Source organism: Medicago sativa, chromosome 6 (genome assembly GCF_051527215.1).
Source record: "Medicago sativa cultivar Bolivia chromosome 6, Bolivia_mono, whole genome shotgun sequence".
Lineage (NCBI taxonomy): Eukaryota > Viridiplantae > Streptophyta > Magnoliopsida > Fabales > Fabaceae > Medicago > Medicago sativa.
Window position 1 is genome coordinate 85,883,574 of NC_140754.1, and position 144,179 is coordinate 86,027,752.

The window sequence follows — 144,179 nt, forward strand, 5'->3', positions numbered from 1 at the left end:
GTTATGCAAGTTATCTACGGAAAAGCAACCAATTGTTGTAATTATACCATTTATGCTTTATATGCCTAATTCTACCCAATTTATGCAGGAAATGACAAGCAAGGACCAAAACTCAAGTTGTGTGAACCAAGCAAATCTCGCTTACGCGAGGTCATCTCGCTTAAGCGAGATTCCTCCAGGGAGAAGCTCAACCTTCGCTTGCATCTCGCTTCCAGGGTCGCTTGTGGTTTTTGGCATCTCGCTTACGCGAGATCATCTCGCTTACGCGAGATTTCTCCAGGGATCTGATGAGCATCTCGCTTTCCATCTCGCTTCCATGTCGCTCAAGCAGGATTCTAAGGCGGTTTATGTTTGAAGCAACTTCGCTTGCGCGAGGTATAACTCGCTTACGCGAGATACAACTTCATCAAGGAGCAGGGCTACGTGGCAAGACTTCATTGGTTATTGTTAGATATTTAGGCATCTCGCTTGCGCGAGATGCAGCTCGCTTAAGCGAGATTGCACGTTTTCAGCCCATTTAAATACAAGTTTTCCCTCTCTCTAGGACTAATTCACTATTCCATTGAAAACATTTTACACATTTTTAGAGAGAGGTTAGAGCTATTTCATAGAGAGAAACACAAAGCAAGTGATTAAGGAGTAGATTCAACCCTAGATTCATTGAGACATCAAGGATCTTGGCATGGAATCTTCATCTTTCCTTCATTCCTTGCATTAGTTTACATGTCTATATGTAACTAACCTTCTTTGTAGTATTGAGGTAACAATCAAGCTATTATGTAATCTTTTGATCTTTTAATATATATGGTTCTAGCTATATGATTCAATATTGTTGTTATTCTTGCTTTTAATGCTTTCAAAGAGATTCAAGATGATTTGGACACAAACTCTTGAATCTAGAACTAGAATAACAATCTATCTTATGTTATATCACTCTTGACAAGTTTGTAAACCTTTGATAATTACTTTTAATCAAGATTTTAATGCTTTCGGATGCTTAACCAGGCTGGACACGGTCGATTAAGTTATCCGATCGACTTTGTTATCGTTTAAGGAATTTGGACACGAATGTTTAAACGATAACCTAGAAATAACGATGTCGCTTTGGACACGAAGGATATTGTAGAAATGATTGTAATAATATTGGTTATAAAGCTAGAGTCTGTTAATCGATCGAGAGATTGCTGCTGTTATGCTTGCTCGTTATCTTATACCGCAAGCGAAATAGTTCGATCCCCTCTCGTTTTTACTTTAGTGTAATTTATGGATATAGTGTTACAAACAAACTTGAATATATCCAAACCCTTAATATGAACGATTGTGTAAATGCTTATGATTAACGTAACTCCCTGTGGAAACGATCCTATATATACTCACGTGTACATAGTTATATGACGTGTAGGAAAAATCTTACATCAGTTTCCAATTTCCACGAGTTGAAAAAATATTATAACCAAGTCCTAGTAAGAAATTTTGTTCCGCATTAAAAAGGGAAATCAAGATAATATAACCCTATGTAATGTAAAAATAGTACTACTTTATAAAATAGACAAATTCTAATATGTGAAACTAAAAGCTTGTACGTAAAAATCTCTCCAATAATAGAAGAAAAACTTAAAGCATGAATAGAGATCGAATTAGTGTTACTAAAAAGTGTACTACATATAATGATGGACAGAGGAACTTTTCACACTTGGCTGTGTGTATGGTGTTCTAATCTTTGTTTACACAACATTACCAATAATCATGTGCAACACAGAAATGTTAACATTCATCACCCTTCACTCATCTTCTTTAGTCACATTGCTGAGATGTTTTGATCAACCTGATTCCAAATCCAACGCATTCTTAACATTACAACTGTTACAAAATTTATAAACTATAAGAATAAGAACTTCATAAAGAAAATTAATAAATAACTACTTCGAAGTAAATGACAGAGGATTTTGACTCAGAACAACACTAACTAATGTCATCAAAAGTTCATCTATTCTATCAAACTGCTATGTTCTGCTATTCCATTATAACATGCTTACATCTACCTACCATATGGAATCCCAAATCACAGAATAGAATACTATGCAGAAAATGAAAATCTAAAAAATGACAGTATTATATTGATTGCATTGGACCTTGTCAGATGTATAACTCAGACACAGCCAATGAACATCTAAAATAACAATCCAAATCAAACCTAAAGACCGGATAAGTCCCGTATACCACTGTTTAGATAGCTAATTGCTCAGTCAAATACAGATAATACAATTAACAAGAGCAACGCCCTTAAATAAAAAAAAATATGTTACCTTTTCAAATAGCTAGGTGTCTTCAAATCCAATTTCAGATAATGGTGTACATTCATTCTGCCATGTGCTTTCACATTCTTTGTTATCCAGCCAGTCAGATTCATGGGATGACATAGAGTTTTCAGATGATGAAAAGCTCTGAACTAGCTCAGTCTCGTTAGCAACATTCTTCTGAGAAAAGTGTCTTTTAAAAGATGGACTCAGATGTAAGTTGTTCAGTGACAGTTCAATTTCATTGGAAGTTGATGAAAGTTCTGTTGAAAAATTTACAGTTCCATCTTTGAAAATCAAGTTATAAGGTCTTTGGCTAAAGGGAGTGTGGCCTCTGGAATATCAGTCCCCTGATATCCAAAACAAAAAGCAAAAACAAAAAATTAAAATTAAAATCAAAATTAAAGTGATGTGATAAATTCTTTTATCTCATAAATCATAATCATCAACAACATTTTCAATTCAACTAAATCTCATATAATAATTTTTTATTATCATCAATACATTTTCAACCAAGTAAAACATGCTTACATAATCATCAATGATCCAATATATTTTCAACAAAATATCATACAACACCTTATTATTATGATTAATACATATTCAACTAGTTATAACATGCTTCCATCTACCTACCATATGGAATCAAAAATCACAGCACAGAGTACTATGCAGAGAATTAAAACCTAAATGCCACAACAGTAGTACAGAGTAACACTGTTAAGATGGTGTAAATTGCTCCTTCAAATACAGAAAACACAATCAATAAGAGTAACACCTCTAAATCAAAAAATGTTACCTCAAGAAATTAATCAGCCTGGAATTAAAATATCTTATAAGATCCAAATCAGCAGACTGTTCAGAGTGATCTTCTGCAATGTCAAATACCAAGGTGATCTTCAAATCCGGCTTCATACACAAGCTTTTCTTATCAACAACCACCACCTTTTCAATTTCTAAACCATTGGGAAGTATATACTTCATCTGTGCTAGATGTGCATAAGAGAAGTTTCTGAAAACAAAACACACTACAGTCACTTCCTTAATCCATCAACCAAAGGAAACGGATCCTCTACAATTAACACTTTGCCGCGTATGGTGAACTATAGTGAAGTCAATCACAGATCTCAGAAAATAGCAGCTTGTTCAAATTTTGCTACACTACAGTGCCATAGCAATAGCCTCTATTTGACAACACTTTGAACTAAATCACATATCACGGAACAATATCAGTTTGTTAAAATTCTACTTCGGTATAGTGCTGCTATATGCACTACTTGAAACCACCGACACATTTACACACAAACTCATACACACATACACCTTTGTAGCACCAATAATTTTGATCAAAGGTGTGTCTAGTTTCCAACACTACACATTTGATTACATTCAACCATGTCACTTTTTCATATAATTACTAGTGTCCACATGTGAGTGTACGTATAACAGTACTTCATAGAATGGAAAATACACACACATAAAGATTATTTTAACGAGAGGGAAAATATCAACATACAACCTTAAAATGGTTAGTATCCATAAATGAATAAATTAAATTTGAGGGAATTTGAAAACAAAACAATCACCTCTTCGCAAGAACTTCAACCTTGTTGCAAATATTTTTGAAAAGTTGGAGACTTCTTACGCAGATGCAACAATCTAAGTGCACAACTCATATCACTTCACAAATCAGCAAAGGTCATGTACCTGTATCAAAATAAATACAAAACATTCAAAAAAAAACTTCAAATTCGATTGTTTTTCTATAAACATTGAAAAAATGTTAATTTAATTTAGGGTTCATACTTTTTTGGAAGCTGGGTGAGTGGATTCTTGAAATTGATGGGTAATAATGGTTCAGTCTTCTTCTTTGGAGTTAGACATACAATTGATTTATCAACTATGTGGAGAATCTTCTCACAGTTGAAATCTGAAGTTTCTTTCACTGATTAATCCAAAAATTCAATATTTGTTGAGTTAGACATACAAAAATTAAATATTTCTGCCAAAACTTGTAACAAATTAACATCCTACAACACTAGAGAGAAAATTTTATGACTATCTAGGTAAAATGAATGATATACTTACTTTAACATCCCAAGTGTAACACAATGTTAGCATCATTCTTTGGGTTGGTGAATCGAATATCCTCCATGCTATTTTTCTCTTTCAATACATGGATTCCACTATACATGAATGCAGAGATACCAAAATAAATCTCTGCATGGTTCCACTTATTTTCTAAAAGTGCTTTCCCCATGTTATCATTGAAGTTCTCCGTTTGCATATGAAAAAGATGCAAATGATACATATCCGGCCGTTGTCTACAACGTATCTCTGAATTAGATTTATAGATAAAACTATTGCCGTTGATGCTCACTCTACGTATCTCTGAATTAGATTTATAGATAAAACTATTGCCGTTGATGCTCACTCTTATACAATAATATCCAAACCAAAATGTCAATGGAGAAACAAAACAAAGAGCTATGGCAGGAAATTTGTTACGAAACCAGAAAGAAATTGACAATCCTGCCTCGCATTTGTGGTCGAACCACTCTGGAATCTTTGGAACCCGTGGCAAAAGAAAGCAAGTGTTTCTAGCCTCATGTAATTCCTGTTAATAAAAAAATAATTAATGTAAGTTTAACTATATCAAAAAAAATATAAAATACATTACAAACAAAAACAAAATGAATCATAACCTGATTTAGTAATTTTCTTTTGCACGACGAAGTCAACGATATGCAGTGTAGTGCAGATAACACTCGTAAGCGTGGAGGAATCCCTTTAATTTCATGAAGTTCCTTACAATCATCCAAGACAAGTTTCCATAAAAAATGACACTTTTCTATAGATTTAGGAATAATTGTGAGTTGATTGTTTATTAGGTGTAATTCTTTCACATTGGCAAACAACATAAGAGTTTTTGACAATAATTCATCTGAAAGTTTTGCATTCCTAAAACAAATATACTTTACATTTGAAGATTGCATTGCATTCACTTTTTCTTCATTCATGATGGTAAGTTTAGGATCATTTCCATCTAATTGGTTATCATACTGACCGTCACAAGGGTGAAATGTTGGAGGCTGAGTAAGATTGTGAAATGGAAACGGTGATTCTTTACTGGGAGTGTCATCCAAGAGGAGTCCTGGTATATTTCTCATCTCTCCCAATATTTCTGGAAAACTTTCAAGACTATAACAACATGAAAGATTGAAATATTTCAAAGAAGTTAACCTGAGTTGTGGGATACTCCTAAGCATGATGCAAAATTCAATATTCACGAATTTAAGTTTATCCAACAACTCATCCCGCACAGTTGAAAAACTCTCGAGCATAAAACAATTTGAAAGGTCAAGTTCTTGTAGCAAATCCAACTTAAGAGGTGGAATACTTCTGAGATTGTGACAATTTTTAACAAGCATGGTTTTAAGTTTTCCAAGAAACCCGTCAACCACAAGTGGAAAATTCTCAAGACTATAACAACATGAAAGATCAAGTGTTTCTAGTGAATCCAACTTGAGAGGTGGAATACTCCTGAGACTGAAACAGTTTGTAACAAGCATGGTTTTAAGTTTTCCAAGATACTCATCCACCACAAGTGGAAAACTCTCAAGACTATGACAATCTGAAAGTTCTAGTGTTTCTAGTGAATCCAACTTCAGACGTGGAATACTCCTGAGGCTGAGACAGCTTGTAACAATCATGGTTTTAAGTTTTCCAAGATACTCGTCCACCACAAGTGGAAAACTCTCAAGACTATGACAATTCGAAAATTCTAGTGTTTCTAGTGAATCCAACTTGAGAGGTGGTATAATTCTGAGATTGCAACAACTTTTAACTTTCAAGGTTTTAAGTTTTGCAAGAAATGTGTCCACCACAAGTGGAAAACTCTCAAGACTATCACAACATGAAAGTTCTAGTGTTTCTAGTGAATCCAACTTGAGAGGTGGAAAACTCCTGAGATTGCGACAGCTTGTAACAATCATGGTTTTAAGTTTTCGAATATACTCTTCCACCACAAGTGGAAAACTCTCAAGACTATGACAACCCGAAAGTTCTAGTGTTTCTAGTGAATCCAACTTGAGAGGTGGAATAATTCTGAGATTGCGACAACTTTTAACATTCAGGATTTTAAGTTTTGCAAGAAACCTGTCCACCACAAGTGGAAAACTCTCAAGAGTATCACAACATGAAAGTTCTAGTGTTTCTAGTGAATCCAACTTGAGAGGTGTAATACTCATGAGACTGCGACAGTTTGTAACAAGCATCGTTTTAAGTTTTCCAAGATACTCGTCCACCACAAGTGGAAAACTTTCAAGACTATGACAATCTGAAAGTTCTAGTGTTTCCAGTGAATCCAACTTAAGAGGTGGAATACTTCTGAGACTGCAACAACATTTAACATTCAGGGTTTTAAGTTTTGCATGAAACGTATTCACCGCAAGTGGAAAACTCTCAAGAGTATAACAACCTGAAAGTTCTAGTGTTTCTAGTGAATCCAACTTGAGAGGTGGAATATTCTTGAGACTGAGACAGTTTGTAACAAGCATGGTTTTAAGTTTTCCAAGAAACCCGTCAACCACAAGTGGAAAATTCTCAAGACAATAACAACATGAAAGATCAAGTGTTTCTAGTGAATCCAACTTGAGAGGTGGAATACTCCTGAGACTGAAACAGTTTGTAACAAGCATGGTTTTAAGTTTTCCAAGATACTCGTCCACCACAAGTGGAAAACTCTCAAGACTATGACAATCAGAAAGTTCTAGTGTTTCTAGTGAATCCAACTTGAGAGGCGGAATACTCCTTAGCTTGATGCAATGTCTAACACTCATCATTTTAAGCTTATCACCAAACTCATCTATCACAGGTGAAAAATTCTCAAGATTACTACACTCTGAAAGATAGAGTTCTTCTAGAGAAGGTAACATGAGAGGTGGAATAATTCTGATTTCGGTGCATTTTACAATTCTCAAGATTTTAAGGTTACCTAGAAAACCTATCGATTTGTCAATTGCAATTAGTGTCGCACAATCTTGAATTGAAAATCCTTCTAAATTTGGGAGACCAGATATATCAGGTATTTGTGCTAAAGCTTTACTGCTATTGAGATTTAAAACTTTCATATTCTGGAACTTCTGCAAAAAAAAAAAAAAAAACGGAAATAGAAAAACATGCAAATAAATAATTAATATTAAACCGTATTTATTAATTTAAGATAAGAGATATAAATATGTTACACTTGCCTTTTTGAGAAAGAACTTCCACTCCAATGGATTGACATTGCTACATTCCAGCACTCTTAGACGTTTTGGAAGATGTTTGGGCTTTTGAGAAAAATCAGCATGCCTAATTATTAGTGTTTTGAGATTTTTCATCCTCTTGAAAGCTTCTCCATCCCATTTTACTCTATTCCAACAGTTGAAATGTATGATTTCAATTTTATCTGTCCCCTATAAACAAAAAAAGGACAAATCAAACAATATATGTTTGTAAAAAAATACACGAATATATGTTAGAACTTTACACTACGTTTTTTTTTTTTTTGTTGAGATGTTTTAATCATGAATTTGAGATGTTACACCACGTATTTAAAGATCTTGAAATATTATTAAGTGTTCAACTTTACCCTTATATAAATTGTATGTTAAAAAGTTACTATATACATACATTTAATCATGTGTTGTCACGTCAATTAATATATGATAAATCATATGTTTTTAATTCATTAAATGTTATGACAACACATTATTGAAGGTATGAGTAAAAAAAAAAAAATACACTTATCTACATATAAATTAAACTCATAAAGGTAAAAAAAATTTGTGATATTGTGACAATTAATAACATTAATGATATAGAAAGCTTTTTTTTGACAGGATATAGAAAGCTTTTTTTTTTTTTGACAGAAATGAAATAGAAAGCTAAAAAGGTAAGTTAAGCATTAGCTATAGCTAGTAATAAGTTAAAGTTCAAGATGAAAAGCCAAACCATCCATATCATTATTACTCAATGTATTTTCTTCTAAAACTTGAATTATATTTTTAGAGGACCATAACCTACTAAGTTTTCTAGGATCTTTATGTGATTCTTGTCTAACAATTTCATTCCCCATATCCTCTACTAAATCATGTAATGTCACATTACTGATCTCACTTATTTTTATGATATTTTTCCACTAACACATTCATGTGATCTTTCATGATATCAACATGATGAGCATGAACATTTGTTCGACCCTTATCAATTGATATCCTTTGAAGCAACATGCAATGTCAAGAAAAACAACCTTCTCTTCTGCCTGTAAGGCATCATAGCTCATTTGTAGTGTCATTTGGATATTTTTATGAGGAACTTTTTCATAACGATCTAGTGCATCGTTAAATTGTTCTATTGTCTTATTAGAAAAGTGGGAACCCATGATTTCCAAAGCGAGTGGATGACCATAAGCATATGCAGGGGCGGATCTAGGATTGAATTATTAGTGGCGCTAATTTTTATTTTTTTGAAGGATGTAAGATCTAAAATTTTGGTGAAATAAATAACACAAATAATAACATATGTATTAATCGTAAAAAATCGTCAATCACTTTATTTCTTGTATAGCGACATTGTTGATATTTAAGTGAAATTTAAATTATAAATTATAATTTAAATAACAACATAAAAATGATAAAATAATTTAAATGAATGTTAAATTGAGAGTAAAAAATCTACGCAAGTTGCAAAGTCTTAATATATATTTGTATATCTTAGCATATTAAATAATATATATATATATATATATATATATATATATATATTAATGTTGCAACATATATAACATATAGCAAGTAACATATTAGCATATTCAATTGATTTTACCTCACAAGTTCAATTCCACGGTATTGGTATTTGTTTTTACAAATTATGTTATATAATACATTGAACCAGGGCCATCAAGGTTAAAACAAAGAAGCCTCACCACTAGACCAAACCATTATATTTGTTTTATTTTGAATTAGAACATACATATCATATAATATATGCTTTTTATAAATAAAAAAAATATGGTTGGGCTGATGTGGCATTAACCACACCTAGCCTCACAAATTCGCCCCTGAGCATATGCAACGACACGTTCTAAAACATGCATTTGTTCTAACGAAACACTATTATTATAGCTCAGACTAAATCCATCTTTAAAAGCTTTCCGTCTAACCAAACTCAAGAGCATCTTTTTCATTCAACCCCTTCACCTCATATGTAAGTTCAACCCGATGACATGTTAGCAAGCTTTTGTCCCGAGTTTTGACGATGATTCGACTTAAGGAACTAAACCATTTGTGTTTTCCAACTAGAGCTTCTAATTGCTCTAGCTTGTTAACATCGTCTAGAATCAAAAGCAACTTCTTTGGCTGGACCCTTTGCTCCAATATAAAATTTCCTTGTACAACACCTGTTAACTCCTTATTCTCCCCCAACTACTTTAAGGATGATCTTTTAGGAGATACAACAAACCATGTCTTTCAGAATTTTCTCTACCATGTAGGCAATCAATATATAGACAGATTAAGCAAGAGTTGTTTTCCCTATTCCACCAATCCATTGGATCCCTGCCATGTGGTATCATCAGACCCAAGATTCAAAAGGGGAGTCACATGTTGTTTTTGCTGCTCCAGTCCAACTAGGTAAGGCAATGGGTTTTATATTTCCTATGACATGTTCAACAATCGCCCCAATAAATTTATGCTCAGACATATCCCTATTCCAATAAGAGAAAAGATGTCATTCAAGTGCTTATATTAGGCTTAATTGTGTTTTTCACCCTCCATATATCGCGATTGTGTGGCTTTAGTCCCCATTTTTTGAAGGAATTTTGCCCCTTATGTTTTCAACATGATTTGGTAGTCTCCTTCCCAAAACCTACCTTGATATCAGATTATTTATTGATGTAATAGTCAACTCTTATAAACATGTGATTTTTCTTTATGTTTAAAAAAATACCAAAAATCAGCTTGTAGACTTGAGAGCAAATGGAACTTGTAATAAGGGTGTCAGACATTTTGTCATTTTCTAGAGTTTTACTTTTTTATTTTAAAGAAAAGTAATTAGTTGAGTGTCATGTTAATACATGATGTCACCACAACTTAATTTTGGAGGAAACTTGGGAAGGAGACTACCAAATCACAATGGAGGAAAAAATCAAAAAATCTTCAAATTACACTTCCTATTTTCTTATCATTCTTTTTCCTATTTTTCACACTTCTTCCGTTCTAACATACATGCCGCAGTTTTACAATGTGCACTATTTATTTAACTTATTTTGACCATATTAGTATGTAAGATGTTGTACGATTTGTTTCAATGAATATTTTTTAATTTCAAATTCTTATTGAGAATTTTATTGATAATTTTTATAATGGTCAAAATCATGTATTGACATGTGTTAAGTGGTTAATTGTGACATACATTTAGAAACAAAATGAGTATTAATTAAGCTTCTATAGAAAAATAAGTAAGAAAAATACTAATGACAAAAGAATATATAATAAGAAAATAAAAATATTGGCTTCAAATGCACTTTTGATCTCCCAATTTAAAAAAAGCTTAATTACACTTTTGGCCCCCTAAGTATCCAAAAGTTGTGATTTTGGTCCCCTAAAAAAAAAACACTTTTCTGGTCCCTTAAGTTTACTTTCTGTTGCAATTTTGGCCCCCACGCCAATTTTGACCCAGTCAACAGACACGTGGGCGCCACGTGTGTAATTTTCTTTATTTTATTTTATTTTTATTTTTTTAATTTATAAAAAATAAAAAAATAATTATGTAATTAAAAAAATGTTTTTTATTACAAAAATAAAAATAAAAATGTTTTTTTAATTACAAAAAAAATTGAAAAAAAATTCTGAAAATATTATAAAATTCTGGAAAATAGAAAAATTAATAAAATAATTGAAAAAAATATAAAAAAAATTCTTGAAAATTGAAAAATTAATAAAAAATGATTAAAAAAATAAAATAATCTAAACAATTCTGAAAAAATAAAATTTTGAAATTTTCTGAAAAAAATTAAAATTCTGGAAAAATGAAATTTTCAAAATTTTAATTAAAATTTTCGAAAAAATTCTAATTAAAATTTTATTGAACAATAAAAATTCTGAAAAAATTCTGGAAAATATTTAAAAAAAATTTGAAATTTTCGGAAAAATTAAAAAGATTAATATTTTTTAAAAAAATGAAATTTTTGAAATTTTCATTAGTATTTCTCGAAATTTTCATTAGTATATATGTCGAGCTTAGGTTTTTTCAGTGTGTTTTTCGAAATTTTGAAATTTTCATTAGTATTTTTTCCGGGAAAATTTTCATTAGTATTTTTTCCGGGAAATTTTCATTATGTGTATTCCGGTTTACAAAAAATTATGTGAATTATGGTTTGTAAATACACAAAAAATTATGTGTATTCCGGTTTATAAATACACAAAAATTCCCAGAAAAAATACTAATGAAAATTTCGAAATTTTTTAAATATTTTCCGTATTTTCCAGAATTTTCAATTTTTCAATTTTTTCAATTTTCCAGAATTCCGTTTTCAAATTTTCCAGATATTTTCGAAATTTTTTCAATTTTTATATTTTTTTAGTACTAATGAATTTTCAATTTTTTAATCATTTTTTATTTTTATTAATTTTTCCCGATTTTTTAAATTTTTTCCGTATTTTTTCAATTATTTTTCAATTTTCCAGAATTTTTTAATTTTTTTATTAATTTTTCATTTTTCCAGAATTTTTATTTATTTTTTAATTACAAAATAAAAAAAATATTAAAAAATACAAAAATGCGTCCACGTCAGCGTTGACTGGGTCAAAATTGGGCTAGGGGGCCAAAATTGCAACAGATAGTAAACTTAAGGGACCAGAAAAGTGTTTTTTTTTTAGGGGACCAAAATCACAACTTTTGGATACTTAGGGGACCAAAAGTGTAATTAAGCCTTAAAAAAAAACACTTTTAATAGTGTTTTACCCCTGTAATATATGTCATTTCTGGTTTTTTCTCCGTAAAAAAAAAGTTTGGATTCCATCCGTGTAATGTGAAGATTCTTTGGTTTTAGACCCACAAGACAATTGACTGTACATTTATGCTTATGTGGTACGCTGAGTCGGCATTTTTTGATTGTGTGGTATGTTGATTGTGTAATTATTAATATGTTTACATTTATTTTAATTCCAATTGATTTTTCATTATTAAATGAATTAAAAAAATTATTTTCCAAATATGACTCAGTGCATTATTAAATGAATTAGAAAAAAATTCTAAATCTGCGACTTTTTTTTAATTCTGAAAATTAATTTCCAGATTTTTTATATTTTTACAACGAAAAAAATTTCAATTTCAAAAGGAAAACTTGAAGATCAATTTTTTATTGTCGAAAAGTATTATCGAATTTTTTGTTTTTTTTTTAATCACAAAAAATATTTTCCAGAATTATTATTTTTTGTAGAAAAATAAAAATAAAACTTTTTAATCTGAACTTTTTTAATTTAGAATTTGTTTAACTAATTTTTGTTTTGTTGTTATTTTGAAAATTAAGTTCCAGAATTTTATTTTTTTTAGAAAAAAATCTGAATTTTTTTCAAATTTATTCAATTTTTTTAAATTTTCGTAATTAATTTTCTGATTTTTTAAATTGTTTTTTATTTTTAAGTTAATATAAATGAAAAACCAATTAGGATTTAAATAAATCTGAAAAAATTTATAATTACACGATCAACATGCCACATAATTAAAAAATGCTAATTCAGTGCACCACATAAGCATAAATATACAGTTAGCTGTCTTAAGTGTCTAAAGCTAAAGAATCTTCTTATTACAGATATGGAATTTAAACTTTTTTTATAGGGTAAAACAAAAAATGATCTATATAAAACACTGTTAACCTTTAATTCAAAACCAGATTCAATTGCAAATCACTTTATGATAAGAAACCATATTTTTAATCAATTCATATACAGATACGGAATTTAAACTTTTTATAGGGCAAAACAAAAAATGATCTATATAAAACACCGTTAACCTTTAATTCAAAACCAGATTCAATTGCAAATCACTTTCTGATAAGAAACCATATTTTTAATCAATTCATATTCTGTTACGGTTTGTTTAAAATTCCAAATCACTTCGTTTTCTTAATCGATTCGAATTCTTCTATTCTTCTTTTTAATCAATTATGTTGGTTCTTTTTAATCAATTATGTTGGTTCTTTTGTCCCTTTGCTTTAGTGGTAGTGTAGTGTATCAGTTTTGGAGGTTAGTACTTCGTAGAAGGAATTTTTGTTATTGGCTTTGTTCTTCTATTTTGGTCCTATAGTTAATTTTTTTTTTTTAATCATGGTCCTATAGTTAAATAAAAAGACATTTCTTACGTAATTAGAAAGTGTGCACCAAAACATTATAAGATATAATACTGTTATCATTTTTTTTTTATCAGATGCGCACCAAACATATGATAGGATAAGTATATATTATATCATTATCATATCATATCATTATCCAACTTATCATATCATTTCTTTATCATATTATACACATCAAACAGGTACTAAGAGTTTAAGTTATATACATCTTAATCATCAGTGTTAGAAAGTTTTACACATACATCTAATGATATGTTTTCACATCAATTAATGAGACATGATAAATCATGTGTTTTTAATCCATTAAATGAAATGATGTAGAAACATATTATTTGAATGTATGTATAAAAAACAATTACACTAACGCTGCATATAAATTAAACTCGTATAAAGGAAAAAAATTGTGACAATTAACAACATTATTAATGCATAAAGCAAAAAAGGTAACTTAGCGTTAGGATTAACAATAGTAACTCACCTTATTTTCTTCTAAAACTTTTTGTATATCTTTAGGGTCCCATAACCTACTGCGTTCTCCCGGATTATTTGGTGACTCTTGTCTAACAATTTCTTTCCCCATATCTTCTATCAAATCATGTAATGCTACATAACCAAACTCATTTATTTTTATGAGAGATTTTTCCACTAACACATTAATGTGATCTTTCATGTTATCACCATGATGAACATGAAGTATTTCTTCGACCCTTGTTAATTTCCATCCTTTGAAGCAACAAGCAATGTCAAGAAAAACAAACTTCTCTTCGTCCTCCAAAGCATCAAAGCTCACTTGTAGTGTCATTTGGATCTTTTTATGAGGAATTTTTTCGTAACGATCTAGTGCATCTTTACATTGTTCTATTGTCTTATTAGAAAAGTGAGAACCCATGACTTCCAAAGCGAGTGGATGACCAGAGGCATATGTTACCACACGTTCTAAAACATGCATTTTTTTTGTTGAAACATTGTTGTAGCTTGGACTAAATTCATCTTTAAAAGCTTTCCTTCTAACCAACTCAGCAGCATCTATGTCATTCAACCCCTTCACCTCATATGTACATTCAACCCCATGACATCTTAGCAACCTTTTGTCCCTAGTTGTGATGATGATTCGACTTGAGCTATTAAACCATTCATGTTTTCCAGCCAAAGCTTCTAATTGCTCTAACTCACTAACATCGTCAAGAATCAAAAGTATCTTCTTTTGCTTGAGCATCTGCTCCAATTTTGAAATCCCATTTCGAACACTTGTTAACTCCTTTTTCTCCCCAACTAATTTAGAAAGAATGATCTTTTGGAGATATGGTAACCCATGTTTGTCATGACTTTCTCTAACATTTTCAACAAAACATGAAACCTCAAATTCGTTGGCAATCAAATTATAAACAGAAATAGCAAGAGTTGTTTTCCCTATTCCACCAATCCCGTGGATCCCTACCATACGGGCTGTATCATCCGACCCAACATTCAAAAGGGAAATCACATGTTGCTTTTGGTGCTTCAGTCCAACTTTGTAATCACCAACATGTAAGGCAACAGGTTCTATATTTTCTAAAACTTTTTCAACAATCTCCCCAATAAACTTATGCTCATGCATATCCCTGCCCAATATGAGAAAAGAGGTTATTCAAGTGCATATATTAGGATTAACCGTGTTTTCCATCCTCTATCTACCGCGATTGTACAATTGCAGTCCCCTTTTTTTTGGAGTTTACATTTTGACATTTTTTTGAGTTTTATTTTTAAATTTTAAAGGAAAGTCATTAATTGAGTGTTAGGTTAATAATTGATGTCACAATAATATATATTTGGATGAAACTGAGGAAGGAGACTACCAAATTACAAAGGAGGAAAACGGGGCAAATCGCTCAAATTGTGCTATGCTTTGTTTGTCGTTTGAGATTTTGAAAAATGAATTAAGAAATATAATTACCGTAGATGTTTTAATAAAAAGAACTTTGTTTAGTTTCTTATCATTCTCTTTACAGCTATTAGCGTTTAGACGGCACGAGTGCCGTCTTTTTTTTGTTGCGCTAATGCGATAAATTATGACCAATATTTCTTATGAAATGTTGATTAAAATTATAGGTATATATAATACGTATTTTGCACTTTCATATTGCAACAAACTATATTTATTTTTTTCAATGTTATCAACAATATAAAAAATCTTCCAGAGACAAAAAAACAATATAACAAATAAGGTTAAATATATTTTTTGTCCTATAATATACAAACTTTTCGTTTTAGTCCATCTAAAATTTTTAGAATTTTGCTCTACACCCAGCATTTTTCGCTCGCGCCCTGCAACCATTCCGAAAATACCCCTGCGCTAGTTAACTAGCACAAGTGTAAAAAAGTGTAAAAAAGCGGGATTTAAATTTTACACTTGCGTGACTTAAGTCACGCTGCGTGAGTTAACTCACGCAGAAATAATACTTACGTGAGTTAACTCACGTTGGTATTGTTTTTCATAGTAACCATCATCTTCTTCATTTTGTTTTATTTGTTTTTCTTCATCTGCAAAGTTGGTGTGCCATCAATATGCAAGCAACCACACCATACTACTACAAATTTCACATGCAGCATAATTTTTTGTGGTCTTCATCTCCTCTATCCCACCCAAACCACCAACCAGAAACAAACAGTAAATAAAAAACTCATACAGTTTTCATCTCCCAAGTACACTCCAAGGAAAAGGCCTTTCAAGTTGAGTAACGAAACAGTTAACAGAAAACAAAGGAAAATTGCTCTGCTATCACTATCGATTTTTAGTTTTAGCAGTGTAATTTGATGATAATTTTATTTTACCTGTCATAATTTTTTATCATTGTCAAGCAAAAAGGCAATGAAATTATTAAAGTAGGATAAGGATGTGTTAACAAAAGATCAAATGTAACACTAGATAAATGGTGCAGATTTTGGGATTCCAGAGCAAAAGAAGAGGTTATAAGATTTTTTTTTTTTTAAAGAAATGCTAGTTTTAAGTTGAGGAAAATTGTAGACAAAGCAGAAAAAGTATATAACTTTTGAATAGAAATAACAAGCACAGATAAAGACCTGCGTGAGTTAACTCACGTAAGTATTAATTTCTGCGTGAGTTAACTCACATAAGTGTTAATTTCTGCGTGAGTTAACTCATGCAAGTGTAAAATTTAAGTCCCACTTTTTTACATTTTTTTACACTTGCGGTAGTTAACTAGCGCAGGAGTATTTTCGGAATGGTTGCAGGGCGCGAGAGAAAAGTGCTGGGTGTAGAGCAAAATTCAAATTTTTATTCAACTTGTAGTCCCCAAATCCATCTTCACTTTTGGCTCATCCTTTTAAATAAACTCATATGTAGAATTTATATTTTTGATTAAAATGTTACAGAATAGTTTATAATATAATCTCTCAAAAAAATTAGAATTTTTTAACTGAACATGAATTAAATATGAGTTTTTCTATTTTTTACAGTTAAAAATTAATATTTTGTTAAAAAAAATTAATTTTTTTTGAAGATTTTGACAATATTATATACATTTCTTCACATTTCATTAAAAAATACAAAGTTTACAGGAGTTGAGTTAAAACTAGGAACCAGAAGTAGTTATTGAAATTTGTATAGAACCTAAAAGTCGAAGAAATTTTTTAGAGGGACTAAAACGAAAAGTAGATATATTTATAGGGACCAATATTTAACCTTAACAAATATAATATAAATTCTTATCTTTTTTAATGAAATCAACAAAATAACTATTTTTCTTTTAAAAAAAACTATTTTATAGTCAAATTTGTTTAAGGTATAAAATCACAACCAAACGAACCAATATATTTTTTCCTAGAGGAATGCTAATGACACTTTCATAGCATTCGGTCTTTTATGGGATAAAATCAATGTATGACCCATCAGTTCAAATCGAATCCGTATCTAAAATATAAGATTACTTCGATTTACTAATCTTACTCTATTTTTCTATGGTAGTTGGTGTAAGTGGTAAAAGATTAACTCACATGATCTGGATTTAAATTTTTTGTCGATGAGAAGACAATGTTGGTAAATAATTTTTAAAGGGTTTGTCTGACATGTGTAAATAATTTATTAGAGAGTTTATTGTTTTAAATTCAAGTAGTGACTATTTCCATGGACAAATTAAATAAAAAACAAAAGATAGGAATATACCCTTTCTTCTTGTAGTGAAATCCAGACAAATCAGCTACTTGGTGAAGACACACCTTCCATTTATCAAGATTTGAGTTGGCCTTATGTTTATCCATTGCTTCACCATATTTTCTTTTCAACTTCCGTACATCAGAAGGATCCACCTTATAAAATACCGGCAACACGGAACGACGCTTATCTTTCATCGTATCAAGGATATGAGAAAGTTCTTGTAAGCAAAAGGAGGAAGAAGCATAATTCTTAGAGAGGACAACAATGGCCATCATGGACTCTTCGATAGCTTTGAGAAGTGTTGGTGTGATTTCTTTGCCTTTTTGAAGATCCTCGTCATCGATGAAAGTTCGGACTCCTTTGTCATCAAGAGCTTTATTGAGATAGCTGGTGAAACCATGGCGAGTATCCTCACCACTAAAGCTGAGGAAAACATCGTACTTGAATCGATCTGTGACTTTGTGGGAAGCCATGATGAATGAATGAGTGTGGTTGGTGAATATTAGTATTTAGATTCAAAGGAAAGAACAACTGTTTGTAGAAAATTGAGCTAGGATGAATGTGAATTATGCAGAGTGTGTGTACTGAACTCAAAGGACTTTGGAGTACTAAAGTCATGAAAGTGGGACTACGTTGTCAATAGAGGCAATTTCCGGGCAATTTCCCCATATTGATTGATTAAGCAAAATAATTTCAAGGATAGTCCCTATGTTAAAGTAGGGGAGGAAAAAAATATTCTCGTAATAATAAGCAATAGACTTTTTTTTAATTACAATAAACAATGAGTGAATAGACACAAATCCTCTTGAAATTGTAACTTTTGTTAAAAATTACAAAGACTTTTAAGAAACTACAAAAACCCATTTAAAATTATCAATTTGTCCTTTCTATCAATTTCATCTGTTAGTCAACATGATGTATCATGCCACGTCACATGGGGTAAAAAAATTCAATTTTATTTTTTAAAAAAATCTTGATTGTTTTACGTTTGTTCAAAAAAATTGTATAACTTTTGCTTGACAAAAAAAAAGTTGTATAACTTTTGTGATAATTCTCTTTTTCTTTCATACTTTTATTATATTCCTATTTTCTCTTTTCATATTTTCTCTCTTTATTATTTTTATCCAATAAAAAGAGAGTCAGAAGAACAAAGGTGTCCTAAAAATTGTCATCAAACATCATTACTCTTTGAGGATACCTATTTTTTCATACATTGTGATATTGTAAACTTAATCAATCATTTTACTCCATGATTACAAGACTTTTAAGAAACTACAAAAACCCCTTTAAAATTATCAATTTGTCCTTTCCATCAATTTTAATTTTATTTTTTAAAAAAATCTTGATTGTTTTACAGTTGATAATAATCAAGCAAATTGATCTCTATGACAAAAAATATTCTTACATGCATCAACAGTGAATCCTTATTTGTTGGCTCCTGCACAATATCTAGTGATTTTTGTGGTAAACATAGTTTAGTTCTACATTAAACCAACAGTTCCAGCAACATAGCTAGTAGCAATAGAGATATAGTTCATCAAAGCTTTTGTATCTTGACTTCTTAAGATCCATTCTCATTCCTTCTATCATATCTTTAAATGGCTGCATCAACAGAAACAAAAGATTCAAATAAGTCTTCTAACACTGAAGGTGAACATATTTATCTGTCTGTCTATCTATTCAAAGAAAAGTCCTTTTCTAATGGGCATGTGTTGGAATTTCAACGTTTTTAACCAAACTTGCAAGCTTATTTATAAGTAACAAAACATATTTGCATGTTCTACAAAACCATGATATATGGGGACAAAAAGAACCTGGGCTGGAAATTCAGAAAATGTTTCACCAAATTTTCCATCACTTACTGCCTTTCAAATTACACATAATCCAAAACTAAACTTCTAGACCTCAAAGGATTAATGTTACATTCTTTATATTTACCACACAAATCATAAGATATTGAGCAAGGGCCAACAAATAAGGATTCGCTATTGTTGCATGTCATAGAGAGAAAAAGAATATTTTTTTTGTCATAGGGACTAATTTACTTAATTATTATCAATTTCATGGGGTACTTGTTCATAACTGTTATAAAAATCCGGTTTATTTTTTTAAAAAAAAAAATTGGAAAAAATTTACCCTTGTGATGTGGCATGACACGTCGGACATGTGGCAGTGCCAAATAGACAGTCAAACGTCGTATCATGTTAACTAACGGTTGAAATTGACGGAGGGGAAAATTAACCAACGTTTGACAATTTCAGGAGGATTTTTTAAGTTTCTTAAAAGACATGGGATTTTTGACGAAAGTTACAATTTCGGGAGGTTTTTGCCTATTCACTCAATAAGCAATAGACTTTGACAGTCACAAATTTATTTTAAGTTGTTTTGTTTTGTGGCAAGTTGTAAATAAATTTACAAGTCTGAATATTTTAGAAGGTTGTCCATTTTTTTGCTAAAGGATGTGATAGGTGGCTATCTTTCATTAGAACACCGCCCACTTACATATTGGATACGTCTCCTTCCACCATGAATTATATGGGGAAATTAAGGAGTCGTAGCACTGTGGTCTTAATAATTTAGAAGGCTATCTATTTGATTGATACACATGATGGCAACATGAAAAAACAAAAATATTTCAAAATAAAAATAAAATGGAAGGCAAAAAAAAGGATTGGATAAATAAGAAAGAAAATAAAAAGGGAAGAAATTCAACAAATGCTAAGTTTTAATGACAATTTTTTGAAAATACGGGTAGTCTTTAAAGATCTTGTAACTTGCATACTTATTTCATCTATATTTAGAATAAATTGTATAACTTTTGCTTGACAAAAAAAATTGTATAACTTTTGTGATAATTCTCTTTTTCTTTTATACTTTTATTATATTCCTATTTTCTCTTTTCATATTTACTCTCTTTATAATTTTTATCCAATAAAAAGAGAGATAGAAGAATAAAGGTGTCCTAAAAATTGTCATCAAACATCATTACTCTTTGAGGATACCTATTTTTTCATACATTGTGATATTGTAAACTTAATCAATCATTTTACTCCACTAAATAATCACAGATGTCATGTAGATGCATACGGTGGATCGTTACGTTTTTCCGGTTTTTTATAAAACATTGTTTGAAGAATCAGAAAAACGTAACAACCCACCTTATCTTTCAAACATTGTTTAAAGAGTAAAAAAAAATAACTTTTGCCTATATATTTATGACTATGATAAATGTTTGATTTGTATTTTCATGAGACAATTTTATTTGTAAATTCCTTAAACAATGTTCTGTTGTCGATGCGGAAATGAGGCGCGACGCTGTCAACCCAAAAATTGGCACGGTGCGGGAACGGGACGCGTAGCGGGCGCTATTTTGGTGGTGCAACCACTAATACATTTAATACTAAATGTCATACTATTAAAAAAAATATACTAAAATACCTTGTACATTACTACAAATTTCATGAAGTATTCATAATATAAAATGAAAGGGATAGTAAAATCGAAAATCGCAAATACCAATTATATACAACTAGTATATATTATTGTTTTAATATTGATAGGTCTACTTTTACCCCTTTCCACTTTTGACATGCGCCGACGCAGGCTGGTGAGTTCAACTTTTTAAAATTTAAAAAATTATTTCCAAGACAAGGCTACTATTTTTTGTTTCTTTAACAAGTGTCTTTATTGTTAGGTATAGATCCTCTCCATTTATAAAAATAAATGGAAGATGCAATTTAAAAAGACCCTTGAAAAATATATAGTTATAGGTAACTTGTGCATTATTTTGCACACTCAGGTAAGGAATTTTTTTTTTTTTTTTTTGTTTACACACTCAGGTAAGGAATTCAAGATAATTCTACTCATATCTTTCATTTTATATCTATAGTAGTGTACACCAATACTTAATAACTTTAACTTAATTTGTAAGAAAAATATTACGTTAATTTAATAAAATTACTATTACCTTTTTTATCAAAAAATAAAATAAAATTACTATTCCCTTTTTCCATTTATATCATTCATTAATATGTGTGAAATAAGTGTTCCACTAACCGAGAGAATGTAACCAAAAAAGAAACTGTGAGACAGAGACTACAATATGTGGAACTAAAAAGCTTAAGAACAATTTATAAAATTTATAAAACCAGTTCTTACAATCCCTTATGTGCCCAGCCAATATATTCACTATAGCTGGTTGTTGTAACTAAAACAATAACTGCAAAAATCCAACCAACAATTACCATGCAATGCAGAGCATAACCAACAATCATTTGTATTACCAGAAAGGTTTAAATGTGTAATTGGTCCCTGCACTTTTAACAGATTTTGGCATTGGTCCCTGCACTTTTTTTTGTTTGGCATTGGTCCCTGCACTTTGTAAAAATATTGGCATTGGTCCCTGCACTTTGTAAAAATATTGGTATTGGTCCCTGCACTTTGAAAAAATATTGGTATTGGTGCCACGTGGCATGAAATGATTGGGACCAATACCAATATTTTTCCAAAGTGCAGGGACCAATACCAATATTTTTACAAAGTGCAGGGACCAATGGCAAACAAAAAAAAGTACAGGGACCAATGCCAATATTTTTACAAAGTGCAGGGACCAATGCCAAACAAAAAAAAGTGCAGGGACCAATGCCAAAATCTGTTGAAAGTGCAGGGACCAATTACACGTTTAAACCTACCAGAAATACACTCCCTATCATTCCACATAAGCCTTTCACACATCTCCTTTGTTCACATTGTTGTGAAGCTTCTATCGAACTAAGTCCAAATCTAAAGTATTCTTGACACTGCAAATATAACAGGTTTTATAAACTACAAGCATAAGAACACAGAGAATTAATAAATAACTAGTTTGAAGTCAATGGGCAGAGGATTTTGGCAAACAGCAACACTAACAAATATCATCAGAAGTTCTATTATTCCGTTATATCCATGATGATATATGTAATTGTGTTTTTTTATAGTCCAAAGAAGATTGAAATTTTCATGTTAAGCCAGACTCAAATTTTCACATCTCTAAAAGAAACCACCAGTACATAGTGTCTCCAGAAGAAACCACCTTCTTGCAAAGCCAGTTTGGCACAGTCTTTTCCAAAATCTCAATCTGTTCTTCAGCTTCTCCTATTGAGAGGACAAGATTAGTTAGCCAGAATGTTTATTACCAAGAAAACATGTACATTATAATAAATAGAATTAGAACATACTAATCTCAACAAAATCTAAACAGTTCATCATTATCTTTTGCAAGAGCTCCTCTTTTGTGATTGAAGTTCTTTTCACAGATTCAAATATAGAGTCAATCACGTTAACCAGTTCCACCAATGATGAAGGATTGTTATCCGATGCATCCACACAATGTTGATCTACATTGATTTTCTGAAAAGAATGACCAAGGTTCTCATCTACCTGCATCGAGAAACCAATTAACAAGAAATCCATTACTTTTGCGATAAAATTTGCTTTAACAATAAAGAAAATTAAGGAAAATGATGTTGATCAAATGCGAAGTGTGGAAGTAAGGGATATTAGATATCATGAATATGGGAGAATAGTATGACAATACTGTTGTTGATTTCCAAAATAATGGAATTACTTTGGAACCAAAAGTTGTAACTCTTCACCAAGAGTTGTAACTCTTCATGGGAATCATTCATATAAATTATTGATAGATAATGAACCATAACATTGATTCAAGTGTACATTGATTCAGTCTCGTTAGCAACATTCTTCTGAGAAAAGTGTCTTTTAAAAGATGGAGTCAGATGTAAGTTGTCAGGCGACAGTTCAATTTCATTGGAAGTTGATGAAAGTTCCGTTGACATTATATGAGAAGTTTCTGAAAATAAAACACACTACAATCATTTCCTTTTTTGAAGAAGACACTACAGTCACTTCCTTAATCAATGAATCAAAGGAAATGGGCGTTTGTTCAAATTTAGCTAAGCTACAGTTCCTTTAGCGTTAGCATCTATTTCACAATACTTTGCACTAAATCGTGGTTTGTTAAAATTCTATTACGGTATAGCGCGCGTGCACACACACAACTCTAGCACCAACACTTATGATAGAAGGATCCTTAAAAAAAAATACTTATGATAGAAGGTGTGTTCAATGTCTGACACACACCCCACTGTAGCACCAACACTTGTGATAGAATGTGTGCTCAATGTCCGACGCACGCACACATAGACACAACTCTAGCACCAACACTTATGATAGAAGATGTGTTCAATGTCTGACACTGTCATTTTTTTTCAAATAATTTCCGGTGTCGATATGTCACTTTTGTGTGTGTTAGTACTTCATAAAGATACAAAATTAAATATTATTTCAATCAGATAAAAAAAATTATCAAAATACAACCATAAAATGGTTAGTACCCATAAATAAATCAATTAAATTTGAGGGAATTTGAAAAAAAACAATTACCTCTTGTTGCAAATATTTTGAAAAGTTTGAGACTTTTTATGCAGATGCAACAATCTAAGTGCACAACTCATATCACTAAACAAATCAGCAATGGTCTTGAACCTGTATTAAAATAGGAAATTATATTTTTCTGGAAGGTGGGTTTGTGGATCCTTGAAAAATATATAAATAGGAGGATCAAAATCGTGATTGAGGCAAAATACATAAATCAACATTTAAACTTTTAAAAGAGACCTGCAGGATATAGTATATTTCCAGTAGAATCTAACCTTTTTCAGATTCTGTCTTGCACAAACTTCTTGGAAAACTCAACGTGTTTTCACCAGAGAGGTGACATCTAGAAAGGATTAGCTTATTAATAACAATCAACAGGAAAACACTTATGCTGTAATATTATCTTTTCAAAGAGCTACCTAGTAATGGGAGTGCTCTTGAGCTACATTAATATCTTCCATCAGTCAGATGTGGAAAACTCGAGACTCTTACATCCTGAATGATCGAACTCATCTAAGGATTCCTGAGCTGGAATTTTCCTTATCTACGTAAAATATTCCATCAAATCTCAATATTTTAAGTTTAGACATTGACCCCATGGTGATACTTGAAAAAATCTCAAGATTTTCACAATCTGAAAGATTGAGTTCTTCCAATGAAGGCAACTTGATAGGTGGAAAACTCCGCAGATCATTCCAACCTTTAATCTTCAAGAATATAAGTTTATCCAATGACCCATTCAACAAGGGAGAAAGACTCTTAATGCTATGTAATTTTGAAAGAGTGAGTTCTTCTAATGAAGCTAATTTGAGAGATGGAATAGTTTGGAGCTTTGCACAATCAACGACCTTCAAAATTTTAAGCTTATCGAATGACTCATCCAACGTGACAGAAATACTCTCAATACTAGATAAACCTTTAAGATTGAGTATCTCCAATGAAGCAAATTTGAGAGGTGGAATAGTTTCGATCTTTGGACAATTTTCGACACGCAAAAATTTAAGTTTATCCAATGCCTCATCCAACATAGGAGAAAGACTTTTAATGCTATTTAATTCAAAAAGATAGAAGTACTCCAATGAAGGTAATCTGAGAGATGGAATAGTTTGGAGCTTTGCACAACCTTCGACCTTTAAAATTTCAAGCTTATCCAATGACTCATCCAACATCGGAGAAAGACTCTCAATACTAGATAAATTTTAAAGAAAGAGTTTTTCCAATGAAGGTAATCTGAGAAGTGGAATATATACGAGATTAGAACACAGGCAAATCTCCAAGATTTTAAGTTTATCTAATGACTCATCCAACATGGGAGAAAGTCTCTTGATACTATGTAAATCTGAAAGATCGAGTTCTTCCAATGAAGGTAATTTGAGAAGTGGAATATATATGAGATCAGAACACCGGTTGACCTTCAAGATTTTAAGTTTATCTAATGACTCATCCAACATGGGAGAAAGACTCTCAATACGACATGTTATGCAAGTCGTCCCTGAACGTGCGGATTCCCTTGTTATGCAGGGCATTCCAAATATTTCCTGCAAAATCACGACATGTATCAGGGCCTCTAAAGCTGAGGAAAACATCGTATTCGTATCCATCATTTGTGATGGATGATGAGGATGGTGATGCAGCCATGAGAAGAGGGGAAAGGTGTTTTTGAACAAAAGAAGAGTGGAAAGGTTAATTTGTATTGAGTATGGAATATGGATGATGTGATGAAAGTGTTGGGTTGGTAACAGATATAAAGGACTCGAAATACCATACTTTACATCAAATGAATTAAGAAAATAATAAAACTAATTAAATATAGCCATGTGACCGAAGCAATGTGAAGTGTGAAATGAAGATTACAGGTTAGACTAATGAAATAAAAATATGCACAAAGTGTTGAATTAATGATAAAAATACCATCCTCTACGAAAATATGCATTAATTACGTGGGTTAACCACCAAATTTGTTTTTATCTATTATTATTTGTTTACCAAAACTGTTTAGCCAATGAAACTTTCCGGTCACAATAAGTGAGAACACGTTTTTGAAAACTTGAAATTTGAGCAATATATAAATAAATTTGGCAAAAAGATGAAGTTTCCTTTGCAGTCCATGAGCAAAAATACAAAATAGGAGAGAAATCATTGTTTCTTTTGTTTGACCAATTAAATAGGATAAGTTAAAAAAACATCCATTATAAAAAATGGGTTCCTAACACAAAATGAGTAGTACATAAAATGATGTAGCCCACATAAAGTTCAACTGCTTAGAGTTAAGAGAAAGAAGTTAGAAGTCTTAGGTTGAAACCCGGAAAAATAATAAATATTAATCTGAAAAGATAACTACTAATATTTGCCATTAAAAAAAAATGATTGCATGATTTGAACAAGAAAATTTTAAAAAAAATTAATTGGTTAACACAGTTCAAATACATGGTTAATTAATCACATTTAATGGATGATTAATTGATATACTAGATGTCGAAACTTATTAACCATCAACAAATTTTATTAACTATAAATTTAGGTGTGGTAAACAATAATTACATATGTCAAATCTATATGCAAGTGAACACCTGAAAGTGATATATTATAGGAAAATGTTTAATCTCGTGACATGCATTTTCCCAAAAAGTTCACGAATGGCAATAAAGAAGATTCTTTGGTATGCAGCGCTTTTTCTCCGTGCATCAACAAAGATAATAGGCACTTTAATAAAACTTACGATGGCTGTTAATAAATAAAAATTATATACTCCAAATCATGGAAGAGTTGTCTCTCTATAATTGAGCCACATGTATAAAAGTAAGGTGGATCGAAAAGGTGCAATGGTAATATATAGTTGAAGAAACATTTGAGTGTAAATGTGGCTATATATATATATATATATATATATATATATACGTGGTTGGTGGTGTAAAATCCAGACTTAAAATGCAAGCGGTGTGTGAGAAATCATGCAGTCATGATGTTGTCGGGAAATTATCTCTCGCGACATATAGCAATTCTCTATATTATATGTTGGAGACTAATGTTGGACTAACTCTAAGTTTTTCTTGGTTTCTTGAAAACTCAATGAAATGGGACATTGGAAGATTTTGCTCAAAGTGACAAACCAAGTATGAAATTAGTATCAATGGTTCAAAGGGCAATAGCCTGAGATAATTGAAAGAAAATGCTTATTCTCTGTTGCTTTGTTTCCCATGGAAGTCACTACTAAGTTTCCGAGAGTGATGAGTCCTTTCTCTGAAATTTCTATCACCAAGGACAATTCCAAGAGGATTTACTGCATTAGAAACCAATGCCCTGCATTCTCTAAACATTTCATATATAGGACTTGCATGTTGCAACACATTATTTTTGTTATCAAAATTTGAGCATGAGTTTATAATGTCTAAGAAATGAGATGTTTTTTGCCATTCAACCATATCGATTCTTAATTTTAATGAGACAATATGCCAAGTAACAAAACATATTATTAAGCAAATATTATGTGCTTGAGAAACATGTGTTGATAGTAGAGATCAAAGGTAAAGATGCAGAATGATAGAAAACACGAATAGAAAGAAGCATAGCATCAATGAGGAAGAGTGCATATTGTATAGTGAAATAAAAGGTGAATGTTATGCTGCCATTATCGGACCTGTCATTGAAACGAAAATGATCCTGCAAAAAAGATCATTGTTGGAAAAATCACACTCAGAGGGAGAAGGATAAAAGAATCATATGAAGATGGCCTACAATAAAAATGGATGAGCCTATAGATCCAATGGACGGGAAATATTGTGTGTACGGCACACAACCTAAAATGGATGAGCCTATAGATCCAATAATCATGATTTCTTACTACCAAGTGGTGTCCTAAGTAGTGGACAAATACCTCGGCTGTGACTGATTTGCAGCGGGAAAGATGTGTATGTTATTCATATTGTAGGTAAAAATGGAAGCATATTGCTTAACAGCAAATTGAATTACCAACTCATGTTGAACTTTATATTGGAGTTTTTTTTAAACGATTAATATTAGTATCGTTAATAATTGTTGGTATAATTCGTGGACCTAAATGCATACTAAAGGAATTATTGACAAAACAATAGTCTATATTGCATTGAATTTTAAAATCGACAAGCAAATAGATACAAATTTTTATTCCAAGAATGACAAGTAAAAATGAATAGTGGAATTACAAAATTACACTACATAGCATATATGTAGAACATGCACTTTTCACACTAGGCTGTATATGAATGCAAAGATCCAACAAAATAATTGTGATTCAATGCATAGCATTACCAGCAATCATTTGCAACACAACAATTAACATTGATTATCATTCTCCTTTGGTTACCCTTGACAGAACTGAGTCCAAATTTAATGCATTCTTGACACTGCAGATGGTACACGTTTTAATTAGAAACTCATAAAGAAAATAATAAATAACAAGCTACTTTACGAAGATTTTGGCTAACTCATGCCATCAAAAGTTTGATATTCTATCCATAAAAGAGAATCATACTTTGAAACCACAAAGGTCTAAACATAAATAGAAAAAGACCCACCAGTACATAGTGTCTCCAGAAGAAACCGCCTTCTCGCAAAGCCAGTCTGACACATATAGAGTCAATCACATTAACCAGTTCCACCAATGATGAAGGATTGTTATCCGATGCAACCAAACAATGTTGATCTACGTTGATTTTCTGAAAAGAATGACTAAGGTTCTCATCTACCTGCATCGAGAAACCAATTAACAAGAAATCGATTACTTTCACAAGAAAAAAATTACTTTAACAACAAAAAAAATTAAGGAAAATAATGTTGATCAGATGCGAAATGTAGAAGCAAGGGATATTAGATATCAAGAATATGCTTAAGTATGAACAATTATAAACACAAAGTACAGGCATACTTGTGAACAATGACTAAACAAGAGATTTGAGTAAAGACAAAATGAATGAAGTGCAGTTAGTATATCCCTTTGTTATCGTCAATCTAGAAAGGAAGGATTATTCTAAGGAATCGACTAAACTACGATATTATAAGTGTGTTATAAATAAAAACGTTACCGTTTTTGTATACCCATCCTCGATGTTTTACTCTAAATCTTCGACTTGTTTCTCACCCAATATGTTCATTATCTCTAAAGCTCCTCTCCAGAATTTAACATGAACTACTAAATGTCAGGAAAATAAATTGCTTTCTTTGCAAGCTCTCCGGCAAGGATAGATTGAAAGGTACAAAATAGAATAATAAGTGATTATCAAAGTATTAATTTAGGGATAAGTCGAAAATTAAAACCAAAACTAGATAGCATGCGCACACCTCCTAAGGTGGGGAAACAGAATCAAAAGATTTGAAGTCATGGGCTTTCAACGCAGAAAACAGATGGTTGAGGGGAGATCTTATGTACTGGTGTATTAATAACATTTGGTTGAATACACATGGACAGGGATTCCTTCTGCTTTCCTCTTCCTACATTATTATCACTCACACAATCAGACAATGGTGTACATTCTTTCTGCCATGTGCTTTTACTTTCTTGGTAATCCAGCCAGTCAGATTCGTGCGACGACAGAGAGTTTTCAGATGATGAAAAGCTCTGAACTTGATTAGTCTCGTTAGCAACATTCTTCTGAGAGTGTCTTTTAAAAGATGGACTCAGATGTAAGTTGTTCAGTGACAGTTCAATTTCACTGGAAGTTGATGAAAGTTCAGTTGACAAATTTATAGTTCCATCTTTGAAAATCAAGTTATAAGGTCTTTGCCTAAAGAGCTCTGATAGTGTGGCCTCTGGAATATCAGTCCCCTGATATCCACAACAAAAAGCAAAAACAAAAAATTAAAATTAATTCTTCTGCATACTTCTAAGAACAAAAATAAATATAGTCGATCTTTTAAAAGATGGAGACAAATGTAAGTTGTTCGGCGACAGTTCAATTTCATTGGAAGTTGATGAAAGTTCTGTCGACAAATTTACAGTTCCATCTTTGAAAATCAAGTCATAAGGTCTTTGCAAAAAGGGCTCTGTTAGTGTGGCCTCTGGAATATCAGTCCTCTTATATCCACAATAAAATGCAAAAGCAAAATTAAAGTGATGAAATCGATTCTTTTACATACTTCTAAGAACAAAAATAAATATAGCGGAACCAGACCCAAAGAAAAGCAGTTGTCAAAAGATAAGCATAACCAGTAGCAAAAAAATCTCATAAATCATAATCATCATTACATTTACAATGTAATCATCAATTATCCAATATCAACATACAACCTTAAAATGGTTAGTATCCATAAATGAATAAATTAAATTTGAGGGAATTTGAAAACAAAACAATCACCTCTTCGCCAGAACTTCAACCTGTTGCAAATATTTTTGAAATGTTGGAGACATTTTACGCAGATGCAACAATCTAAGTGCACAACTCATATCACTTCACAAATCAGCAAAGGTCATGTACCTGTATCAAAATAAATACAAAATATTGAAGAAAAAAAAAACTTCAAATTCGATTGTTTTTCTATAAACATTGAAAAAATGTTAATTTAATTTAGGGTTCATACTTTTTTGGAAGCTGGGTGAGTGGATTCTTGAAATTGATGGGTAATAATGGTTCAGTCTTCTTCTTTGGAGTTAGACATACAATTGATTTATCAACTATATGGAGAATCTTCTCACAGTTGAAATCTGAAGTTTCTTTCACTGATTATCCAAAAATTCAATATTTGGTGAGTTAGACATACAAAAATTAAATATTTCTGCCAAAACTTGAACAAATTAACATCCTACAACACTAAAGAGAAAATTTTATGACTATCTGGGTAAAATGAATGATATACTTACTTCAACATCCCGAGTGTAATACAATGTTAGCATCATTCGCTGGGTTGGTGAATCGAATATCCTCCATGCTATTTTTCTCTTTCAATACATGGACTCCACTATACATGAACGCAGAGACACCAAAATAAATCTCTGCATGGTTCCACTTATTTTCTAAAAGTGCTATGTCCATATTATCATTGAAGTTCTCCGTTTGCATATGAAAAAGATGCAAATGATACATATCCGGCCGTTGTCTCCAACGTATCTCTGAATTAGATTTATAGATAAAACTATTGCCGTTGATGCTCACTCTTATACCATGATATCCAAACCAAAATGTCAATGGAGAAACAACACAAAGAGCTATGGCAGGAAATTTGTTACGAAACCAGAAAGAAATTGACAATCCTGCCTCGCATTTGTGGTCGAACCACTCTGGAATCTTTGGAACCCGTGGCAAACGAAAGCAAGTGTTTCTAGCCTCATGTAATTCCTGTTATTAAAAAATAATTAATGTAAGTTTAACTATATCAAAAAGAATATAAAATACATTACAAACAAAAACAAAATGAATCATAACCTGATTTAGTAATTTGCTTTTGCACGACGAAGTCAACGATATGCAGTGTACTGCAGATAACACTCTTAAGCGTGGAGGAATCCCTTTAATTTCGTGAAGTTCCTTACAATCATCCAAGACAAGTTTCCATAAAAAATGACACTTTTCTATAGATTTAGGAATAATTGTGAGTTGATTGTTTGTTAGGTGTAATTCTTTCACATTGGCAAACAACATAAGAGTTTTTGACAATAATTCATCTGAAAGTTTAGCATTCCTGACACAAATATACTTTACATTTGAAGATTGCATTGCATTCACTTTTTCTTCATTCATGATGGTAAGTTTAGGATGATTTCCATCTGATCGGTTATCATACTGACAGTCACATGGGTGAAATGATGGAGGCTGAGTAAGATTGTGAAATGGAAACGGTGATTCTATACTGGGAGTGTCATCCAAGAGGAGTCCTAGTATATTTCTCATCTCTCCCAATATTTCTGGAAAACTCTCGAGACTATAACAACATGAAAGATTGATATTTTTCAATGAAGTCAAACTAAGCTGTGGCATACTCTTAAGCATGATGCAGAATTCAATATTCACGAATTTAAGTTTATCCAACAACTCATCCCGCACACTTGAAAAACTCTCGAGCATAAAACAATTTGAAAGGTCAAGTTCTTGTAGCAAATCCAACTTAAGAGGCGGAATACTTCTCAGATTGTGACAATTTTTAACAAGCATATGGTTTTAAGTTTTCCAAGAAACCCGTCAACCACAAGTGGAAAATTCTCAAGACTATAACAACATGAAAGATCAAGTGTTTCTAGTGAATCCAACTTGAGAGGTGGAATACTCCTGAGACTGAAACAGTTTGTAACAAGCATGGTTTTAAGTTTTCCAAGACACTCGTCCACCACAAGTGGAAAACTCTCAAGACTATGACAATCTGAAAGTTCTAGTGTTTCTAGTGAATCCAACTTGAGAGGTGGAATACTCTTGAGGCTGACACAGCTTGTAACAAGCATGGTTTTAAGTTTTCCAAGATACTCGTCCACCACAAGTGGAAAACTCTCAAGACTATGACAATCTGAAAGTTCCAGTGTTTCTAGTGAATCCAACTTGAGAGGTGGTATAATTCTGAGATTGCGACAACTTTTAACTTTCAGGGTTTTAAGTTTTGCAAGAAACGTGTCCACCACAAGTGGAAAACTATCAAGAGTATCACAACATGAAAGTTCTAGTGTTTCTAGTGAATCCAACTTGAGAGGTGGAATACTCCTGAGACTGCGACATTTTGTAACAACCAGGGTTTTAAGTTTTCCAAGATACACGTCCACCACAAGTGGAAAACTCTCAAGACTATGACAATCCGAAAGTTCTAGTGTTTCTAGTGAATCCAACTTAAGAGGTGGAATACTTTTGAGATTGCGACAATTTTTAACAAGCATGGTTTTAAGTTTTCCAAGAAACGTGTCGACCACAAGTGGAAAACTCTTAAGAGTATCACAACCTGAAAGTTTTAGTGTTTCTAGTGAATCCAACTTGAGAGGTGGAATACTCCTGAGACTGAGACAGTTTGTAACAAGCATGGTTTTAAGTTTTCCAAGATACTCATCCACCACACTGATAAGTGCTCAAAAGTAATATATTTCATGTGTTAAAAGAGGCATTTTTAGTGACTTGTTATGCAAGTTATCTACGGAAAAGCAACCAATTGTTGTAATTATACCATTTATGCTTTATATGCCTAATTCTACCCAATTTATGCAGGAAATGACAAGCAAGGACCAAAACTCAAGTTGTGTGAACCAAGCAAATCTCGCTTACGCGAGGTCATCTCGCTTAAGCGAGATTCCTCCAGGGAGAAGCTCAACCTTCGCTTGCATCTCGCTTCCAGGGTCGCTTGTGGTTTTTGGCATCTCGCTTACGCGAGATCATCTCGCTTACGCGAGATTTCTCCAGGGATCTGATGAGCATCTCGCTTTCCATCTCGCTTCCATGTCGCTCAAGCAGGATTCTAAGGCGGTTTATGTTTGAAGCAACTTCGCTTGCGCGAGGTATAACTCGCTTACGCGAGATACAACTTCATCAAGGAGCAGGGCTACGTGGCAAGACTTCATTGGTTATTGTTAGATATTTAGGCATCTCGCTTGCGCGAGATGCAGCTCGCTTAAGCGAGATTGCACGTTTTCAGCCCATTTAAATACAAGTTTTCCCTCTCTCTAGGACTAATTCACTATTCCATTGAAAACATTTTACACATTTCTAGAGAGAGGTTAGAGCTATTTCATAGAGAGAAACACAAAGCAAGTGATTAAGGAGTAGATTCAACCCTAGATTCATTGAGACATCAAGGATCTTGGCATGGAATCTTCATCTTTCCTTCATTCCTTGCATTAGTTTACATGTCTATATGTAACTAACCTTCTTTGTAGTATTGAGGTAACAATCAAGCTATTATGTAATCTTTTGATCTTTTAATATATATGGTTCTAGCTATATGATTCAATATTGTTGTTATTCTTGCTTTTAATGCTTTCAAAGAGATTCAAGATGATTTGGACACAAACTCTTGAATCTAGAACTAGAATAACAATCTATCTTATGTTATATCACTCTTGACAAGTTTGTAAACCTTTGATAATTACTTTTAATCAAGATTTTAATGCTTTCGGATGCTTAACCAGGCTGGACACGGTCGATTAAGTTATCCGATCGACTTTGTTATCGTTTAAGGAATTTGGACACGAATGTTTAAACGATAACCTAGAAATAACGATGTCGCTTTGGACACGAAGGATATTGTAGAAATGATTGTAATAATATTGGTTATAAAGCTAGAGTCTGTTAATCGATCGAGAGATTGCTGCTGTTATGCTTGCTCGTTATCTCATACCGCAAGCGAAATAGTTCGATCCCCTCTCGTTTTTACTTTAGTGTAATTTATGGATATAGTGTTACAAACAAACTTGAATATATCCAAACCCTTAATATGAACGATTGTGTAAATGCTTATGATTAACGTAACTCCCTGTGGAAACGATCCTATATATACTCACGTGTACATAGTTATATGACGTGTAGGAAAAATCTTACATCAAAATGGCGCCGTTGCCGGGGAGTTACCGAAATTTTTATCATAAGTATTGAAACAATTTTGTCATGTTAAGTCAATTTTGCACAAAATTCTTTCATGCATATACTTATACACTTATGTCATTCATTATTTTTTATGCTAACCACCTGGTATAGTCTTGGTGAACTTTGTTTATGCGAGGTACCGTTGATAAAGGAGACCTACAATTTGATCCAGAAATTGAGAAAACTGCTAGGTTACTTAGAAAGCAAGCAAAGGAAGCTAGGAGATTAGCCAGGCTGGCTCAGCCGGAATCTTTACTTTTTATTCCTTCTCCGTCAGGTTCGGTGCATACTATTTCACTTGGTGATTCTTCACATTCTTCACCATATTCATCTCCGAAGAGTGAAGAAGAAGTAGTCATGGCTCAGGAAAATGATAATGAGAATGCTCTACCTATGTGGATTAGTCCGAGGAGGCTAGCTAATCTTGGCAATCGTCATGCCAAGTCAATTGAGCTGAAGTCGGGGTTGATTAACTTGATTACTCATAACCAGTTTACCGGTATGGATCATGAGGATCCATATAAGCATTTAACCAACTTTTATGTTACCGCCGGTACACTTGGTATGAAAGAAGATGAGGAAGAAGGTGTGTTTGTGCAATTGTTCCCTCATTCTTTGATCGGGAAGGCTAAGGAGTGGTATCTTGATCAACCAACTTCTTTGATGGAAAATTGGGGTGAGCTAGAGAAAGCATTTCAAGAACGGTTCTTTCCGGAGGATAGGCATCTTGAGGCTAAAACTTCAATTACAACTTTTGCTCAAGGTCAAAGTGAGACTCTTTGTGAAGCTTGGGAGCGTTATAAATCATTGCTAAGGAATTGCCCAAAGCATGGATTTGATAGCCAAATGCAACTATATCTTTTTCGTCAAGGGCTTCAAGATATGTCCAAGACGATGCTAGATGCAAGTGCTGGAGGTTCTATTGCTATGAAAAACCCAGCTGATGCTGTCAAAATCATCAACCAAATGGCGCTCAACACAAGAAAATCTTCTCACAATCGGAATCCTAATCAAAGGAAAGCCGGTATTCTTGAACTTGAAGCCAATGATGCGGTCTTAGCTCAAAATAAGCTTCTCACTCAACAAGTAGAAGCTATGCAAAAGGAGATGAAAGCTTTGCCTAAACAAATTCTTGAATCTCTCAAGCAAGAAGGAGGAACCGCTCAAGTCTATACTTGTGGACTATGTACGGGGGATCATCCAACCGGCTATTGTCCCGAACCCGGTTCATTTGAAGAGGAAGAGGTCAACTATGTGGGAAACCAACAAAGGCCTAACCAACCACATCAAGCCGGAACCTCACAACAATCCCAAAATCCGGGTACTCCCAATTCTCAAGGAAGGTATCCGGCCAATCAAAACTACCAAAGACCTTGGAGAACACCGTACAACAATAACTATCAATATCCACCATCAAACTACTACCAACAACCTTACAACAATCAATACCAAAATCCACCACCAAATAACCCCCAACAACCGAATAATTCCCAAAGCACCGAGGAGGTCTTGAAACAATTCATGCAAGTGTCCATGGCTAACCAGAAAAACACCGACGCGTCCATCAAAGGCCTTGAAACGCAAGTTGGTCAGTTAGCTCAACAAATGGCTCAAGGTCCTCCGCAAGGTGGAGCTTTCACCGCTAACACTCAACCAAATCCTAAAGAGCACCACAAGGCATAGCAGTCAAAAGCTATAGCTACAAGGAGTGGGAGAGTAGTAGGTATAGGGGTAGGTGATGATATTGTTGTTGAAAATAAGGATGATGAAGTTGTCAATGAGGAGGACAAAGAGGAGTTCGAGGAGGATAGTGTAGAGATAGAGGAGGAAGTGTATATAAAGAATAAAGAAGCATTAGTTGAAAAAGAAAAAAATCAAAAAAGAGATCTAGAGTTACAAGAGGAGATGGAGAGGAAGAATAAAGATGTGGGGAGAGATAAAGGGAAGAAACAAGTAGTTGAGAAGCAAGTGGTGGCTCAACGCTTACCATACCCACATGCTCCATCGAAGAAAGACAAAGAGCGGCAATACGCAAGGTTTCTTGAACTCTTCAAGAAGTTACAAATTGATATACCATTCTCGGAAGCCTTGGAGCAAATGCCGGTCTATGCGAAGTTCATGAAAGATATCCTTTCCAAGAAAAGAAGAATCAACGATGAAGAGACGATCCAAATCGATGCCAATTGTAGTGCTATTATTCAAAGAACGTTGCCTAAGAAAGAGCAAGATCCGGGAAGAGTCACTCTACCGGTAGCTATTGGCACAACACGTGTAGGTAAAGCACTACTTGATCTTGGATCAAGCATCAATCTCATGCCCTTGTCCGTTGCCAAAAGAGTTGGTGACCTTTGTATAAAGCGGACTAGGATGATGTTGCAATTGGCCGACAAATCCTTTGCAAAACCACTAGGTATGGCCGAAGATGTTCTTGTAAAAGTGGACAAATTTATTTTTCCGGCTGATTTTGTGGTTATGGATGTCGAAGAAGATGAGGATGTGCCTATCTTAATGGGAAGGAATTTCATGCAAACGGCTCGGATGATGATTGATCTTGATGATAATATCATGAAGGTCAAGGTAAATGATGAAGAGGTTACCTTCAACATCCGAGAAGCTTTGAAGTACTCGAAAGACAAGGGTGCATGTTTCAAAATAGATGCAACCGAAGAAGTCATCTTGACTACTCGGAAGCAAGTGCACAATAGAACACCCCTTGAGAGTGCTTTGGTGGACGCACTCAATGCTATTGATGAAGACGAAGCAAATGCCATTGAAGAGTGTTTAAAGGAGCTAGATTCCTTGAAGGAGGTTCTTCCTAATCAAGCCATACTTGAAGATTTGAAAGAAGAATCCAAGGAAGAAGCCAAAGTTGATGACACCAAGGTAGAATTAAAAAATTTACCATCTAATTTGAAGTATGTTTTTCTTGAGAAAGATGGTACAAAACCGGTGATCATTAGTAGCTCCTTGTCCATCAATGATGAAACCAAGTTGGTAGAGGTTCTCAAGGCCAACAAGGAAGCGATAGGGTGGAAGTTATCCGACTTGAAAGGGATAAGTCCATCTTATTGTATGCACAAGATTATGATGGAAGAAAACTTTAAGCCGGTAGCACAACCGCAACGCCGCTTGAATCCAAACATGAAAGAGGTGGTGCGAAAGGAAGTAGTGAAGTTACTTGAAGCCGGCATGATCTATCCTATCTCGGATAGTGCTTGGGTAAGCCCGGTTCAAGTAGTTCCCAAGAAAGGAGGAATGACGGTGATCACTAATGACAAAAATGAGTTGATCCCAACTAGAACCGTCACCGGATGGAGGATGTGTATAGATTATAGAAGACTCAATCAAGCAACAAGGAAGGATCACTTCCCCTTGCCCTTCATGGATCAAATGCTTGAAAGACTCTCCGGTCAATCCTTTTATTGCTTCCTAGATGGTTACTCCGGTTACAATCAAATCGCCATGAATCCAGATGATCACGAGAAGACGGCTTTCACTTGCCCCTTTGGTATTTTTGCTTATCGAAGAATGCCATTTGGCTTGTGTAATGCACCCGCAACTTTTCAACGGTGTGTTCAAGCAATCTTCTCCAAACTTATTGGAAAATGCATGGAAGTGTTCATGGATGATTTCTCGGTTTTCGGTTCATCATTTGATACGTGTTTGAATAGCTTGGATACCGTGCTGAAGCGGTGTATCGAAACTAGCTTGGTGCTCAATTGGGAGAAATGTCACTTCATGGTTACCGAGGGTATTGTCCTTGGTCATAAGATTTCTGCTAAGGGTATTGAGGTAGACCAAGCAAAGGTCGATGTCATAGGAAAGCTTCCTCCACCGGTAAATGTCAAAGGTGTTCGGAGTTTTCTTGGTCATGCCGGGTTCTACCGGAGGTTCATCAAAGACTTCTCAAAGATCGCAAAGCCTATGAGCAACTTGCTCAATAAAGATAAGTCTTTTGTTTTTGATAATGAATGTCTTGATGCATTTGAATCTTTAAAAGAAAAGTTGACCACCGCACCAATAATCATTGCTCCTAATTGGGATTTAAATTTTGAATTAATGTGTGATGCAAGTGATTATGCTGTTGGTGCGGTCTTGGGTCAACGTAAGGACAAAATTTTTCATGCTATTCACTATGCAAGTAAGGTTCTAAATGAGGCACAAATCAATTATGCCACAACTGAAAAAGAGTTACTTGCAATAGTATATGCAATGGAGAAATTTCGTTCTTACTTTGTAGGTTCCAAAATTGTTGTTTATACTGACCATGCAGCTATCAAGTATCTCCTTACTAAGTCCGACTCAAAGCCTAGACTCATCCGGTGGATGTTGTTGCTTCAAGAGTTTGACTTAGAGATCAAGGATAAGAAAGGCACGGAGAATCTTGTAGCTGATCACCTTTCAAGGTTGACAAACAATGAGGTAACCAAGAATGAACCGAAGGTTCGTGAAGAATTTCCAGATGAACGGTTGCTAGCTATCAATGTGAGACCGTGGTTTGCCGACTTGGTGAACTACAAAGCAACCGGGTTCATTCCGGAAGATTTCGAATGGCAACAACGCAAGAAGTTCCTTCATGATGCTAACCACTATGTGTGGGATGAGCCTTACTTGTTCAAAATTGGAGCGGACAATCTCTTGCGTAGGTGTGTGGATGATGAAGAGGCAAAGAAGATCCTATGGCAATGTCATAATTCGCCCTATGGAGGTCACTTCAACGGGGAGAGAACAGCCGCAAAGGTACTTCAATCCGGGTTCTATTGGCCAACTTTATTCAAAGATGCCAATTTACATTGCAAGTATTGTGATGAATGCCAAAGAACCGGATCAATGTCAAAAAGAAATGAGATGCCTCTACAACTCATCCTCGAAGTGGAAGTGTTTGATTGTTGGGGTATAGATTTTGTTGGCCCTTTTCCTTCATCATATTCAAATGAGTACATCTTGGTAGCTGTTGATTATGTTTCAAAGTGGGTGGAAGCCGTAGCATCGCCTAAAGCCGATAGCAAGACGGTAGTGAAGTTCCTAAAAAAGAATATTTTCACCCGGTTTGGTACACCAAGAGTTCTCATTAGTGATGGAGGGTCACACTTTTGCAACACACAACTTGCCAAGGCCCTAGATCATTATGGAGTTAAGCACAAAGTAGCATCACCGTATCAGCCGCAAACGAATGGACAAGCCGAAGTTTCTAACCGGGAGGTCAAACGCATACTTGAGAAGACGGTCTCTACATCTCGGAAGGATTGGTCGGCTAAACTTGATGAAGCTTTGTGGGCATATAGGACTGCATACAAGTCTCCTATAGGCCTCACTCCTTTCCAAATGGTCTATGGCAAATCTTGTCACTTACCGGTCGAGCTCGAACATAAAGCATTTTGGGCATTGAAGTTCCTAAACTTTGATCAAGAGAAGGCCGGTGAAAGAAGAAAAGTTCAAATGCATGAGCTTGAAGAATTGCGAAATCAAGCTTATGAATCTTCAAAGCTCTACAAAGAAAGGACCAAGAAGTATCATGACAAGAAGATCATTCTGAGACAATTCATGCCGGGACAAATGGTATTACTTTTCAATTCAAGACTGAGGTTGTTTCCGGGCAAATTGAAGTCTAAGTGGTCCGGACCTTTCATGGTTAAAGAGGTCAAACCGTACGGAGCTGTTGAACTTGAGGACCCAGTCACCAAAGCCAACTGGACTGTTAATGGGCAAAGGCTTAAGCCCTACTTCGGTGGTGAAATTGATCGGTGTTTGACGACGATTTCACTAATCGAGCCATGATTTCTTCAAAATGCGTCAAGCTAAGGACGTAAAACAAGCTCTTGCTGGGAGTCACACCCAGTTTTGTAAGTATTTTCATGTTTTAATGCATTTAGGAATAGTTTCATGAGCAAAGCAAAGTAAGAAGCATATCTGGAGAAATCTCGCTCAAGCGAAGTTAATCTCGCTTAAGCGAGATTGTTGCATTTTCGAATTTTTGGTTCTGGAGAAATCTCGCTTAAGCGAGATGACCTCGCGCAAGCGAGATGAGTTTTGAATTTCAAAAAGTGTAACGGTTTCCAAGGGGATTAACTCCCCTTAACCACTCCCCCATCCACTCATTTTCCCCTTTTACGGTTTCCATATCTCTTCCCCTCAAATTTCTTTTTCTCTCTTCTCTCACACTCACAACCATCAAACACAAACCTCAATTCATTCTTAGTTTAAGCAAGTCAAGCATTTCATTGCATCCATTCCATTAATCTTGCTTTTGCATCATAACAGGTTTGTTTTCCTTTCCAATTTCTTGTTTTCATTTTGCAAATTCACTTTCTCAATTTGTGTAGAAATGGCTAGGTTAGGGAAAGATGTAGTTGTTTGTGACTAGAGACTGTTTCCATAGGATGTTAATGAACAAGAATCACAACTCAATACCATGAACACTCACTTTTGGAACATAGACCCATTTTTGAAATTTTTGATAAATTAGGGTTTTGAGTGGTTCTTGGAAAAATGTTGTGATTTTGGTTCCTTTTTGGACTTTGGTACGTTATAGAAACCTAGGGAGATGAATGTTGTGATTAGAAATGCTGATTGTGTTGAATATGCTGGAAAAGTTCTGAAATTTCGCAGGTACAGACAAATCTCGCGCAAGCGAGGTTCTTGAGCAGAAATCTCGCGCAAGCGAATCTTCAAAGAAAATTCTGGAAATATCTCGCTTGCAACTCGCTTAAGCGAGCCACAAGCGAGATTGTTCTGTACCTCTGTTTTTAAAGTCTATCTGCCTTAACCTTTTTGATTCCATACATGTGCTGATTATTGTTCTATACTGTATATGGTTTTCCTGGTTGTTTTGCAGATGGCCCCCAAAAATCAACCAAGCAAGAAACGTAAAACCACTGCTTCCTCATCCGGTGTTGTAAACCGTCCTGCACCCTTACCTAGAAACCCGGACCGTACCATTTACACATCCAACAAAACATATGCCAGGTTTCTCGAGCTGAAAAAAGAGAAAACCTGGCATGATAAAATTTTCCGGATTAACCCTGAGGGAGAGTATGCTGACATAGCAGCCGTTTTCACTGAGAGAAAATGGGAGAAACTCCTTAACCCATACCCCAAAATCAACCTGGACCTTCTGTGTGAGTTTTATGCAAATGCCTTACCAGATTGTGATGCTAAGGAAATGCAAGCTGCATTTTCCTATACCACCATGGTGAGAGGAAAAACCATCCGCTTCGATAGGGATGCTATTAATGATTACCTAGGCAAACCTTACACTTTACCCGAGTCCGATGACCCTGACACACCTGCCTTGTGTCCTTATGGGGAAAGAGAGGAGGCTGCTGATTGGAACCTTGGTAAGATAGAGAGGGAAATTTTGCTCCCAGGAAGGACTTACACTGAGTCCAAAGCGGGTAACCGAAACTTGGCAGCTTTCTCTGATATGAGGCCTAAAGCTGGTATTATTTTTAAGTTCTTGGTTCATAATGTCTGGCCAAAAAGCCATGTCACCACAACTCCAAAGAAAGTGATGCCTCCTCTGATTTGGCATATTTGCAAAGGAAGGGCAGTGGATGTGGCTGCAATTATTTCAAGAGAGCTGAAGCATGTAGCTCTCGGTGGTGTAGCAGGACCAGAGACCAGACTCGCTTTTCCGGGCTTTATTATGGGCTTACTTAGGCACCATCAGGTACCAGTCACCGAGCCTTTTTCAGAAGAGCTGGTATCTCCCATTGATGACAAGTACATTCGGGGTTATATTTCTAGAGCACTATCTAAGGGTGTTGCTTCTTCTTCTCAAGTACCCCAACCTGAGGATGTACCCCAACCTGAGGATGCACCCCAACCTGAGGACTTTCCAGAGCATGAAGATCCTCACCAGACTATGCCACCACCTCAGCAGTCAGCCACTTTTGATTTTTCATCTTTTCAGGCATATATGGCTCAGTATGAGCAGCGAGCAGTTGAGAGAGCTCAGGCACAGCAGCAGCAAGCCTTTCAGTTAGCTCAGGCACAGGAGCTGAGAGAGAATCACATAATGGATCAGCAGGCTGCTATCTTCCGCAGCAACCAGGGCATCTACTCGCATCTTTACGATGCTCACATGGATCCCCGGTGTTTTATGTTCACTCCTGCACAGTACTATGATTCCTGCATGTGGCCTGGGGACAGGCCAATCTACCCAGGAGGGGGCAGTGGTGCAGCATTTGGTGGAGCAGCTGATGACTTTACTAGGACAGCCAGTGTCCACATTGGTGGTGATGCGGTGAGGACAGCTAGTGTGCATGGGACAGCTAGTGTGCATGGTGTCGATGATGATCCAGAGAGGACAGCCAGTGTCCATTTATCTCAGCAGGATGATATGGATGATGATGCGGCACACTGACCGCATTCTTTTGATGCTTAGTTTACTTTGACTTCTGCTTTGACTTTTTTAGTTTATGTTTTTATTTTTATGCTGGAACAATTTTATCGCTTTTGAACTTATACTTTTTGAGCACGGTTTTGGGTGTTCAATACTTTGGTTTAATTTTAATTTCGTTTTGGGTTAAATAGCTTAGCTTGTTGTTTGGTTTTTAACTTATTGCTTTGGATGAAATTTTTGATTAATCTTGCTTGTGTTTAGTCAAAAGAAAAATAATGCTCATGAACATCAAAGTTTAAAGTGCTCTATGGAGCCAATTATTGAGCAAAAGCAGGTGAGTGATAATGATATGAATTGTGAGAAAGCGCATTGCCAAGGTATTGGTTTCCTGTTATTCTAGGTGTTGCTATGAATTTGAAATTTGTACTGTGCACAAAATATATATCATTTAATTCTTTTCATAGACATAAATATTTTTGAACCACTTAGTACTTAACATAAATGTGAGGTAGCTTCAATCTGTTGTATATATGCTGGAGACCAATAATCACCGTCTAACTTGTTTTAGTTATGTTAAATCTGATAATTATTTTGAATTGTTTGAAAGCATGGAAAGGATCAAGGCACTTTTTGAATTGAGAGTAACCTACTTGACCACATAAAGCCTACCTGTGAGAAGAGCGAGTATCTGATACCCCAATCTGAGCCAAATGAATCAAGTCCTCAAACATGAACTGTCAATATTCATAAGCACAATGCTTGTTGAATTTGCCTGAAATTTTTCAAAAATCCAGTTCATGGTTGAATCTTATAGGACTTTGATAATTTTACTTTGTTGAACCCTTAACCTTTTTGTACTTTGTCCCTTGCCTTAGGATAGGGGAACATTCAATTAGAGTTTTGTTGTATTCAAGTTGGGGAGAAAAAAAAGGAGGCATTATATGTTAAGTTATGGTGAAGTTGTAAAATAACCTGACAACATTGAATCAAAGAAAGAAAAAAAAATTGTACATTTGAAAAAGAAAAGAAAAGAAAAGAAAAAGAAAGAGAAAAATCAAAAATAGAATAAGTTGTCAAGGTTATAAGTTTGATTGTTAATCACCGAAGGTTTTAATTCTTGGTAGGGAAGTATTGGATTTCAATTTGTGATACAAAAAAAAAAAAAATGTTCCTCTTTGATAGGCTTTCTGATCAATTGCCCCACATATGACATTTCTTTTGTAGCCCGGCCAAGTTATAACCCTTGCAAGACCTTTTGATCCATGCTTTTATGCTTTTTGAGACGATATTTGGATGGACACCTAACTTAAATAGGATGTTAGCATGATTGTTGGATGTGTGTTCATTACCTCATTCATTGTTATCATTATATTGCATATACTTTCAAAGAAGTGTGTTAGGTGTGGTTCATAGATAGATATGTTTATACTTTGAAGTTTATGATGTGTATTTTGTGCTTAGGACTTGTTTCACATTTATAGCTGTGCTAGGAATAATGGAGAACTTCATGCTTGCCGGCACTTTCACATTTGAATCACCACTTGAAAATTTTTATTTGATTTGAATTGTTTGGTATTGTGCTAGAAAGCTTGTCCAAAGCCTTGTGAGTTTCCTTTTGATTCTTTTGTTTGAGGACAAACAAAAAGCTAAGTTGGGGAGAGTTTGATAAGTGCTCAAAAGTAATATATTTCATGTGTTAAAAGAGGCATTTTTAGTGACTTGTTATGCAAGTTATCTACGGAAAAGCAACCAATTGTTGTAATTATACCATTTATGCTTTATATGCCTAATTCTACCCAATTTATGCAGGAAATGACAAGCAAGGACCAAAACTCAAGTTGTGTGAACCAAGCAAATCTCGCTTACGCGAGGTCATCTCGCTTAAGCGAGATTCCTCCAGGGAGAAGCTCAACCTTCGCTTGCATCTCGCTTCCAGGGTCGCTTGTGGTTTTTGGCATCTCGCTTACGCGAGATCATCTCGCTTACGCGAGATTTCTCCAGGGATCTGATGAGCATCTCGCTTTCCATCTCGCTTCCATGTCGCTCAAGCAGGATTCTAAGGCGGTTTATGTTTGAAGCAACTTCGCTTGCGCGAGGTATAACTCGCTTACGCGAGATACAACTTCATCAAGGAGCAGGGCTACGTGGCAAGACTTCATTGGTTATTGTTAGATATTTAGGCATCTCGCTTGCGCGAGATGCAGCTCGCTTAAGCGAGATTGCACGTTTTCAGCCCATTTAAATACAAGTTTTCCCTCTCTCTAGGACTAATTCACTATTCCATTGAAAACATTTTACACATTTCTAGAGAGAGGTTAGAGCTATTTCATAGAGAGAAACACAAAGCAAGTGATTAAGGAGTAGATTCAACCCTAGATTCATTGAGACATCAAGGATCTTGGCATGGAATCTTCATCTTTCCTTCATTCCTTGCATTAGTTTACATGTCTATATGTAACTAACCTTCTTTGTAGTATTGAGGTAACAATCAAGCTATTATGTAATCTTTTGATCTTTTAATATATATGGTTCTAGCTATATGATTCAATATTGTTGTTATTCTTGCTTTTAATGCTTTCAAAGAGATTCAAGATGATTTGGACACAAACTCTTGAATCTAGAACTAGAATAACAATCTATCTTATGTTATATCACTCTTGACAAGTTTGTAAACCTTTGATAATTACTTTTAATCAAGATTTTAATGCTTTCGGATGCTTAACCAGGCTGGACACGGTCGATTAAGTTATCCGATCGACTTTGTTATCGTTTAAGGAATTTGGACACGAATGTTTAAACGATAACCTAGAAATAACGATGTCGCTTTGGACACGAAGGATATTGTAGAAATGATTGTAATAATATTGGTTATAAAGCTAGAGTCTGTTAATCGATCGAGAGATTGCTGCTGTTATGCTTGCTCGTTATCTCATACCGCAAGCGAAATAGTTCGATCCCCTCTCGTTTTTACTTTAGTGTAATTTATGGATATAGTGTTACAAACAAACTTGAATATATCCAAACCCTTAATATGAACGATTGTGTAAATGCTTATGATTAACGTAACTCCCTGTGGAAACGATCCTATATATACTCACGTGTACATAGTTATATGACGTGTAGGAAAAATCTTACATCACACACTTGGAAAACTCTCGAGCTTATAACAATCTGAAAGGTCAAGTGTTTCTAGTGAATCCAACTTGAGAGGTGGAATACTCATGAGATTGCGGCAACCTCTAACACTCATGGTTTTAAGCTTATCACCAAACCCATCTACCATATGTGAAAAACTGTCAAGACTAGTACAACCTGAAAGATCGAGTTCTTCTAGGGAAGGTAACACGAGAGATGGAATAAGTCTGATTTTACTGCAACATATAACCCTCAAGATTTTAAGTTCTCCAAGAAATCCACTCACCACGGGAAGAAAACTTTCTAGACTATAACAGTGTGAAAGATTGAGTTCTACCAGTGAAGCTGAATTGAGTGGTGGAACACTCTGGAGGTTATTGCAACCTATAAATCTCAAGATTTTAAGTTTACTCAAAAAGCCAACAGATTCATCAATTGTAATTAAACTAGGACAATCTCGAATTGAAAATTGTTCTAAATTTGGGAGATTAGATATCAGGCATTCTTGTTAATAGTGCATCGCAATCATAATTTAAAACTTTCATATTCTCAAACTTCCGCAAAAAAAAAATGAAAATAAATAAGAAATTAATGAATAATATTAAACCGGATTTATTAACAGGGTACATTATGTTTTTGGTCCTTATAAAATTGAGAGTTTATAAGTTTAGTCCTTACATAATTTTAATAGTTTTTTAGTCCTTACAAAAAAAATTACTTCTAATTATAGTCCCTACTACAACAAAGTTTGTGACAATTTGAAAGATGGAATACTCCTGAGATTGTGACAATTTTGAACAAACATGGTTTTAAGTTTTCCAAGAAACCCATCCACCACACTTGGAAAGCTCTCGAGCTTGTAACAATTTGAAAGGACAAGTTTTTCTAGTGAATCCAACTTGAGAGGTGATATACTCACGAGATTGGGACAATATGATAGGTAAAGTTTTTCAAGTGAATCCAACTTGAGAGGTGGAATACTCCTTAACTCGTAGCAACCTCTAAAACTCATTGTTTTAAGCTTATCACCAAACACCATATGTGAAAAATTGTCAAGACTAGTACAATCTAAAAGATCAAGTTCTTCTAGAGAAGGTAACACGAGAGATGGAATAAGTCTGATTTTGCTGCAACCTATAACCCTCAAGATTTTAAGTTCTCCAAGAAATCCACTCACCACGGGAGGAAAACTTTCTAGACTATGACAGTGTGAAAGATTGAGTTCTACCAGTGAAGCTGAATTGAGTGGTGGAACACTCTGGAGGTTATTGCAACCTATAAATCTCAAGATTTTAAGTTTACTCAAAAAGCCAACAGATTCATCAATTGTAATTAAACTACGACAATCTTGAATTGAAAATTGTTCTAAATTTGGGAGATTAGAGATATCAGGCATTCTTGTTAACAGTGCATCGCAATCATAATTTAAAACTTTCATATTCTCAAACTTCTGCGCAAAAAAAAATGAAAATAAATAAGAAATTAGGGCCTGTTTGTTACGGATTAAAATAAAAGTGAGTTTTACATAAAATAATTTAGAGATTATTTTTTAGAGATTTTGTGAAAAATCAGAATCTATTTTGCGTTTGTTTACCGTAATAAAAATCACTTTTTTTAAAAAAATAATTTTAGTTTGTTTGGATCCAGCTATATAAAAGCGATTTTTTTGTTACAAAATTAGTTCAATATTTAGATCCATATTTTCTCTCTCCTCTAAAAAACATCTATTTTTTGAGAAGCTGCTCTCAACAGCTTCTCATTTGAAGCTGTTTTTAGATTTTTTTTAGATTTTGATTTTTTTAATAATCTGTAACAAACATATGCAATATTCTTAAAAGTGATTATTTTCTTAAAAAAAGTGATTTTTTCCTAAAAAAAGCTATAACAAACGATAATATTAAACCGGATTTATTAATAGAGTTAAATATGTTTTTGGTCCCTATAAAATTAAGAGCTTATAAGTTTAGTCCTTCCATAATTTTAATAGGTTTTTTAGTCCCTACAAAAAAAATTACTTCTAATTTTAGTCCCTACTACAACAAAGTCTGTTTAATTATCCTTAAACTCTTAAATTTATGAACGATTTTTGTGAGACAAACTTAAAACATTATGAAAGGTTCATTTACTAAAATTTAGAATTTATTAACATGAAAAGAATTAAATATGAAATTTTCAAAACGACAAAAGTTAAAGATAAAAGTAACAAAATATGGACGTTGAAATCAAATTTTGCGAAATTTTTTTGCAGAGGAACTTTTTGTAACGTGCTTAACATGTCTACAAAAAATTGTTGAAAAACTCAAGAGTTTAAGCATAAATTAAATAAATTTGAATTGAGCAGAGACTAATACTGAGTGCAGAAAATTTTATTAGGGACTAAAAGAATTATTAAAATCAAGTAAGACTAAACTTAAAAGGTTCCAATTTTATAGAGACCAAAAACATATTATATAAGAAAATAGATATGAATAGGCTACACTTGCCTTTTTGAGAAAGCCGTCCCACTCAAATAGATTTGATACACGGCTATGGTAATAATTGCGATTGCGATTGGAATATTCCAGCACTCGTAAACTATTTGGAATATGTTCAGAAGTTTCAGAAAAACAAACAGGAGTACTAAAAATTAGTGTTCTGAGATTTTTCATCTTCTTGAAAGCTTTTCCATCCGAGGCATCCTTCTTTTTTTCAATCCAAGGGTCAAATTGGAAATGTATCATTTTAATGGTACTTGTTCCCTGTAAACAAAAAAGGACAAATCAACCGATATTTAAAGATCTCGCTGATTCAAAGTTTCACTGTGATTTTTATATGTGGACAAACTAGATTGTGTCCTTGAGACAAGAAACTAAATTTAAGCGTGTCTTTGGATTGAGGGTTTAGGAAGGGAATGGACGGGATAGTTTACTTTTAATTTTTAAATTACAAACAATGTAAAAAAACAAATTAAGTGTTTTCGAAGTATTACATAATCATTTATCATTTTGTTAATTTATTTTTCTAAGAATTATTTTAGTTAAATATTTTTTACTTTAGATAATTAAAGATATTAACGGTTAAAGTTGTGCATTGACATATGTGAAGTGATTGACTACGACATGTATTTTGAAACAGAGACTTATCTTTCTAGCTCTATTTTAAGCTCATTAACTTGTGCATTTATGGCACAAGTTAGCATGACCTTTTTAAATATTACTTACAAAAGTTTAATTTACATACACCATTAGTGTTAAAAAAATTACATATGCATTCCAGAATGTGTTGGCATATCAATTAAGGAGATATGACAAATTATTACAAATTACACATGCATTCATTAACTGATGTATATGTAATACATTGAGGGTATATATAAATTAAGAGTCATGCTAATAAGTGTTAATTGCACTCGTTAAGGATTCAAAAAAGTAAACAATTGTTAAATTTTATGTAGAAAAAAAAATGTTTTTTACTAATATTTTAATATGTTGAATACACAATTTTTAAGATAAAGTTTCTACTTTAAGTTTCTTAACGATCGTCATAAGTAGACTTGTTAGAATTTCCCATAGAGTATAAAAAGTTGTGATATAGTGACATTAAATAATGCATTAAGCCAAAAGGGTAACGTGAGCATTATTAGTAGAAAATTGTTGTTGACGCATATGATAGGGCTGAGAAACACATGTAAAAGACGAAAATGTCTCTGCGGCAATTAACTACCGAAGTAAGGAACCGGCTGCAGTTAACTACCGAAGTTCCTTCGGCAGTTAACTGCCGATGAAAAAAGGGAGGAAAAAAAAACCTCGGCACTTAAGGTCCGAAGATTTCATCAATTTTTTTTAAAACCAAACAGCAATATCAGATGTCAAAGACAAACTAAATTCTAGCACAAGAATAAGAGGACTATTATAATTATTAATACTAACTATAGTTAAAACTTAGTAAAATAACCCTTCCCAGTTTAAGTAATATCATACTATTACTTGTATATAAAGCCATACTCATGCATGAATATAAAGCAATGGAAACATGAAATATAAAGCAATGGAACGTGAGATTCATTTTATTAAAAAAAATTGATGAGTTCTTCGGCACTTAAGTGCTGAGATTTTTTTTCTTTTTTTTTTTTCTTTTTTCGTCGGCAGCTAACTGCCGAAGGAACTTCGGAAGTTAATTGCAGTTGATTCCTTACTTCGGGAGTTAACTGCCGCGGGGGCATTTTCGTCTTTTCATGTGTTTTTCAGCCCTATCATATATGTCAACAACAATTTTATTATTAGTAACATAAATCTACGTTAAAGATGAAAGTCAAACCATTCATATCATTATAACAACTCACCGTATTTTCTTTAAAAACTTTCTTTATATCTTCATAGGCCCATAACTTAGTGCATTTTCCAGGATCTTCAGGTGATTCTCGTCTAACAATTTCTTTCCCCATATCCTCTATCAAATCATGTAATGTTACATTACCGGAATCGCTTATTTTTATGAGAGATTTTTCCACTAACACATCAATGTGATCTTTCATGATATTACCATAATGAGCATGAAGTATTTCTTCGACTCTTGTCAAATTCCATCCTTTGAGGGAACAAGCAATGTCAAGAAAAACAAATTTGTCTTCATCCTCCAAAGCATCAAAGCTCACTTGTAGTGTTGTTTGGATCTTTTTATCAGGAACCCTTTCACAACGATCTAGTACATAATTACATTGTTCTATTGTCTTGTTAAAAAAGTGAGAACCTATGACTTCCAAAGCAAGTGGAAGGCCCGAAGCATATGCTACAACACGCTTTAAAACATTCACATAACTTGAAAAACGTACGTCGTTCTTCAAATATTTTAGTCTACACAATTCATTCGCATTTAATTCTCTTCCTTGCTTTTGTTCTAATAAAACATCTTTATAGCTTGGACTATAATCATTTTTTAAAGCTTTCCATCCCACCAAGTCAAAAGCATTTGCATCCTTCAATCCCTTCACCTCATATGTTCTTTCAATCCCATGATATGTTAGCAACCTTTTGTCCCGAGTCGTGATGATGACTCTACTTCCTAGACCAAACCAATCGGAACTTCCAGCAATAGCCTTTAATTGCTCATCCTTGTCAACATCATCCAGAAGTAAAAGAACCTTCTTTTGGTGAAGCTTTTGTTGTAATATTGAAACTCCCTGTCTAACACTTGTTATCTCCATGTTCGTCTCTCCAACAATTTGAGACAGAAGGATCTTTTGGAGATATATCAACCCACTTTCCTTAAAGTCTCTGACTTTTTCAAAAAAACAGGAACATTGAAATTGATGGACAATCGAATTATAAACTTCTAGAGCAAGAGTAGTTTTCCCTATTCCACCAATCTCATGGATCCCGACCATGTGGATTGTATCATTAGACCCAACATTCAAAAGAGAAGTCACATGTTGCTTTTGGTGCTCTAGTCCAACTAGGTAATCACCAACAGGGAAGACAATAGGTTTTATATTTCTTAAGACTTGTTCAACAATCTTCTCAATAAACTCATACTCATACTCATCCCTATCCAATAAGAGAAAAGTGGTCATTCAAGTGTATGTCTATGTTTTTAACATTAATTATAAATTAGGCTTGATTGTGTTTTTCTCCCCCCACTTATTGTCAACAACAATTTTATTATTAGTAACATAAATCTACGTTAAAGATGAAAGTCAAACCATTCATATCATTATAACAACTCACCGTATTTTCTTTAAAAACTTTCTTTATATCTTCATAGGCCCATAACTTAGTGCATTTTCCAGGATCTTCAGGTGATTCTGTCTAACAATTTCTTTCCCCATATCCTCTATCAAATCATGTAATGTTACATTACCGGAATCGCTTATTTTTATGAGAGATTTTTCCACTAACACATCAATGTGATCTTTCATGATATTACCATAATGAGCATGAAGTATTTCTTCGACTCTTGTCAAATTCCATCCTTTGAGGGAACAAGCAATGTCAAGAAAAACAAATTTGTCTTCATCCTCCAAAGCATCAAAGCTCACTTGTAGTGTTGTTTGGATCTTTTTATCAGGAACCCTTTCACAACGATCTAGTACATAATTACATTGTTCTATTGTCTTGTTAAAAAAGTGAGAACCTATGACTTCCAAAGCAAGTGGAAGGCCCGAAGCATATGCTACAACACGCTTTAAAACATTCACATAACTTGAAAAACGTACGTCGTTCTTCAAATATTTTAGTCTACACAATTCATTCGCATTTAATTCTCTTCCTTGCTTTTGTTCTAATAAAACATCTTTATAGCTTGGACTATAATCATTTTTTAAAGCTTTCCATCCCACCAAGTCAAAAGCATTTGCATCCTTCAATCCCTTCACCTCATATGTTCTTTCAATCCCATGATATGTTAGCAACCTTTTGTCCCGAGTCGTGATGATGACTCTACTTCCTAGACCAAACCAATCGGAACTTCCAGCAATAGCCTTTAATTGCTCATCCTTGTCAACATCATCCAGAAGTAAAAGAACCTTCTTTTGGTGAAGCTTTTGTTGTAATATTGAAACTCCCTGTCTAACACTTGTTATCTCCATGTTCGTCTCTCCAACAATTTGAGACAGAAGGATCTTTTGGAGATATATCAACCCACTTTCCTTAAAGTCTCTGACTTTTTCAAAAAAACAGGAACATTGAAATTGATGGACAATCGAATTATAAACTTCTAGAGCAAGAGTAGTTTTCCCTATTCCACCAATCCCATGGATCCCGACCATGTGGATTGTATCATTAGACCCAACATTCAAAAGAGAAGTCACATGTTGCTTTTGGTGCTCTAGTCCAACTAGGTAATCACCAACAGGGAAGACAATAGGTTTTATATTTCTTAAGACTTGTTCAACAATCTTCTCAATAAACTCATACTCATACTCATCCCTATCCAATAAGAGAAAAGTGGTCATTCAAGTGTATGTCTATGTTTTTAACATTAATTATAAATTAGGCTTGATTGTGTTTTTCTCCCCCCACTTATTGTCAACAACAATTTTATTATTAGTAACATAAATCTACGTTAAAGATGAAAGTCAAACCATTCATATCATTATAACAACTCACCGTATTTTCTTTAAAAACTTTCTTTATATCTTCATAGGCCCATAACTTAGTGCATTTTCCAGGATCTTCAGGTGATTCTGTCTAACAATTTCTTTCCCCATATCCTCTATCAAATCATGTAATGTTACATTACCGGAATCGCTTATTTTTATGAGAGATTTTTCCACTAACACATCAATGTGATCTTTCATGATATTACCATAATGAGCATGAAGTATTTCTTCGACTCTTGTCAAATTCCATCCTTTGAGGGAACAAGCAATGTCAAGAAAAACAAATTTGTCTTCATCCTCCAAAGCATCGAAGCTCACTTGTAGTGTTGTTTGGATCTTTTTATCAGGAACCCTTTCACAACGATCTAGTACATAATTACATTGTTCTATTGTCTTGTTAAAAAAGTGAGAACCTATGACTTCCAAAGCAAGTGGAAGGCCCGAAGCATATGCTACAACACGCTTTAAAACATTCACATAACTTGAAAAACGTACGTCGTTCTTCAAATATTTTAGTCTACACAATTCATTCGCATTTAATTCTCTTCCTTGCTTTTGTTCTAATAAAACATCTTTATAGCTTGGACTATAATCATTTTTTAAAGCTTTCCATCCCACCAAGTCAAAAGCATTTGCATCCTTCAATCCCTTCACCTCATATGTTCTTTCAATCCCATGATATGTTAGCAACCTTTTGTCCCGAGTCGTGATGATGACTCTACTTCCTAGACCAAACCAATCGGAACTTCCAGCAATAGCCTTTAATTGCTCATCCTTGTCAACATCATCCAGAAGTAAAAGAACCTTCTTTTGGTGAAGCTTTTGTTGTAATATTGAAACTCCCTGTCTAACACTTGTTATCTCCATGTTCGTCTCTCCAACAATTTGAGACAGAAGGATCTTTTGGAGATATATCAACCCACTTTCCTTAAAGTCTCTGACTTTTTCAAAAAAACAGGAACATTGAAATTGATGGACAATCGAATTATAAACTTCTAGAGCAAGAGTAGTTTTCCCTATTCCACCAATCCCATGGATCCCGACCATGTGGATTGTATCATTAGACCCAACATTCAAAAGAGAAGTCACATGTTGCTTTTGGTGCTCTAGTCCAACTAGGTAATCACCAACAGGGAAGACAATAGGTTTTATATTTCTTAAGACTTGTTCAACAATCTTCTCAATAAACTCATACTCATACTCATCCCTATCCAATAAGAGAAAAGTGGTCATTCAAGTGTATGTCTATGTTTTTAACATTAATTATAAATTAGGCTTGATTGTGTTTTTCTCCCCGCCCCCCCCCCCCCCCCCCCCCCCCCCCCCCTCATACTCATCCCTATCCAATAAGAGAAAAGTGGTCATTCAAGTGTATGTCTATGTTTTTAACATTAATTATAAATTAGGCTTGATTGTGTTTTTCTCCCTCCACTTCTTGCGACTGTACAATATTGCCCCCGCACCCCCCTATTTTTAGGAATTACGTCCCCTTATGTTTTCCCCATGATTTGGTAGTTTACTCCACCAAAATTTACACTGATGTTGTGCCATCTTTTATTGACGTAACACTCAACTCTCATAGTTGTGATTTTTCTTTAAAATTAAAAAATGCCAAAAATCAGCTTGTACACTTAAGAGCGGAGAAACTTTTAATTAGGGTAACAAACATTTTGGCATTTTTTGGAGTTATATTTTTTAATTTTAAGAAAGGTCATGGGTTGAGTGTCACATCAATAAATCATATCGCCACAACATAAATTTGGAGGAAAATTATAAGAGAGACTATAAAATCATAAAGAATGAAAATATAAGGGTCCAAAATCGCTCAAAAACATAGGAGGTTAAAATCACACAATTATGATAGATGGGGATCAAAAGTACACGGAAGTCTATGTTATAACTAAAATTGTCATCTGCCATGTTTGTTGTTTAAGTTTTTGAAAAATGAATTAAGAAATACAATTATCGTATATTTTTTAAGAAAAAAATTATTTAGCTTCTTATCATCCCCTTTACTATTTTATGTAAAAAATAAAAAATTCATTCTCTTTACTTTTTTTTTTTTTGTGAGTAATTTCTCTTTACAGTCTAGCATATCAATTAAGCTTTTAAAAAAAATGTGATAAAAAGAAAGATACAAATAAATTAATAATATGGTAAAAGATAAAATAAGAAAAGAAATAAATTATTAGTTAGTTGATATTAAAAACAAAGATAGAAGTGTACCCTTTGTAATGAGAAGCCTTCCATTTATTATTCACATCATGACTTGAGGAGCTGGCCACATCATGTTTTTTCATGGCTTCACCATAACTCCTTTTCAACTTTCGTACATCAGAAGGATCCACCTTATAAAATACTGGTAAAACGTAACGACCCGCCTTATCTTTCATGGTATCAAGGATCTTTGAAAGTTCTTGTAAGCAAAAGGATGAAGAAGCATAATTCTTAGAGAGGACAACAATGGCCATCATGGACTCTTCAATTGCTTTGAGAAGTGATGGTGTGATTTCATCTCCTTTTTTAAGCTTCTCATCATCGATGAAAGTTCGGACTCCTTTGTCATCAAGAGCTTTTTTGAGATAGCCGGTGAAACCATGGCGAGTATCTTCACCTCTAAAACTGAGAAAAACATCATACTTGAATTGATTTGTGACTGTGAGAGGAGCCATGATGAGTGAATGAGTGTGGTTTGATGAATATTAGTATTCAGATTCAGATGAAAGAACAGTTGTTTGGATAAAATTGAGCTAGGATGAGTGAATGACTGTACTGCTGAACTTAAGAAAGACTTTGGAGTATCTAAAGTCAAGAAAGTGGGACATGCTTGTCAGTATCAGTAGAGGCAGTTTCCCGGCAGTTTCCCGTATATTGATTAAGCATAAATGTTAAACTGCTGGGATGCGCTTGTGTCAGTATCAGTAAGGAGGAAAATTGAAATTCTAGTAATTTTCCCGGTATTGATTAAAGGTTTTTATATATGTTTAATCCCTACAAATAGAAGTCATTTGATATTTAGTCCCTGAACTTACTAATTATTTTAAATCGCCGCTGCAAAATTTAATCATTTAAAATCGAGTCCCTCATCCTTAAGGGTCTTAGCCGCATTACTCTTTAACCAACTGTTGAACTTTTAGAAAGGTGAACTCAATATTTTTCACCACTTTTAACACATTATTATGCACACCTCGCAAGGAAATCAAGATAATTCTACTCATCTTTCATTTTATATTAATCGTAGTCAATACACCGATACTTAATAATGTTAATTTAATTTGGCAAAAAAAAGTTAATTTAATAAAATTACTATTCTCTTTTTATAAGAAAAAAAAAATTACTATCCCTATTTTCATTTATATCATTCATTAATCTGTGTGAAATAAGTATTCCACTAACCGAGAGAGAATATAACCAAAAAAGAAACTGAGACAGACAGAGAATACATACAATATGTGGAACTAAAAAGCTTAAGAACAATTTATAAAACCAGTTCTTACAATCCCTTATGTGCCAGCCAAGATATTCACTATAGCTGGTTGTTGTAACTAAAACAGTAAGTGCAAAAATCCAACCAACAATTACCAAGTAATGCAGAGCAACAATTTATATCATTCCACAAAAGCCTTTCACTCATCTCCCTTTGTTGACATTGCTGAGAAGCCTCGATCGAACTGAGTCCAAATCTAACGCATTCTTGACACTGCAAATATAACAGGTTTTATAAACTACAAGCTTAAGAACACAAAGAGAACTAATAAAATAACTAGTTTGAAGTCAACGCCAAGGGATTTTGGCTACCAATAACATCTAATTCTGCTATTCCATTATATCCATGATATATGTAAAATTTTGTTTTTATATAGCCCAAAGAAGGCTGGAATTTCATGTTTTAAGTTGGACTGTAATTTTCACGTCCCTAAAAGAGACTGATACTCTAAAAGAACCAAGGTTTCATCAGTGAAAAAAAGAAAGAGACCCACCAGTACATAGTGTCTCCAGAAGAAACCACCTTCTTGCAAAGCCAGTTTGGCACAGTCTTTTCCAAAATCTCAATCTGTTCTTCAGCTTCTCCTATTGGGAGGACAAGATTAGTTAGCTAGAATGTTTATTACTAAGAAATCGTGTACATTATAATAAAATAGAATTAGAACATACTAATCTCAACAAAATCTAAACAGTTCATCATCATCTTTTGCAAGAGCTCCTCTTTAGTGATTGAAGTTCTTTTGACAGAGTCAAATATAGAGTCAATCACATTAACCAGTTCCACCAATGATGAAGGACTGTTATCCGATGCAACCAAACAATTAAGGTTCTCATCTACCTGCATCGAGAAACCAATTAACAAGAAATCAATTACTTTCAAGAAAGAAAAATTTGCTTTTATAATAAAAAAAATTAAGGAAGATAATGTTGATCAGATGCAAAGTGCGGAAGGGATATTAGATATCAAGAATATTCAAAAGTATGAACAATTATAAACACAGACCAAAAGCATATACTTGTGAACTGTGAATAAACAAGAGATTTGAATGGAGCAAGAACATGGGAGAATAGCAAAGTAAGAAAATACAAAATGAATGAAGTGCAGTTCGTAAATCCCTTTTTTGTCGTCAATCTAGAAAGAGAGGAATATTCTAAAAATATAAACCATCTCTGCTATTTGACACAGCCAATCTAAGAAATCGACTAAACTACAATATAATAAGTGTGTTATAAATAAAAACTTAACCATATTTGTATAACCATCCTCGATGTTTCACTCTAAAAAATTTTGAAGAAGCAAAAATGGTATATATTAACACAGACAGAGTCACCTCTTTAGCACAAGGCGTACTAAAAAGACCACTCAAAATACAATCTGTCAATCAAATATTACAAGTACACCGGTTAGCCGATACCCAAACAAGACAACGGGTTCGACCATCATTGCTGACAACCATACAGAAAATCTTCGACATGTTTCTCACCCAGTTTGTTCATTATCTTATAACAATCTCTAAGGCTCCTCTTTTTTCATGCATGAATATATGATGAGTATCCCACTCACTAGTTAGAATTTAACATGAACTACTAAATGTCAGGAAAATAAATTGCTTTCTTTGCAAGCTCTCCATCAAGGATAAATTGAAAGGTACAAAATAGAATAATAAGTGAATATCAAAGTATGATTTAGGGATAAATCGAAAATTAAAACAAAAACTAGATAGCGGGTGCATACCTCCTGAGGCGGGGAAACGGAATCGAAAGATTTGAAGTCCTCAGAACATCCTCTGCTAGGTTTAGACATGTATACTCTATTGTCGAAATCATCACTGCCTTCAGTGAGTGTAAAGTCGAGCACTCTTTTTGCAGGCTTAAAGCACGACCCAGACTTCTGGGCAGTCATTTTCTGAAGCTTAACATCAGATCCGAGCAACAATCTCTCAGGTGCTGACTGTGCAGGAGTGTGTGTCAACAAACTATCCGTACAAGAAACAATTTTCAAATCAGGGCTTTCAATGCGGCTAACAGAATGTGGAGGGGAGATCTTATGTACTGGTATTAATAACATTTTGTTGAATACACATGGACTTTGATTCCTTCTGCTTGCCTCTTTCTACATTATTACTCACACAATCAGACAATGGTGTACATTCATTCTGCCATGTGCTTTCACTTTCTTGGTTATCCAGCCAGTCAGATTCATGGGATGACAGAGAATTTTCAGATGATGAAAAGCTCTGAACTTGCTCAGTCTCGTTAGCAACATTCTTCTGAGAAAAGTGTCTTTTAAAAGATGGACTCAGATGTAAGTTGTTCAGCGACAGTTCAATTTCATTGGAAGTTGATGAAAGTTCCGTTGACAAATTTACAGTTGCATCTTTGAAAATCAAGTTATAAGGTCTTTGGCTAAAGGGCTCTGGTAGTGTGGCCTCTGGAATATCAGTCTCTGATATCCACAACAAAAAGCAAAAACAAAAAATTAAAATCAAAATTAAGGTGATGAAATCAATTCTTTTGCATACTTCTAAGAACAAAAATAAATATTATAGCCGATCCAGACCCAAAGAAAAGCAGTTGTAAAAAGGTAAGCATAACCAGTAGCCAAAAAATCTCATAAATTATAAACATAAACAACATTTTCAATTCAACTAAATCTCATATAATAATTTTTTATTATCATCAATACATTTTCAACCAAGTATAACATGTTTACATAATCATCAATGATCCAATATATTTTCAACTAAATATCGCATAACACCTTATTATCATCATTAATACATATTCAACTGGTTATAACATGCTTCCGTCTAACTACCATATGGAGTCACAAATCACCGCACAGAGTACTATGCAGAGAATGAAAACCTAAATGCCACCACCCTTGACTATGTTACCAAAAAATGACAGTATTACATTGATTACATTGGACTTTTCAGATGTATAACTCAGACACAACCAATGAAGTTCTAGAACTCACTCAGACTGGATTTAGAAATGTGGACTCCGACATCTAAAATAATGATCCAAATCAAAGCTTACAGTCAAATAAAATACGTTGCACGGGTGCGGGTACGGTACCCAGTACGGGTACGGGATACGGCATTTCTCAAAAAAACATTGCATGAGGAAATTATATTGCTCAAACGACGACAAAAATTCAACCAAAAAAAAAATTACGATGCTAAAACATCCAAATTGAAAAACTAAAATAAATGGTTGTTGTGACTCTTGAACCGTTTGAGTTTTATTAAGAAACAAAAAAAACTATAATGCTATTAATTCTCATAAAAGGCCTCATTTTCTCCAAAAAAAAAAGAGGATATGCGTACAGTTCAAGTTTGAGTTTTATAAAAAAAACTATAATTGCTATTAATTCTCATGAAAAGCCTCATTTTCTCCAAAAAAAAGAGGATATATGTACCCTTCCAGTACCAATGCAGTACCGTAACTGTACCCAACCTTAAAAAATAAAAAAAAAAAATCGGTGCTTCATGGGTGCGTACAGTACGCGTACATTACGTGCACCAGTAGCCACGCAGTACCTGGTACGGGTACGTTTAGCAAAATGGAGTACCCGTGCTTCAGATACCACTGTTAAGATAGCATAAATTGCTCCTTCAAATACAGAAAATACAATCAATAAGATTAACACCCCTAAATCAAAAAATGTTACCTCAGGATGCAGATTAATGAAATTAATCAGCCTGGAATTAAAATATCGTATAAGAGCCAAATCAGCAGACTGTTCGGAATGATCTTCTACAACGTCAAATACCAAGGTTATCTTCAAATCCGGCTTCATACACAAGCTCTTCTTATCAACAACAACCACCTTTTCAATTTCTATACCTTTGGGAAGTATATACTTCATCTGCGCTAGATGAGCATAAGAGAAGTTTCTGAAAATAAAACACATCACAGTCACTTCCTTAATCAATCAAAGGAAATGGATCTTCTACAATTAAAACTTTGACTACATATAGTGAACTTTAGTGAAGTCAATCACAGATCTCAGAAAATAGCAGTTCGTTCAAATTTCGCTACACTACAGTACTATAGCATTAGCCTCTATATGACACCACTTTGAACTAAATCACATATCATGGAAAAATAGCAGTTTGTTAAAATTCTATTACTGTATAGTGTCGCGCTATATACACTAATTGACAATTCTGACACACTTATACACAAACTCATACACACATACACCTTTATAGTTTGTAGCACCAATAATTCTAATCGAACGTGTGTCCAGTGTCCGACAAATATGATTACATTTGATTATGTCATTTTTTCAAATAAATTATTGGCGTCAACATGTGAGTGTCAGTGGTGTGTCTGTGTCAGTATTTCATAGATATACACCTATAAAGATTATTTTAATTAGAGGGAAACAAAACAATTACCTCTTAGCAAGAACTTCAACCTTGTTGCAAATATTTAGAAAAGTTGGAGACTTTTTACGCAGATGCAACAATCTAAGTGCACAACTCATACCACTAAACAAATCAGCAACATTCTTGTACCTGCATAAAAAATAAAAAAAAATCAAAAATTTCATTTTTTTTTTCTTCTGCTAAACGTTCAAAAATCAAAAAAAAAATCTATAAAAATTGGAAAAATGTTGAATTAAATTAGGGTTCATACTTTTCTGGAAGCTGGGTATTTGAATCTTTGAAATTGGAGGCTAATAATGGTTCAGTCTTCTTCTCTGGAGTGGGACATGCAATTGATTTATCAACTATGTGGAGAATCTTCTTCTCGGACTTGAAATCTGAAGAATCTTTAACTGATTTATCGCATGCTTTTGGATCCATTCTTCAGCAACAAAATTGAGAATGATGCAGAAAAAACTGTGAAAAGGGATTGAAATTATGAGTGTGAGAATTGAAATTGGAGAAGAGATTGAAGGAAATTGTGGTTTTGAGAAAGAACGGTTACCTGAGTTGAAACCCTAGCTGAGGTTGATAGGTAGACGAGGGAAAATTTGTGTATTCGAAATATCTATGTTCTATGGGATTTTATATTCGTTGACAAAGAGGATTTTATAGAAATCTATAAAAGTAGAATCAACAAATAGCCAATTTATTAGGTTGAAATTTTGAATTGTACACGTCAATTTTTGTTGATTTAAGTTTTTTTTTGTTTTGTATATAGAATTGGAGCGAGTAATTCCCGTCCCGTGAGTTTAGCACAGTTGATAGGGATATTACATATTATATGCAGAGATTGGAATTCGAACCCCATACACCCCACTTCTTCACAATTAAATTATGAAAGCTCTAGCCACAAGACTACTTGACCGAAAAAAAGAATTGGAGGGAGTAATTTTTGTTAATGATATATTTTTATCCTTACAAAATTTTCATAAATATTGTAATATCTCGCCTGTCAGTGTCGGAATACTACCGTCGATCGCGCCATAGGATTAATAAAAAGGAAAGTAAGTTTATGGAGAATATTTTTAAGTGATGACAGTCAGATACGGGCTAAGCCTCAGAGTCGTATTTAAAACGCTTAAGACAAGGGGTATTTTGGTAATTTCATGTCAAGGGAGTATTTAATTAATTTGGGGCCAAAAATATCTCATTTCACTCATTCTTTCTCTCTCTAAGCTTGGCAAAACTTTCTCTCCTCCTTCTCTCTTCATTCTCACGCCATTCTTTCCTCCTTCCTTCCACAAATCTTTCCAAAGCTTCTTCCTTTCATGGCAAGCTTCTAAGTTAAGTTCCCTCATGATCTTTTGAGCTTAATAAGACTTAGATTTTGTTTTATCCCTCTCTATTTCTCCTCTCAAGAAAAGATTCAACCTAGGGTTTGGTCTTGAACTAGAAGATAGGGATTTAGATTGATTAGAGGTTTTGGTGGTTGATTGAATCAAGGAGCTAGGGTTTATTATTGGATAAGTGGAAGCTTGAGTTGGTTAGGTTATGGCTTCAAGTTTGATTTAAGAATGGTTTTTCTATGGTCAAGAACAAAGGTGTCTTAGTTTGCAAGAAGGATTATCAAAATGGAAGTGGTTTGAACAAAGGGAGTAAAAGGATCAAGCTAGGGTTGGAAGATGGAAAGTGGTGATTGATGCTTGTAAGCTTGGGGATCAAATGCAAATCATTAGGTGAGTTCCTTAGATAGCTTACCACCCTTGGTTTATGTGTTTCATTCAAGTAAGAAAACTATATGAATTCTAGGATTTTAAGTGTAAGTTAGTTGCCCCTTTTCTTGCCATGCTTGCTATACTTGTATGTACTTGTTCCATGACTGTTTTTATAGGTTTCTAATGATCCTAAGGGTCATATAGCACTTGGAGATGCTTGGTTTGAGGTTTTTAAGTCAAAAATATCAATTTTGAAGTTGCTGGACTGTCACAGCTCGCCACGGCGAGTAAACTGCTCGCAAGGCGAGCTAGAAGGTCGAACAGGGGGTCCTGCTCGCCCCCAACTCGCCATGGCGAGTAAGAGCTCGCCTCCCCAGTAATTTTACTCGCCTAGGCGAGCAACACAGTGGGGGAACCCATTGTTTTGTTCGCCTCAGGTCGTTTCGGCATTTCGCGAGCGGTTTTTCTTGTGCAGTCTTTTTAAGAGAAATAAACCCCTCAAACCAAGATCCTAATTGTTAAACTTTGAAAGGAGATTTCTTTATAATGAAATGAGTATGTGACAAGTATGGTGAAGCATGGTAAATGAGAATTTTATGTTTGAATCGGGTAGCAAGCAAATCATTAAGCAAAGGAAAACTAGAACCTCGACATAGTCGTCGAGAACTAGCAAGTTAGTATGAATTCCTAGAATGATAGGATGCGAATTATATATTCGCACATGAACAAGAATAAGTTAGTAAGCATGATAAGTGTGGGTTGATTAGTCAATCACTCCACCATGATTAGGTATGTATATGAACAAGTAAGAGTTTACCACTAATCGGTTCGATTAAGGTTCCGAGGTAAACGATCAAGTATGTACATGTTTAATTTCTGTATACGACAAGACCATGACTAATAAGTAGGTGGCATGTCTCTTGCTATCCACATCAGGGGGATACAAGAGGTTCTCGATCTAAGGGGAACGATTCAAGCCGTAAGGGACCCGCATGTCACTGAAATAAGCAAGACGTAGGTGCTCGTGTCTCTTGTTATCCACGCTAGGGGGATACGGGAGGTTCTCGACCTAAGGGGAACGGTTTAAGCCGCAAGGGACCCGCACGACACCGAGGGAGTCCGATGTACGTACATCGGTCATGTATGGGATTGTTCTCGGGGTTACTCCACCCGGGACTATCCGTAAAATGAACCAAGATAATAATGTTTGTTCAACGCTAACATAATGAATAATGAACTTAGACGCGATTATGTATGATATGTTTATGATCATGTATGTTTATGTTAAGTACAAGTTATGATTAGGACAAGTAAAGAATGTGAAGCCGATGACGTTCTTAGGTTTCCCTAATCGTCCGGCTTAGGATGGTGTCATGAATATGTTACTCGAAGACCTCGATGCGTTTACCGTATCTTGGCATAGTGGTCTTAGGTTCCCTTGACCGCCATGACATGTATGATAGTAAGCCTATAACAAGTAAGATGAATTATGACGGCCCTAGTATGCACCACCGTCTAAGCATGCCAGTCCCCACACACGTATAATCAACCGTCAGGTTGTAAATTAGACACGTGGTGACCGTAGGTTTTTCCCCGTGGTTGCCTATAGCCTAGGATTAGGTGGAACTCACTGAGACATTATGTCTCATCCCAATCCTTATTTTGTTTCAGATATCAGGTTGGTTTAGCAAGCTAGTAGCCGAATGGATGATGCGACAAGTGTTCGTTTGTACCGCTGCAGGATGTATAGATATTCAAGGTTGCATATAGTATATTTATTAAGAGTTGAGTAGTATTTATGTTGTACAAACACGTTTGTTGTATAAAATTATTCATTCGAAGTTTTAATGTTGTAAATTTTTAATGTATCCAATACTAAACTAACGCACATGCTAGACTTTCTAGATACGTCTAGTATGGGTGTTACAAATATAGTCTTGGTTTTCGTTGTTAAGTCAATATTTGTTTTAGATTGATTTTATTTAGAGATGTTAAGAACATTATAAAAAACATCATCAGAAAAAAATGCTCATAATTTAATTATTAAGTAAAGTTTTTTTTTATCAGGTTAGAGCATAATAAAATTATCAAGAAAGAGAATATGTGATTTCTCAACTATACTCTAATATAGTGTCAAGTGTAACGCCCTCCTTTTTATTTAATTAGTTTTAGAATATATTTATATATTTATATGATGTATATGAGAGATATATGATTTGTTGAGATTAGATGTCTTTTTATAATTTAGTTAGTATATTTTGTTGAGCGATATTTTGTTATGTTATATGTTGGTATTTACTAGCATAATATATTTGTTAATTGTTATAGATATATATTTGTTATTTGGTGTATTATTATATATTTAGTAGAGAAATATTATTTATTAGAATACGAGGATTATTAGTGTGAGTAAAATTGGAGGTTAGAATAGAAAGAAGAATAAGTTGTTGGGCATAAATAGATTTGGGAAGAATATTTTAGTATTATAAATAGAGAAGCTTAAGTTAGAAAGAGTTTACCAAAAACCGCTTTTTGGAAAAGAGGAGAACAAGAAAGAAGAGAAGAGAAGAGAAAAGTCAAGAGAAGAGGAGAAGACCTTAGGAAAGAAGAACGCTGCTGCTGATTCAGGAATTAATCTAAGGTGAGGGTGAGACTATCTTGCATTAATATTAAGTTGTTAAATCATTAGATTACATCTAACAAGTTAGGGAGAGTTTGTGAGAATTTGAGAATTAGGGTTTTGAGAGAGATTCGATGATTAGATGATGAAAACTTGTTGAATTGATGTAGAAATTGTGTACAGACCTTAGATAATTCATAGGATGATTATTGGAAGTAGTTTTGAGGTTAGCACCATGAGATTAGGTAAAACTTGAAGAAAATCTGCAATCTGCCCGAATTTTGATATTAAAACTGGTATTGATCGGTGCGGAATTGGTCTTAGGTGTAAACACGAAAGTTGTAGGTATGGATGTTAGCTTTCTAATGTCGTTGGTCTCACGTCAAAACGATTTATAGAACTTGAGTTATGGTCAAATTACTGCACGTATGTCACAGTGAATTTTTATGGACTTTCAGCACAACTTTTCCGAATTTAAAATGAAAACTGGTATTGATCGGTACAGAATTGGTCTTAGACGTAAACATGAAAGTTTTAGATAATTTTGTTAGCTTTCTAGTGGCTTTGGTTTGACATGAAAATGATGTTTGGTCTTTGAGTTATGATGAAAATACTACAGGGAGGTCTTAGCAAAATTCTACGGTGACAGCATTATCTGTTTCATGTTTTTGCGTTTTGTTCTTATGTTTCTGTTTTGAATTGATCTTTGTTGTAAACATGAAAGTTGTTGATATTTGTGATATATTTCCAGTAGCTTTGGTTTGACATGAAAATATGTTGTGGATAATTTATTATGTTTTTACAAAGATACATAGTGAATTATTGTCGATGTTTAAATACGGTGTTATACGAAGTTGTTTATACAAAAATATGTTGTTTATTATCATTTGATATTGTTATATTATGATATGACATGAATTATTTATGTGATCCATATGTTGTCAAGATGTTAAGATGTTAAGACGTTAAGATGATAAGAGTTGTTAAGTCGTCAAGTCGTTATGAAGTCATCAAGTTGTTAAGATGTTATGTTATCAAGATGTTAGGATGTCATAGATGTTCATGAAGTTGTCTAAGTTGTACGAAAGTTATGTCGTTGCATTAGAGTTGTGTCGTTGCATAGTCAGAGATGGGGGCTCAATGCCCGACAGGTCCTTTATGACCTTAGAGATGGGGGCTCAATGCCCGACATGTCCTTTATGACCTTAGAGATGGGGGCTCAATGCCCGACAGGTCCTTTATGACCTTAGAGAAGAGGGCTTGATGCCCTGGTGGTACCACATGCATAATGAAGATGTCTAAGATGATTTAAGATGATTTGAGAAGTAGAAGTTGCATAGTCGAGTCGAAGTTGTTAAGATGTTGAGATGTCAAGTTGTCAAGTTGTTAAGATGTCAAGTTGATAAGTTATTAATGAAGTGCTATGATGAATGAAGACGAATGATTTATGATAAGATGTTACGTGAGTTATAATTATGTTGATATATGAAGTTGATTACGAATTTGATTATGAAGTTGTTTTCGGTAATGCTATGTTTTGATAATCATACTTATGTGAAATTACATGATGATTCTTCTGATTATATTTGATATTAGGTGTTGATGCTTATAAATAATGTTTGATGAAATGTGGTGACGTTTGTGATTAATATTGATGCTATGTGATGATTGTTGGAGACTATTATTTGATGTTATATGATGATGTTAAGATTAGTAATTGATAATATATGAAGATGTTTATGATTAGTATTAAGATAGTTTTACGACCAATATAAGAAGATAATGACACTAGTTAAGGAAGTTTAAGTTGTTAGATATGATTAATGAATTATAAGATGTTTAAGTTGTTGAATGTACTTTATATGATTTATATGCTTAATATTAATGTTTGAGAAATCTCACCCCTCTGCTTGGATTATATGAACAAGACTTGAGATTTTTATGATGAGGCCTGCGTGCCAAAGACTTTTTATGTTGAATGAACTAATTCCGCTGCGAAGTTTTGAATTACTTATGTTAAATGATTTTGAAGAATAAATTGCTATTTATTCAGTTTATGAATTTTTAAGAAGTGTAGCATTCCGTTAAAGTAGAATTACTCTGATTTTTAATTATGAAATTTTTACGTTGGGAAAACGGGGTGTTACATCAAGTGTTCATATATAATTAAAGAAATGTAGAAAAAATTGGAGGGCATAGACTTAACCTAGTAAAAACACATGAATGTGCAAGACAACTCAAACTGGCATTACAAACATTTTAAGTCACGCATATGAGCCAACCTCCAAAGGTTAATCCTAAATAAACAAAGGCCAACTATCTGGTGTATGAACCAATCATCAACACAAAATAGTCCACGAACCAACAACTCCCTACAATGAGGCAACAAGCAACACCGACTCTTTCGAGTCCAACTAGTCTAGTGTCAATCATACAAATGAGTAGGAAGTAGTCTGAAGTCAGCCGCGACAAATATTCAAACAACATCGATGCGTCTCCATATCTTTGAAACGTGAATAACTCAACGACTCTTGATAGTAATCAAAGAAATCAAAGGCATGACCACACAGCAGACACCGACAACACCAAACACAACCGTGAGATTGCGGTGGTGCACAAAACCGAATCACCACCAATCAATTTACAGCTATTTCTAGCCCACCGTTTGAAATCACACATTACAGCATGACTGTCGTGTGTCAGCAGAACCAACCATGATACTTGCAGGGCTCGACACGTTTGAAAATGATCAATGAATCAAAAATCAGACACAACAACCATGAACCAGAAAACCCATCTGCAACAACTCCAACATCACTGTGGTCGAATCGCGGAAAACATGTCGGATCCTAAGTCTTACTAGCAAAGAACCGATCTAGATCTAAAAGACCCAGATTTTAGACCACCGACGATCTGTGACTCATGAGCAAATCAAAAAGCATGAGCTCTAGTTGCCACCACCGTGAACGACGGGGAAGGAAGACACCGTGAAACAAAACGACCTCCACCAAGACCATTCCCAATGTGAGAGTTTAGGCTACATAAGTTATGGTACCAAATAGATACCCCATTTGAGAGATAATATGATGAATGCTTATAGGGAATAAGTGCTTCTTTAAGCACCACCTTCTCCTAGGGTCCGACACCAATTTAATATCAAACAATTGAAATATAATTATTTTTTTATTTGAGATATAATGATATAGAGTTATTGATAGAATATATAAAGTTATTAGTTGATCTCATTTAATAGATTTATGCGAGGTGTTAAGTTGATGAGATTAAGTGCTTATTATGTACTACAATTTAAAAAATTATAAATGAGTTATGTGTCCGTGTGGGAGCAAGATCCTCTCCATTTAGCAAAATAATTGGGGTATGCAATTTGGAAAGAGATAGACACAAACTATATATGTGTGGGTCCTACCACTAAGTGGGTTCCATAATCATTAATTATTTTATTTTTAAAAAAAAAATATTTGTGTCTTTATCTCTCCAAATGGAAGAAATGAAGAACATAAATGGAGATGATCCTAACTCGTCTGCATGGGACCCACTTAAGCACCAACAAATGAATCTCTCCAACGTGGATGATCTAACATTATTAATTGATTTACTAAGATGTTAATTACGGATGTATATACTTATTGATCATCGTCAAACTCAACTTTTGCTAAATAACTACACTCAAAAGTAAATAATTCAGATAAAATTTTGGATGTGAATAAGAATGAAGCATTCATCATATTAAAAAAAACATTTATATCTAAACTTGGGTTTAAATCTAATTAACATTGTTCAAAATTTACTAATTTTAATCTAACTTTGAAAATATTTGGACTTCTTCTAAGAATATAAGATTTAAGATAAAAAAAAAAAATTTAAGTAGTTAAGAGGCTATAATTTCACTCTTAAGACAAATAAGTGGATAACTTTATGTTTGAACATCAATCCCTACATATTGTAATGTTTATATCAATTGAGTTGTGCTCATAGAAGTACAGATACAATACAATTGTTTTTGTTTTGTTCAAGTAACATTGTGCCAAAAAATTCACTCACTAAAATGAATAGATCGAAAATCCATAATTCAAACTCTGATTCTTACTCTACCAAATTAGCTACGCTCATAGAGACTATGATATAATCCAACTTACTCGATCACAATTTCTCAATGAAGTCATTTTTTCGAAAGGAATACAATCCATATTTACATATAGTCCAAAATGAAAGAGTCCAAAATGAAAGGTATTTTGAAAAACAAAAAGAAAGGTATTTTAAAATACCTTATTAAATTAAATCAAGAATACATACAGTCCAAAAAGAAAGGTATTTTAAAATACCTTATTAAATTAAATCAAGAATACATACAGTCCAAAAAGAAAGGTATTTTAAAATACCTTAATCAAATTAAATCACCACTTAATCAAGATTGCTCTCTCTTTCCCTTTAAATTAAATCACCACTACATACAGTCCAAAAAGAAAGGTATTTTAAAATACCTTATCAAAAAATAACTTAATCAAATTAAAGGGGAATTAGTCACTTTAGTCCCTGAATCGGAAGGGATTCGTCACTTTAGTCCCTGAATGCAGATAAATTGCAAAATAGTCCCTGAATGTAGACTTTGTTAGTCAATTTAGTCCCTGAATGCAAACTTCGTTAGTCAATTTAGTCCCTGAATGTAGACTCCGTTAGTCACTTTAGTCCCTGAAATTGACCATGCAGGGACTGTTTTGCAATTTCTCTTCATTCAGGGACTAAAGTGACGAATCCTCTCCCATTTAGGGACTAAAGTGACTAATTCCCCCAAATTAAATCACCACTTAATCAAGATTGCTCTCTCTTTCCCTTTAAATTAAATCACCACTACATACAGTCCAAAAAGAAAGGTATTTTAAAATACCTTATCAAGATTGCTCTCTCTTTCCCTCTGTCTCGCCAGTTTCGAACCGAGGATGTCCCTTTAAATTAAATCACCACTACATACAGTCCAAAAAGAAAGGTATTTTAAAATACCTTATCAAGATTGCTCTGTCTTTCCCTCTGTCTCGCCAGTTTCGAACCGAGGATGCGAAAGTGGGGTTCTCTTTCCCTCTGTCTCGCCAGTTTCGAACCGAGGATGCGAAAGTGGGGTTCAATAATTCAAATAAATCAATCCAACCAACTAAGCCACTCGTGAAACAGGCGTTGGTTAGTCCAGACATATACTATTTAAATGCCTTCGTTTTTGCTATTTCTGACAAACATAATTACTGATATTTGTGGAAGAATACTCAATCATGAATAGTGTGGTAACATTCAAAGTTTTACCGTGAGATGAATTGTTACCTAATTACCATTACAATGACTTTTTTTTTCTCCATATAAATCCAATTAAATTTTATAGGTAGATTCTGAAAATTTATTTTAGAAACAAATGTAACCACCGATAATATGTTGTGATCAAAATGGTGGGTGTTTAAACCAAATAGTTAATGAGTTTTATCAAATGATAAATAGTTTTAGAAAAAAACGATTTTGATTTTTTATTTGAACAATTTTTTGTCAGACATTACTTACTTTCTAACAGAATTCCTAATTAGGTAGAAGTAGAACTCATTTCAAGTAAAAATCGGAGGTTAACACAAAAATCAAATGTGCTTGAATTCTTTACCAGTTAGACTTATAGCTCAATACTTTTGACTGTGTCTTTAGAAAAATATACTCCATCCGTTTTAAAATGAGTGTCGCTTTAGCAAAAAAAAATTGTTTTAAAATGAATGTCACTTTCAGTTTCCAATGCAATAATAACATTTTCTTTTCAATTGTACCCTCCAATTAATACTCTGCACACTACTTCCAAAGTATTACTTTTAAAACTAACCAATAGTTAATAAGGATAATTTGGTAAAATAGTCATTCTCTTTCTTTTAATCATTGCATTTCTTAATATGTGTGTAAACACCTAAAACGATACTCATTTTGAAAGCGAAAGAGTATATCGCAATATATCAACTCTTTAAAGAAATCTTAGTTCCTTTTAAAAAAAAATTATATTGTGATATTAAATCTCGTCGAATGTTAATGTTCTTTCGGTCTTATAGAGGTACTTATATATATCACTCATCAACAAAATCGTCACAACAAAAACGGAATCTAAATTCAATTTCTCTATATTAAGTTGAATCATTATCAATTGTACATCGTCACTGACCAAAGAGATTCTACTAACAATTTCACACACATACATACAGTATATCATTTTATTAAATAATTAGCTAGACTCAGTGGATAATAAATTTCAGTTAAGGTCAATATATTCAAGGGTTAAATATGTTTTTGGTCCCTATAAAATGGCGACCTTCTAAGTTTAGTCCTTACTTAATTTTAATAGCTTTTTTAATCCCTACAAAAAAAAAATTTACTTATAATTTTAGTCCCTGCTAAAATAAATTTTGTTTAATTATCCTTAAACTCTTAAATTTTTTAACGATTCTTTTTATACAAGTTTAGAACACTATGAAAGGTTCATTTACTAAAATCTATAATTTTTTAACATGAAATAAATTAAATATGAATTTTTTAAAACGACAAAATTTTAAGATATAAGTAACAAAAATATGGATGTAGAAATCAAATTTTTGCGAGATTTTTTTCGGAGGACCTTTTAATAACGTTCTTAACACGCCTGTAAAAAATTGTTGAAAAACCTAAGAGTTTAAGCATAAATTAAACAAATTTGGATTGAGTAAGGACTAATATTGAGTACAGAAATTTTTTGTAGGGATTAAAAATGCTATTAAAATTAAGTAAGGACTAAACTTACAAGGTCGCAATTTTGTAGGGACCAAAAACATAATTAACCCTATATTCAATCAAAAGCAGTAAAATCAACTGTTTATTTAAATAATCATTATTCAAACTCTACTACCTTCCAATAGAATTATGAAATACTCCCTCTATTCTTTTTCTTTTAATGTTTTAGAACTTAAACTTTATTCCAAAACTTTTGATGTTTTAGAATTTTTAATACTTTTTATCCAATTTTACCCTTGTTGAAAAACACACTTTGAAAATTGGAAGTTTAAATAATAAATGCAATTTGTGTGGTGAGTTTCAATAATTAAGGAGATTAGAATTTTGAGAAAAAAATCAAGGAGTAAGTAAGGGTATTTTAGTATAAACCATACAATTATTCCTATAATTTAATGATTCCTTAATATTTGTGCAATCACCTAAAACATCAAAAGAAAAGGAATGGAGGGAGTATAATTAAAGCTCTGGATTTGTAGAAGTCAAAAGGTTAAGACAAAAATTTACAATATCATTGATTTTTTTGTCAAGTGCTCTGGATTTGTAGAAGTCAAAAGGTTAAGACAAAAATTTACAATATCATTGATTTTTTTTGGCAAGTAGGCTAGAATTCACCTTTTCAAGATGAATAATTAGAGTGTGGGGTTCGAACCCCAACCCCTACATATCATAATGCATGTCATTGTTAACTGAGATATGCTTACGGGGACACAATATCATTGATTTAATAACAATTTAATGAAGAAATATTACTTTGCATTAAAAAAAAATGATAGGAAAAATATAGGGACTTACTCAATTTTTGAATGCAAAGTAATATTTCTCTCTATTGTTTCTCCCTATTCCCACCCTATAGAGAAATGATATTTGAACATTTATTTTGTGACAACTTTCTCTCTTATACTTACATTTTGGTCTTATTCTCTCTCTTCCTTTTTTTTTCTCTCTTTAGTGTTTTGGTCCCTACACTATTTTTTTTTTCAGTTTCAGCCCCTACACTTTATACAAAAATTGATTAAGTCCCTAGATTTTTCCCATGTTGGAAAATTAGCTCACGTTAGTTCCTTTTTTTTTTGGTAGATAAAGAGGGCCAAGGCCCAAAAAGAAAGAGAACTACAAGTTTACACGAACATTCCTAGGCATGCAAGCCCCAAAAATATCATCAAAAAGGAGACCTGAAATCCCAATAGGAGGAGTCTCCATAACATGAATTTGAAAAGAATCAAGAGCAAAGCTAAAATTAGCTAGCCAATCGGCACTTCTATTCCCCTCCCGCCATGTATGATTGAAATGCACCTGTCAGTTCAACTTTAAAAGCTCTTGAATGCGGTGCACCAAAGTAGGCGGTCTACCCTTGAATTTGACAGTCCCCATGATCATATCAACCAACATTTTTGAGTCGCTTTCCACTTCAAGATGGTGGAAACCCTCTCTCCATGCAAGCTTCATGCCCAAGTACATCCCCCACATCTCAGCGCTAAGAACGTCACAAGCTCCAATTTTACGCGAGTATCCTTGATGGACGATAGCTCACGTTAGTTCTAATGTGGTTTTAGGATGAATCCAAAAAATGTTTGTTTGATATTTTTACGTTATAAATACGAAGGTTTCCTTGCAATTTAGCGGTGATTAATTTTTGCAAAAATCTTGTGTGGCATAGGTGGATTTTCCCCTCTCAACATGATTTTCTTTACATGCAAAAGTCATTGATGAAATCTTTGACCATTTGTTTAAACGGACCCAAGTCCCTTGTCACACGATTCTTTTAATAATCCAAATTATGGATATTTGTTGTTTTTTAATCAAAATAATTGATCAACAATAATATTTTTTTATTTTTTAATATTTATTTTCTGGAATTGTTCATTTTTAGAACATTGCTGGTTAGCCTTTTATTTTTAATTTTAGTTTTATGTTTCTGAAGCTTCAAAAGACACGTTATTTCATGAATTGACACAAGAAAGAGATTAAGGAAACCAAAAGTTTTCCTTTGTGTTTCTCCAATTGTTGCTTATTTAGTTCTTTTGGATTTCTTTTTGGATACCCTTTACTCTCAATTATCCTTCTTTTGTTGAATTTTTATCTCTTTAAAACTTTTACTTTAAGCAACCATTTAAGTGTTATTAAAACCGTGTAAGCATAGTTTAATCTTTTGAAAACTTTTTAGTTTTTTTCTAGTTGGCACAATTTTTAAACATTGACACGGACATCACTTGTCATATCTCATGCTGTTCTTGTGATATTGTTTCTTTTTATCTCTATTTTTTATATTTTCTTTCTCAAACTCAAAAGCCCTACCTGTGAATTTTCTATGCAGAAAATACCATAACTTTTGACTTGACTAGTCAACAACCAAGGCTAAGGACAAGGTTTGTTAGTTAAATAATTAACGGTCCGTTTGGATCGTCTTATTTAAGATTATGTACTTACATAAATACTTGTTAGACGGTTTGACAACGCTTATGAAAACAACTTCCGACATATTCATAAGCTATTTCAGCTAATTTCATAAGCTCTTCAAGATAGTTTATGAAAATAACTTGTTCAAAAATATTTTGACTTTTTTTTATCTTTTGTAATAAAGAAGATTTTTTAGCTTATGAGAGAGTGGATGAATAAGAGACAATCATTAATGGTGATGATGACAAGAGCCTAAAAAATGGTACAGAAATAATGGTAATGAATAAAATATTTGTTTGTTTATATAAAGTAATGATGTGGAGAATGGAGAGTGCCATTATAAGTTAAATGTAATGCTTCTCGTGAGCAACCTAATACCACTTTTTGTTGGTTGGCAACTTGGCATTTAATTAGTCTTGTTAGTGATTTTTTAGTGTTAATCTCTTAGCTTCCTTGTAAGCGTTCTTTATTCTTTAATATCATAATACTTCAATAAAATGAATCAACATTTCTATGAGTGATAGAGATTCTTAGGGTGATTTATTGTAACTTGTTTGTATCAGCATTCAGCAGGTATAATAAACCTTCAAAGATGGGATGTATAGGATCAACTCCGAAGGATTCTGGTGGAAATCGAAGGAGGCCGGGGAGTATTGGAGAAGTTTCAGTATATGTTCCTGGTTTAAGAATTCCGAAACCTGTTGATTTTTCTCAATCATCGCTTGGTGATTATTTATCAAAGAATATAATTGAACGGTTATCTGCGCTTAGAACGCGTATAGTTGTAATGGCTAGCCAAGAAGGTCCTACAATTACAAGAACAAAAAGAAAAAGTGTTACTCAACATGGTTAGTTTTTTAGCAAAAGTAAAATTATTCTATGGTGTATAAGCTTTGTTATAATTTATTGATGCATCCGTGTCGTGTGATTTCATCTTCAGGTGGTTCAACGCTGGCTAATCTTCTTCAGGCTCTTGAAGATTACTTGCCGGTTCTTCTAGGATTAGTTAAAGACGGTAAATCTTGTGTTTGTTCGTTATACATGATGTATGCTCTCTGTATTTTATCAGCAGGAACTGAACTTAGCACCTCGATGTTTAAGCCATTTACACACCATGCGCACCAACCACGTGGTTGATGTATGCTCTCTGCAAGACAAAAAATTGATTATTATTACTTATCTCTATGGTGTAGGAAGTCATTTACAATACAAAGTACAGTTTGTTTGGATGAACCAAGAAGATGATAAAGAGGTAGCTTCTAAAATTCATACATGTTTCTGAGTTTAATTTGGATCTTACATTCTTACTTCCTATAATGAAGAACGCTGATCACTTTGTTCCGGTTACTTCTGTGCGTTCTTTAAAGGAAACAACCATGTCTAATGCTTGGTATGAGGTGTTGTCGGTTTTGCATTTGATGGCAATGCTATTACTTTCAAAGGCTAATCTGTTGCTTCTTCCAAGATCATCCAGTGACGGTCATCAGCAGAAAGTATCAGATGGTACGTACCGAGTAATACTACAAAAAGATTGGTAAATGCTTACAAATCGCGTATAAATGGTGACAACCATGTAATATCTTGAAATTATCAAATGATCTTGTTTCTTCTATGTGCTTCTGTGTTCGTGCATGCGTGCATGTACATTTAATGACTAGTAATTGCTAATTTGTCGCAATAGTCATATTAAACTGAAAAGTATAAGTTTATAGATTCTGTTTTTTTCTTCCATTTTGCCACAATCCGATTATATGAAAGTTAAGCTTTTGGTATCGACTAACACTCTAACAGAAAGCAGACGAACTTCTATTGATATCTTCTTAAAGGCTTCTGGATATCTGGATTGCGCGGTCAAACATGTTCTTCCACAGCTGCCTGCAGAACTCAGGTTTGTACATATCTATTGTCTGCAATGAATTGATTGTCACACTTTTTTTTATAGTTTAATCTAAATAACTTTCTTTATTCCTTTGATATTTATTACTCTGGCTTTGATTTTAGGAGAAACTTACCAGTTGATCTAGCGGAAGGAGTTCTCCGAGCACTCTCTCTACAAGCTTTAGGACAGGTATTGATGTTTCTTATGTATGGACTCATCATATGTCATTTGTCTTATTGTTCCTCAATGGCTAAAACTAATGTGTTTCCCTAACATGGAAAATTTATTTAGTTATCTTATCACAAAGTTATGTTGATTATGCAAACCGTTGATTATGCAAAATTAAGTTTAAACTAGATTGAGACATGTGCGTTCAAAATTAAGTGTTTAACTTCTAAAAAGCTAGATATCCAAAAATGTAATTGCAATTAAGGTGAGCAGAATTTGATGGAGAATACATGGTTCAAAATGCATTACCTTCAAATAGGTTCACATAATCATGAAAAATGGCTAGAAGAATAAAATGGCGACCATCCAACCTGTGATATTTTCAAATTTTCATGAGAGACAACATATGCATTTTGGCATCTTTGAGCTATTCTCTGTTGCTTTGTTTCCCATGGAAGTCACTACTAAGTTTCCAAGAGGATTTACCGCATTAGAAACCTACGGCCCTGCATTCTCTAAACATTGCATATATAGGACTTGTACGTTGCAACACATTATTTTTGGTATCAAATTTTGAGAATGAGTTAAGAATGTCTCTAAGAAATGAGATTTTTGTTTTTTTCATCCAACCTATGAGATTTTCAAATTTTAGAGTAATGATCTAATTTGATCCCTCACAATTTTCTCGCGGACCAATTTAGTCCTTGCCAAAGTTTAAATCCAATTTATTCGAAGGACATATTGGTCTTTAACTCATTACAACATAGAGACTAATTTTTCCCTGATATGAAAATGTCGTGAATTGCTTTTGTATTATTTTTTGTCGAGACTAAATTGAGCCATGAGAAAATTGTGAAGTATCAAATAAGATCTTCACTCTAAATTTTAATGAGACAACATACCCAATAAAAGAAACATAATAAGTACATACGAAGTGCTTGAGAAACATGTGTTGATAGTAGAGATAAAAATGCAGAATGATAGAAAATTGAAGTAGAAAGAAACCTTTGCTTGATTGAGGAAGATTGCAGATTGTCATGCTCCCATTATCAGGGCTGTCATTGAAATGAAAATGTTCCTACAAAAAGTTCATCATAACGCAATATGAAAATCAAACTAATCTCAGCTACAAAAACAATGTGAAAGACAACTCATTACTAGCATAGATACCAACTCTCTCAAATCCTACAGTTATGAGGAACAGAGTTGTCGGCTAATACATAAGCGGCTTCGAGAACGTCTTTACTACTGTCGTCATCGACATTGTTCGTATTGTGAGATATTCGTCATGCAGAGACTCTTCTTCATGGAACTCTAACTACGAACAGCATGAATTCACCAGAGATGGCGATGGAGGCGCAAGACATCATTGCATTGAGCATTGATTGTGGAAAATCGCACTCAGAGGAATAAGGATAAAAGAATCAGATGCAGATGACCTACAATAAAAATGGATGAGCCTATAGATGCAATGGATGGGAAATATGTTGTGTGTAAGGTGCACAACCAACATGGCTTTTGTACGATAGAATTGACATGCACTTAACTAGTCTAAGCACCCGTGCGATGCATGGATAAAGTTAGCGGTTATTGCAACTTGCTCCTTGAATTTGCCAGGTTCATTCAAAGGTAAATCAGTGAGTATCAATATTGAATTTTTCAAAATAGATAAATCGTCTCTCATATTGCTTATGTCTAGAGTGGAATGTTATTCATATTATGCATATTTGTCCTATGGCAGTTTAGGCTTGGAATCACTTTGTATATAAAAATGGAAGCATATTGTTTAACGATTAATATTAGTATCGTTAATAATTTTTGGTATATTACGTGGACCTAAAAGCATACTGAAGGTATTATTGACAAAACAATAGTCTATACTGCATTGTCCTCGTGAGTTAGCTCAGTTGGTATGGACAATGCATAATATATGCAAGGTCCGGGGTTCAAACCCCGGCCACCACAAAAGAAAAATAGTCTATACTGCATTGAATTTCAAAAAAGACTAGAAAATAGAAACAAATTTGTATTACAAAATTGACAAGTAAAAAAGAAAGAGGAATAAAAAAATTACACTACATATCATATGTAAAACATGCACTTTTCACACATGGCTGTATATGAGTGCAAAGATCCAACAAAACAATTGTCATTCAATGCATAGCATTACCACTTCATTCATCTCCTTTGATCACCCTTGACTGAACTGAGTCCAAATTTAATGCATTCTTGACGCTGCAGATGGTACAATTTTTAATAAGAAACTCATAAAGAAAACAATAAATAACAAACTATTTAAGTAAATGCCAGAAGATTTTGGCTAACAACAATAGTAAGTTCTGCTGTTCCATTATGTTAAGTCAGACTTAAATTTTCATAAAACTAAAGAGACCCACCTTCTTGCAAATCCAGTCTGGCACAATCTTTTCCAAAATCTCAATCTGTTCTTCAGCTTATCCTTTTGGGAGGACATACTTAATTAGCTACATTATTTATTACTAAAAAACTATGTACTATGCTTAAAAAATAACCATGCACTACATATTATAGTAAATAGAATTAGAACATACTAATATCAGCATAATCTAAACAGTTGATCATTATTACAGGAAGAAAGCTTTATGACAAATTCGGTAAGATGAATGATATACTTACTTCAACTTCCTGAGTGAACACAATATTAGCATCATTCTCTGGGCCATTTTCTGGATCATTCTCTGGGTTAGTGAATCGAATATCATTCTCTGGGTTTTTATTCTCTTTCAATACATGGATTCCACTATACATGAATGGGAATCCAAAGTCAACCACGACATAATTCCACTTATTTTCTAAAAGTGCTTTGTCCATATTATCATTGAAGTTCTCCATTTTCATATGAAAAATATGCAAATGATACATATCCGGCAATATTAATGTCGTGGATATTGTCGAACCATGTGTATAGAAAAATGTATTGCCGTTGATGATCACGCTTGCAATACGAGGTCGAGAACCATGCCATGTCAATGGAGAAACAACACCGACAACTATGGCAGGAAATTTGTTACGAACCCAGAAATGAATTGACAATCCTGCCGGGCATTGGTGGTCGAACCACTCTGGAATCTTTGCCCGTGGCAAACGAAACCAAGTATTTCCAACCTCATGTAATTTCTGTTAGACAAAAATAATTAATGTAAGTTTAACTATATCAAGAAAAATATCAAATACATTACAAATAAAAACAAAATAAATCATAACCTGATTTAGTAATTTGCTTTTGCATGATGAAGTCAACAATATGCAGTTTAGAGCAGATAACATTCTTAAGCATGGAGGAATCCCTTTAACTTCTTCAAGTTCCTTACAATCATCCAAGACGAGTTTCCATAAAAAATGACATTTTTCGATAGATTTAGGAATAACCGTGCATTGACTGTTAGTTAGGTGTAATTCTTTCACATTACAAAACAACGTGAGATTTATTGACAGAAATTCATCTAAAAGTTCGCAGCTCATTTCTTTTCTATTCATAATGTTAGCATCATACTCTGGGTTGGTGAATCGAATATCCTTCATGTTACTTCTCTCTTTCAATACATGGATTCCACTTTTATGGAATTTGAATCCAAAGTCAACCTCTGCATGATTCCACTTATTTTCTAAAAGTGCTTTGTCCATATTATCATTGAAGTTTTCCATTTGCAAATGAAAAAGATGCAAATGAAAAAGATGCAAGTGAAACCTAGCTTCCTGTGAGTGAGCACCATTCTTCGAACCATGTGTATTGAAAAATATATTTCCATTGATGATCACTCTTACACACTGTCGAGAACGGCACCATGTCGATGTAGAAACAACACAGAGAGCTATGGCAGGAAACTTGTTACGAAACCAGAAAGAAATTGACAATCCTGCTGAGCATTGGTGGTCAAACCACTCTGGAATCTTTGCCCGTGGCAAACGAAACCAAGTGTTTCCAGCCTCATGTAATTCCTGTAATTACCGGATAAAATTTTAACTATATCAAAGAGAATATCAAATACATTAGAAATAGAAACAAAATAAATCATTACCTGATTTAGTAATTTGCTTTTGCGCGACAAAGTTAACGACACGCAGTTTAGTGCAGATAACATTCTTAAGCATGGAGGAATCCCTTTAATTTCCTGAAGTTTCTTGCAATCATCTAAGACGATTTTCCATAAAAAATGACATTTTTCGATGGATTTGGGAATAACAGTGAATTGAATGTTAGTTAGGTGTAATTCTTTCACATTAGCAAACAACAAGATATTTAATAACAGATATTTATCTGAAAGTTTGCAGTCCCTGACACAAATATACTTTACATGAGAAGATTGCAATGGGCAAACTTTTGTTCTATTCTTAATGTCAGATTCAACCATATCTGTTATGTTAACAACTTTAGTTGGTAAGCGAACATATTGACAATTACAAAATGCATGAGGCTGAGTATGAGTGAGACTTTGAAATGGAAAGGGCAATTCTTTTATGGGAGTTTCATCCAAGAGGAGTCCTGGTATATTTCTCATATCTCCCAATATTTCTGGAAAACTTTCAAGACTATAACAATGTGAAAGATTGAAATGTTCCAACGAAGTCAATCTGAGCCGCGGGATATTCCTAAGCCTGATGCAATATTCAAAATTCAAAAATTTAAGTTTATCCAACAACCCATTCACCACACTTGGAAAACTCTCGAGACTACAACAATATGAAAGGTCAAGTTTTTCTAAAGAATCCAACTTGAGAGGTGGGATACTCTTGAGATTGTGACAACTTTCAACAAGCAGGGTTTTAAGTTTTCCAAGAAACCCGTCCACGACAATTGGAAAATTCTCTAGACTATAACAACATGAAAGATCAAGTGTTTCTAGTGAATCCAACTTGAGAGGTGGAATACTCCATAGCTTGATGCAACGTCTAAAACTCATGGTTTTAAGCTTATCACCAAACCCATCTACCACATGTGAAAAACTCTCAAGACTAGTACAATCTGAAAGATCGAGTTCTTCAAGAGAAGGTAACATGAGAGATGGAATAATTCTGATTTTGGTGCAATTCGTAACCCTTAAGATTTTAAGTTTTCCAACAAATCCATTCACAATGAGAGGAAAACTTTCTAGAAAATAACAACCTGAGATTTCGAGTTCTTCCAGTGAAGCCAAATTGAGAGGTGGAACACTTCGGATTTTGGTACAACTTATAAGTCTAAAGATTTTAAGTTTACCCAGAAAACCAATCGATTTATCAATTGTGACCAACTTCCAACAATGTTGAATTGAAAATTCTTCTAAATTTCGGAGACCAGATATATCAGGTATTTGTGTTAAACAATCACTATAATCAAGATTTAAAACTCTCATATTCCGGAACTTCTGGAAAAAATGGAAATAGAACAATATTCAAATAAATAAGAAATATATGAATAATATTGAATCGGATGTATTAATATAAGAAAAGAGATATGAATAGGTTACACTTGCCTTTGTGAGAAAGCCCTCCCACTCAAATAGATTTGATAAATTGTCGTAGAAACGACGAGAATGGCGACATTCAAACACTCTTATACTATTTGGAAGATGTTTGGGATGTTTAGAAAAACCAACATCATTACTAAAAATTAGTGTTCTGAGGTTTGTCATCTTCTTGAAAGCTTCTCCATCCCATTCCACTCTAATCCAACAGTCGAAATGTATGATTTCAATTTTACTTGTTCCCTATAAACAAAAAAGGAAAAATCAACCGAATATATATGACGGAACTTTATACCGTGTTTTTAAAGATTTTTGAATATTACAAGAGTTTAATTAATATACATTGTTAGTGTACACAGATATTCAATTGTGTGTTATGACAAATCGTGTATTTTTAACTCATTAAACAATGTAGTAACACATCATTAGTATTTGTAAAAAAAGTTTACATTGACGGTTGCAGATAAAAGTAAAAAATTGTGATATTGTGACAATTAATAACATTGATAATGCAGAATGCCAACTGGGAAACTTGAGCATTAACAGTAGTAATCAAAGTTATGAAAGGCCAAACTATCCATATCGTTATAACTAACCTTATTTTCTTCTAAAACTTCTTTTATATCTTTAGAGGACCACAACCTACTGCGTTGTCCAGGATCTCCCGGTGATTCTTGTCTAACAATTTCTTTCCCCATATCCTCTACCAAATCATGTAATGTCACATTACCGGGCTCACTTATTTTTATGAGAGATTTTTCCACCAACACATTAATGTGATTTTTCACGATATCACCATGATGAGCATGAAGTATTTGTTCGACCCTTGTCAATTTATATCCTTTGAAGCAACAAGCAATGTCAAGAAAAACAGACTTCTCTTCATCCTGCAAAGCATCAAAGCTTAGTCTCAGTGTCGTTTGGATCTTTTCATGAGGAACCCTTTCATAACGAGATAGTGCATCTTTACATTCCTCTATTGTTTTGTTATAAAAGAAAGAACCTATTACTTCTAAAGCCAATGGAAGGCCAGAAGCATAAGTTACACCACAGTTCAAAACGTTTTCATAGCCAGAGCTAACTTTCTCGGAGTTAAAAGCTTTTTGTCTAAGCAATTCAAAAGCATCTTTCTTGCTCAACTCCTTCACCTCATATGTACTTTCAACCCCATGAGATGTTAGCAATTTTTTGTTCCTAGTCGTGATAATGACTCTACTTCCAAGACCAAACCAATCAGGGCTTCCAGCAATAGCATGTAATTGCTCCTCCTTGTCAACATCATCTAGAAGCAAAAGAACTTTCTTTTTTCGGAACCTCTGTTGTATTATTGTAATTCCTTTTTTAACACTTGTTAACTCAATTTTATTCTCTCCAACTATTTCAGAAAGAAGGATCTTTTGGAGATATGACAGACCATGTTTTTCTGAGTTTGCTCTGACGTTTTCAAGAAAACATAAACCTTCAAACCTGTCTGCAATTGAATTATAAACTGCTAGACCAAGAGTTGTTTTCCCTATTCCACCAATCCCATGAATACCTACCATGTGGACTTTATCATCAGACCCAACATTCAAAAGTGATGTTACATTTTGCATTGGGTACTTGAGTCCAACTAGATAATCAGGGACAGATAAGGTAACAGGTATAATCTCCCTTGAGACTTGTTCAACTATCATCTCAATAAAAACATGTTCATATTCATCCCTGGCCAATAAGAGAAGTGATGTTTTCGTAAGACAATAGAAGTGACGGAATATAATTATGTGTAGGACAACTATACATTTTGAACACCGTACATGTCGTCAATCTGAAGTATCGTGCTACACAAAGTGATAAATATATATAGTGGTTGTTTGATTTAACGGTGACAAAAAAATGATTTTGAGCAAATTGATTTTTTTTTTAAAAATTAATTCTGCCTAAAATTGAGTTTAAGGTAAATTGAAATGTGTTGTGAATTCGGACACTCCAAATCTCACCTCAAATAAATTTAGATCCTTGGAGCAAGTATTAGTAACCAATAACCAATATAGCCACAAACAACAACAACAATCTAGATCTAATCTAGACACCAATTGTATAGCAACACCACAATCGAACCGAAGAATAAACATGATAAAGAGAGTTGAGAAAAGAGAACAACACATCAAAAAATGTTTACCCAGTTTGGTCCAACAATGACCTACCATGGGAGAGAGATTGATCTCTCTGATCCACTATCAATGAGTTCTTTACAAAGACATACAAAAGAGTTACAAGAAATTAGCTTCAACAAGCTCTCCAAGAACAAACCTAATTTCTACCCATTTTCCAATATCTTCACATGAACAAGACAATGATTTTCACTCATCCAAGCTGTTTTACAAATATTTTCTAACTCTAAAATTCAACCCCCCAAAGAGAACCAACCCTTACCTTTTGATTTCCTAAGAATCTTCTTTTTTTGTTTGTCAAGACTCACCCAAGGACTCTCCACTCATGTGTTTCACAACCCCATGAATCTCTCTCCAAAAGGCACCAACTCTTTCCCAAGAGCTCCCTCTTTTGGTTCTCCAAAATTCACATCTTGAAGCTTTGAACCTCACTCAAAGACCCTCAACCTTTAGTATCTAAGTACTGATAAGTGCTCAAAAGTGATATATTTCATGTGTTAGTTTAGGCATTTTAGTGACTTATTTTGCAAGATTATCCATGGAAAGCTCCAATATTACGCAAATATGTCATTTATGCTTTTGGGCCTTATTCTACCCTTTTTGTGCAGGAAAATACAAACAAGGAGCAAGAATTGTCAAAGTTCACAAGAAGTCGCTATTAGGGTGTTTTTCGCTGATAGCGAAATTTCTCCAGAGAGTTACGCCATCAGCGTATCTGGGGCGAGATCAGGAGCAAACTTGAAGCATTTCGCTATTAGTGAATATTTCGCTAATAGCGAAATTACTCCAGACATTTACGCTATTAGCTTATCTGGAGCGAAGTCAGAAGATGGTTTGAAGAAAGTTGCTATTAGCGACATCTACAATATTAGCGTAAAAGCTCCAGGGAACTACGCTATTAGCGAAAGTAAGGCGAAAACTCATGGAGATCAGGGCACAAGGACCAACGTGGCGCAACCCCATTGGTCGCCAGCTAAACCGACACGCTTCGCTAATAGCGAATATTTTGCTATTAGCGAAATTTGGCAAACTTAGCCCTTTAAATAGGATTTTCACTTCTCTCTAGTCATTAACTACTGTTTTATTAAGATTTTATGCATTTCTAGAGAGAGGTTAAAGCTATTTCTTAAGAGAGAAACACAAAGCAAGTGGTTTAGGAGTAGATTCAAGTCAAGATTTGTTGAGACCTCATGGATCTTGTCAATGAATCTTCATCTCTTTTTCATCATTTGCATAGCTATCATAGACATATGTAGCTGCATCTTCTCTTATAGTATTGAGGTAATCAAATAAGCTATTATGTAATTTCTTGATCTTTTAATATATGGTTCTAGCTATTTGATTCAATATTGTTGTTATTCTTGCTTTAAACGTTTATTGAGATTCAAGATGATTTGGACACGAACACTTGAATCTAGACACAGAATAACAATCTATCTTAAGTTAATACTCTAGACATGGATGTTAATATTTGATAATCACTTGTAATCTAGGACTTATTGCTTTTGGACATTTAATCGGTTGGGAAATCGTCGATTAGATTATCCAAATGACTTTGTGATCGTTTAAACGTTTGGGAAATCGATGTTTAAACGATCCCTTAGAACTAACGATATCATTTGGACACGAATGGTATTGTCGAGTGATTGTGATAATATTGGTTAAAAAGCTAGAATCCGTTAATCGATCGAGAGATTGCTGCTGTTACGCTTGGTTGATATCTCATACCGCAAGCAAAATAGCCCTATCTCCTCTCGTTTTTACTTTTATGTCGAATGCGATAAATAGTTGTACACAAACAAACAACTTATACTCAAACCCTTAATGTGAAATACTGTGAAAACGCTTATGATTTACGCAACTCCCTGTGGAGACGATTTAATGATACTTACTTTATTTGATGCAAAAATGCTACATCAAAATGGCGCCGTTGCCGGGGAGTAGCGGAATAAATTATAAGTATCGAAACAATTTTGTCATGTTAAGCAATTTTGCACGAAATTCTTTCTTGTATATACACATACACATATATCATTCATTATCCTTTTTGTGCTAACCACCTGGTATAGTCTCTTTGAACTTTGTTTATGCGAGGTACCGTTTCCAAAGACAAATTGCAGTTTGATCCAGAAATAGAGAAAACCGCTCGTAGAAACAACGCTAAAACAAGGGCAGCCAAGAGATTAGCTAGGTTGGCTCAAGAGGGAATTTCCGGCTTTATTCCTTCTCCCTCTGGTTCGGTTCATACATTATCTCCTAGTGGGTCTCCACATTCTTCTGCACCATCATCTCCGAAAAGTGAATCATCAAAAGCCATGGAACTTGAAAACGAGAATCCACTACCAAGTTGGGTTAGTCCAAGGAGGCTTGCTCGTCTTGGAAACCAAAGTACTAAGCAACTTGAAATGAAATTGGGGATAATCCAATTGGTGACTCAACACCCCTTTGCCGGTCTTGATTATGAAGATCCATATAAACATCTCACAAATTTCTATGGTATAGTCGGTACACTTGGGGTGAAAGAAGATGAGGAAGAGACTTTGTTTGTAAGATTGTTTCCTCATTCATTGGGAAAGCTAAAGAGTGGTACTTGGATCAACCAACTGCTTTGATGAAAGATTGGAATGGTTTGGAGAAAGCTTTTCAAGAAAGGTTCTTTCCGGAGGATAGGCATCTAGAAGCTAAGACGGCAGTCACAACATTTTTTCAAGGTTCTAGTGAGTCACTTTGTGAAGCATGGGAACACTACAAGTCTTTGTTGAGGAATTGTCTGAAGCATGGTTTTGATAATCAAATGCAAATTTATCTCTTTCGCCAAGGTCTTCAAGGTGAATCCAAAACTATGTTAGATGCATGCTCAGGTGGATCTTTAATGTTAAAAACTCCAGCGGAGGCCGTGAAGATCATCAATCAAATGGCACTCAACTACCGCAAGTCTTCTCACAACCGGAATCCTAACCAAAGGAAAGCCGGTATTCTTGAATTGGATGCTAGTGATGCGGTGTTGGCACAAAACAAGCTCCTCACTCAACAACTGGAGGCAATGCAAAAAGAAATGAAATCTATGCCCAAGCAAATCCTAGACTCAATTCAAAAGGAAGGCGGCGTGTCACAGGTAAACGATTATGAGTTGTGTTCGGGTGACCATCCCACCGGTTATTGTCCATCACCATTTGAAGAAGAGGTCAATTTTGTGGGAAACCAACAAAGGCCAAACTAACACCAAGGGCAACAAGCCGGAAGTTCAAGTCAAGGCCAATATCTGGGTAATTCCAACCAAGGGAGATATCCGGGTAATTCCAACTTTCCAAGAGGGAACCAATATAGCCAACCATGGAGAGCACCACCAAACTACCAATATCCACCACGCCCAAACTACTACCAACAACCACACAACCAATACCAACAACCATATAACAACCAATACCAATATCCACCACAAAATAACCCACAACAACAAAATCGCCCTCAAAGCACCGATGAAACCTTGAACCAATTCATGCAAATGTCTATGGCCAACCAAAAGAACACCGATGTGTCTATCAAAGGCCTTGAGACACAAGTCGGTCAATTGGCTCAACAAATGGCTCAAGGTAATCAACAAGGAGGAGCATTCACCGCCAACACACAACCAAATCCAAAAGAGCATTGCAAAGCTATCACAACGAGGAGTGGCAAAGTGATTGGTGAAGGGGAAGGTGAAGATATTGAGGTTGAGAGGAAGGTCGTTGAAGATGTTGAAGAGGAGGATAACGTGGTAGAGCTAGAGAAGGAAGTAGAGTTAGAAAATAAAGGAGATTTAGTTGAAAAACAAAAAAATGAAAAAAGAGAAGTAGTTGAAGAAGATGAGATGGAGAGAAAGAAGAAAGATGTGGTGAAAGAGAAGGGAAAGAATAAAGAAGTTGAGAAGAAGGTGGCGGCTCAACACTTACCTTACCCACATGCTCCATCAAAGAAAGACAAATAACGGCAATACTCAAGGTTTCTTGAACTCTTCAAGAAATTGCAAATTGACATTCCATTCTCGGAAGCCTTGGAGCAAATGCCGGTTTATGCGAAATTCATGAAAGATATCCTTTCCAAGAAGAGGAGAGTCAACGATGAAGAAACCATCCAACTCGATGCCAATTGTAGTGCTATCATTCAACAGAGGTTGCCCAAGAAAGAACAAGATCCGGGGAGAGTCACTCTACCGGTAGCAATAGGCACAACCAATGTGGGTAAAACACTACTTGATATTGGGCCACACATTAATCTCATGCCTTTGTCTGTTGCCAAAAGAGTTGGTGACCTTTGTAATAAGCGGACTAGGATGACCTTGCAATTGGCCGATAAATCCTTACCAACACCACTAGGAATGGCCGAAGATGTACTTGTGAAAGTGGACAAATTTGTATTTCCGGCGAACTTTGTGGTGATGGATGTCGAGGAGGATGAGGATGTGCCTCTACTAATGGGAAGGAATTTCATGCAAACGGCTCGGATGATGATTGACCTTGATGATAATATCATAAAGGTTAAAGTTAATGATGAGGAGGTTACCTTCAACATCCATGAAGCCTTAAAGCACTCAAAAGACAAGGGAGCATGCTTCAAAATGGATGCAACCGAAGAAGTCATCATGACCACTCGGAAGCAATTGCATAAACGAACACCCCTTGAAAGTGCTTTGATGGACGCACTCAATGCCATAGATGAAGAAGAAATAAGAGAGATTGAAGAGTGCTTAAAGGAGCTAGATTCCTTGAAAGAGATTCCCCCTCACCAAGCTAAACTAGAAGAATTGAAAGAGGAATCTAAGGAAGAAGCAAAAGTTGATGACACCAAGGTTGAGTTAAAAGTTCTACCATCACATTTGAAATATGTGTTCCTAGAGAATGATGGTAACAAACCGGTGATCATTAGTAGCTCCTTGTCCGTAAATGAAGAAGAAAAGTTGGTGGAAATCCTCAAGTCCAACAAAGAAGCGATAGGGTGGAAATTATCCGACTTGAAAGGGATAAGTCCATCTTATTGCATGCACAAAATAATGATGGAGAAGAACTTCTAACCGGTGGCTCAACCTCAACGACGGTTAAATCCAACTATGAAAGAAGTAGTCCGTAAAGAAGTGGTTAAGTTGCTTGAGGCCGGCATGATCTATCCCATCTCGGATAGTGCTTGGGTAAGCCCGGTACAAGTGGTGCTAAAGAAGGGTGGTATGACGGTAATCAAGAATGAAAAGAATGAGCTCATACCCACAAGAACCGTCACCGGGTGGCGGATGTGTATTGATTATCGGAGACTTAACAAAGCCACAAGGAAGGACCATTTTCCATTACCTTTTATGAACCAAATGCTTGAACGATTGTCCAGGCAAACATACTATTGTTTCCTTGATGGTTACTCGGGCTACAACCAAATCACAGTCAATCTGGAGGACCATGAGAAGACGACATTTACTTGTCCTTTTGGAATCTTTGCATATAGAAGAATGCCGTTTGGTATATGCAATGCACAGCCACATTTCAAAGGTGTATGCAAGCAATATTCTCCGACTTGATTGAGAAAAGCATCGAGGTATTCATGGATGATTTCTTTTTTGTTTGGATCATCCTATGATGTGTGTTTGAACAACTTGGACACCGTGCTGAAACGGTGTAAAGAAACCAATCTTGTACTTAATTGGGAACAATGCCATTTCATGGTGATTGAAGGCATAGTACTTGGTCACAAGATATCATCTAAAGGCATTGAAGTTGACAAGGCAAAGATTGATGTGATCGGAAAGCTCCCACCACCGGTGAATGTCAAAGGTGTTCGTAGTTTTCTTGGCCATGCGGATTTTACCGGACATTCATCAAAGACTTTTCAAAGATAGCAAAGCCAATGAGAAACTTGCTCAATAAAGATAAGTCTTTTATTTTTGATAATGATTGTCTTATTGCATTTGAAACTTTGAAAGAGAGGTTGACCACCGCACCAATAATCACGGCCCCTAATTGGGACTTAAACTTTGAATTAATGTGTGATGCAAGTGATTATGTTGTTGGTGCGGTGTTAGGTCAACGCAAGAACAAATTTTTTCATGCTGTTCACTATGCAAGTAAAGTTTTAAATGAGGCACAAATCAATTATGCTACCACTGAGAAAGAATTACTTGCAATAGTGTATGCATTGGAGAAATTTCGTTCTTACCTTGTAGGTTCTAAGATTGTTGTCTATACTGATCATGTAGCTATCAAGTATCTCCTCACTAAGTCCGATTCAAAGCCAAGGCTCATCCGATGGATGTTGTTACTACAAGAGTTTGACTTAGAGATCAAAGATAAGAAAGGTACAGAGAATCTTGTGGTTGACCACCTATCAAGGTTGACAAACAATGAAGTGACAAAGAATGAACCAGAAGTTCTTGAAGAATTTCCTGATGAAAAGTTGCTTGCAATCAAAGTGAGACCTTGGTTTGCCGACATGGTGAACTACAAAGCAACCGAGTTCATTCCCGAAGATTTTACATGGCAACAACGCAATAAGTTCCTCCATGAAGCTAATCATTATGTATGGGATGAGCCATACTTGTTCAAAATTGGAGCAGACAATCTCTTGCGTAGGTGTGTTGATGATGATGAGGCAAAGAAGATCCTATGGCAATGTCACAATTCACCCTATGGAGGTCACTTCAATGGGGAAAGAACCGCCGCAAAGGTGCTTCAATCCGGTTTCTATTGGCCAACACTCTTCAAAGATGCCAATACACATTGCAAGCATTGTGATGAATGTCAAAGAACCGGATCAATGTCAAAAAGAAATGAGATGCCTCTTCAAAGCATTCTTGAAGTAGAAGTGTTTGATTGTTGGGGTATAGACTTTGCTGGCCCCTTTCCTTCATCATACTCCAATGAATACATCTTGGTAGCTGTTGATTATGTCTCAAAATGGGTGGAAGCCGTCGCATCGCCTAAAGTCGATAGCAAGACGGTAGTGAAGTTTCTAAAGAAGAATATATTCACCCGATTTAGTACACCAAGAGTTCTAATTAGTGATGGAGGATCACACTTTTGTAACACACAACTTGCCAAAGCTCTAGATTATTATGGAGTCAAGCATAAGGTGGCATCACCTTATCATCCTCAAACAAATGGCCAAGCTGAAGTTTTCAACCGGGAGGTAAAAAGAATTCTTGAGAAGACAGTTTCAACATCTCGGAAGGATTGGTCGGCAAAGCTTGATGAAGCTTTGTGGGCATATAGGACAGCATACAAGTCTCCTATAGGACTCACTCCCTTTCAAATGGTCTATGGCAAGTCATGTCACTTACCGGTCGAGCTCGAACACAAAGCATTTTGGGCACTCAAGTTTCTGAATTTTGATCAAGAGAAGGCCGATGAAAAGCGGAAAGTTCAAATGTATGAGCTTGAAGAAATGAGAAATCAAGCTTATGAATCTTCAAAGCTTTACAAAGAAAAGGTCAAGAAATACCATGATAAGAAGATCATCCAGAGACAATTCAGGCCTGGACAAATGGTGTTGCTATTCAATTCAAGGCTAAGACTTTTTTCGGGCAAATTGAAGTCCAAATGGTCCAGACCTTTCATGGTTAAAGAGGTGAAACTATATGGAGCTGTGGAGCTAGAGGATCCAGTTACAAAAGCTAGTTGGACAGTGAATGGGCAGAGGCTTAAGCCCTATTTTGGTGGTGAAATTGATCGGAGTACGTCGACAATTTCACTAATTGAACCATGACTTCTTCATCGATAAAGGCATCGAGCTCATGACGTGAAACAAGCGCTTGATGGGAGGCACCCCAATTTTGTAAGTAATTTTTTATGTTTTATTGCATGTAGGAATTAAATCATAAGAATTGAAAGCCAAAATGAAACAATTTGAAAAACTGAGTTTGAGGAATTTCGCTAATAGCGAAAAAAAATCCAGTGAGTTTCGCTATTAGCGAAATTTGGTGCGTTAAGAAAAAAAAAATTTGGGCCTAAGGGGAGTAACTCCCCTTAACTCCCCACTGTAACATCCCAAACGACTTTCAGGATTGCCGGCTGACCCCACAAATCAACACGAGTCTTTTCAGCATGCTTTGTCCTCACTCGCACGCTTACCGGGAAACTTCCCGGTAGGTCACCCATCCCAAAATTGCTCCAAGTCAAGCACGCTTAACTATGGAGTTCTTATGGAATGAGCTACCGAAAAGAAGATGCATCTTGTTGATATAGGTACTAGTACCAAACAATTCTTATAAGCCTTCCTTCAACCATGTAGTCCCATACCTACACGGCCTCAGGATCCCTCTCATTCCGGTGTGATTCGGTTCCTCTATAAGCTGTCGGGAGCCGCTCATTGTCGTGCCTTGTGCACTGGCGATCACTCCCCTTCCCTCGTCAGCCGTGGGTGTTACATGCCCACCAGCTTCCGCCTAGTTCGTCCCCGAACCACACCGTACTGGGAGAGGTCTTCTCTGATACCATTTGTAACATCCCAGACGACTTTTAGGATTGCCGGTTGACCCCACAAATCAACACGAGTCTTTTCAGCATGCTTTGTCCTCACTCGCACGCTTACCGGGAAACTTCCCGGTAGGTCACCCATCCCAAAATTGCTCCAAGTCAAGCACGCTTAACTATGGAGTTCTTTTGGAATGAGCTACCGAAAAGAAGATGCATCTTGTTGATATAGGTACTAGTACCAAACAATTCTTATAAGCCTTCCTTCAACCATGTAGTCTCATACCTACACGGCCTCAGGATCCCTCTCATTCCGGTGTGATTCGGTTCCTCTATAAGCTGTCGGGAGCCGCTCATTGTCGTGCCTTGTGCACTGGCGATCACTCCCCTGCCCTCGTCAGCCGTGGGTGTTACACCCACAACCACTCATTTCACCCACTTTTTTATCATTTTTTCGGTTTCACTTCTCCCATTCTCACAAACACTCACAAACTTCCTCTCTCACACACATAACCCTACCAAATCAAACCCATTTTAAATTCAAGTCAAGCATACTCATTTTGCATCATTTCCATCTTGTACTTGCATTGCTTCTCACTGATTCAACAGGTTTGATTCTCTACCTTTTTCTTGTTAGAAATTGAAAAATCCATGCTTTAGCATGTTTAGAAATGGTTAGGTTAGGGTTAGAATTTTTCTATGTGATTAGAGACTGCTCTTCATAGGATTATAGATTGGAAAGGAACAAGAATCACGACCCACATGCCACAAACATTCAATTTTTAAAATTTGACCCATTTGTAAACTTTTGAATAAAACAAGGGTTTGAATGATTTGTGTGCAAATGTTGTGATTTAGACTCATTTCATGCTTCTATTGTGTTTGTAGATACATAGGGTGAAACTAGGGTTGAAATTTGCTGGATTGTGTTGTGAAATTGCAGGAACAAAGATTTTGAAAATCTGAAAAAAATTGCAAGCTCGAAGAAATTCGCTATTAGCGATATTTTTTCGCTAATAGCGAAATTTGCCCAGATTCTGGATGAATTTCGCTAATAGCGAAATTTTTTCGCCATTAACGAGTTTCTTGCGAACTTGCCCAGATTTTCAAAATTTTTTGAAATTTTAAAGTCTAATTCCATGATTGTTCTAATTCTTTCTATTCTACATATTGGAATTTCCTGGTTGTTTTGCAGATGGCTCCTAAAAACCCAGCAAAAACCGTCGGTACCAAACGTCCTCGAGGCAAATCTGCCTCAACATCAGCCGCACCACAACCTGACCCAAACTGGTTCCCAACACCAGCCCACTCTGCCAGGTTCATTAAGATGGGAAAATATAAGACCTGACATGGGAAAACCTTTGAGATTAACCCAGATGGCCCACACCAAAACATGCTGCACATGTTCGTTGATCGTGGATGGGCTAAACTCCTCATCCCTTGCACCGAAATAAACACATACCTGGTGAAGGAGTTCTATTGCAATAGCTCACCCACAACCATGGCTGAGAGCTTTTCTTTCACCACTTTAGTGCGAGGGAAATAAATCTGTTTTGATAGGGACACAATCAGTGACTTCCTGGGAAACCCCCTAGAGCTTCCTGAGTCACTTGACCCCACAGTACCTATCCTATGCACTTATGGGTCAAGAAATGCCAAAGGTAATTGGCAGTTTGAGCAGATTGAGCGGGATATTTTGCTTAAGGGTAGGAATTTCATTAGGAATGCCAAAGGAGTTATCAAACATGCACTCTACCCGTACATGAACGCAAAGGCGAGTGTGGTGTTCCAACTTTTAGTGCACAATGTTTTACCTAAAATCCACACTTCTGATGCTCAAAAGGCTGTTATCCCACTCATATGGTGCATCATGAAAGGAGTTCAGGTAGATGTTGCTAGGTTAATCTCTAATGAGATGAAGCGTGTAGCCCTGAATTGTGCCACAGGTTCCAAAGCCGCTCTTACATTTCCTGGACTTATTATGGGTTTGCTTAAACACAATGAGGTCGACATCCCGGGACCGATTGATGAAGACATAGAGCACCCTATTGATGACACTTTTATTCATGGATTGGTGAAGAGAGAGCAGAGGGAAACCCAATACCATTTTTTTGATGATGAGGGTGTACCATCCACTGCTACTTTTGACTTCTCTGCCTTCCAGACTTTCATGCAGGAGCAGCAGAGGCACAACCAGTATGTGCGCGACCAGAACACCTACATCATAGATCAGAATGAGGCCATCTATAGGAGCAATCAAGGCATACATCAGGATCTTTACAATGCTAAGATGTATCCGGGGAATGCTGAGTACTCGGTCATGACACCTGAGATGTATCAGGCGTATGTTCATTGGCCTGAGGGCAGGCCAGATCCTTATGTGGGGGCAGCAGTGGATGATGAGGCCACAAATGATGAGGCTGGAGTTAGTGGCAGAGCTGATGTTGACATGGATGATGCAGATGACCATTGATTTATATCATGTGTTTTTAGTGATGTTTCATATTTTATGCTTTTGTTCTTTATGTTTTTGATTTTCAGTTGGAACTTGTTTTTAATTCCGTTGTATTTTGTATTCTTCGAGCACTGTGGTTTTAAGTGCTCGACTTCTTACTTTCGGTACTTTATTTTATTGTGGTTTAATAACTTAGCTTGTTGTTGGTTTTTAACTTATACGCTTTGGATGAAAATTTTTGTTTAATCTTGCCTTGTGTTTCTTAAAAAGAAAATCGCTCATGAATATCAAAGTTGAAGTGCTCGAAAGAGCCAAATATTGAGCAAATTCAGGTGAGTGATAATGATACGAATTGAGAGAAAGCGCAAAGCTAAGGTATTGGTTTCCCGTTATTCTAGGTTTTTACTAAGAATTTGAAACTTGTACTTTGCACAAAATGTATCTAATCTAATTCTTTTCATAAACATGATTATTTTTGAACCACTTAGTACTTAACCTAAATGTGAGGTAGCTTTAATTTGTATATTATATGCTGGAGACCAATAATCACCGTCTAACTTGTTTTTGTTATGTCAAATCTAATAATTGTTTTGAACTGTATGAAAGCATGGAAAGGATCAAGGCATTTTTGAATTTGAGTTGAAACACTTGACCACATAAAGCCTACCCGTGAGAAGAGCGAGTATTTGTTAACCCAATCTGAGCCAAATGAATCAAGCTCTCAAACATGAACTGTCAATATTCATAAGCACAATGCTCATTGAATTTGCCTGAAATTTTTCAAAAATCCTGTTCATGTTTGACTCACTTTAGGACTTTGATATTTTTACCTTGTTGAACCCTTAACTTTATTGTAATTTGTCCCTTGCCTTAGGATAGGGGAACTTTCAATTAGAGTTTTGTTGTGTTCAAGTTGGGGAGAAAGGGAGGCATTGTATGTCAAGTATCATGGTGAATTGTTAAAATAACATGACAACATTGAAGTGTATAGTTATTTTAGAAGTAGCAAAGTTTGTACATTTGAAAAAAAAAAGAAAAGAAAAGAAAAAAAGAAGAAAAAGAAAGAAAAATCAAAAATAGAATAAGTTGTCAAGGTTATTGGTTAGATTGTTAATCACCAAAGGTTTGTAATGATTGGTAGGGAAGGTTATGGATTTTAATTGTCGATATAAGGAATGTTCCTCTTTGATAGGCTTTTTTTATTTCAATTGCCCCATATGACATTTCTTTTGTAGCCCGGCCAAGTTATAACCCTAGAAAGACCTTTTGATCCATGCTTCTGTGATTTTTGAGACGATATTTGGATGGACACCTAACTTAATCAGGATGTTAGCATGATTGTTGGATGTGTGTTCATTACCCTCGCTTATTGTTATTATTGTATTTCATCTACTTTCAAAGAAGTGTGTTAGGTGTGGTTCAGAGATAGTTATGTTTATGTTTTGAATTTTATGATGTATATTTTGTGCTTATGACTTGTTTCACATTCATAGTCTATACTTGGATTAGTGGAGAACTTCATGCTTGCCCGCACAATCATATTTGAATCACCACCTGAAATTTTTGTTTTGAACTGTATGACACCATACTGAAAACCTTGTCCAAAGCCTGGTAAGTTTCCTTCTTGAATGATTTGTTTGAGGACAAACAAAAAGCCAAGTTGGGGAGAGTTTGATAAGTGCTCAAAAGTGATATATTTCATGTGTTAGTTTAGGCATTTTAGTGACTTGTTTTGCAAGATTATCCATGGAAAGCTCCAATATTATGCAAATATGTCATTTATGCTTTTGGGCCTTATTCTACCCTTTTTGTGCAGGAAAATACAAGCAAGGAGCAAGAATTGTCAAAGTTCACAAGAAGTCGCTATTAGCGTGTTTTTCGCTGATAGCGAAATTTCTCCAGAGAGTTACGCCATCAGCGTGTCTGGGGCGAGATCAGGAGCAAACTTGAAGCATTTCGCTATTAGCGAATATTTCGCTAATAGCGAAATTACTCCAGACATTTACGCTATTAGCTTATCTGGAGCGAAGTCAGAAGATGGTTTGAAGAAAGTCGCTATTAGCGACATCTACACTAATAGCGTAAAAGCTCCAGGGAACTACGCTATTAGCGAAAGTAGGGTGAAAACTCATGAAGATCAGGGCACAAGGACCAACGTGGCGCAACCCCATTGGCCGTCAGCTAAACCGACACGCTTCGCTAATAGCGAATATTTTGCTATTAGCGAAATTTGGCAAACTCAGCCCTTTAAATAGGATTTTCACCTCTCTCTAGTCATTAACTACTGTTTTATTAAGATTTTCTGCATTTCTAGAGAGAGGTTAGAGCTATTTCTTAAGAGAGAAACACAAAGCAAGTGATTTAGGAGTAGATTCAAGCCAAGATTTGTTGAGACATCATGGATCTTGTCAATGAATCTTCATCTCTTTTTAATCCTTTGCATAGCTATCATAGACATATGTAGCTGCATCTTCTCTTGTAGTATTGAGGTAATCAAACAAGCTATTATGTATTTTCTTGATCTTTTAATATATGGTTCTAGCTATTTGATTCAATATTGTTGTTATTCTTGCTTTAAACGTTTATTGAGATACAAGATGATTTGGACACGAACTCTTGAATCTAGACATAGAATAACAATCTATCTTAAGTTAATACTCTAGACATGGATGTTAATATTTGATAATCACTTGTAATCTAGGACTTAATGCTTTTGGACATTTAATCGGTTGGGAAATCGTCGATTAGATTATCTGAACGACTTTGTGATCGTTTAAACGTTTGGGAAATTGATGTTTAAACGATCCCTTAGAACTAACGATATCATTTGGACGCGAATGGTATTGTCGAGTGATTGTGATGATATTGGTTAAAAAGCTAGAATCCGTTAATCGATCGAGAGATTGCTGCTGTTACGCTTGGTTGATATCTCATACCGCAAGCGAAATAGCCCTATCTCCTCTCGTTTTTACTTTTATGTCGAATGCGATAAATAGTTGTACACAAAAAAACAACTTATACTCAAACCCTTAATGTGAAATATTGTGAAAACGCTTATGATTTACGCAACTCCCTGTGGAGACGATTTAATGATACTTACTTTGTTTGATGCAAAAATGCTACATCAAGTACCCTAAAAGTTCCCTCATTTGGTTTCCATGAGTCAAAGGATGCTTATATAGTGCTCAGATCCTGTCAAAATTGTGTCACGATTTGCCTAAATCTTGCCACGATTAAGCTCGTACATAATATTGTACTGCACCTTTATCCAAAAATCGTGTCACGATTTGACTTCAAGAAACACACTCATTTACTGCTTTGAAAATCGTGCCACGATTTCAAAATCGTGTCACGATTCCAATTTTCCAAAACACCAAAATTTTGAGTCATCTTGCAACAATATGTACACCAAATATACAGATAAATGTGTGTTTAATTGATTCCACTTTTGGAGGAGACAAAATTGATTTCAAATATGTATAATTGATTTTGACATGTTTGATTGTTCTAGAATAGATTTTACTTCCCAAAAAGCTAAACCTTATGGAGTTTTTTCCACTACATTAGATATTTAGCCGGGAATTTATTCTTAACTCACTTTTACAAAAATATATCCATACTTTAATTAATTTATGGTCAATTCAATGAACTATTTCACTAGACAAATGAAATGAAAAGCAAAGATAGGAATATACCCTTTGTAATCAAAGCCGGATAAATTAGCAACTTGGTTTAGAGCATTCTTCCATTTCTGCAACAAATCCATGTTACTATTTGGCCTTTTCTCATGTTCAGCCATTGCTTTTCCATAACTCCTTTTCAACTTTCGTATATCAGAAGGATCCACCTTATAAAATACCGGCAAGACACATCGACCGTTATCTTTGATGGAATCAAGGATGGTGGATAGTTCTTGTAAGCAAAAGGATGAAGTTGCATAGTTGTTGGAAAGAACAACGATAGCCATGTGGGAGTCTTGAATAGCGTTGATAAGTGATGGTGTGATTTCTTCGCCTTTTCGAAGTTCTTCATCATCCATGAAGGTGTGAATTCCCCTGTCTTTGAGAGCTTTCCAGAGATTTCCAGTGAAACCATGGCGAGTATCCTCGCCTCTAAAGCTGAGGAACACGTCGTAGGTGAATTCATTGGTGACAGAAGTCATGTTCATCACAAAGTTTAGTGTGCAGTGAATATGGAATTTTGAATATGAGTTCCAACATTCCATTTAACAAGTTTGATGATAAATATAAACAATAACAATAAATTATTTTGCAAGTAACATTAGTGACGCTGCTAAAAAAAATTATTACTCATTATAATACACTGATTCAAACCAAACGATTTCTTACAACACGCGTTATTGAAAAAATCAAAATTGAAGTTTGAGATTCCGTTCAGTTTAATATATCCACTACACCATTAGATATTAGATATATTATTAAAATTGGTTTAGTTTGTTTGTATTTTGATTTTTTCAAACAACGTATTTCTATTATTATAATAATACAATGTTCTTGACATAGTGGATATGTACTATCTTTCAAAAAAAAAAAACTTAGTTGATAGGAACTAATTGATGCTTTAGTTAAATCTTTATTTTTGTTTGAGTTAAATATATGCTTGATCCCTATAAATATACTAATTTTTCGTTTTATTATAATAAAACAAAAATCATTTTTGTCATTTTTGTTGAATTTAATGGATTACACTTAATCAATAATTAAAATAACAAGTTATTATATCAACTATTAAATTTTAATTAAAATATTGCACTATAGTCTTAAATTAAAAATATTTATTAATGGACTATGTTTAGAAGCAGTCCCTCTCTCTACTAGTGCTCGATTATCCCTGACATGTTAGCTTTCCAATTGCTGGTGAAACCGTGGCATGTATCAGACCCTCTAAAGCTGAGAAAAACACCGTATTGATATTAAAATGAAGGAGGATGTTAACCAATGCCCGGGGCATTGGTTAAACAGCTAAAAGAGGTAAAACTTTATTAAAAAATGGTGTAATAATTAGTTAGTCAAAAGTAACCGTTTATATTTCCAAAACAATCTTTTTACTTTTGAATTCCTTCATCAGCGAGGCACTGGTTAACAAGACCCTAAAATGAATAATTTCAGAGCGTGGGGTTTGTACAAAATCGGGTCTTATCTCAGAACCTGGACCAACCCATAATGGATTAGGTCTGAACCGGTCATAAGAAAACAAGAACAAAATATATGGGATAGAACAGGGACATAATTGAATTAAGAATCAGGTTCGGGTTCACGTTCCAGTTTAATTTGAGGATAAAGAGTTTTTTAATATTGTTTTACATACTCTCTTATACTTGGCTTCTCACACACGACTCTTTCACTTGCACAATATTTACTTCTATTTCGTACCTCAACCAAAGGTTTACTTCACCCGACGCCACTCCTCGCGTCCTCTAACTCAGTCTCATGTTGTTGCTTCTCCAACCTCTAGCAATTGGTCTAGGTCATATCCAAGATATGAACAAATCAGATGTGCACATTCATGCAAGATCATGTGATCTCTGTTGTTTTTTCGATTTAAAAATATACCGAACGAAATTACTGGGTGAGTCACGACCAAGTCGCTTTCTTTAAGACGTTTCGCGGCACTACCCAAGTTGTGCAAGGTAGACTAACAACCACGCCGTCTCCAGGATAAAACAGCACATATCACTGTTACGAGTATACGCTGCACAATATATAGTCGCTCGAGAATTACACCTCAGAATATGGTTCAATCGATTGATCGAAGCCACTTGAAATATGGTTCAATCGATTGAATGAAGCCACTCGATACGGTACGTAACCGCTCAAATCGAAACCGAAAGGGACAGAAAGGAGTAGAAGCAGAAGAAACTCGTTTAGCACAAGTCGGAGGGGGAAGAGAAGAAAAGAATTCCCAACAACTCAATGAAATTCTTTTTGGTGTGTAGAATGAGTGGGGCGAACCTCTCCTTTTATAGGGAGAGTTTGTAACAAAAAAGGAGTGACTTGGGGATTAAGTCTGCTTAATCCTTAAGCAAACACGTTTTGTTTCTTAATTGGATATATCCGGAAGTTTCTGGATACACGTTTTGGATCGGGTCAGTAACACATTTATTTGTTATGCATAACGCTTTCGTATAATGAAAAATTAATTAATTAATTAACATTTTCAAGTGACAAAAAAATATATATCAATTTTTTTAACCCACGACCCACGACCCAAGCCTGGCCGGTCGAACGGCAGCGTCGTCGTCGTCGCGCACGTGATATATATATTTTGTAAGCGTTCACCCGTTCACAAAATTGGGTACCCCAAGGGCACACCCTTGGAGGTCACTTTGCCCATATATAAACACTTACTAGTTGGGGTGACCCTCCAATGTGGGACATTTTTAAGTCACACCCACACACTAGTTCTTTCATAGTGTTTTTCTTTCCAATTTTCTTCACTAGAATGACTAGTGTTCCAACAATCCCCCACTTGACTTCAAAATGGTTTCGTAAATCGTTTCCATAAGATTTGCTAATATACAAAGGTGTCGCCAACAACTTGAACCTTTGCATAGTGGAAGGTATTCTGATTTAACAAGAGTTGCTTACAGCATTGAACTCTATCTCAGACATAGAATCCACACACAAACCTTTTCATAGGTGTATTCTAAAGCCCGTGCGTTTTTAAGGCCCTGCACGTGTATCCCGATTTTAACGAACGCTCTAGGAATTCTGCCTCAAAATTCCATAGGACCGGCCTAAGTTCCACATTCATATAGGTGAGTCTATCAAGGGTACTCCTGTAGCTGTGTACCCCACTCAACATAGAGTATAGATCTCATTAAGAGTTACTATTACCTCATCCTTCTTTCGCTGCAGGATCATGCTTTCTATATTCTTTCTCTCATAGCATGTTCTACCACTTCATGACTTGTTTTTACCCATTGAACCTAAATCTTGGGATCTCCAGTCATATAGGTCGGGTTACCATCATTCAGTGGGCTATAGACATTAGTCCCATCCTACTGGATGTTTCTCGGACTTTCTCTCTGTTAAGTCCTTTCGTCAAAAGATCAGCTAAGTTTTCATTCGTACGTACAAAATCAACTCTAACCGCTCCATTAGAGATACACTCTCTAATCGTGCTGTGTTTTTGCCTTATCTGTCATCTCTTACCATTGTAATAACGATTCTTAATATTTGCAATAGCTGCGGTACTCTCGCAATGAATTAACACAGCCGATAACAGTTTCTCCCATAAAGGGATTTTAGCTAGCAAGGATCGTAGCCAACTTGCTTCTTCACTAGCAGTAGCTAGTGCTATCATCTCAGATTCCATTGTGGACTGAGCCAGTATAGTTTGTTTCTTAGACTTCCAAGAAACAGCTCCTCCATCTATGCTAAATATATAGCCGCTGGTCGCTTTGGAATCATCCAACAAGGTGTTCCAATCTGCATCACTGTACCCTTCAAGTACAGCAGGATATTTTTGATAATGCAGTCCTAATGTCATAGTCCCTTTCAGGTATCTCACGACTCTCTCAATAGTGCCAATGCTCCTTGCTTGGCCTACTTGTAAATCTGCATAAGAGTCCCACGACATAGGCAATGTCGGGTCTAGTACAATCAGTGGCATATCTGCCAATGATGCTCGCATATTCAGTTTGTCTAACACCATCTCCAGTGTTCTTAAAAAGTTTTACACTTGGATCATAGGGTCTGCTTGCAGGTTTACAATCAAAGTAGTAGTATTTCCTTAATATCTTCTCAACGTAGTGAGACTGATCCAAGGAAATTCCTTTATCTGTTCTAGTAATCTTGATGCCAAGAATTACGCCAGCTTCTCCTAGGTCCTTCATATCAAAGTTGTTACTCAACAGTGATTTCACAGAATTTATGGCAGGAATGTTTGACCCAAATATGAGTAGATTGTCTACATATAGACATATGATAGTGTAAATGTCTTTATCATACTTGTAGTAGATACATTTGTCACTTTCATTCACTTTAAACTCATTCGAAATCATTAAGTTGTCAAACTTTTCATGCCATTGCTTAGGGGCTTGTTTTAGACCATACAGAGATTTGTCTAACTTACGGACTTTGCTTTCCTGTCCATGGACTACAAAACCTTCAGGTTGTTCCATATAGATTTCTTCTTCTAGCTCTCCATTCAAAAAAGCAGTTTTCACATCCATTTGGTGTACAATTAAGTTATAAACAACATCTAAGGATATTAGTACCCTTATGGATGTGATTCGAGTAACTGGTGAGTAGGTATCGAAAAAATCTATATTTTCTCTTTTGTCTGAAACCTTTGGCTACAAGGCGTGCCTTGTATTTATCAACAATTCCATTAGGTTTCAGTTTCTTTTTCAAAATCCATTTACAACCTATTGGTTTGCAGCCTGGTGGCAGTTCAGTCAAGTGCCATGTTTCATTAGACAGTAGAGAATCCATTTCATCATTTATGGCTTCTTGCCATAAGTCAGCAGCCAAGGAAAACAGAGCTTCCTTGAGATTTGATGGATCCTCTTCTAATGTATTGACCACATATGCAGGTCCATACTCTTTAGCAGTTCTTGCTCTCTTACTTCTTCGAAGTTCTGTAACATCAGTCATGATGTTTTCATCACTATTTCTGATTACTGGATCGTGATCAGGTATAGTGTTCATACTTGCGCCTCCACTATTGCCCCCACTATCTCTTGATAGAAAGAGAAATTTCGTTTCATTGAAATCGGCGTCATTTGATTCTATGATCACTTTAGCATTTAGGTCATAAAACATATATGCTTCGTTATTCATAACATACCTAATGAATACAAATTCATAGGCTCTACTAGTGAGTTTATCTCTATTGGGCTCAAGATCCGAACTTATGTCAGACAATCCCAAGTTCAAAAAATAAGACAAGTTGGATTGTCTTTTCTTCAAAAATTTCTTAATTAGAATTTTTGTTCATAGACTTTGGTACTCTAGCCAACATAAATTTCAATTTTCGTTAAAGAAATTTGAACATATCAAGCATATTAATTTTATTTTTCAAAATTTGCAGTCATAAAAAAATATGATAAAATATTGTTTTATCATTTCTAGTTTATGTGTCATCAAGTTCACACATATCATAATCTATTAAGTTTAGAGATTTATATTCTCTAAATTCTGATTTATATGAACTGTTGGTTCATATATCTTGACTGCAATAAACAAAATTATCTAATCATATAACATTGGAATTAAGTCCAAGTTACTCAAGTTTAACAATTAAACAATTTGTCCACATGATAAATTTTGACAAGTCAAATATTAAAATCACACAACTAATAAAATAGAAGGAGAATTTAATTTTGAACATGTCATCAAAGCGCAGTCTTTTTCCACAAGAATGCATGAACACAAGTCTCTCTTTAAGTCTGAGTGAACTCAGTCTTATTCAATAGAAATATGAAATTCAGATTCTTTCTTATTCTAGGAGTGTGCATCACATCCTTCAATATGAGAGTCTTCCCGGAGGTGAATTTCAGCTCCACATCTCCGGTTCCAGCAACTTCAGTGGTGTGGGAATCTCCCAGCAGCACCTTCTGATCTTCAGCAGTAGTGTATGTCTTGAACATAACACGTTCATAACAGACATGGGGAGAGGCGCCAGTGTCTATCCACCAACCATCAGATCCACCCACCATGTTGATTTCAGTTATCATTGCAGTATACGGCTGCTCCTCATTTGTTGTCAAGGGAGCCTGAGCTTGAGCCGGTCTAGTGGATGGGTTTCTGCACTTTCGTGCCATATGACCTGGTTGTCCGCAATTGAAGCAATTAAACGGTTGAGCAGGGTCATTCTTGGATGCTTGAACTCTTGGGACCTTTGGTGGGTTCCCATTCTTATTCCGATTGGAATTCTTATTTGCAGGGCGGTTCTGATTCTTAAATTGTTTGCCAGTAGGCTTCAGAGTAGCACCCACAGATTTCTTTTTAGCGTTGTTGTTCGAGACAGCAAACACCTCTTCATTCAGTTCTTGTTTTCTTGCCTCTTCTTCAATATGAAGTTGAGTAATCAGACTTTCAAGAGAAAACTCCTTAGTCTTATGCCTAAGGGCATTCTTGAAGTCCTTCCAAGCATGGGGCAGTTTATCAATTATCACAGCAATCTGAAACTGCTCAGGTAATTGAATCCCTTCAACAAAAAACTCATGAGCTATATTCTGAAGCTCCTGAGATTGTTCTTCGACAGATTTCTCGTCGTTCATCTTATAGTTTAGGTACCGGCTCACATCAAATTTCTTTGAGCCAGCCTCTTAAGTGTTATATTTATTCTGAGGAGCATCCCAAACATCCTTAGTTGTCTTATGAATCAGATGCAGATCATATAGATGATCCACAAGACAGTTCAAAATGTAATTCTTGCACAGGTAATCATTTTCTTGCCAAAGGAGTTTATCCTTTTCAGCCTGTTTCACCTTTTCAGCATGTTCGGCAGTAAGCCTTTCCAACTCAACATTAGCAGCAGATACAGAAGCATCTGTAGCCACTGCTGTCTTACCGTTATCAGTCATTTCCATAGGAACCGACATCGATGGTATCACAGGTACGTTGTCCTTCAAGACGTGGGCAACCTTTTTAGTAGTTAGAAAAAACATCATCTTTGTTTGCCAACGCTTGAAGTTAGTACCGTAAAACTTAAACGGTTTGTTCAAATCGATAGTTGTTCCAGATACAGTAATTTCGTTGTTGGTACTCATGTTTTTTAGAAACGTTTTAAAATTGTTGTTTTTTCGATTTAAAAATATACCGAACGAAATTACTGGGTGAGTCACAACCAGGTCGCTTTCTTTAAGACGTTTCGCGGCACTACGCAAGTTGTGCAAGGTAGACTAACAACCACGCCATCTCCAGGATAAAACATCACAGATCACTGTTACGAGTATACACTGCACAATATATAGTCGCTCGAGAATTACACCTCAGAATATGGTTCAATCGATTGATCGAAGCCACTCGAAATATGGTTCAATCGATTGAATGAAGCCACTCGATACGGTACGTAACCGCTCAAATCGAAACCGAAAGGGACAGAAAGGAGTAGAAGCAGAAGAAACTCGTTTAGCACAAGTCGGAGGGAGAAGAGAAGAAAAGAATTCCCGACAACTCAATGAAATTCTTTTCGGTGTGTAGAATGAGTGGGGCGAACCTCTCCTTTTATAGGGAGAGTTTGTAACAAAAAACGAGTGACTTGGGGATTAAGTCTGCTTAATCCTTAAGCAAACACGTTTTGTTTCTTAATTGGATATATCCGGAAGTTTCTGGATACACGTTTTGGATCGGGTCAGTAACACATTTATTTGTTATGCGTAACGCTTTCGTATAATGAAAAATTAATTAATTAATTAATTTAACATTTTCAAGTGACAAAAAAATATATATCAATTTTTTTAACCCACGACCCAAGCCTGGCCGGTCGGACGGCGGCGTCGTCGCGCGCGTGATATATATATTTTGTAAGCGTTCACCCGTTCACAAAATTGGGTACCCCAAGGGGACACCCTTGGAGGTCACTTTGCCCATATATAAACACTTACTAGTTGGGGTGACCCTCCAATGTGGGACATTTTTAAGTCTCACCCACACACTAGTTCTTTCATAGTGTTTTTCTTTCCAATTTTCTTCACTAGAATGACTAGTGTTCCAACAATCTCTTTGAAATATATGCTCTTATAAGAAAAACTTCTTCACACCATCACAAACTGTTGTTTTTTGAATGACAATTGTAATCTTTAATTTATGCATAGTTTGTTTTGATTAGTTTGTAAGGTTTTGCTACTTTTGATTATGTTATTGTTTCTTATGATACAAAAAAGAATTGTTGATTAATTCTCTTAAAAATAAAATGTATTGACGACTAATTTTCTCATGTTGAGCCATTGCTTCTCCATAACTCCTTTTCAACTTTCGTACATCAGAAGGATCCACGTTATAAAATACCGGCATAACACACCGACCCTTATCTTTTATAGAATCAAGGATAGTGGATAGTTCTTTTAAGCAAATGGATGAAGATGCATAGTTCTTGGAAAGAACTATGATAGCCATGTTGGAGTCTTGAATAGCATTGATAAGTGATGGCGGGATTTCTTCGCCTTTTCAAAGTTCTTCATCATCCATGAAGGTGTGAATTCCTCTGTTTTTGAGAGCTTTCCAGAGATTGTCGGTGAAACCGTGGCGAGTATCCTTGCCTCTGAAGCTGAGGAACACGTCATAGGTGAATTTATTGGTGATAGAAGCCATGTTCATAAGAAAGTTTAGTGTGCCGTGAATATGGAATTTTGAATATGAAATCAAACATTGCAATTCAAAAGTTTGATGATAAATATAAAAAATAACAATAAATTATTTTGCAAGTGACATCACTGACGCTGCTAAATAAATGATGACTCATTATAATACACTGTTTCTAACCAAACGATTTCTTACTACGTACACGTTATTGAAAAAATCAAACATATATTATAATTGAAGTTGGAATTCAGTTGATATTAAAAGAATTGGTTGATTTTGTTTGTATTTTTACTCTTTCAAACAACGTATTTCTGAAATTATAATACAACGTACCTTACATAGTGGACTGAAACTAATTGATGCTTTGGTCACGTCCTTATTTTTGTTTTTAGTGGAAGAGGAAATAGACACGGTATTGGGTTGCAAATTTTTGTTGTAAATTTCCTCAGTGTGATTATTTCAATTTACGAAAATGGAATTTATTCTATTGTTTTGTTCTTATGTTATCAACTATATTATTTTCCGGTAGGAAGTTGGATCAGAAGCTATACAGAGGTATAATAGGTTTCTTGCTTTATCCAACAACTTCCAGACCTAATATTTTATTCGGTGTCTGTGTGCAAGTTTCCAGTTAGATCCTAGCAAATCGCACTTAACTGTTGTTAAGAGCAACTTCAGAGGTATCTGAAAGGAACAACTAATCTTGGATTGCTTTATAAGAAATCTCAGGATTATAAGCTAGTTGGAGTTTGTGATGTTGACTATGATGGAGATAGAATTGAAAGAAAATCTACCGGTGGAAATTGTCAATTCCTTGGTGAGAACTTGATACCCTGGGCTAGTAAAAGGCAAAGCACTATTACATTGTCCAAAGAAGAAGCAGAATACATCTCAGCTGCAAGTTGTTGCACACAACTGCTCTGGATGAAATATCAGTTAGAAGACTGTCATATTTGTGAAAGCAATATCCCAGTTTACTATGATAATACTGCTACTAATTTGTTTGTCTAAGAATTCAATTCTTCATTCAAGAGCCAAGCACATTGAGATAAAACATCATTTTATATGAGATTATGTTCGGAAAGGTGTTATAGATATTCAATTTATTGATACTGATCACCAATAGGTTGCTATATTTAAAAAACTCTTAACTGTTGAAAGATTTGAATTTATCAAAATGAATCTGAACATGCATTTATCTCGGAATGATGCTTGCCTCTGAAGGATAACTCAGAGTCTGAAGAAACTCAGGAGCAACTTCACTCAGAGACTTTGTGTGAGCATCTCTAATGAGTAGCTAAGTCTGAGTACCCACATCCTTTGAAGTGACTTAGAATACGGATATATAACTTATACTCTAATAGCATATATAAGTGGAAAGGTTTTTAACGTCTTTATTTACACATGTTCATCTACATGTCACGTTTCTGAGTAAGTTTCTGACGTGGTTTGTAACTATTGAATAATAAATGTAGGGCAATGATGTTTTTGCTTTGAATATTGTAATCCCGCGCCCCTCTTTGTCATTAGTGCAGGTTTATGTTTTCAAAATATTCTAAGTGGAACAATTTAACTAAATATTTTAAATCAAGTTCACACACTCTCTTTCTCACTTCCTTCACTCTCGGTCTCAAACCTTCTTTTAAAAACATCTTTGTCTTCAAAAGAACCTTTAGTAAAACCAAATTCCTGAACTTTGGACTCATCAATATCTGAGCAAGGATTTACCACTCTCAAAGTAAAAACAATGAAGGTTCTTGAAAAAAAAACTAAAGCTGATTAAGAATACATTGTGGATTTTGAAAATGGATTTGATATGGGAACCATTTTTGCAAAGCAAGGATGGATGGGATTCCTTGATGCTCTGAATAGACCATTCTCCAAAATGTTTGTGAAAGATTTTTGGGTTAGGGCAAAAGTTGTAAAGGTTGCGACTGAAGATTAGGAAACTAAGACTCGTTCCTTTGTTATGGGGGTTGAGATTACCATTACTCAATCCACCTTAGCTAAGATATTTGGTATTAATGTTAAGCAGCCCAACTCTGCTATTCATAAATATGGTAGGGTGCAACTCATCAAGAATGGGAATAAAATTGATGCCTTTGTGCCAAATGATAGTTTCTTGAACTACATTGAAGAAATTGATAAAGATTTGATTGCTGGATTTGGACGTAAAGGTCATGTTGTTGGTGACATTCCTGGTTTCAGAGTCAAGGTTATGAAGATTTGTGATGTCTCTCTCCTTACTCTGTTTATAGGAGACAAAGGAGGATCTAGGTATTAAACTGCACTAGAAGTACTAGAACAAGAATAAGTGAAAGATAGAATGGAAACAAGAATGGTAGAAATTATTCAGACTCAAGATGTGATGGAAGTTCAGATTATGAGTTCCAAACCTTAGGATTTTGTATTTACTTTGTTGTTTATTTTTGTTGTATTTTTCTTACTAGTACTTTGCCAAATTATGTTGTAATCGTTTATTTTTGGTTAATTTTTTTTTGTGAATTAATGCTTTTTGTTGATGACAAAAAGGGTGTAAGAGAATTATAAGTATTTAGGCTATGAGCATATCCAATTGTCCAGGCTTCTTACAGTTGAAGCATCCCTTCTGATCTTCTTACTTGGAGCTTTTGTGGACACCTCTCTTACTCAGAAACTTCCTGTTCTTCCTTGCCAGATACTCAAGCTTGTTGGAAAGCATAGCCATCTTCTCAGTAGGATCTTCATCAAAGTCTCCATCAGGTGACTCTTCTTCAGATTCAATAACTTTAAGAGCTTTTGATGACTTCCCTTTAGATGGTAGAGCAATAGATTTACTCTTCTTAGCAGGCTCATGTTCATTTAGACTTATCTCATGAACCTTGAGAGAGCTGACAAGATCTTCAACACTTAAAGTGTTTAAATCTTTAGCTTCCTCAGTAGCAGTAACCTTAGGTCTCCATCTAGCAGGCAAACTTCTTAGTATCTTGCTAACATGATCAGAAGCAACATAACTCTTTTTCAGTATTTGTAATCCAGAGACTAGGGTTTGAAACCTTGAGTACATCTCCTCAATAGTTTCATCATCTCCTCAATTGTCCATGCTTCTTACAGTTGAAGCATCCCTTCTGATCTTCTTTCTTGGAGCTTTTGTGGACACCTCTCTTACTCATAAACTTCCTGTTCTTCCTTGCCAGATACTCAAGCTTGTTGGAAAGCATAGCCATCTTCTCAGTAGGATCTTCATCAAAGTCTCCATCAGGTGACTCTTCTTCAGATTCAATAACTTTAAGAGCTTTTGATGACTTCCCTTTAGATGGTAGAGCAATAGATTTACTCTTCTTAGCAGGCTCATGTTCATTTAGACTTATCTCATGAACCTTGAGAGAGTTGACAAGATCTTCAACACTTAAAGTGTTTAAATCTTTAGCTTCCTCAGTAGCAGTAACCTTAGGTCTCCATCTAGCAGGCAAACTTCTTAGTATCTTGCTAACATGATCAGAAGCAACATAACTCTTTTTCAGTATTTGTAATCCATAGACTAGGGTTTGAAACCTTGAGTACATCTCCTCAATAGTTTCATCATCCTTCATCTTGAACAACTCATACTAATGAACAAGCATAAGAGCTTTTTCTTCTCTGAACTTCTTGTTGCCTTCATAGTTTGCACAAAGAGAAGCAAACATTGCCTTAGCAGTGGATTTGTCACTCATCTTCATATACTCTGCTTTAGGTATGTCAGTGACAAGTGCTCCTCTGATAGTATGATGCTTCTTGTAAAGTTTCTTATGAGCAGGAATATGTTTCTTTCTATCAACATCAGCTCCTTCTTCATCAAGGACCAAGTCACCAGCACCTTCTTCAAGTATGTCCCATAGTTCTTCATCTAAACCCATGACATAGCGTTAGAAGTTGGTTTTCCACCAAGAAAATTCTTCAGGATCTCCATTGAACTTAGGAATTTTTCCAAAATCAGATTTCTTGTTGTCACCATAATCATATGGAATACTATGGTTGTGCCCAGATCCAGAACTGGAAGTATCACCAGACATGTTTTTCTCAGATCATTTTCTGTTACACTGTTAAGTGTTAAGACAACAGACCAAGGCTCTAGATACCAATTGAAGGTGAGAAAAACACAAGAAGGGGGTTGAATTGTGTTAGCTTTTTCTTCATTTTCTCCTAAGCTGAAAACACTGATCAGGAGCAGATAGAGTTCTACTTCTGAAGTGAAGTTCAGGACTAACTTGCAGCGGATAAAAACAGAGAGAGAGAGAGAGAGAGAGAGAGAGAGAGAGAGAGAGAGAGTAGAAAGACACAAAGCAATTATCCATGTTCATTCCACAAACCGGAAGTAGTCATGTCCCCCTTGCACTTCCAAGGAGAGTTCACTAAAATGTAATATCTGATTATAACTGCTCACTGCTAAAACTAGCAAGAGACTTCAAATTGCTCAAGCACAACTGCAAGAGACTTCCTATGCTCCTGAACAGAATCAAGAGACTTCTAATGCTCAAGCACAACTGCACAACTTTAAAAGTATTTTGGTTAATTATTAAAGAACAATTGGATATCCTAATATATGTTCAAGTGTGAAGAACTGTAACACACGGTTATTATTTATTTATTTTGCTTATAAAAAAAATATATTCCACAAATACACTAAAAAAAAGTCACGTGACCCTACTTTTTCCTCACCCAATACTTCTTTTCCTCTCTCACAAAATATCACTTTCTTTCTCCTCTGCTTTCGAGAACCTTCCCAGCCCTCTTTCCATTTTTTCTTCTCCTTTAAACTTCACTAATTCCATTCCATAAATGAAACTCTCATGATAAGAATTATACACCCAATCAAAGTTATCATCTAATTCTACAAGTATTCTTGGGTAAATTTTGGAGTATGGACGGTGCTCTAAGAAAAAGGAGAAGAATACCCATTTCTTGAAAGTTGTTCATTGAAACTCTTTGAGGTAAAATTTTCTGAATTGTAAACTTTAGAGTTGATATGTAGCTTGGGTGAGTAGTGAAATTAGTATAGATGACATAATCATAGATTTTCTTTAGTCCCTTTCAAACCCTAAGTTTAACAAATTGAGGATTTTGCCAAATTCTTTTATCGATTGGTAGTGTGATCTTAAATAAGTTGTTACAAGAGTTGAAATTGTTGTATGATATTCAGATTCGGAGGAAATTGATCCGGTGGTCATTCGGGAGAGCATTGCTAGGAGCGGAGTTAAGTCTTCATAGTTGTGAGTTGATGACGATCATTATCACTTATTTTAATTATCGTTATTATCTATATTTTGTTGAATTTATATGTTAAAGTATTTATCGAATTAGGGGACACACCCTTTGAACATTTTTCTCGTCATTATTATATAATTTCAAAGTCATCAAATTTAACTATACTCTATTTGGATTTATCTATGACTTATTGAGCAATAGATTTGAAAGTGAGGTTTGGTTGCATATACTATGCCATGAGTTTTGAGATATGGAGAAATACGGTTTTGAGATATATGTTCTTGGGAATATTCGATATTAATATGCGCTCCATTTGGATTTAGATTTTTCTTGTGATTTTTAAAGTAGAGAAATTGAAACGGAGAATTTGAGTGTATGTATTTTCGTAGTTTTTTTTGGATATGTTGTAAAATGTGTATGTTCCGTTCGCCACAACGAAGAGATAATGTGGTATATCTCCGTTTGCTACAACGAAGAGATAATGTAGCCTATGAGGTACGGCTCATAGTAACCGATGCGAAACTCCGTTTGCTACAACGAAGAGATAATGTAGCCTATGAGGTACGGCTCATAGTAACAAAATGTTATGATACTATAAGTCAAGAATTATGTAATACTTATTTTCATGAAAACCTTAGATTTACAAAAGAGCTATCAGTTAGATGGAGTCGCCTCAATGGAAAGGCCACCAATAGGAGGAAAGGGCTATCAACAAGATGGAGATAGTTCTCGATTCATCCACTCTGATAATTCCACTAAAAAATTGGGATGTTGATATAGTCTATTTGGTTTGATAAAGTTATAAAGTTTTTCGAATTTTCATAGTACACTTGATTGAAAGTTTATTACATTTTCATACGGTTAGTAACTTTGTAAATTACAATTTGATATGAGAAAAGTAAATAATCGTGCCCTTGTGTGTTTCCCTTCTAGTGGTAGTGGTTGTTGTCTCTCACTAAGTCTTTGTGACTTACACTTTCATTTTCTATTTTTTTTCTTCAGATTTCCAAGCAGCTAAGTAGAGAGCTCCTAGTAGACTCAGGTTCAGCCGCGTCACTCTTTTTGGTAGGCTTCCTTGATGATTGTCCTATTGTTTATGTATACATTGAGTCAAAGTACCTGCAGCTATTTGGAGTTTAGAAATGGGTCATTTTGAGTTGTACAAATAAAATGTCACTTTGAAATTCTAGTTGATGATAATAGTTTATGAACAGGATTTTACATCTTGGTAATGTTGAAAGTATAGGGGTTACTCTGTCGAAATTTCAGTAAACATGAGTTTAAATTGAAAGTTAGCTTGAAAATTGTTTATTTAAATCTTTGGTCATCAGGCTTGCCAAACTATAAGGTATTAGTTCGTGCGCCGGTCACAAATATATTTTTGGGTCGTGACAAAGTTGGTATCTGAGCTTCGGTTGTAGGTCCTAATAGTTGCAGACATAGAATGAAAATGGATTCTTGCTTGTAAATCGTGAACCGCGGCACCATTTACTTGCAAAAATCTATTAGCATTCTATGCTAGTGTCACTTGTTGTCCAATCCTGTGATTTCTTTTGGTCTTTGATTGGTCTCACTCTTTTATCATCTTGTCATATATTCGGTCAATTTTCTTTCATTTGGTGTTTACAAGATCTCCACTAGGAGGGAAATTGGTTCCTTGCGAATTTATAGCCGAACCGTAAAACCTTAGTCAAATAGGTTGTCATTCGGGCTGTTCTCATGGTTGTCTAAAAAAAATGATAAAGGACGTAGCATTTATTTTGACAAACGCGACTGAGTTGTAGGAGTAGTTAATGTTGAGGTTTCTATAGAAGTACGAAGAAATCAAATGATGATAGATATTATTTTTGGCTTGTGTAACAAGTTGTTGGAGGTTGTTGTTGTTGGACAATAGCAACATGGTAATCAAGAGCAGAGAAATGTTTTCCATCAACAAGAAGCTATTCAGGTTTGAGTGAGGATCTACAAATTCATTAACAATCTAGAGAGGTTACAAAGAGCATTAGGATTCTTGGATATAAGGATGGGGGAGTTGATACAATTTAAGTTGAAAGGTGTGTTATATGATAGGTTAGATACACTTAAATGCGTAAAACAATGAGGTTCACTGTATTGGAATAAATTGATTGTTTACGACTCATTTTCTTCTATAAAAGTGTTGGAGATGGATTAACTCACAAGTATTAAAGATCGAAATAAATTGAGGACATGTCAATTTTAGAGTACAAATCCCATTTTACAGAGCTTCAAGTTACCTTCCTCCCCCTATTATAGAAGAGATGCATTGCAAGTGGTTCAATAGAAGACTAAGGAAATACTTAATTGGATTTGCCGTTAGATCTATTTGTGCTACTTTGCGGAGGTTTCGAACTTGACAATTCAGATTAGGGAACAAAATCTTAAGGGAGGTAGTAAACCATATTCTCGCAAGAAACGAGTTGAATGATTATACAATGATTATTTTAATCGTGGTGGTGAAAATATATTTGGACATTAGGGATAAACCAATATCAATACCAGAGAATGATGGTTCCAGTAGACAAACTTTTGAGTAGAGTTGTAGATTAGATCAAGGGGCATATAGATAATCCACTTTTCCTTGGTAATTTTGATTTTACATTGGTTAAGTATGTCATGTCAGGAGGGATTGTCCTTGGCAGCTACAACACAACCATTATCTAATCATTTATTAACACAATAGCTTTAGTATAGATTTTGATAGGATTTGAGCATAAATTGGTTATCCTTCCATCATGCCACGTTCACCTATTATAACTAGGCATTGAAAGTTGAGATATTGGATAATCGCTTTTATCCTTTTTCAAAGAGAATGTGATTATATACCATATAATTTGATCTCAAGTTTAGTATCTAACACGTTATTGAAAAGGAGTTGTCATGGATAACTGGTTTTGCTTATGGATATACAAAGTGAGTTCAGAAGAATTATAAGAATTTCCAAAAGTGTGTAGGTTTCCTAATGTTTTTCCAGAAGAATTACCTAGATTGCCTCATGATAAGAAGGTTAAGTTTTCTATAGATTTGGTTCTTAACACTCAACGACATCTATACCTCTTGATCAAATAGTTAGCAAAACTTTAGGTGTTAGGAGAGAAGCTCATGATTTTCTTAATAAGAGCTTTATTCGCCCAAATTATTTTTCCTTTAGGAGCATTGAGATTGTTGGTAAAGAGGAAAGATGAATCAACACAATTATGGGTGGTTTATAAAGAATTGGATAAGTGATAGTAAAGAATACATATAGTTTACCTTCCATTGACGAGATGTTAGATCACCTTCAAGAAGCTTAGTGTATTCCAAGATTGATTAGTGGTATGAATATCGCTGGTTGAATCAACGTCTTTCATGGATTTGATGAATCAAGTTTTAAACCGTTCTTGGATCAATTTGTGATATTGTTGACGGATGACATTCTTAATTATTCTAAGAGTAAAGAAAGACAAGATCCACACTATCCTACACATGATTAGAATGCAGCAACAATGATTTTAGCTCATAAGATTTGGAGGTATTATCTATATAGAGAACTGTGTGAGTTATACCGACCATATTAGTCTTAAGTATACTTTTCGGCAGCGAGATTTACATTTTAAGAGAAAGAAAATAAGCGAAGCTCTTGAAAGATTATGATTACGCGGTCTTAAATCTCCCCCAGAAGGGCTAATGTTGTTGCAGAAGCTTTGAATAAGAAATTCATGGACAATCTAGATAGCATAAACGAAGAGGCTTATTGTTAAAGGATTTCAAGAACCGAGGGAAGTGGAATTAAAATTAAGCTTGACCATTCAAAGACATTATTATTCCCTTTTAAATTAGTTCTACCTTAGTTGAGGATGTCAAGAAGGCTTAAGATCAAGAGTCGAACTTGGTGAATATGGTAGGTAATGTGATAAAAAGTAAAGTTATAAAAATTCTTAGTTGATTTTGATGACGTTTTGTGAGGAAGGCTCGTTTTACTGCTCCGTTTTGGAAGTCTTTCAAATATTGAATTGGTAGCCCGTTTGAATCTTAGTACAACTTCCATCCTAATAATGATTCTTAATTAGTGAAAACTATACAAATCTCTGAGGATATGCATATTACTTTTGTTCTTGACCTTTGAGGAATTTGTGATCGATATTGGCCTGAAATGAAATTTGGATATAACAGTAGTTACCCATCTAGTATTCAGATGATACCTTCAGAGGCTTTGTATTGTATTGTAAGCAATGTAATCCTTATATAGATTGGTTAGAAGCTGAAGAAATTTGATCCAAGATGTATTGCAAAAGTTAAATTGATTCAAGATTGTTAAGTAATAGCTTAGTGTGGATATGATTTATGTCGATAAAAGGCGTTGTCATTGAGATCACAATTGGAGAACTTTTATTTTACGAGTATTGTTAATTGAAGGAGTTTTGTAGTGTAGTATAATGACAAGATAAGTCTAAGGTGCATTGGGACGTTTAAGATTTTGAAGAGAGTCGGACATGTAGCTTATCTCTTGGCACTTCTACATGATCTCTTAAGAGTTCATCATGTTTTTCATATTTTATGCTTCAGAAGCCCTTTATACTTTTTTTTCATTGATTAGTCATAAAGATGTGCAGTTAGATAAAGGTTTGTCTTACATTGATCATTTAACAGATATAGTAGATAGAAAGTGATATGATTATGCTAAAAGGATATCATTTCGGTAAAGGTTCTATGGCAAGGGCCGATCGGTGAAGAAACAAGTTGGTAATCCGAAGGATTTTTTTTAGTGAAAAGTAATCGTGCTTATTTAAAATCAAGGTTAGTAGTGTAAATTCGAGGACGAATTTTTTTCTAACGGGGGAAGAATGTAACACACGGTTATTATTTATTTATTTTGCTTATAAAATATATATATATATATATATATATATTCCACAAATACACTAAAAAAAAGTCACGTGACCCTACTTTTTCCTCACCCAATACTTCTTTTCCTCTCTCACTCATATCACTTTCTTTCTCCTCTGCTTTCGAGAACCTTCCCAGCCCTCTTTCCATTTCTTCTTCTCCTTTAAACTTCAGTAATTCCATTCCATAAATGAAACTCTCATGATAAGAATTATACACCCAATCAAAGTTATCATCTAATTCTACAAGTATTCTTGGGTAAATTTTGGAGTATGGACAATGCTCTAAGAAAAAGGAGAAGAATACCCATTTCTTGAAAGTTGTTCATTGAAACTCTTTGAGGTAAAATTTTCTGAATTGTAAACTTTAGAGTTGATATGTAGCTTGGGTGAGTAGTGAAACTAGTATAGATGATATAATCATAGATTTTCTTTAGTCCCTTTCAAACCCTAAGTTTAACAAATTGGGGATTTTGCCAAATTCTTTTATCGATTGGTAGTGTGATCTTAAATAAGTTGTTACAAGAGTTGAAATTGTTGTATGATATTCAGATTTGGTGGAAATTGATCCGGTGGTCATTCGGGAGAGCATTGCTAGGAGCGGAGTTAATTCTTCATAGTTGTGAGTTGATGACGATCATTATCACTTATTTTAATTATCGTTATTATCTATATTTTGTTGAATGTATATGTTAAAGTATTTATCAAATTAGGGAACACACCCTTTGAACATTTTTCTCGTCATTGTTATATAATTTCAAAGTCGTCAAATTTAACTATACTCTATTTGGATTTATCTATGACTTATTGAGCAATAGATTTGAAAGTGAGGTTTGGTTGCATATACTATGCCATGAGTTTTGAGATATGGAGAAATACGGTTTTGAGATATATGTTCTTGGGAATTTTCGATATTAATATGCGCTCCATTTGGATTTGGATTTGGATTTTTCTTGTAATTTTTAAAGTAGAGAAATTGAAACGGAGAATTTGAGTGTATGTATTTTCGTAGTTTTTTTGATATGTTGTAAAATGTGTATGTTTCGTTCGCCACAACGAAGAGATAATGTGGTATATTCCGTTCGCCACAACGAAGAGATAATGTGGTATATTCCGTTTGCCACAACGAAGAGATAATGTGGTATATCTCCGTTTGCTACAACGAAGAGATAATGTAGCATATGAGGTACGGCTCATAGTAACCGATGCGAAACTCCGTTTGCTACAACGAAGAAATAATGTAGCCTATGAGGTACGACTCATAGTAACAAAATGTTATGATACTATAAGTCAAGAATTATGTAATACTTATTTTCATGAAAACCATAGATTTACAAAAGAGCTATCAGTTAGATGGAGCCGCCCCAATGGAAAGGCCACCAATGGGAGGAAAGGGTTATCAACAAGATGGAGATAGTTCTCGATTCATCCACTCTGATAATTCCACTAAAAAATTGGAATGTTGATATAGTCTATTTGGTTTGATAAAGTTATAAAGTTTTTCAAATTTTCATAGTACACTTGATTGAAAGTTTATTACATTTTTATACGTTTAGTAACTTTGTAAATTACAATTTGATATGAGAAAAGTAAATAATCATGCCCTAGTGTGTTTCCCTTCTAGTGGTAGTGGTTGTTGTCTCTCACTAAGTCTTTGTGACTTACTCTTTCATTTTCTATTTTTTTCAGATTTCCAAGCAGCTAAGTAGAGAGCTGCTAGTAGACTCAGGTTCCGCCGCGTCACTCTTTTTGGTAGGCTTCCTTGATGATTGTCTCTATTATTTATGTATACATTGAGTCAAAGTGCCTGCAGCTATTTAGAGTTTAGAAATGTGCCATTTTGAGTTGTACAAATAAAATGTCACTTTGAAATTCTGGTTGATGATAATAGTTTATGAACAGGATTTTACATCTTGGTAATGTTGAAAGTATAGGGGTTACTCTGTCGAAATTTCAGTAAACATGAGTTTAAATTGAAAGTTAGCTTGAAAATTGTTTATTTAAATCTTTGGTCATCAGGCTTTCCGAACTATAAGGTATTAGTTCGTGCGTCGGTCACGAATATATTTTTGGGTCGTGACAAGAGCCGTAGATTAAAATTTAACAAGGTTTGAATATGTATAAGAGCATCAGAAGCTCAGAGACTATGGTAGAATATCTGAAGAAAGGTCAGGCAGAAATCAACATCTTGTATTAAAAGAAATGATGTTACTCAGATCTCCATCAGACTCTGAAGACCTCCAGACTCCGAAGTACAAAAGATCTCCATCTCAAAATTAACAATGTTCTTCCTTTGATTTCGTAGGCAGGTGCTTCTTGCATGCTTGGTGATGTTTCTGGAACTGAACTTGAGGACGCCATTGATGTTGAAGAAAGCTTTAGGGTTCTAGGTTTTGATTGCAGAGAGTGTGTTTTACTTCGCATTGAAAGAGTTGAGAATAGAAAGTGTTGGTTGTGAAGTGAGTATTGGGTGAATCGTCTAAGTGTTTTGAGTAAAAACGATTGCATGCAATTCATAAATGGGACAAACAAACAAATCATTAATGACGTAGGGGGCGCGAGATGTAACAGCCCGATTTTTTGCTAGATTTAATTTAATTGTTTTTATGTGTGTTTGTATGTGCTCATATGTGATTAATTGCCTCTGTGTATATTTTTGGTTGGGAGTTGTAGAATTCGGTGTTAGAAGGGTATTTTAGTCATTTTAGACTCAGGGGTATTTTGGTCATTTTGTGAGTAGGGGTAATTTAGTAATTTTGATGAGGATTATTTTTAGTGCTTAGTGAGAGCCGTTATTATTTTACTAAGTTACTAGAGAGTGTAGTAATTTGTTTTATTACTGGTAAGTGACCGTTATTATTATATTTTACCGTTAAGTGGGTAGAAACATTTTGAATTGGTTTAGTGAATGGGTTAGGCCCATTAAGGCATTGTGAGTTGAGCCCAATTATGTAGAGCCTATATAAACTCTAGTGTTTAGAGAAAATAGGGTTTACCTAACCATTTTCACAATTTTAAGAGAAGAGGTAGAGAGAGAAAGAGCAAGAGAGAAGAAAGGGTTTGAAGAAGGAAAGCTAGAGAGAGCTAGAGGAAGGTAGAGCTTCAAGGATTGGAGCTAAAGTGAAGCCCTAGTTTGAGTTGTGAAGAATTAAGGTAAGGGGGTTAGACTTTAATCATAATCTTATAGTTTAATTTCTACCCTAATTCTTTGCATAATTGATCATTGTGGTTAAGTGGTTAATTTGATTTTGGTTGTAGAAATTCGTGCTTAATTGTGATGACATGATTATGTACATGAATTGAATGATAATTGTGTTGTTGAATTTGTATGTCAAAATGGATATATATGAACATGATGTGTTTTTATGTGAAATTGATGATGAATGAAGTTGTGGTTGTTGAATTGTGGATGAATTCATGTTCAAATATTGTTGTTGTTATCTTGACATATGTTGTTGTTGAATTGATGCAATGAGTATCATTGAAATGATGAATTATTGATGAGTTTGTTGTTGTTGTTGAAAGCTGTGAGAGTTTTGGTAAATTGGTGAATTATTGATGAATTGAAGTTGCAATCTCAAAACTTGTGTATGTTTGAGTGTTTTGAATTGTATATGACCTGTAAACATCTTTTGGGTTGAGTTTTGGGGTTTGGAATGATCAAAATTGGGATTTTGGGTGAAAAAGGGTTGGAACCCGTAACTAATTTTTGACAGAACTGAGGCAGGACGCTTAAGCGTGCAGACCAAGCTTAAGCGAGCCAGTAGCGTGCTGAAAGCGTGCTGCAAGCGAGCAGTCCCTGTTGCTTCTGTAACTTGGACGCTTAAGCGAGCGGCGGTCGCTTAAGCATGCTACCCCCTGTTCAGCAATTTTTGATTTTTGTTTTGTGCACTTGGGGACCAATCCGGGCTTTCTAAAATGATTCTTTTGATTTGTTTAACCTCTGTTTATACACTTAAACCTACTGGAACATCGGGTGAATCGAATTAGACTTGAATTTGTGAATTGAACTTAACTTTCAAAAAATGGTCCAAAACGTCGATTTTTCCGAAAACTCGTTTTTCTCTTGGAATTGAAGTGGGGTTAAGGTTGTATACTAATTATATGGTTTCTAAAAAAGGTTGTGATTGGTTTCATCAAGTCTTAACTTATTTTGCTTTGAAAATGGGATTTTCTTGAAAAGTGATAAAGAGAGACGAACTTTGTGATTCTCATGAATTCGTCGTGTTTAGCCAGTGAAACGTAATTGTATACTCTACTGCACTTATATGTAGCCTAGAGGTATACTTAGTTGAGGCATTGGATCTTGTTTACTTGGTTTTGGTTCAATAACTTCAATTATTTTGAAAATGGGATAACGATAGACGAACTTCATTGAAAATGGTTCCTTTGAGCCAAATACTTTATAAATCCTTCGTGAATGGTTTTATATGATTAATTGAGGGTATGTGGATGATTGTTGAATATGATGTTTATCATAAAAGTGTTGTATTGTTCCACTTACTTGGTTTATAAGGAGTATATGGAATTGTTGAGATATATTGCGTAGTTGATGTTGATGTGTGTCGATCCATGTTGATGACTCTTACTTGAATTGTGATTTGTTGAATGTGTGGACATGAATACTTGATAATGCAATGTTGTTGAGCTAGTCAATGTAATTGGAGGTGTACTTTTACATTGTCGTTGGTAGTTGTTATGTTGAAGTTGTGCATTATCGGGTCGTTGTTGTATGTCCATGCATCATATCATATTGAGTCATATGTTGAAATGTAAAAGGAGGTGTACTTTTACATAGTTGGTTGTAAGAGGAGGTGTACTCTTACATAGATGTGCGGTTGGCATCTAATGGTTGTTGTTACGGTACCACATGCATATATGTGTCGAGTATAGGCGCATTGCATATTGAAATGAAATCTTGTTGTGAGTAGGTGAATGATGTTTGTTGGTGATGATTGTGTTGATGAGTGCATGTTTGAGATACTTGATTTGGTTTTATATATGGAAGTTAATTGTTCATGCAAACTATTTGAGAATTGAATTGATTCCTTCATGCCAATTATTATTTATTGATTATGATTAATGTAAAGCTTACCCCCAGTGGTTTGACCGCCTACCTGTCTGTATGGATGGGTAGACGTTGTGCAGGATTAGTTGGCTTTCAGTGAGTTGCTTGATGCTTTGCCTGGATAGCGGAAGCTAATCTCCGTTGTCGGTTGTTGAGTCTTAGTTTTAGGCTTTGATTAGGTGTCAGTTGTTTTTGGATTTATGTATTGTTTATGTTGAGGAGTTTTATCCATTTGTCGGATTTCAGATATTTCATTTATGATTTGATGTTGTTTTATGACATGTAATTTCTGGTGATGTATGAATTGTATCCGCTGCAACTGTTGAGAATTAACGTCTATTTCTTGAATATTTGCTATATTCGCGTGTTTTATCGCTTAATAGAAGTAGGGTGTTACACAAGATAGTGTATTCAAAGCTAAAAATCATCATTGTCCTCTTACGTTATACACCAGTACACATAAGCCGCGTCATAGTTTCTCAGAGTAACTGCCAAGTTAGTGGGACTGGTGTTACTAAAAAGTAACTTCCAGCGTTTCCACTAACTCTGCTATTCAGGAGCACAAAGTCCAACTTCTGGAGTTCAGATGCTGATGTCATCTTCAGAAGCACATTTTCCTCAGAACATCAATAAAGAGCTTCTGATGGACCACAACTTCTGAACAACTTCAGGACCTAAATTCCTATTCAGGAGCAAGCAAATTTTAATCAGACACACAGTGCATGTTCAAATTTTTCTTTATGAAATCAAATATTTGCACAGTTAAAGGCTTAGTGAGTATATCAGCCCATTGATGTTCAGTATCAATGAATTGTATATCTAAAATTCCTTTTTGAACATAGTCTCTAATAAAGTGGTGTTTGATTTCAATATGCTTAGCTCTTGAATGTAGAATTGGATTCTTTGACAAACAAATAGCAGCAGTATTATCACAATAAATGGGAATACTGTTAGCATTAATCAGATAGTCTTCCAACTGATGTTTCATCCAAAGTAGTTGTGTACAACAACTTGCAGCTGAGATGTATTCTCCTTCTGCTGTAGACATAGCAATAGTTGCTTGTCTTTTGCTAGCCCAGGATATCCGATTATCACCCAGAAACTGGCAGTTGCCACTGGTTGACTTTCTTTCAATCCTATCACCAGCATAATCAGCATCACAAATTCCAACCAACTGATAATCTAAGGATTTCCTATAAAGGAGTCCAATATTAGTTGTTCATTTCAAATACCTGAAGATTCTCTTAACAGCAGTTAAATGAGATTCTCTAGGATCTGATTGGAATCTTGCACACAAGCATACACTGAACAAATTATCTGGCCTAGATGCAGTGAGGTATAACAAAGAACCAGTCTGAAATTCTGGCAGGCTAGTTTTCAGATGTTTTATACGATGTTTCAACATCAGATACGAACATAATGTAGAGTAAGATGTTTTAACATCGAGCTAGCAGAAAAACAGACAGATCAAGACAAATATAACAGATGTTGAATTTTAGCGCAATAGTTAGAAGCTTTTTTAATTCCAGATACGCAGAAGGCAGATGTTCCGTTTAATGTTCCAACATCATAATAGCAGTAAGCATAAACAAACAGCAAAATAAACGACAGGAAAATAAACGGCACAGAGAGTTTATTAACCCAGTTCGGCACAACTCACCTACATCTGGGGGCTACCAAGCCAGGAAGGAAATCCACTAGTGTAGTCCATATTCAATAGCTCTCAGCAAACCACATTTGCACTATATGACCTAGGACCTACCCGTCTAGACTTCAACCTAGGAACTCCTAGATCTGAGATCACATCTCACTCCCTTACAACAGATCACAACCTCTGTGATTCTCAAATTACAGACTCTATCAAAATGTAAAATTACCTTCAAAGCACAACAACTAACACCTTGTTTCACAACTTCGGTGTAGTACACAATCTACCTACCTCTTTGCTTAAAAGCTTCAGAGGAGTGAACGAAATACAACTCAAAGCACAGTCCTAAACATGCATCAAGATGATACACGAAAGGCTCACAAATAATCTGAACTAAACTTGCATCGACAGATACAAGAGTAGAACACACAAAGACTCAAAACCCTAAAAATCTACATTTTTAGTGCGGCAGCTTCGATGGTGAATTAGGTCTTGTAGTCTTCTATATATACTGAAGCAATACGGGTAAGAACAACTTGTTGGGCTTCAGAACAATTCAGTGATCCATTTCACGAACAACAGAACCAGGAAAGGAAACTCCTAATATGTAGGCACATAATTAGGAACATCCTGATCACCTCAAAAACTTTCCTAATTAAATATCACAATCTTAGGAAATCACAAACGATCTGATTATGTACAGATACGCGCATTTCTTAGCCACCAAGATATGAAAAACGAGGTTTCCTTAATAAGAAAAGGCGCGCGTACAAATAGGCATAAAACCAGGCACACTGAACCGTGCCAGGATGTTGGAACATCGTATCCAACATCTTACAGAAATGCCACAAACATGGATATTTGTTTTAGCAACAATGAAGCCAATACTCAAATACCCAACAATCTCCCCCTTTGGATTTATTTGTTGATAAAACAAACTGAGGCAATACAGACAAGGTAGAGAGATACCACACATACATTTCTTCAATCCACGACCATGAAGAAAAGTAACACAACTGCAAAATGGACATGTTGAGACATCATCCAGCACATCATCCAAAATATGTTGGAACATAGCATCCAACTTACAGAACGAAGATATTTGTTTTAGCAATAAAGCAGCCAACACAAATATCCAACAATCTCTCCCTTTGGCAAATTTTTGGCTAAAACAACTTGAGGCCAATCCAATCAAAACCGAGAGATAACACATGCAACCTTTTCTTCAGTCATCACAAACAATCAACTACAAAGAAAGGTACACATACTCAGATTACTACTGGATACCAAATATAGATCTTCAGTCATCACACATAATCTTCAGGACTAGAAGAGATATATAACAGATCTCAGATTCTGCTACCAATATTTTCACAAAATAATTAACGCATGGAAATATGCAGACAAGAGAAACTGGTAGGTATCATCATAGAGGATCAGAGTCTTGCAGCAACGGACATACAAGGAAAAATAAATTCCTATAACATCCTAAACAGACAGTCAACTGTCACAACACGCTACTTGTAAATCCCTCCTTTTTATTTAATTATTTTAATTAGTTTTAGAATATATTTATATATTTATATGATGTATATGAGGGATATATGATTTGTTGAGATTAGATGTCTTTTTATAATTTAGTTAATATATTTTGTTGAGTGATATTTTGTTATGTTATATGTTGTTATTTACTAGCATAACATATTTGTTAATTGTTATAGATATATATTTGTTATTTGATGTATTATTATATATTTAGTAGAGAAATATTATTTATTAGAATATGAGGATTATTAGTGTGAGTAAAATTGGAGGTTAGAATAGAAAGAAGAATAAGTTGTTGGGCCTAAATAGATTTGGGAAGAATATTTTAGTATTATAAATAGAGAAGCTTAGGTTAGAAAGAGTTTACCTAAAACCGCTTTTTGGAAAAGAGGAGAACAAGAAAGAAGAGAAGAGAAGAGAAAAGTCAAGAGAATATTAGGAAAGAAGAACGCTGCTGCTGATTCAAGAATTAATCTAAGGTGAGGGTGAGACTATCTTGCATTAATATTAAGTTGTTAAATCATTAGATTACATCTAACAAGTTGGGGAGAGTTTGTGAGAATTTGAGAATTAGGGTTTTGAGAGAGATTTGATGATTAGATGATGAAAACTTGTTGAATTGATGTAGAAATTGTGTACATACCTTAGATAATCCATAGGATGATTATTGGAAGTAGTTTTGAGGTTAGCACCATGAGATTAGGTGAAACTTGAAGAAAATCTGCATTCTGCCCGAATTTGGATATTAAAACTGGTATTGATCGGTGCGGAATTGGTCTTAGGTGTAAACACGAAAGTTATAGGTATGGATGTTAGCTTTCTAATGCCGTTGGTCTCACGTCAATAGGATTTATAGAACTTGAGTTATGGTTAAATTACTGCACGTAGGTCGCAGTGAACTTTTATGGACTTTCAGCACAACTTTTCCGAATTTAAAATGAAAACTGGTATTGATCGGCACAGAATTGGTATTCGGCGTAAACATGAAAGTTTTATATAATTTTGTTAGCTTTCTAGTGGCTTTGGTTTGACGTGAAAATGATGTTTTGTATTTGAGTTATGATGAAAATACTACAGGGAGGTCTTAGCGAAATTGTACGGTGACATCATTCTCTGTTTCATGTTTTTGCGTTTTGTTCATATGTTTCTGTTTTGAATTGATCTTTGTTGTAAACATGAAAGTTGTTGATATTTGTGATATCTTTCCAGTAGCTTTGGTTTGACATGAAAATATGTTGTGGATAATTTATTATGTTTTTACAAAGATACATAGTGAATTATTGTTGATGTTTAAATACGATGTTATATGAAGTTGTTTATGATTGATGAATATGATGTTTTAAGATGTTGTTTATTATAATTTGATATTGTTATATTATGATATGACATGAATTATTTATGTGATCCATATGTTGTCAAGAGGCTAAGATGTTAAGATGTTAAGACGTTAAGATGATAAAAGTTGTTAAGTCGTCGAGTCGTTAAGAAGTCATCAAGTTGTTAAGATGTTATGTTGTCAAGATGTTAGGATGTCATAGATGTTCATGAAGTTGTTTAAGTTGTAGAAAGTTGAGTCCATTGCATACTCATATACGTTGGTTGGGGGCTTGATGCCCTGGAATGCTTAGTCATTCACACGATGGGTGAGGGCTTGATGCCCTGGAGCTTTTGCTCACTATGTTAGGGGCTTGATGCCCTGAAGAGCCTATTTACGCTCATATAAGTTGGTTGGGAGCTTGATGCTCTGTATTGGTACCAAATGCATTTGCATATCAAGAGGTTTTTAAGATGATTTAAGATGTGAAGTTGTCAAGTTGTCAAGTTGTTAAGTTGTTAAGATGCTAAGATGATTTGAGATGTTAAGGGTTGCATAGTCGAGTTGAGTCGCATTGTCGAGTTAAGCGAGGTTTGATTATGAAGTTTGATTGTGATTCGATGATTATGATTTAATGATGATGTTTGTTTATGAAGTTGATTATGAAGTTGATTATGAAATTGTTTTCGGTAAATGCTATGTTTTGATAATGATACTTATGTGAATTACGTGATGATGCTTATGATTATTATTGATGTTAGATGTTATGTGATTTATGATAAGATGTTATGTGATTATGATAAGGTGTTTGTGACTATTAATTGATGACATGTGATGATGTTTTATGATTAATAATTGAGGTATTTGATGAAGTATATGACTAATGTAGGAAGAATAATGACACTAGTTAAAGAAGTTTAAGTTATTAGATATGATTAATGCATTATAAGATGTTTAAGTTGTTGAATGTACTTTATATGATTTATATGTTTAATATTATTGTTTGAGAAATCTCACCCCTCTGCTTGGAAATGTTGCTCTTCGTATGAGTAACTTGCAGGTAACCAGGATTAGTTGCGGTCGTGAGTGGACTCCTCACAAGTGTGTCTTAGATGCTCTGATACGTAACAAGATGGGATTATGTCTTCTATTTCTATTCCTTACGTATTACTTATGGATTTTTATGAATAAATGTTGAACAGGACTTATGAGATTTTTATGATGAGGCCTGCGTGCCAAAGACTTTTATTATGTTGAACTAATTTCCGCTGCGAAGTTTTGAAATACTTATGTTAAATGATTTTGAAGAATAAATTGTTATTTATTCAGTTTATGAATTTTTAAGAAGTGTAGCATTCCGTTTAAAGTTGTTAAACTCTTATTTATATTTAAGAAATTTTCTTGTTGGGAAAACGGGGTGTTACACTACTCAGATAAACATAGGAAAAATAAATTCCCAGATAGCATTCAGTAGCTCAAACGGGATGTTCCATCATCCATAGGAACATTCAGAAACACAGAGAATTACTCCCCCTCAAAGATGCAATCACAGAGTGATTACTAACACATAAGCTCCCATTTCATAAAGCAGAGGGATACATCTTCCATTTCTTCAAATAGCAAGAGCACATTCTTATGAAGAAACGACCAGCACATAATATCTAAAGAGATACCTTCGATATGAAGGTGAGAAAAACACAAGAAGGGGGGTTGAATTATGTTTTTAAAAATTCTTCGTTTCTCCTAAAAACTGAACACACTGATCAGAAGCTAAGTGAGACAACTTCTGAAGTGATGATCAGAATCTAAATGCAGCGGAATAAAACAGAGAGAGAGAAGAAGAACGACACAAAGCAATTATACTGGTTCCTTCCACAATCCGGAAGTAGTCCAGTCCCCCTTGCACTTCCAAGGAGATTTCACTAAGAGTAATATCTGATTACAATTGCTCAAGCACACAAGCAAGAGACTTCCTTTGCTCAAGCACACAAGCTAGAGACTTCCTTTGCTCAAGAACACAATCAAGAGACTTCCTGCTCAAGCACAACTGCAAGAGACTTCCTAACTAAACAAAATTACACAGAAAATTGTTTAAGGTTGAACACTTGATATACAATCAGAGGTGCTCACAATATAAATCAGATACAGACTCAATGGACTTAAGAATTTCTAAGATATGACTTTGAGACACAGAAATTCTAAGTGAATGCAGAACAATTTCAGCAGAGGTTTGACACTTGTAAAAATGTTGTGAGTCTTTCGTTCAGCGTTCTTGCATTACCAAATCTCTAGGTCTTCACTCCTTTATATAGAGGTGTGAAAGAGACGTTGTGAAATTGCCAGCACACCAAAGAGTCGTTGTTGAAGCTTGATCTTTCACCAATGATCTTTTGCCTGATTTGGTTGTTGTCCTATGAAGAACCAATTTGAAATCCATTCCTTATCCAAAGGAACATCTATGCAGGCGAAGCCGTATTCTGAAGCTGTTTTCTTGTCTTGTAGCGTGGACACAAAACAGAGTAGTGGAGAACGTGGTTGTACAATTCGTACAAAGTACAATGTCAACGCTTTCGTCCAAATTGCAAGCACATGCCTTCAAACACCTTTGAAATGACCGTTGCAATGTTCCACTAATTTTCTGCTGTGTTTTCGAATCCAATAGACAGCTTTTGCAATGTAGATTCTTCAATCTTTGAATCTTCTGCAAATCCAGTTGATCTTCAGCTTCTGGTGAAATGACTTCTGATGAGGCAGCTTCTGATGATGCAGCTTCTGATGAAGCAGCTTCTGCAGCTTCTGATAGTGCAGCTTCTTCAGCTTCTGATGGTGCAGCTTCTGATGATACAGCTTCTGATAATGTGGCTTCTAGACCTCTTGTCTTCAGGAGCACTATTCTTCAGGAGCGCTTTTACTATCTTCAGGAGCAGCTTGACTTCAGGAGCGCTTTTACTATCTTCAGGAGCAGCTTGACTTCAGGAGCGCTTTTACTTTCAGGAGCGTATTGCCTTCAGAATCATCTAAGCTTCATTTTCTTTTGCTCTTTATTTGCTCATTCAGAACCAATTAATGATGTAACTTTTTAACTGTGGTCCTGTACACTTGAACAAATATTAGCTAGTCTAATTTACAATTTTTAATACCTTGTTATCATCAAAACTCTTTAAGGTTCATTGTTAAACACATTTTGTTCCAACAATCTCCCCCTTTTTGATGATGACAAACAATGGTATTTAAAATTGATCAATTGTTATTAATCTAATTAACAAGTTGACCTTGGGGTTCTGAGGTTTGTAAGCTCAGAGTCTGAGGTTTGTAAGCTCTAACTCCCCCTGAGTCTGATAGTCTTTAAGGTGAGGTTTGTAAGCTCCCCCTAAGTTCTATCCAGGTTAATTAAATTCATTTTTCGCACAATAATATCAGAGCTAAAAAAATTTGAAAGAATTGACTTATAGATAAGAAGAATGGTTCAATTAATTTTTATTTGAAATTTGATACTCCCCCTTTTTTGATACACCAAATAAAAAAGGATAGAAATTTTCAAAATTTTCAAATATTAATTAATGGGGCTCAGAGCCTTTAAATACTATCACATATACTCCCCCTTTTGTCATTAGCAAAAAGACATAAACAAAAAGAAGAGATGAGAAAAACGTAAGATTAAAGGTTCAGAGCATAATTCAAATTATTTTAAAGCATATTAACCATCTTCAAAAATTAAATAAACAAGGCATAGCAAGCATTATTATCAAAGCAAATAACAACACACATGATATAAACAGTTAAAGATTTTCAGAAGCAGGAAGAATTCAGAAGCATCTAATATCAGAAGCGAAAGAAATCAGAAGCAGAAATGAACATTGAATATCAAAAGCCTAAAAAGACAGAAAAATAAGCTAAAAGTGTGCAACTATGGGTTTGGCTTATTTCTCTAAAATCTTCTTCAGAAGCTCTTGAACATCTGCATACTTCTTGTCCATATCTTTTCTGTAGTTGTCTTCTCTGATCTTGGCTTCTTGCATATCAGCTTCCAATTTTGATATCTTCAGCTTCTGCTCTAGTAGCTCTGTTTCAAGCCTTTCATTTTCTTCTTTGAGCACCTTGTTCTCCTGAGCTAGAGCCAGGTTAGGTGCATCAATCTTCTCTAGGATCTCAGAAGGAATAATCAGATGCAGCTCCTTAGGCAGGAATTCATCAGGTGCTTTGCCTCTGATACTGAGTGGATTCTTCACCCAAGTACCAAGTGTTATCAGGAGCATCTAGCTATGGAGAGTCGGGAGAAGCATCAGTGGAGGGCTAGATACTATGAGGCTGAGAACTTGATCATGACTTTGGATGGAAAGGATGAGCAGCAGACTCATGAGGTCTTGACACTGAAGAAGGAGTTAGCTAAGGCTAAGAGAGAGATTGAAGAGAAAGATAGGTTGCTTATGAGAGACTCTAAGAGGGCTAGGGGTGCCCGTGACTTCTATGCACGATACTGCAGCTATGAGTCTGAGTCTGAGGACGACGCTTCCACTTCCTATGCTTGAGGATCTCCATTTCCTGTTGTTATTTCCATTTGTTTATGTTGGAATTGTCTTGTAAAACTATGTGTTGAATGTTTGTTCCTCATTCATGATAATTGTTGTTTAGTAATGTTTACAAATTTCTAATCTGTCTAAAACCCTTCGATAACATCAAAAAGAGTCTTTTTGCATACGCATTAACACATTTCATGCATCATATGCATTCATTGGTCACAAAAAACTTCTCTCGTGCTCATTGCCTCCTGGTTTTGTCCGCCGCAGTCTGAAAAGTGGCTCGTGTTCGCAAAGTCTACCAACCAGATAGAATTCATCAAACAAGACTTCACAAGAGAAGAATGATGGCTAACTTTGAAGAAGAAAATGCTCAGCTCCGTGCCAAATTGGCTGCTATGAAAGAAGACTTGGCTAAGGCTCATGACGCTATGTCTGCTATGATGGCTGCACAAGAACAACCAGCCACATCTGTTCCAGTTTCTACTGAAGGGATTCCCTCTATCCCACTATCTACTGTAGCTACTGATGCTCGGTTTGTTATGCCCAACGGCCGTCCTTATGGCCTCTCAGCTTACTACTATCCTAATACTGCCGCTGGTATCTCTGGTTTTGCTGGTCAGGGACAGATTCCCGTATCCACTGCTATGCCTCAAGTGACTACTGTTGTTACCGACCCTATTGTACACACTGTGCAACAGGTGATTGATGTTGATACTCCGCGCGGACAAGACCCTGCATTGGAAGCTATGAAAAGACAGTTGAGGGAGTTGGCCGGAGAACTCCGTGAGGTCAAGGCTAGCCGGGGAAACAATGCTCCTGCTAAAGCTCGTGATCTATGCTTAGTATCCCGGGTTGAGGTTCCTAAGAAATTCAAAGAGCCAGAATTTGACAAATACAATGGAACCTCCTGTCCACACAACCATGTCATCCGGTATGTCCGAAAGATGGCTAACTATGCAGATAATGACGCACTGATGATCCACTGCTTCCAGAGTAGCTTGGCAGATGACGCAGCAGATTGGTACACTAGTTTGAGCAAAGACAACATCCATACTTTTGAGGAACTCGCTGCTGCTTTTGAAAGTCAATATGAATTCAATACCCGTCTGAAGCCAAATAGGGACTCTCTTAAATCCTTGTCTCAGAAGTCAGATGAAACATTCCGTGAATATGCTCAGAGATGGAGAGGGGCAGCTGCCCGTGTTTCCCCTCGACTTGATGAGGAAGAATTAACACAGACATTCCTGAAGACTCTGAAGAAAGAATATAAGGAAAGAATGATAGTCTCTGCTCCAAACAACTTCTCCGACATGGTTACTATGGGAACTCGTCTAGAGGAGGCTGTCCGAGAGGGTATCATTGTTCTTGAAAAAGGTGAATCTTCAACCGGTGCACCAAAGAAGTATGGTAATGGCCATCACAAGAGGAAAGAATCCGAAGTAGGGATGGTATCTGGTAACCCATCTGCAGCTGCTACACAATTACCTCTGCCCTATCACTACATGCAGTACTCTCAACATCCTTTCTTCCCACCATTCTACCAGCAATATCCTCTGCCACCGGGTCAACCACCAGTGCCCGTCAATGCCATCGCTCAGCAAGTACAACAACAGCCTCCTGCTCAACAGCAACGGCAGCAACAACAGGGTCCCCGACCCAAACCTTCTTTTCCACCAATACCAATGCGGTATGGTGAGCTGCTCCCAACTCTACTGGCCAAGGGACACTGTGTCACCAGACCAGGCAAGCCTCCGCCTAATCCATTGCCTCCCAGGTTCCGACAGGATCTAACATGTGAATTCCATCAGGGTGCTCAAGGCCATGATGTTGAGGGTTGCTTTGCTCTGAAATACATTGTGAAAGACCTGATAGAAAAAGGACGGTTGACTTTTGAGAACAGTGTTCCACATGTTCTTGACAATCCACTTCCAAACCATGTTGCTGTTAACATGATCGAGGCTTTCGAAAGAATCCCCGCTCCTCAAGAGGATCCCGTGTTGGATGTCCGCAATGTTGTTACTCCTTTGGTACCGTTACATGTCAAACTTTGCCAGGCTGCTTTATTCAATCACAATCATGCTTCTTGTTCAGAATGTCTTCAAAATCCTATGGGCTGTTGTGTGGTGCAAGATGATATACAAAGTCTGATGGATGACAAACACTTGATTACCAGTGATGTATGTGTGATTGTGTCAGTGTTTCATGATTCTCCTGTTGAAAGTGCATCCCAGACAAGAAATGTTGAGCCCTTAGTGATCAGGTTACCTGGTCCAGTATCTTACGCCTCTACCAAAGCAATTCCTTACAAGTACAATGCAACCATGATTGAGAATGGAGTGGAGGTGCCTCTAGTATCCCCAGCTACAGTTGATAGCGTTGCTAGTGAAGTTACAGCTCTGAGAAGTGGAAAAGTCCGTCCACCCTTGTTCCAAAAGAGGGTGGTTACACCTATTGCCACAATAACTCCACCAGTTGCTCCTCCTGTTGACAAGAACCCCGGCCCATCAGGCCAGTCTATTGAAGAGTCCAACCTAGATGAAATTCTGAGGCTTATCAAAAAGAGCGACTATAAAATTGTTGACCAGCTGCTGCAAACTCCGTCAAAGATATCCATCTTGTCTCTGCTCATGAGCTCAGAAGCTCACATGAAAGTGTTGATGAAAGTACTTGAGCAAGCTTATGTTGATCATGAAGTCTCTGTGGATCAGTTTGACGGAATAGTGGGTAACATTACCGCTTGCAACAACTTAGGGTTTGGTGATGATGAACTCCCCGAAGCAGGGAAACACCATAACTTGGCTCTGCATATCTCAGTACACTGCAAGTCTGACATGATATCCAATGTGTTGGTGGATACTGGATCATCCTTAAATGTAATGCCTAAATCTACACTAAGACAGTTGAGTCATCATGGAATTTCTCTGAGGGGAAGTAGCTATCTGGTTAAGGCTTTCGACGGATCCCGCAAGGATGTTCTTGGGGAAGTAGACTTGCCAATTACCATTGGTCCTGAGACATTTCAGATCACTTTCCAGGTCATGGACATCAATGCTTCTTACAGTTGTCTCCTCGGAAGACCGTGGATTCACGACGCTGGAGCAGTAACTTCCACTTTGCATCAAAAGCTCAAATTTGTGAAGAACGGTAAGATTGTCACTGTGCATGGTGAAGATGCATATCTGGTTAGCCAAGTGTCATCTTTCTCTTGTGTTGAAGCAGGGTCCGCTGAAGGGACGTCATTTCAAGGCTTGACTGTTGAAGGTGCAGAACCCCGGAGGGCTGGTACTAGTATGGCTTCATTGAAAGATGCCCAGAAGGCTGTTCAAGAAGGACAAGCTGCTGGCTGGGGCAAAGTGATTCAGATTTTGGAAAACAAGCGTAAAGAGGGCCTTGGATTCTCCCCAACATCTGCTGTCTCAACAGGAACTTTCTACAGTGCTGGGTTTATTAATGTTATTGCTAAAGATGCTACTGAAAGTAGTTACGTGCCTACATTTGTTGTACCAGGAGGCACTGTGAGAAATTGGGAGGCCATTGATGTTCCTTTAGTCATGCATGCTTCCATGTAATGTGTCTTGTTGCTCACATTTTTCTTTGTTTTCAAAATAACAATCCTTTCGCTCTGCCCAAGGCGAAAGTGACATCATTGTAAGGGCGTGTTTGTTTCGGCATTGTCGTTATCAATAAAAGTTGTCGTCTTTCTCACGACTCTTTGTTTTTTTTACTTTTTAGTGCCTTTTTCTTGGAAATAATGGTAATGTCAGAAAAAACCAAAACATCTGTATTTTCTTATTAATTTCAAAAATCTGCATAGAAAACATTTTTTCTAAAATCATCCCAATCATATTATGCAGATTGAACCATAATAAACCCGTTGAACACAGTGACCCTATGGTTCCTCCAAATTTTGAATTCCCGGTATATGAAGCTGAAGATGAGGAAGATGATGAAGAGATACCGTATGAGATCACTCGACTACTTGAGCAAGAAAGAAGAGCCATTCAGCCTCACCGGGAAGAGATTGAACTCATCAACCTGGGTACTGAAGAAAACAAGCGAGAGATCAAGATTGGTGCTGCACTTGAGCCAGAGGTGAAAAAGAAGATTACTCAGCTTCTCCATGATTATCCAGATGTCTTTGCATGGTCCTATGAAGATATGTGATAGAAAATTGGCAAGTGCACCAAATACTATCGAAGTAGTAAAAATATCGTTCCCACGAGGACTGTTTTTAACTTCAATAATTCAATTGCGTTATAAAATTAGGATGTATAAAAGTTTATTTTGTTTTGCCACTAGGCAGTAGATTTGGTTTGATTTTAAGAAATCAAATAAAAAAGTAAAGATTTGATTAAGAAAATAGGAGAGAAAGATGAGATCAGATCCGTCGAATCCTCTAAGTTCCCCTAATTGGTCTACTGCACCTATTTGTTATGAATCCTTTTCTAATTTACGATGATTAACAAAATAGTCCTAATCAATCCCTTGAGTTAGGACCCTCTTCTTAAACTACAGCCCCTAATTCCTTAGGTGGTCTAATAATTCTTGAAGGTTTTACCGAACGTTAACCTATTATCACTAACAAACGATTATCTATTCCTAGACTAACCCTGTTTATTAGAACAATTCAATTAGGTCTAAGTTGAAAGCCATGGTCAGTGGTCATTCATTCTCACGAAATCAAGTTATATGTGATCAAGATATAAAAAGCATTAAGAACAATTGAATTGAATAAACTAGAATTGAATTCATAAACAAAATAGAGTTTCACAGCAACATGTGTCAATTAGGGTTACAAAGATTCATCTCGGATCCAATCTCTAAGAGATTTAGCTACTCATAATTGAGTTTACAAATAGCATAATCAATGAAAGAATTAAAACATACATAAACTGGGTTAGAGATGATGAAATCCTCTCCGCTGCAGCCTTCTGGGTGTTAAAATCGCACTTTCGTTCTCCAAAATCGTAACCCTTGTTCTTCAGATTGAGTGCAGTATTTATAGAAGTCATGGGCCTGACCCATCAAAATCGCGCCGCGCCATGTATATAGGCGTGCCGCGATTTCCCTCAAACAGGGAGGATGTAATTTTGTTTCAAAAATCGCAGCACGGCTTGAAATTGGCGTGGCGCGATTTCCTTCGAACAGACTTCAACATTTAAGCTTTTTGCATTCCAGAACAGTAGAAATTGCATAAGAACTCTATCAAAATGTCACAATAAGTCCCTAATATTACGTAATGACAGAATGTCATCACAACCCCAAACTTAAACCATTCCTTGTCCTCAAGGAATTTGCTTGCAACAGTGACAAACGACAGTAAAATAACAGTTACCTGACAAAACGATTGTACCCAAAAGTTCATTCTCCTTCTAGCTAAAGATGAGCTAGTTTGACTTGTTCGCATCCACCAATTCACAACTCCACGCATCAATATGAAATAGGGTTCTACCAGTCGACATGCAGGTCTACATATTACCATACGCTTGAAAAGTTTCTAAACATCAATCAAAGTCAATATCATTACACACTTTTGAGGTCTTTAGGGTTATCACGGGGCTTAGGTGAAAGGTGGGATATATTTGGATAAGTAGGCTACACAAAATTTGAGTTAGGCATTCCTACGGAAGTTAAAGCACAAAATTCAATCCTTCATTCATTCACCTTGTGGAAATACAATCAATGCAAAGGTACTAGAGAATATTTTTAACATTTAGGGACAATCGAGTTTGAAGTTACTCGGATTTTCAATGTTTTGTCCCTTTTTCATCATTCAATTTCTTTTTTTTTTTTGATACACCATTTTTATGTGTATATTTTGCATGACAATCTCATATTTCTTTCATTTTTTTTTTTTTTTGTTCTCTTATTCTCTAGTACCCCCACCCCAAACTTAGTTGGTTGCAAATTCCAATAGCAACCCCAAACTTAATCTTTAGCAACATTCTACAATGCCTTAACTCAGAAATTCATTAAGGGACAAGTCCTAAAAGTCTCTAGGCTTGTAATGTAGTTTGTCACCGAACAAAAAGTTCTAATCCTACCGGCTCACAATTGGTTAAGAAAGGATAAATTCAACAAATTAAAACAGGGTAGGCTTCAAAAAAAAGGCTCACAGGACCAAGCACTTTTGCCTCAGTGTGTAATTGACAAAGACCAATCAATAATAGAGAAACAATGCAAGTTCTAGAAATGTAGTTGCATGGAAAACTAATCTAAATATAAGTAAATTGAAAAACAAGATTTGGCAATGAACCTTATGGCTGAGATTTTTGGGAGTATGTGACTACCTAGCAACGCCGTACACTTCGCCTTTGAATCAAGTCACCCCTCCTTTAGAACTTTTAGAATACCGTTTCATCAAACAACTGTTACTAAACTGGAATAGGTCACATGAAACAAAACAAATTCATTAATAATAAACAAGTGCAGGAGCAATTACAATAGGGAAATAAGTTCAATGGACTTCGACATTAAAAAGAAACTAAAGAAAATACATCAAAAAGAAAATAAAAGTAGTGGGTTGCCTCCCACCCAGCGCTTCTTTATCGTCACTAGCTTGACTGCTAAGGATTCTCAGAGGTCCTTCAGAATGAGTGCCACCCTTCCTTTTGGTAGGTCGCCACCTAGGTATGGTTTAACTCTTTGTCCATTTACTTTGAAACTTCGATCTCCTTCAGGTGTCACTAGTTCAACAGCTCCATATGGTGACACACTTTTGACCAAGAATGGTCCAGACCATTTTGACTTGAGCTTCCCAGGAAACAGCTTCAACCTGGAGTTATACAACAAAACTAGTTGTCCACAGTTAATATCCCTAGGCACTAAGTTTTTGTCATGATACCTTTTTGTCCTGGCTTTATAGATGAGCGCATTTTCATACGCTCTAAGCCTCATTTCCTCAAGTTCATTAAGTTTCAAAATCCTTTTCTTACCAGCGGCTACTTGATCAAAATTTAAGGCCTTAATGGCCCAATAAGCTTTATGTTCTAGCTCGACTGGAAGATGACATGCCTTCCCATATACTAACTGATAGGGTGAGAACCCAAGATGGGTTTTAAAGGCTGTCCTATATGCCCACAGTGCGTCATCTAATTTCCTAGACCAATCTTTCCTATTTGACGCAACTGTCTTCTCCAGAATTTGTTTCAGCTGTCGGTTTGAAACCTCTGCTTGACCACTAGTTTGTGGGTGATAGGGAGTTGCAACTTTGTGCTTAATGTTATACTTTTTGAGCACATTTTCAAGAAAATTATTGCAAAAATGCTTCCCCCCATCACTGATCAATACTCTAGGGGTTCCAAACCTAGTGAAAATATTCTTTTGAAGGAAGTTGACAACCGTTTTGGCATCATTAGCAACACATGGTATCGCTTCAACCCACTTTGTGACATAATCAACACAGACTAGAATATGGAGATAAGAGTAAGAGGAAGGGAATGGTCCCATAAAATCAATACCCCAACAATCAAATGGTTCAACTTCAATGATTCCTTTTAGGGGCATTTCATTCCTCTTTGATATATTACCTGTCCTTTGGCATCTGTCACATCTTGTGACAAAGTCGTGGCAATCTTTGAAAAGGGTGGGCCACCAGAATCCACTTTGCAAAATTTTTGCAGCTGTTCTTTCTCCACTGTGGTGGCCTCCATAAGCTGAGCTATGGCAGTGCCACATGATACTATGTGCTTCCTCACCTGCAACACAACGTCTAATCAAACCGTCAGTACCTACCTTAAACAGATATGGATCATCCCACAAATAGTGGTTTGCATCTTTGAAGAACTTTTTCCTCTGAGGGTAGGTCAGATTATCAGGAACTATGTTGCCGGCCTTAAAGTTTGCCATGTCAGCAAACCAAGGTCTTTCTCCAATAGCAAACAGCTGTTCATCAGGGAACTCGGCCTTGATGGCCTTCTCCTTCTTTGTTACCTCATCATTCTCCAGCCTTGAGAGGTGGTCAGCTACCACGTTCTCGACTCCCTTCTTGTCACGAATTTCAAGATCAAATTCTTGCAATAATAGGATCCATCTCAACAGTCGAGGCTTTGAATCCCCTTTAGTTAAGAGATATTTGAGAGCTGCATGATCTGTAAAAACAATGACTTTGGAGCCTATTAGATAAGAACGAAATTTTTCTAATGCAAAGATTACCGCAAGCAATTCCTTTTCAGTTGTGGAATAGTTAACTTGATTTTCATTTAAAACCTTGCTTGCATAGTAAATTGCATGAAAAAATTTGTTCTTGCGTTGGCCTAGGACTGCACCAACAGCATAATCACTTGCATCACACATAAGTTCAAAAGGTAAATTCCAATCGGGTGCAATGATTATCGGTGCAGTCACCAACTTGTTTTTAATCAAAGAAAAAGCATTTAGACATTCAGAATCAAAATTAAACTCATTTTCTTTGACTAAGAGGTTACAGAGGGGTTTGGAAATTTTAGAAAAGTCTTTTATGAACCGCCGATAGAAACCGGCATGCCCCAAGAAACTCCTCACTCCTTTAACATTGATGGGTGGAGGAAGTTTCTCTATAACCTCTATCTTGGCTTGGTCTACCTCAATGCCTTTAGCACTTATTTTATGCCCCAAAACTATACCTTCAGTTACCATAAAATGACATTTTTCCCAATTCAAAACAAGGTTAGTTTCGGTGCATCTTTTAAGTACAGCATTTAGATGGAACAAGCATTGATCAAAAGACTTACCAAAAACAGAAAAGTCGTCCATAAATACCTCAATGTTCTTCTCTATCATATCAGAGAAGATGGAAAGCATGCACCTTTGAAAGGTTGCCGGCGCATTACACAGCCCAAAGGGCATCCTTCGATAAGCGAACACTCCAAATGGACAAGTGAAGGCAGTCTTTTCTTGATCCTCCGGAGCCACTGCAATTTGATTATACCCCGAATACCCATCCAAGAAGCAATAAAAGGCTTGGCCAGCCAATCTCTCAATCATTTGGTCCATGAATGGTAATGGAAAGTGGTCTTTTCTTGTTGCGGTATTCAACCTCCGGTAGTCTATACACATTCTCCAACCAGTGACGGTGCGGGTAGGTATTAATTCATTTTTTTCATTTGCTACCACCGTCATTCCTCCTTTCTTGGGTACCACATGAACTGGACTTACCCATGAGCTATCTGAGATAGGGTAGATCATACCTGCATCTAGTAACTTCAGCACCTCTTTCTTTACCACTTCCTTCATTGTTGGGTTAAGTCTCCTTTGAGGTTGAACCACCGGTTTGTATTCAGCCTCCATGTGTATTTTATGCATGCAATAAGCTGGACTAATACCCTTCAAATCAGAAATGTTCCACCCCAAAGCTCCTTGATTGTCTCTTAATACCCTCATTAATTTTTCTTCTTCCAAAGGTGTCAAGGTATTGCTGATGATTACTGGTTTAGAGGCATCCTTAGTGAGAAAAACATATTTCAAGTGAGAAGGGAGTTCTTTTAATTCTGGATTTTTCTCTCCTTCTCCACTCAAAATAGGAGCATCCATAGAGTGCTTACCCATTAATTCTTCTATTTTTACCGGACCCAACTCTTGCTTGCTTGCTGCTAGTTGCTTCACACAATCACTTACTTCAAGATCTTCATCATCTTCACCTTTTGCTATAGAATTCACAATTGCACGTTCAAGAGGGTGTGTTGGTTGATGTTCACAAGAGTCATCTTTAACTATTTCTTCAACAATGTCAATCCGGTAGCACTTGGGATTTTCATCTTTGTGCTTCATGGCCTCAAATATATTAAACACTACTTGCTCCTTATGGAATCTCAACATTAGCTCTCCTTTCTCAATGTCAATCAAAGCACGGCCAGTTGCAAGGAAAGGTCTTCCTAGAATGAGTGGCATATCTTCATCTTCAGCCATATCTAAGATCACAAAATCTGCTGGAAATACCAAGTCATTAACCTTGACTAGCACATCTTCAAGTATACCGAAAGGATAAGAGATTGACCGATCAGCTAAAGTAATGGTCATTCTTGTTGGTTTTGGTTCACCACACTTAAGCTTCTTCATCATTGAAAGTGGCATCAGATTTATACTTGCTCCCAAGTCACATAAAGCTCTTCCAATGTCTACCGGTCCAATTGAACAAGGGATAGTAAAAGCACCAGGATCCTTCAGCTTAGGTGGCAGCTTCTTTTGGAGAATAGCACTACAATTCTCAGAAAGTGCTATGTTCTCATCATCCTTAGGCTTCCTTCGTTTAGTCAACAAGTCTTTCATGAACTTAGCATACAACGGCATTTGATCAAGAGCTTCACCAAAAGGAATATTCACCTGAAGTTGTGAGAAAAGTTGCATGAACTTCTTGAATTGGCCTTCATCCTTTTCTTTCTTCTTCGAAAGGTGAGGGTATGGAAGCTTCACATATGATGGAATAACCTGTGGTTTGTCTCCATCTTTCAATATTTGACTCTTCGTCTTCCTCAAGATTGAATCTTCATCAATTAACTTCTCACTTTTTTCTCCCTCTATTTTTTTCTTCCTTTCGTTTTCAACTACTCCATGATCATTTTCTTTTTCGACTACACCCTCATCATTTTTTTCAACTACATCATTCTCCTCTACCTCAACTACATCAACCTTCTTTGGAGCTTTTGGAACAATAGGTGTCAAAACCTTTTTGCTCCTCAATTCAATAGCATTACAAGACTCATTCTTAGGGTTATCTTTAGTGTTACCTGAGAATCCACCTTTGTTTTGTTCAGCCAACTGCTTAGCCAATTGCCCCAGTTGAGTTTCAAGCATCTTCCTAGAAGCTTCATTGTTCTTTCTTTCAGCTTCTTGACTCTTCTTCATCTCTTCAAAGTTGCCTTGAGTCATCTTCATGAAGTTCATCATAGTTTCTTCAAGAGCTGATGGCTTCCTTTGTTGTTGTTGAGGAGGAGTAAGCATCTGAGAATTCAAAGCGTTGTTATTTGAGTAGCTCAGATTGGGATGCTTGTTAATACCTGAATTGTAGTATTGATTTTGCCTTTGATAACCTCCCATGAAGTTAGCTTCTTCACTTGATCCTTCCGGAACACATTCACCGTTGGGATGTTCTTCACCACATAGGTCACATTTGATTGCAGCCACTTGTTGTTGCTTGTGAGCCAAAGTGAAGCCTTGAAACTCCTTAGTTAGAGCTTCGATTTGTTTGTTCATAGCTGCTTGGTTAGCAAGGATAGCAGTTTGTTCACTCACCCCAAACACTCCTCTTTCTTTCTTTTTAGCTTGATCACGATACTCATTGCCAGCCATGTTTTCTATCAAAGCTTGGACTTCATGATCAGTTTTACTTTTGAGACTACCTCCCGCGGAAGCATCTAAGAACATTCTAGTGTTTGGTGTTACCCCCTCGGTGAAGATTTGGAGGTATTGTTTCTCAGTGAACTCATGATTAGGGCACCTCTTAAGAAGCAAATTGAATCGCTCCCAAGCATCATACAATGATTCGCCTTCTCCTTGCTTGAAGTTAGAGATCTCCATCTTCTTTTCCCAATATTTAGACATAGGGAAATATTTCTCCAAGAACTTCAGCTCTAACTCTTCCCATGTTTGGACAGTCCCGTTTGGAATTGTTAGCAACCAATCTTTTACTCTTCCCGTCAAGGTGAAAGGAAACAGCCTTAGCTTCTTTTGTGCTTCAGTTACGGTTGCTGGTTGCACACAAAACTCGCAGGTTTCAGCAAAGCGGCTCAAGTGTTCATGAGGACTCATAGCTTCAGTCCCATCGAATTGCTTGTCCCTCAAACCGTTGAGGACAGTTGTCTTGATGTCGAACGCTACGGGGTTAGCTGGTTGAAAAGTGTGGGTCAGTTGACCGCGATGAGTGGCTAACCCGTAGTCTCCAAGCTTAGGTCTTGGTGGTACAACTCCTTCTCCTTCCATAGTTGCAGATTTAGGAGAAGAGATTGTTTCAGATTCACTTGAGAATTGCTCCGGTACTTGTTCTCGAACACCCGGTGGAACGGACTGAGCTAACCTTTGCGATCGGACAGCTTTCCGAAGTGCTCTAGCAGTCCTTTCAATTTCCGGATCGTACTCTAAGTCGTCAGAGCTCTGTTTACCTCGCATAAACAGCAAAATACCTTAGTAGCACTGCACAATGCAAAGTAATCAAGTGAATATGAAAACAGAAAAATAAAAATTAAAAACAGAAAATTAAATTGCAAAAACCCTAAACTATAACGTAATTGCCTTGTTGAAATAATTCAACAGTCCCCGGCAACGGCGCCAAAAACTTGATAGAAAATTGGCAAGTGCACCAAATACTATCGAAGTACACTACCAGAAAAATTCAGAATACTGACGGAAATTAGAGACGGAAAAGTTTCTGTCTCAAACAGAGACGACATTGGAGACGGATTTTTGAT

At 35.3% G+C, this 144,179-nt stretch overlaps 5 protein-coding genes, 2 long non-coding RNA genes and 3 pseudogenes across 24 annotated transcripts in view; 3 read left to right on the forward strand and 7 right to left on the reverse strand.

The window, feature by feature from the left end:
• Positions 1-1,519: 1,519 nt before the first annotated feature.
• On the reverse strand, positions 1,520-18,501 carry LOC146917714 (uncharacterized). 4 transcript variants are annotated; one of them, XM_085719507.1, is made up of 10 exons: positions 17,858-18,501; positions 14,174-15,296; positions 7,550-7,756; positions 5,003-7,441; positions 4,386-4,914; positions 4,104-4,242; positions 3,904-4,004; positions 3,097-3,309; positions 2,307-2,647; positions 1,520-1,860 (listed from the first exon to the last, which is right to left on the reverse strand). In XM_085719507.1, the coding sequence occupies exons 1-5, from the start codon at positions 18,319-18,321 to the stop codon at positions 4,387-4,389; spliced, it is 4,761 nt and encodes a 1,586-aa protein (XP_085575633.1). In that variant the 5' UTR covers positions 18,322-18,501; the 3' UTR covers positions 1,520-1,860; positions 2,307-2,647; positions 3,097-3,309; positions 3,904-4,004; positions 4,104-4,242; position 4,386. The 4 variants fall into 4 exon arrangements, with proteins under 4 accessions (XP_085575633.1, XP_085575632.1, XP_085575631.1 ...); XM_085719506.1 differs by having other exon boundaries at positions 1,520-1,825; positions 3,884-4,004; XM_085719505.1 differs by having other exon boundaries at positions 3,884-4,004.
• A 3,857-nt stretch (positions 18,502-22,358) lies between these two features.
• Positions 22,359-26,077, reverse strand: LOC146917715 (uncharacterized). 3 transcript variants are annotated; one of them, XR_015015844.1, is made up of 4 exons: positions 24,703-26,077; positions 24,559-24,626; positions 23,065-23,266; positions 22,359-22,981 (listed from the first exon to the last, which is right to left on the reverse strand). It is a non-coding gene; the product is annotated as an uncharacterized LOC146917715 (long non-coding RNA). The 3 variants fall into 3 exon arrangements; XR_015015843.1 differs by adding an exon at positions 24,290-24,391 and having other exon boundaries at positions 24,559-26,077; XR_015015842.1 differs by having other exon boundaries at positions 24,559-26,077.
• A 22,569-nt stretch (positions 26,078-48,646) lies between these two features.
• On the reverse strand, positions 48,647-56,095 carry LOC146917716 (toll/interleukin-1 receptor-like protein). 2 transcript variants are annotated; one of them, XM_085719516.1, is made up of 2 exons: positions 50,604-51,882; positions 48,647-49,020 (listed from the first exon to the last, which is right to left on the reverse strand). In XM_085719516.1, the coding sequence occupies exons 1-2, from the start codon at positions 51,828-51,830 to the stop codon at positions 48,709-48,711; spliced, it is 1,539 nt and encodes a 512-aa protein (XP_085575642.1). In that variant the 5' UTR covers positions 51,831-51,882; the 3' UTR covers positions 48,647-48,708. The 2 variants fall into 2 exon arrangements, with proteins under 2 accessions (XP_085575642.1, XP_085575643.1); XM_085719517.1 differs by lacking the exon at positions 50,604-51,882 and adding an exon at positions 55,584-56,095 and having other exon boundaries at positions 48,893-49,020.
• Positions 56,096-56,808: 713 nt separating this feature from the next.
• LOC146917717 (CDT1-like protein a, chloroplastic) lies at positions 56,809-61,772 on the reverse strand (annotated as a pseudogene). The gene is made up of 7 exons (XR_015015830.1): positions 61,494-61,772; positions 61,253-61,372; positions 60,499-60,745; positions 58,579-59,287; positions 57,513-57,681; positions 57,338-57,428; positions 56,809-57,057 (listed from the first exon to the last, which is right to left on the reverse strand). The product of XR_015015830.1 is annotated as a CDT1-like protein a, chloroplastic (transcript).
• A 13,444-nt stretch (positions 61,773-75,216) lies between these two features.
• On the forward strand, positions 75,217-78,443 carry LOC146917718 (uncharacterized). The gene is made up of 7 exons (XM_085721920.1): positions 75,217-75,603; positions 75,696-75,770; positions 75,949-76,007; positions 76,123-76,258; positions 76,547-76,643; positions 76,757-76,823; positions 78,420-78,443. The coding sequence occupies exons 1-7, from the start codon at positions 75,348-75,350 to the stop codon at positions 78,441-78,443; spliced, it is 714 nt and encodes a 237-aa protein (XP_085578046.1). The 5' UTR covers positions 75,217-75,347.
• A 978-nt stretch (positions 78,444-79,421) lies between these two features.
• Positions 79,422-83,829, reverse strand: LOC146917719 (uncharacterized). The gene is made up of 5 exons (XM_085721921.1): positions 82,882-83,829; positions 82,295-82,528; positions 80,861-82,186; positions 80,046-80,780; positions 79,422-79,958 (listed from the first exon to the last, which is right to left on the reverse strand). Exons 1-5 carry the CDS (start codon positions 83,827-83,829, stop codon positions 79,422-79,424), a joined length of 3,780 nt encoding a protein of 1,259 aa, XP_085578047.1.
• A 2,696-nt stretch (positions 83,830-86,525) lies between these two features.
• On the forward strand, positions 86,526-88,405 carry LOC146917720 (uncharacterized; annotated as a pseudogene).
• A 10,566-nt stretch (positions 88,406-98,971) lies between these two features.
• On the reverse strand, positions 98,972-99,484 carry LOC146917721 (toll/interleukin-1 receptor-like protein pseudogene; annotated as a pseudogene).
• Positions 99,485-102,486: 3,002 nt separating this feature from the next.
• Positions 102,487-105,571, reverse strand: LOC146917722 (uncharacterized). The gene is made up of 5 exons (XM_085721922.1): positions 104,805-105,571; positions 103,637-104,136; positions 103,420-103,548; positions 103,025-103,254; positions 102,487-102,666 (listed from the first exon to the last, which is right to left on the reverse strand). The coding sequence occupies exons 1-5, from the start codon at positions 105,569-105,571 to the stop codon at positions 102,487-102,489; spliced, it is 1,806 nt and encodes a 601-aa protein (XP_085578048.1).
• Positions 105,572-144,093: 38,522 nt separating this feature from the next.
• The window catches only part of LOC146917723 (uncharacterized), a 4,623-nt gene continuing 4,537 nt past the window's right edge, over positions 144,094-144,179 (forward strand). For 10 of the 11 annotated variants that reach the window (XR_015015815.1, XR_015015810.1, XR_015015813.1 and 7 more), the window contains exon 1: positions 144,094-144,179. This exon is cut by the window's right edge and continues 768 nt beyond it. This is a non-coding gene — a long non-coding RNA (uncharacterized LOC146917723). The other variant, XR_015015811.1, reaches the window with a different exon arrangement.

Excerpts from the sequence above, each read along its gene's own strand:
- LOC146917714 (XM_085719507.1), bottom strand. The coding sequence starts at position 18,321 with ATGGCTTCCCACAAAGTCACAGATCGATTCAAGTACGATGTTTTCCTC. Across the intron at positions 15,297-17,857 it reads TTTCACTACAAGAAGAAAGG|GGATATGCATGAGCATAAGT; the intron begins GTATATTCCTAT and ends CATATTGGGCAG. Across the intron at positions 7,757-14,173 it reads AAGTTTTAGAAGAAAATAAG|GGGACAGATAAAATTGAAAT; the intron begins GTGAGTTACTAT and ends TTTTGTTTATAG.
- LOC146917716 (XM_085719516.1), bottom strand. The coding sequence starts at position 51,830 with ATGACCACTTTTCTCTTATTGGATAGGGATGAGTATGAGTATGAGTTT. Across the intron at positions 49,021-50,603 it reads AAGTTTTTAAAGAAAATACG|GGAACAAGTACCATTAAAAT; the intron begins GTGAGTTGTTAT and ends TTTTGTTTACAG.
- LOC146917718 (XM_085721920.1), top strand. The coding sequence starts at position 75,348 with ATGGGATGTATAGGATCAACTCCGAAGGATTCTGGTGGAAATCGAAGG. Across the intron at positions 75,771-75,948 it reads TCTAGGATTAGTTAAAGACG|GAAGTCATTTACAATACAAA; the intron begins GTAAATCTTGTG and ends TCTATGGTGTAG. Across the intron at positions 76,824-78,419 it reads CTCTACAAGCTTTAGGACAG|GTTCATTCAAAGGTAAATCA; the intron begins GTATTGATGTTT and ends TGAATTTGCCAG.
- LOC146917719 (XM_085721921.1), bottom strand. The coding sequence starts at position 83,829 with ATGGTAGGTATTCATGGGATTGGTGGAATAGGGAAAACAACTCTTGGT. Across the intron at positions 82,529-82,881 it reads AAGTTTTAGAAGAAAATAAG|GGAACAAGTAAAATTGAAAT; the intron begins GTTAGTTATAAC and ends TTTTGTTTATAG. Across the intron at positions 82,187-82,294 it reads GGGAGGGCTTTCTCACAAAG|AAGTTCCGGAATATGAGAGT; the intron begins GCAAGTGTAACC and ends CATTTTTTCCAG.
- LOC146917722 (XM_085721922.1), bottom strand. The coding sequence starts at position 105,571 with ATGAACGACGAGAAATCTGTCGAAGAACAATCTCAGGAGCTTCAGAAT. Across the intron at positions 104,137-104,804 it reads CTCATATTGAAGGATGTGAT|GTATGTTATGAATAACGAAG; the intron begins GCACACTCCTAG and ends TGTATTCATTAG. Across the intron at positions 102,667-103,024 it reads GCAGACCCTATGATCCAAGT|TCCACAATGGAATCTGAGAT; the intron begins GTAAAACTTTTT and ends ATACTGGCTCAG.